At 43.2% G+C, this 106,893-nt stretch overlaps 1 protein-coding gene across 2 annotated transcripts; it reads left to right on the forward strand.

Moving 5' to 3' along the window:
- The first annotated feature begins 34,230 nt into the window (after positions 1-34,230).
- Positions 34,231-77,292, forward strand: LOC309551303 (cytochrome P450 2K1-like). Of its 2 annotated transcripts, XM_082251834.1 has the most exons (9): positions 34,232-34,505; positions 44,869-45,031; positions 53,659-53,808; positions 53,894-54,054; positions 57,224-57,397; positions 58,211-58,352; positions 61,474-61,658; positions 61,889-62,030; positions 76,963-77,292. In XM_082251834.1, exons 1-9 carry the CDS (start codon positions 34,320-34,322, stop codon positions 77,142-77,144), a joined length of 1,485 nt encoding a protein of 494 aa, XP_082107960.1. In that variant the 5' UTR covers positions 34,232-34,319; the 3' UTR covers positions 77,145-77,292. The 2 variants fall into 2 exon arrangements, with proteins under 2 accessions (XP_082107961.1, XP_082107960.1); XM_082251835.1 differs by lacking the exon at positions 57,224-57,397 and having other exon boundaries at positions 34,231-34,505.
- The last annotated feature ends 29,601 nt before the right edge of the window (positions 77,293-106,893 follow it).

Here is a 106,893-nt window from a genome sequence, read left to right on the forward strand (position 1 = left end):
AGAGGCCAAATTTTTGCAGGACTAAAATACACTCTTAGAAAAGTATACTGTTAAATAACACCCCACTTCAATATGTGATATTGGGGGGCCACGGTTTTATCACACCAGTTCTATAAATAATTGGCCAGTAACTGTTGTCACTGTGTGTAGCACAGTTAACACAGCAAAAGAGGCCATATTTTTGCAGGACTAAAATACACTCTTAGAAAAGTATACTGTTAAATACCACCCCACTTCACTATGTGGTATTGGGGGGCCACTGTTCTATCACACTAGTTGTTCAAAAAATTTGCCAGTGAGTTTGGCACTGTGTGTATCAGAGTTAACACAGCAAAAGAGGCAATATTGTTGCAGGACACAAATACACTTGTAAAAGTATACTCAGATAACACCCCACTTCAATATGTGGTATTGGGGGGCCACTGGTCTATCACACCAGTTGTTCAAAAAATTGGCCAGGGAGTTTGGCACTGTGTGTATCCGAGTTAACGGAGCAAAAGAGGCAATATTTTTGCAGGACACAAATACACTTATGAAAGTATACTCAGATAATACCCCACTTCAATCTGTGGTATTGGGGGGCCACAGGTTTATTACACCAGTTCTACAAATAATTAGCCAGTAACTGTTGTCACTGTGTGTAGCAGAGTTAACAAAGCAAAAGAGGCCAAATTTTTGCAGGACTAAAATACACTCTTAGGAAAGTATACTGTTAAATAACACCCCACTTCAATATGTGGTATTGGGGGGGCCACTGGTCTATCACACCAGTTGTTCAAAAAATTGGCCAGTGAGTTTGGCACTGTATGTAGCAGAGTTAACACAGCAAAAGAGGCAATATTGTTGCAGGACACAAATACGCTTGTAAAAGTATACTCAGATAACACCCCACTTCAATTTGTGGTATTGGGAGGGGCACTGGTCTATCACACCAGTTATAATAAATTAAAAGTGTTTTTGTCACTGTTTGTAGTATTGCTGCAGCAACGCTCAGTCACCATACATGTCACAATGCTGCACAGTGCACAATACTAATCCACTATAACATGCTTTCTACAAAGTATATTATACCGTGGATTACCCCCCTCATATAGTGCACTGTAGACCAATACCAAAAGAATTGCAGCCCTTTAAGTTACTTTTGTGGACATGTCACTGCTGCTGATCTCTAACTGCCCCTAAAGCACAAACTGGATACCTGTCCTTAAACTGAAAAGAGACTGTAGTAGACCTATACCGAAATACCAGCCCTGAAAAGGACTTTTGTGGACATTAACAGAGCGATTTGTGTCACTGCTGCCAATCTCTAACTGCCCCTAAAGCACAGACTGGATACCTGTCCCTAAAAACTCAAAAGAGACTGTAGTAGACCTATACTGAAATACCAGCCCTGAAAAGGACTTTTGTGGATCTTAACAGAGCTATTTGTGTCTGGAAATCTCTCCCTCATGAACACAGCAGACCTTTCCCTATGCTGACAAAAAGCAGAATGTGAAATGGCCGACAGCTCAGATATATTTATAAGGTAGGGGGTATGTCCATGTGCTGAAATGTTTCAATTGGCTGTCCCGTTCCACCTGACGGCTGTGTCATGGGTCAAAGTTCTCCCCAATGTAAACTAATATGGCCGCCGTGAACAACGCCATGTGTTCACAAAATTGGCGGGTAGCGAACAAGCAAAATTCGCCGTGAACCGCAAGGCCATCTTTAGAGGCCACCATGTGCTTGTGTCTGAATTGGCTTTTTATTTATTTTTTTTTGGGGGGGGGGGGGGTGTTTGCTAGCATGCCTAAGGACCCATACCCCAGTAAGGCTGTTTTTGGATGAATACTTTTGCATTTTGCCTCTCCAAAGGTTTTTTTTGTTTTCCAAAGTGTGTGTTTTTCTCAAATCTGAACATGTGTTTGTTATTTTGAGGCCTCTGTGGAGCCATATCTTCTAGTGATCTGATGGGAAGGCAGATTTCTGCAAACACTAACCATAAATGTATGTGTGTTTTTTTTACATTGCTCCTTTGATTTATTATTCATTATTTTTCTTGTTGTTTATATGTTAACGCTATGGTGTGTACAATTTCTTGGGCCTGACCCTTGTAGATTGTAATCTCTATATCCATGTATCCATGTACCCAATATCCATGTACCAAACGTTTATCTTTGCTCTGTAATTTGAATAAAGAATCCTTGATGGGGGGTAATTTCAAATGACTGCTAGAGAGCTGGATTCATGATGTCTATACATGTTCAATAAAGCTTATTTGTTTCTACACAGTTCACATTTTTTACATAACTACATAGTTAAGTTGAAAAAAGACACAAGTCCATCTGGCTCAACCAATAAAAAAATAAAAAAACAATAATGTAAACCCAACCATACAATCCCATATACACAATCCTATACCCACAGTTGATCCAGAGGAAGGTGAAAAAACCCCAGCAAAGCATGATCCAATTTGCTACAGCAGGGGGAAAAAATTCCTTCCTGATCCCCCGAGAGGTGAACAGATATTCCCTGGATCAACTGTACCTATAAATATTAGTACCCACTTATATTAAGTACACTCAGGAAAGAATCCAGGCCTTTTTTAAAGAAATCTAGTGAGCTGGCCAGAACCACCTCTGGAGAGAGTCTATTCCACATTTTAACAGCTCTTACGGTGAAGAAACCTTTCAGTATTTGGAGACAAAATCTGTTTTCCTCTAGACATAGAGTGCCCCCTTGTCCTCTGTGTTGACCTTAAAGTGAACAACTCAACACCAAGTTCATTATATGGACCCCTTAATGTATTTATACATGTTGATCATATCCCCCCTCTCTTCTCAAGAGAGAATAAATTCAGTTCCTCTAATCTTTTCTCATAGCTGAGCTCCTCCATGCCTCTTATCAGTTTGGTTGCCCTTCTCTGCACTTTCTCCAGTTCCCCCGATATCCTTTTTAAGAACTGGTGCCCAAAACTGAACTGCATATTCCAGATGAGGTCTTACTAATGATTTGTACAGGGGCAAAATTATATCTCTCTTTCTGGAGTCCATGCCTCTGTTAATGCAAGAAAGGTCTCTGCTTGCTTTGGAAACCGCAGCTTGGCATTGCATGTTATTATTAAGCTTATGATCTACCAGAACACCCAGATCCTTCTCCGCTAAGGATTCCACCAGTTCTACTCCACCTAGTATGCATGATGCATGCATATTCTTCCCCCCAGGTGCATAACTTTACATTTTTCAACATTAAACCTCATTTGCCACATAGTTGCCCAATGAAATAGTGCATTGAGGTCAGCTTGTTGAGGTCAAGCTCTTTTCTTTTTATTTATAGATTTTTTTTAACTTTGGCCGTGAGCCACATAAGTTTTATTTTTAGCCTTTTAAACGTATTACCCATGGGAATATACTTTGCAGTGAGTTTGCATAAAGTCTTTTTAAAAAAATTCCCATTTCTGTTCTGTGCTCATTGATGTCAATATTCCCTTCCAGTCTAAATCCTGGAGAGCAGTCCTCATCCTTGGAAAATTTGCTCTCTTAAATATAAGTGTTTTGTATTTACTGTATGCGTTTTTTGCTTACAGCTAACATTAACCTCCCTGGCGGTAACCCCGAGCGTGACTCGGGGTTGACTTTTCATAACGGGATCTGTAACCCAGAGTCACGCTCGGGGTGGATGTGCAGAGAGCGCAGTGGTGTTCTCTTACCTTCTCCTGGCGATCCAGCAATGATCTCTCATTGCTGTGACCGCCAGCCGAGATCCCCGCCGCTCTCCGACGGTCTCCGTCGGTGTGATCACTTCCTAGTTCCGTTCCCTGCAGCAGCAATGCTGCATGGGAGCGGAACTAGGGAGGGAAATTAAAAAAAAAAAAAAAAAAAAAAAGTTGCACAAAACACAAACACATTACACATTTTATATCATATATATTATATGCATATATATATATATATATATATATATATATATATATATATATATATATATATATATATATATATATGCATATATATATATATATATATATATATATATATGTGTATATATATGTATATATATATATATGCACACACACACATATATATATATATATATATAAAATTATATTATTGATTCGATCATAATTCATGCATTGTGTATATATATATATATATATATATATATATATACACACACACACACATATATATAATATATAACGCATGAATTATAATCTAATCAATAATATAATTTTATTATATATATTATATATTAAATAATAAAATTATATTATTGATTCGATTATAATTCATGCGTTTGTGTTTCAAATTTATCACATCTGGGATGTCTACTAGAGTCTTGTTTTGGTCAGGTTTAAGTCAGTAATTACTAAGAATTGTAGGCCTATAATACATAACGCCAAATTTCCATGAAAAGAATTGTACCGCTTTTGATTTGTAATTCCTGACAGAATCATACCGCCAGGGAGGCTAAATGAAATCATGTTATGGTCACTGCTACCCAGATGTTCTTTTATATGAACATTATTAATAAGCTTTTTATTTGGCTTCTTGTAATCATGTATTTTGGATGCGCATTGTGTATTTTGAAATTTAGCCATTTCTCAAAGTACTCGCGAATGGGCGATCACCACAGCACAGGCAACCAGAAACGTCCCTATTCTTGTGTGCACATGTTCCCAGAAATCGTACTACTGCACGCACAATATGGACAACAATGGCTCCCTCCCTGTTCTCTGCAGAAGAGTTGGTGGTAATTTGCATTGTTAGTCAGGGAGGGGTCTGGTTGTCCCTTAGGCATGGGGGGATATGTCAGTTAGCTGGTGGGGGGAGGTGGAATGTTTTTTAGTGCACCTCACCACACATACACTTCCTGCTTGGCACACACGTCAGTTCCCAATGCACTTCCTAGTTAGCAGACATGTCAGTTCCTAATTCTAGCCACATTACACTTCCTGCATGTGAACATGTTCCAGGATATATATTGTGGCAGAGCGTTGCCCTGCCAAGGTCTAGAAGGAGGCTGTGACCCAGAATTATCATCCGGACAGGTTGAGGGGCTCCAGGGTGTTTGCTTAATGAGGAAACTGGCTTTTAAGTTTCCTCATTGTTTTCTAAAATCCAGTTAGGGACCTGGAGCCCCTGATATTTCATAGCGATCTGGGTGGGATGAAATTTCCAATCCTGGGACCAGGTCTTGGGAACAGCCAGTACACTGATTGTGCAGGTGGGTCTGGGCCTTTTAGTAGAGACAGGACCAGGGTTCTGGGCTCCACCCTCCCGAGGAGTTCTGGCGTGCAAGGGAGAAATGTGCATGTGCGCACAGTGCAGTCTGACAGAGCAGACGGACGGCCCAAGTACGTGGGCTGGAATAGCAAGGAAGCTGTGAAAGAGAGTGTCAGTAGGGGTACAGAGTGTGTACCAAATGGGAACACTGATACATGGTCAAGAGGACCGAGGTCAAAGCCTGAGCAGCAGTGCTGACCAGAGAGCCAGGTGGCTTGGTATTACTCCTTTATTTCTTTACTGCTGTGTAAAGTTGAAACCCCAGAGTGGGAATCCTGGATGGACTATGTTTTTCCTTTTTCTTTAATAAAAGTGGGCCAACAAGCCCTTGAATGGCACAACTGGCATGGACTTAGCTCACTGGTAGGCTCTACATTTAAGCTAAATAACTCCCAAATATCACAAGTGGTGCTCAGGTGTGGGCATACCCGAAGATACTTGCATATACCAGTGAGATATTGCCAGAAACTGCCTGTGCTTTGCAGTATGTGCAGCAGGTGTTGTACCTGGAAGGAAGAGGCCCCTTAAAGAGACAGTGCTTCTGTTGTTGCTCTGTGCAGTGGAGTGACTGCGAGTATGGAGAGTCCACCAATGTTTGAGTCTGCGGTGGACTGGTGCAAGCGGCACCTGGCAGCACTGACCTAAGCCAAAGAAGAAAGCAAGCCAACCTTCAGTACAAGGAGTACACAGAGCCCCCCCTACATCAGAGACCCCCCACACAGAGCCCCCCTTAATTTACAACCCCCTACATAAGAGAGCCCCCACACACAGAGCCCCCCCTCACATCAGAGCCCCCCTCACATCAGAGACCCCCCACACAAAGCCCCCCTCACATCAGAGACCCCACACACAGAGCCCCCTTACATCAGAGACCCCCCACACAAAGCCCCCCTTACATCAGAGACCCCCCACACATCAGAGACCCCGCACACAAAGCCCCCCTAATGTCAGAGACCCCCTCACATCAGAGACCCCCACACAAAGCCCCCCTAAGATCAGAGACCCCCTACACACACACACAAAGCCCCCTCACATCAGAGACCCCCCACACAAAGCCCCCCTCACATCAGAGACCCCACACACAGAGCCACCTTACATCAGAGACCCCCCACACAAAGCCCCCCTTACATCAGAGACCCCCCCACACATCAGAGACCCCCCACACAAAGCCCCCCTAATGTCAGAGACCCCCCTCACATCAGAGACCCCCACACAAAGCCCCCCTAAGATCAGAGACCCCCTACACACACAAAGCCCCCCTCACATCAGAGACCCCCCACACAAAGCCCCTTAACATCAGAGACCCCCCACACAAAGCCACCCTCACATCAGAGACCCCACACACACAAAGCCCCCCACACAGAGACCCCCTCACATCAGAGACCCCCCACACAAAGCCCCCCTAACATCAGAGACCCCCACACAAAGCCCCCCTCACATCAGAGACCCCACACACAAAGCCCCCCCACACAGAGACCCCCTCACATCAGAGACCCCCACACAAAGCCCCCCTAAGATCAGCGACCCCCACACACACACACAAAGCCCCCCTCACATCAGAGACCCCCGACACAAAGCCCCCCTCACATCAGAGACCCCACACACAGAGACCCCCCACACAAAGCTCCCTTACATCAGAGACCCCCCACACATCAGAGACCCCCCCACACAGAGCCCCCTCACATCAGAGACCCCCCACACAAAGCCCCCCTAAACACACACAAAGCCCCCCTCACATCAGAGACCCCACACACAGAGCCCCCCTTACATCAGAGACCCCCCACACAAAGCCCCCCTTACATCAGAGACCCCCCCACACAGAGCCCCCCTCACATCAGAGACCCCCCACACAAAGCCCCCCTTACATCAGAGACCCCCCACACAGAGCCCCCCTCACATCAGAGACCCCCCACACAAAGCCCCCCTTACATTAGAGACCCCCCACACAGAGCCCCCCTCACATCAGAGACCCCCACACAAAGCCCCCCTACACACACAAAGCCCCCCTCACATCAGAGACCCCCCACACAAAGCCCCCCTTACATCACAGACCCCCCCACACAAAGCCCCCTTACATCAGAGCCCCCCACATCAGAGAGCCCCCCTTACATCACAGACCCCCCACACAAGGCCCCCCTTACATCAGACCCCCCCCCCACGGAGCCCCCCTCACATCAGAGAGCCCCCCCTTACATCACAGACCCCCCACACAAAGCCCCCCTCACACAGAGCCCCCCCCACACATAGCCCCCCACATCAGAGAGCCCCCCTTACATCACAGACCCCCCACACAAAGCCCCCCTCACACAGAGCCCCCCACACAAAACCCCCCACACAGAGCCCCCCCTTACATTTTTTGAAGGAGAGGGACCTCACTTACCTTACGTTGTCTGCAGCTTTTTTTTTTCTTTAAACTTCCCGCCCACACATCCCCGGGAGTGTGGGCGGGCAGGTGGAGGAGGAGGAGGAGAAGGGGCGGGGCGAGGAGGAGCTGACGATCTCTCCTCTGGCGTCAGTGCAGGGAGGGAGGAGAGTTCTGTCAGCGTGGAAGTGGAAGGATCAGAGGCTGAGCTGTGTGAGAGATGCACAGTTCGCCTCACTGCATCAGTAGGTGACCGAGGCACAGCCGCACAGCGGGAGGTAAGCAGCGGCCACGGCCTGTGTTAACCCTGTCCAGGCCGCGGTCGCCGCTCACCCCCCGCTGTGCGGCCTGAATCGCCTGATCCTCTGCGAGCTGTGATGGTCGCACGGCGCCCTTGTTGCCCATGGCGCCCTGTGCGGCAGCACAGCTCGCACATCCCAAAGGCCGGCCCTGGTTGCACCTGGCAACACTGCTGCAGTTAAACCAGTAGCTGTTGTGGAAAATGTGAATGTTTCACAGTTTGAAACTATGTCCAGCAGAGGGAAGCCTGTAATGTGTGCAGGAGAGAGGCTCACCAGAGGCCAGGGCTGGGAATGGTTGCCCGTAGCAACACTGAGGAGGCCATTCGGGCTGTCTGTGGACCATGGGGAGTGCCTGCCAAGGGTCGTGGCATATGGCTTCAGGAGGAGCCGCCGATACAGCATATTGGAAAGAACCAGCAAAATCCTGCTGTGAGAGTGCGGTCTTCCATAGCGACAGGAGTAAAAGCCTCACCTGGAAGGAGGAGCTACAGTGGAGATTTGGCTCAGCGTCTCCACAAAAAGGCCTGTGAGTTCCTGCCACCTGGGAATCAACAGGAGGGAAGCGCCCTCGGGAAAACTAGTCCAGTACCATGCCTGCAATGTGGTCATCTGGGGCACGGCATTTTTTTTGCCCTGGGTTGTGGCATACGGCTGGAGATCATATTGATGAGCAAAGTATTTTTCTGCATGCCCAGATTCCTGTGAAAATATGTTTGCAGTCACCCATGGCAACAAGGAGGAGATTCCTGTTGTGTCTTCACGGGGTGGTAAAAAGTTGCAGATTCCTGCTGTGAATTCACCCTGTGGCCACCAGACGGAGTTGGCCAGTGAAAGTGCAGCAGAGGACTGGTTCATGAGACAACGTACTCAAATGAAGATGGTGACCCCCTACTACTGCAGCAGGTAAGACTGATCCCAGTGAAATGGGAGTGTGTCCAGCAGGGAGATCCGCACTACATGTGAAAATGGACTTGCTGCAGTGTGCTACTCAGAGCAGTTAGGAGACACAGGTTGAAGCTCAACCTGCAGCAAGGTCAAGGACTAAAAAGAACAAATGGACTCTGTATACACCTAAGGTAATCCAGAAGAGTGCTGGGAGAGATGTACTAGGGGTTTTGGAGCAAAATTTGGTGCCTCAGGTCAAAGGAGATGGGACTTTAAGGGCTCAGTAAAATAGTGTGTTTTTGATAGTTTATTAAAAAATATATTATTGTATACTGATAGCAAATAATAATACAAACAACGTAACACAATTAGTGCCAATGGGTTATAGACACATGTGAGGAAGTGAAAATAGAACGAAAGGTGACAATGTGAAATGGTGACTTTGAGAACTCTGTCTGTTTGGGCTCATGCATATGAGCTTGTTGAGAAAGAGTATCTTTTCAAACTTCCGACGCGTTTCGGCATTATTATTGGTATATTGCCTTTATCAAGGAAGCGGGGAGAGTTCACCATATCTGGAAAATATATAGTGAATATATATTAAGGAATATAGTATAGCACTATTTACAAAAATAGTGAATAATGAGGTATGCACGTACATGTGATTAGTCAGGTCCCAGGCTTTGGTATTCCCATTGCTTTCCCAAAACTATTCACACAGGATTTGTAGAGGAATTGCTGTCTGTAGAAATATATGATTGAGGCAGTGATGATAGTGCCAACTTGGTGTGAATAAGAAAGAAATATGTATTAAGCAGACTTACATAGCGTAAAGATTACTTGATATGTATGAGGAGGGAGGAGATCCTTCTCATTGGCCTAAAAATATGACATATTGGGTCAAGTAATTGATTTGACATTGTTTGAGAGCACTATAGTAAATAGTGCTAGTCACTTACAGTTGGTTGTAACCAGTGATTGAAGTCTTGGTTATAATAATCCAATTATTAATTAGGAGGCCTGTGGAGGGTATGTTCTTGCTTTACTTTAGCCTGCATTGTAGAACAGATTGTGGTTTGTGTTGGCACAAATATAATTACTTTAATTTGTACTGATGTATAAACATTTGGAGACTTATATTGAAGGGAGTTCCGGATTCAAAACAGCAGGGGAAGCCCTGGTCATGGATTCCGGTAATTCCCTGGTGAAAGAATTTTGTGCTGGTAAGCCTTGGAAAGAAGGCATTTAGGCACTTGCAGAAGAAGTACATCCAACAATGCAAAATAAAGCATTGTTGGATGATGAACTTACGGTTAGTAGGGCTGGGTTTGGTAAAATATAAGTCCAAAGAAGGGTATCCTAGGGCGTCCGTACCGTCCCTCAGCTGGAGGGAAGTGGCGCCCTGTTAGAAATCCCCGGCTATATATACCCCTCGGCGCATGCGCACTAGCGCATCCGTGCGTCATGACGCCGATCAGGGGCCCGGGTCAGCGTGAGAGAGCGATGTGCGCGCCGATGGAATTGCGCGCGCACATCTCAAAGCTGATCCGGCCTCGGGCCGGCGTGAGGTCATGATGTGCTCGCCGATGGGTGGCTGAAGAGCACTGGGGGGGCTGGAAGGGGGGCTGAAGAGCACTGGGGGGGCTGGAGGGGGGATTTAAGAGCACTAAGGGGCTGGGGGGCTGAAGAGCACTGGGGGGCTGGAGGGGGGGGGGGCTGAAGAGCACTGGGGGGCTGGAGGGGGGCTGAAGAGCACTGGGGGGCTGTAGGGGGGGCTTAAGAGCATTAGGTGGGCTGGAGGGGGGGGCCGAAGAGCACTAGGAGGGCTGAAGAGCACTAAGGGGCTGGAGAGGGGGGGATGCTGTACAGCACTGGGGGGGCCAGCAAAAGAAAAAAAGAAGTTGGATAGGAGGAGCGGTGGGGCGGCTGCATATAGACAAATTGATTTTTCCATATTCCTCCTGCAGAGAGGAGAATCAGGCATCCAACAGCTGCAGCAGTAATATAGAAAGATCAATTCCTCTATATGCAGCCGCCCCACTGCTCCTCCTATCCAGTCACACAGGGAGACTGCTAAATCCTTGGACACTCACCTGCTTCCAGCCCCTGCGAGCAGCTCAGCACAGACCGAGGGAGCAGCACAACATGAGATGATCGGCGCCAGTACCGGCTTGATCCCCTCCATTGGTATGCCGCTGCTGTCCGGATAATGTCAGAGCGGCGGATCATCCCACTGTAACAGCTTCAATTGTAATTGCCGGGCGCTCGGTGACACACACAGTCCCGCCTCCTAGCCCGGCTTCTTTGATAGACGTCACACGTCCTGGTTAGCCAGTTGTTCTGTCCATCAAAGAAGCTGGGCTAGGAGGCGGGACTGTGTGTGTCACCGAGCGCCCGGCAATTACAATTGAAGCTGTTACAGTGGGATGATCCGCCGCTCTGACATTATCCAATCCTTCGGCTGGCCGGCTTTCCTCTCCTCTCTTCCCCTGATCGGAGCTCACCCTACATAATTTTCCACTCGCAAAATGCGAGCAGGCAAGTAGAAAATTTGAGGGCTGATATATATATATATATAATATGCATATACGTATATATATACATACACATACATACTTTAACTTATTTATAGTTATTTATTACATTATAATTTATGATTTTGTGTTTCAAACTTCATCATAACCGAGATGTTATAAAGAAGAACGCACAGTAAAAAAAAATGATATGTAAATAGTTGGTTTGGGCTGCTCATCATTAAGAATTACATGCAAAATAATTGTACCGCTTTTATCACCTAAAATCCGAAACAATCATACCGCCAGGGAGGATAATACTGTATGTAGATCTACCCCCGCAGGAGCCGCTGGTATTTTTGCCCTGGTCTTCCCACTGTTTAATCCGCAGCCAGTCACAGGGGATATCCCACACAGCCAAGTGCACACACTCTTCCGCTCATTGTCTCCAATAATCAGTCTTGGGGATTTATATTTTTTTTGTTTTATTCTGATAACTTGGATAGGTGAAAGGAATGTAGTAGGATACTTCAAATTTAACCACTTACCCACTGGGCACTTAAACCCCCTTCCTAACCAGACTAATTTCCAGCTTTCAGTGCTCTCGCATTTTGAATGACAATTACTCAGTCATGAAACACTGTACACATATGAAATTTTCATCCTTTTTTCACATAAACAGAGCTTTCTTTTGGTGGTATTTAATCATAATTGAGTTTATTTTTTGCGCTATAAATGAAAAAAGACAGAAAATTTTGTAAAAAAATTGCATTTTTCGTTTCGGTTGTAAAATTTTGCAAATGTAGTCATTTTTCTTCATACATTTTGGCCAATATTTATACTGCTACATATCTTTAGTAAAAATAAGGGCTCTTGCACACGGAGCGGACCCCATTGCGATCCGCTCAGGCACTTTTTTTTTTTCCACGGAGCGGATGACACTTGTGTCATCCGCTCCATATGTCCGCATATTATCCCATCCATTTGCGGATGATATACGGACATAATGTATGTCTATGGGCATTGCGGATATCAGCGGATGACACCGCTGACATCCGATTTTGCATCCGTTCCATTTTTTAAACGGAAGAAAAATAGGGTTCTGTTCCTTTCCAAAAAACGGAACAGAACTGAAAGGATGAAAATCGAATGTCAGCGGATGGTCATCCGCTGACATCCGCAATGCCATTGACATGCATTATGTCCGTATATCATCCGCAAAAAAATAGGATGATATACGGACATGCGGAACGCCCATGTGAAAGGGTGGTCTTTGTGAAGGTTATAGAGTCTACACGCTATGGTGCCAATCATTGAAAATTTATCACACCTAAAGTACTGACGGCCTATCTCACTTCTTGAAATCCTTTTTTGGAAAGTAGACATTCCAAGGTATTTATTAAGAGGCATGGTGAGTTTTTCGAAGTTGTACTTTTTTTTTACAAATTTCTTTGCAAAATGAAGATTTTTTTTTTTCACATAATGGTCATATTACCAAGTTATTTCTCACACACTTTATTGGCATACTTGCAACTACACCCCAAAATACATTCTGCTATGCCTCCTGAGTATGGCGATACCACATGTGTGGGACTTTTCCACAGCCTGACCACATACGGAGGCCCAACATCCAAGTAGCCCGTCAGGCGTTCTAGGAGCAAAAATTACACATATAATTTCCTACACACCTATCACACTTTCGAAGGTCCTGGCGCACCAGGACAATGGAAACTCCCACAAAATGACCCCATTTTGGAAAGCAAACACCCCAACACATAATCTAGGAGGTATAATGAGTCTTTTGAACATGTCATTTTTTTCCAAAAGTTTTTGGAATATGTGGAATAGAAAATGAAAACACATTTTTTTTTTTTACACAAAGTTGTCCATTTATAAGATATTTCTAACACATAGCATATACATAGCAAAAATGACACCCCAAAATACATTCTGCTATTCCTTCCGAGTATAGCAATACCACACGTGTGACACTTTTACACAGCCTAGCCACATACAGAGGCCCAACATGCAGGGAGCACCGTCATTTCCTGACTTCCCATTACAATTTTGTGAGGCACTGATAAGCACTGTAGTGGCACTGATGTGGCATGGATGAACACTGATGTGGCATGGATGTGGCACAGATGAGCACTGATGTGGCACAGATGAGCACTGACGTGGCATGGATGTGGCACGGATGAGCACTGATGTGGCATGGATGTAACACAGATGAGCACTGATGTGGCACAGATGAGCACTGACGTGGCATGGATGTGGCATGGATGAACACTGATGTGGCATGGATGTGGCATGGTTGAGAACTGACGTGGCATGGATGTGACACGGATGAGCACTAACGTGGCATGGATGTGGCATGGAGGAGCACTGACATGGCATCGATGTGGCATGGATGAGCACTGACATGGCATGAATGTGGCACGGATGAGCACTGACCTGGTATGGATGTGACACGGATGAGCACTGATATGGCATGGATGTGGCACGGCTGAGCACTGATGTGGCATGGATGTGGCACGAGTGAGCACTGATATGACATGGCATTGATGTGGCATGGATGAGCACTGACGTAGCATGGATGTGGCATGAATGTGCACTGATGTGGCATGAATGTGGCATGACTTACCACTGACTTGGCATGGATGAGCACTGACGTGGGATTGATGAGCACTGATGTGGCATGGATGTGGCATGGATGAGCACTGATGTGGCATGGATGTGGCATGGATAAGCACTGATGTGGCATGGATGTGGCACAGATGATCACTGATGTGGCATGGATGTGGTACAGATGAGCAGTGACGTGTCACGGATGAGCACTGATGTGGCATAGTTGTGGCATTGATGTGGGACGGATGAGCACTGACATGGCATGAATGTGGCATGGATGAGCACTGGAGTGGCATTGATGAGCACTAACGTGGCATGGATGAGCAATATGGCATGGATAAGCACTGGCGTAGCATGCATGAGCACTGATGTGGCATGGGTGAGCACTGAGGTGGCATGGGTGGGCATAGAAGTGGCATGAATGAGGCATGGATATGGCATGGATGTGGCATGGATGTGGCACGGATGAGGCTTGGATGAGGCATGAATGAGACATGGATGTGGCACAGATGAGGCATGGATGAGGCACAGATGAGGCATGGATGAGGCATGGATGTGGCACAGATGAGGAACAGTTAAGGGATGGAGGAAGCAGAGGAGGCGTGCAACTACAGTTTCTCTCCTCTCCTCTCACACTGTACCGATCTTTGCGTACAGTGTGCGAGGAGAGGAGAGAAATGAACTGGACATGCACCAGTTTGTTGACAAGTGATCGCTCCGTCATTGGACGGAGCAATCACGTGGTAAAGGGCCGCTGTCATTGGCCCTTTACCACTATCCGTGATGCGTGGGGTCCCCGGGACCCGACGAGCACGGACAGCTCCATGTGCGTGCACCAGGGGGCGCGCGGGAGCACGATTCTGGGAGGACGTCATTGTACACCCTCCCAGAATAAGCCGACCGCGTTGTAGCCATAATTTAGCTATGGCCCGGTCGGCAAGTGGTTAAAGCGTAACTCCACCTTTGCTGAGAAAAAAACATTCCCCTCCAGGTGATCTCTGTACATTACAAGGATTTTAATAAACTTTGTTGCAGTTTCCTACCTTTTGTTATTCTGAAGAAATCATCATTAGTTCCTCTGTGCTGAGTGAGTCTAATAGGAGTGGTATCTATCAGCTGTGGCAGCTGCAGGGCTCTGATGAGGAAAGTTGCTGGGCCTGCATCGCTTTAGACGTCTTCCTATTGGGAGTATCTCACCAAAAATGACATTTTTGTTGCAGGGGATGCCAGAAATCTGACTTGTATCTTAGGCAGACTTCTGGGAAAAGTGGTGAGCCAATCACACAAGCAGGAAATTATGTTTCTGGGGTGTGGTCAGTATACATTCTGTGTACAGAACGGCTCCAGGTAGCCATATTGCATTGCATTTTACGAAAATAACAGCTGCAGATTGAAAAGGAAAGGTAATTTTTAATAACATTCAACTACAATATCATTTGTGTCACAATGGTATACGCTATATTGTTTTTTTCTTTATTTGCTGATTTTTTTCCCCACGAAAGTTGAGTTACCCTTTAATTATCCACACTTGAGGATGGCTGTTTCAGAAGAACTGTCACCCACCTGAGGTGGGGTGGCAGGCCCCCTCCCTACCTGATCACAGGTGCAGAGCTATACAGGCTCCTGCAGTAAAAATAAATAAAAATTTTACTTTTTTTTCCTGAAAAAATACTGTATGTGCATTTATTATTTTTTCCCAAAGGGGCAACTTAGCATTTAAAGGATATGTTCACCTTTAGCAACAAGTTACATATTGCACCCATATACATAAACCACATTAGTATACAGCACCTGCCCTCACCCCCCAGTCACGCTCCCCAAAACAGAATGCAGGGGATCCTCTTACATCTACGTCGCAATTTAAAAACAGCATAACTGTGCAGGGCTCTGCCCACACAGCCGAATTAATAATTCACAGATTTCTGTGAATGATTGAGCTAAAAGTCCCATCTTCCACCGTGGCTGATGGCTTGTGATTCTCAATGAACTACTGGGCACTGATCAGCACCCTTGTAATTCTCTGAGAGTTCCTGCAGCTGGGTGACTATCAGCCTATACCAGGATACAGGCAGGGCAGAGAGTTTTTAGCAATGTCTGCAGGAGCCTGAGATTGCATCCGCTATCCACTGATCGCAGGTGCAATACTCTTCAGGCTCAATTGTAAAAAAACATAATAAATAAATGCATATTTTACTACCTGCAAAAACATGTACATTTATTATTTTTTTAAAGGTGAATTTATCCTTTTATTTAACCACTTTTGGACCGGAAGGTTTTACCCCCTTAATGACCAGGCCATTTTTTGCGTTTCGGCACTGCATTATTTTAATGGACAATTGCACGATCGTACGATGCTGTACCCAAATAAAATTTATGTTTTTTTTTTTCCCCATATAGAGCTTTCTTTTGGTGGTATTTGATCACCTGTGTGATCTTTATTTTTTGCACTATAAACAAAAAAATAGCAACAATTCTGAAATAATAAATAATATATATTTTCACATTCTGCTATATAACATTCCCAATACAAAAATGTAAAAATCTAATTTTTTCATCATTTTAGGCCAATTTGTATTCTTCTACATATTTTTGGTAAAAAAAAAAATACCAATAAGTGTATTTTGATTGTTTTTTGCAAATGTTATCACGTCTACAAACTAGGGGAAAGATTTATGTCATTTTTATTTATTTATTTATTTTACTAGTAATGGCGGCGATCTGAGATTTGTAGCGGGACTGCGACATTGCGGCGGACAGATTGGACCCCTAAAAATATGCACTGTTACTTTAATAATTACACTGGCAGGGATGGGGTTAACTCAGGGACGATCAAAGTGTTAGGTGTATGCCTAGGGGATGTTTTCTAACTGCGAGGGGGATGGGCTTGTGGAATCCTAAATAGGAAGATCACATGCACTCTGTGCTGATTCCTGAGAGAACAACGGTCTGCTGTGTTTACAATAGCAGACCGATGTTCTTTCTCCACGGGGAGTGATCGAGGGTGCCCGCCGGCAATCTCGGCCGCTGGCCCCCGTGAATCAGCTTCACGGCTGGTTTAATGGGGGCACAAGACTATTTTCCAGACCATTGACAGAGTAATTTTGGATTTCCTTTGGGGCGGGGGGAAACCTCGTCTTAGATTACAAGTGTTGCAGCAGGCCTGGAAGGAAGGGGGGTTAGCAGTAGAAATAGACCGATTATCGGCAACACCGATATATTGGGGGCCGATATGCACTTTCCCCGATACATCGGAATCGGCCTGTTGATTTGCCGATATTGCCAATATTTTCGTGACGTCATCACGTATGTTGCTTCACGTGCCTCCGCGCACTGGACAGCTCTTAGGCCGCCTCCCTCTGCCTCCTTAGAGTCCTTACAGTGTATTTTACCCACCGCTGCCACACTGGAGACTGAATGCGGCACAGGCGGGAGAGTCGGGACAGAGTTCTTCTACATCTAGTGGTGCAGTGACCAACAGTCTGACACATGTTCTGTATTCTGTTCTGTGATAATTTATAACAGTGACCAACAAAAAACACTCTCTCTGACACATGTTCTGTATCTGTTCTGTTCTGTAACACAGCCGCCGCGGCCACCCCCACACCCACAACCCACAGCTGCCCGGTGCCAGCCAGCAACCCAGTCCCACACAGTCCGCAGTGTAGTGTACCAGCCAGCCACAGGCCCTGCCTGAGTCCTCCTCCTGACTGTACCAGCTCTCCAGCCACAGGCCCTGGGCCTGTATGTGCCAGGCCAGCCACCACAAAGGGTGCCAGCCAGCCAGCCAGCCAGCCAAAAAAGGGTGCCTGCCAGCCAGCCACCCAGCCACAAAAGGGTGCAAGAAAGCCACCAAAGCTTGATAACAGCCAGCCACCCACCCGGTGCCATCCAGCTATGAAAGGGTGCCAGCCAGCCACCCACCCACCACAGGGTGCAAGCCAGCCAGCCAGCCACCCACCACAGGGTGCAAGCCAGCCACCCACCCACCACACAGGGTGCCAGCCAGCCACCCACCACAGGGTGCCAGCCAGACAGCCCCTACAGGGTGCCAGCCAGACAGCCACCCACCACAGGGTGCAAGCCAGCCACCCACCCACCCACCACACAGGGTGCAAGCCAGCCATCCATCCACCACAGGGTGCCAGCCAGACAGCCACTGCAGGGTGCCAGCCAGATAGCCACCCTCCACAGGGTGCTAGACAGCCATTCACCCATTAAACGGTGCCTGCCAGCCAGTCAGCCAACCACAACAGGGTGCCAGCCACCACAGGGTGCCAGGCAGCCAGCCACCACAGGGTGCAAGCCAGCCACCCACAACAGGGTGCAAGCCAGCCATTTTGTGTAAGCCTAATTATTGTCTGACTCTTTCTTGTTTCAATGGAGATAAAAAAATTAAAAGTGTGGTCTGGGACTATTTCTCTTCTCCATCGCCAAGAAAATCAGTAGCACTGTGCAACACATGCAAAAACAATGTGAGCATGGGATCAATAACTGCAAAAACAAAAAACACGTCTAATCTTTGGGCCCATCTAAGAGTTCATCATCTTGAATTGTTTAATGCAGCACAGAAAAAACAAAATGAATCACAAGGCAAATCATCCCTATCCCAGACAACAATAACAGATATGTTTCAGAAAAAAAAAAAACAGATGGTAAAAATCAGATGGAGGATCCCAACTGCTGGACAGAGTAATTACAGAGATTATGGTCACTGATAACCAGCCAGTTACAATAGTGTCTGACTCTGGATTTAAGCGGTTGATGTCCATAGTTGAGCCAAGGTACACACTGAGGAGTGACAAGATTTATCAAACTGAAATGCTGCAAAAGATTCACCAAAAGGTCATTGACAAAGTTAAGACTATGCTGCAACCAGAGAATGCTGGCAACTCACTCTCATTCACGAAAGACTGCTGGTCAGGAAAAACAGAATCACTAATGAATCTTACATGCCACTTCATTGACAGTGGATGGACAAGAAGGCATTTGGTGTTGAATACAAAAGTGATGCAAGGATTCCACATTGGGGAGTACATTAAAGAAAAGTTTCTTGGCATGCTAGAAGAATGGGGAATCAGCAAAGACCAAGTGATGCTTGTGCTGTGAGACAGTGGAGCAAACATGGTTAAAGGTATGAGACTAGCTGAAGTGTCAGACCTCAGTTGCATGGCACACACCCTCCAACTGGTGGTAAATGATGGTCTGTCACACCAGAAAGCTTTGCTGGACATTATTACCATGCTGAAAAAGTGCGCAGGCCATTTCCACCATTCTGTTCTTGCCAAGCAGCGACTGAGGTGCATTCAGGAAGACCTTGGCCTATCCAAAAACAACCTGATACAGGCTGTTCCAACATGATGGAACTCCACGCTACACATGTTACAGAGGATGCTGGAGCAGAAGCGAGCTCTCCCCATATATTCTGGTGAATATGGACTTGGAGGACATTCTTGCCCTACTGCAGATCAGTGGGACATAGTAGCCAACATCATAGAGACGCTCCTACCCATTGAGGAAGTGACACTGGAGATGAGTCATTACGACTCATCTGTTTCCTCTGTGATCCCATGTGTGAGAGTGCTGAAGATGCTTCTTCAACAGAATGAAGGACCCAACACATGTGGCATAAAAGCATGTAGGCAGGCCATGAGGGACAGCCTCGCCAAAAGGTTTGAGAAGCATGAAGAGAATTAACCTGTTGTGCTTGCATGTCTTTTGGATCCTCGATACAAGAACCATCCTTTCTCTTCTGATGATGTATTGGCCAAAGCAAAGCAGTGGCTGACAGAAGATATTCAACAGCAGGTGCAGGAGGTTCCTCCTGATGAAAAGAAAAGTCAAGGACAAGAAGAGAAGGTTTCTGATGTGGAAGAGCAGGATGCAGGAGAAAAATGTCCCAAAAGACAACGGACAGAAGAGAAAATTAATCGTGGTCAAATAGATGCCATGTTCAGCATTTTATTGGGGCCTCATGCAGAGGATTTATCAGAATCGGCAATAATGAGCCTGGATGATGAACTTCATCTCTATTTGAAGGAACCAGTAATTGACAGAAGAAGTGATACTCTACAGTGGTGGAAAGAAAATGAAGCATGCTACAAAAGACTTGCTTCTCATGCTAGAAGATACCTTTCTGCTCCTCCTTCCTCAGTACCAAGTGAGCGTGTTTTTAGTGAAGTGGCAGCAATTTATGAAAAGAAAAGAAGCCGTTTAACTGGTGAACATGCTAAAATGTTATGCTTTCTGCACTATAATATTGTTCTACTTAACTGGGAGTATTGATTTGAAAGTGCAGCTAGTCTATAGTATTGTCTGTCCACCAGTCCACTGTGTCTGTCCAATCCACTGTCTTGCGTGTGTCTATCTATTTTTTTTCTAACAGTTTTGCACTGACTGTGCTGTGCTGCAGTCAGTGCAAAAGTGATAGAAAAAAAAAAATAGACAGTGGATTGGAGTCAGTGCCAGTGGACTACTGCTGCAGTAGAATGCCACTCACTGCTGCAATAATTTTAAATCACTACTGCAGTAGTGCAGTAGTGATTTAAAATGATTCCAGTGAGTGAGTGCCCTACTGCAGCGGTAGTACACAGTCCAATCCACTGTGCATCTGTTGCCTTGCTTTTCTTCTAGCAGTATTGCACTGACTGCATAAGTTGCAGTGAGTGCTATACTGCAAACGGTTAGTCCTCCACTGACTCCAGTCCAATCCGCTGTGACATGTGTAGCTGTTGCCTACTTGCCTTGCTTTTCTTCTAGCAGTATTGCACTGACTGCAGTAGTTGCAGTGAGTGCCATACTGCAAACGGTTAGTCCTCCACTGACTCCAGTCCAATCCGCTGTGACATGTGTAGCTGTTGCCTACTTGCCTTGCTTTTCTTCTAGCAGTATTGCACTGACTGCAGTGCAGTAGTTGCAGTGAGTGTCATACTGCACACAGAGGTAGTCCTCCACTGATTAAGAGTCCAGTCCAGTCTAATCCACTGTGACATGTGTAGCTGTTGCCTTGCTCTTTTTATAGCAGTTGCGCAGTGTGTATGTGTATTTTATTGTGTAGCCGTTGTTGTTGCCTAGTTTTTTTCCTAGCAGTTTTGCACTGACTGCACTGCAGTAGTGAATTAAATCTTTTATATTGCAGTGAGTGAGTGCACTACTGCAGCACTTTATTATACATTAATTCACAATCAGATGATGTGAAATGCTAATGTCTAACTCCTTGCAATTGAAGTTTTCCTATCAGTTTTTATGCAGTTAAGGTGTGAAGAACGAGCACTTAATGTTAAAAATGTTAATAAATAAAGATTAACATGTTTGTTAAGAGATTTGTGTCAAAATTTGTGTTTTTTTGGAAAAATTTTACATGTGTGAAAATATCGGCCAATATCGGCTGATACCGATATGCGATCGGCAAAATATCCGTATCGGTAACGAAAAAAAGGTATCAGTCTATCACTAGTTAGCAGTACCCAATTTTGCAAGATATTTTTTAGCAGGGCAATTAGTCTGTACACAGGTAGTTGACACAGCCTGATGATGATGCAGCAGTAACACTGGAGGCTGCAGTTGGAGGATCCTATGAGACGTTATCCCATTTAATGTCCTGTGGGAGGATGGCCTCTTATTCCCTCATGGGGTCAATGCAATCTGTCATTAAAGCGTGGGATTTAGTTTGCTGAGCTCCAAGACAGTGTGATGTCTCTGTATACCCCATTGTGGTGTAATCCCCAGCTGTCTCAGTTTTTCTCCTATACTGACCCAATCACTTGGACAAGATATGAGATAAAGACAGTGGGTTCAGTGGTCAGAAATGGGTTACTGTTGAGGTTTGAGGAGCTTAAATGCAAATACCAGTTCCCTAACTTGCACCTATTTGGCTTCCTCCAGTTTAGGCATGCCTTTTCTGCCCAATTTGGGTCTTAAAATCTAGAAGTGTGGGTTAGTGATCTGGAATCCTTGCTCAGAGACAAAGACCTCCCAAAAGCCCTGTCTGTTATTTACAAGCAATTATTCATAGATACTACCAAGGTTCTAGCCTCCTGTCATGCTGCATGGTTGTCGGACTTCCAGCAGCTTGATAGTGATGATTGGGAAGATGTATGGAACTCTACCTTTACTAGGCTGGTGTCCGCATGGGATCACTTGATACAATTCAAATTTCTCTATAGAATATTTTACACTCCAGCTAAACTTGCAATGATTTTTTCAGTGCATCCCTCGAACTGTTGGAGGTGTGCTGCCCCTGGAACAGATTTTCTGCACATTTTTTGGCATTGCGCACCCATCCAGCAGTTTTAGGCGGAGGTTATGGATTGTGTTAAGTCAGTCACAACAATTATCATAAGACCTTCCATAGCAGTCTGTCTGTTGTGCCTGGTAGACCCATTAGCACCCAAAAAGGTGATCCGTATGCTACTTACACTGCTCCTGTACTATGCACGTAAAATAATAATTGTGTCGTGGAAGAAGTCAGTGGCCTCCAACATTATGGTCTGGAAGGCATTGATAAATAATACTTTACCGCTATATGAAGTTACGTATCTTAATAGAGGGGTACCTGGTAAATTTAAAAGGTGTGGGGCAGTTGGATAGATGATAATTCTACAATGTCAGATTAATTGTTCTATGGTTATAGGGTTCATAGTGTGGGCAAGATGCTGAATATATGTAGGCCTTGATGGGCACCTGACCTGACTTTCTTTTCATGTACCTTTTTACAAGAAAATTGTCACTATTATTGGTCTGGGAGCTGCATTGTTCACTGGTACTGATGCGTTGTAGTGCTGAATGTTGAATCTGTCTCTATGTTTGTAACGTTATGTGAAAATTTAAATAAAAATAATTTTCAAAAAAATTAACATGAATTTGTGCTTTACCCATGCAGGCACCTGATATAAGAAGCCTATGAAAGAATCTTCTTCCCAAATGGCAAATGGTATTGAAGATTGTCAATCCAGTGCTGTAGCCTGTGTCCGCTACTAACTGATCCCCACTTTGCGCTTCAGCCTTCTTGATCCCGAGAGAACCCCACCTCTTGATAACCATTGGAAGTGTCCTCATTGCCCAGGCAGCAACATGGGCACCTGAAAAAGGAACCTACTACTCTGGGAGTGGAAGCGAGGAAGAGAGATGACTCAGGACACAGCATGTCATGTGACCATGGACCAAAGTTTTAGGCTACATTCACACCTGAGCGTAGCGTTTTTTACCGCGATTTTACCGCGATTTTTACCGCGATTTTACCGCGATTTACAGGCGTTTTTTGTGCAGGCGTTTTTTGATTGAATAGATACCAATGGAAAACGCCTGTAATCTGCCCAAAAAGAAGCTCATGTACTTTTTTGAGCGTTGGGCGTTTTGTAAACAGCGTCAAAACGCTCAGATGTGAACAGGGGCCATTGAAATTAATAGGATTTGTCTTGTTGGGCATTTTGAGAGCTGATCCTAGAGCAGAAAAACTCCCCAAAAACGCCTAGATGTGAACGGAGCCTTAGGGTTTTTAGATTTTTTTTATTTTTTATTGTGTAGCCATTAGTAAGAGGAGGTGGGGGTATTTTTTGTGGGATGGATCCCTGGTTGGAGCAGAGCTTTAAAATAAACATAAAAATAATTCAAACCATTGAATACCTTGAAATATACTACGCTAAATAAAAAGACACAATATGTGCCCAACTGATAGAGTTACATTTACCTAAGTGACTTTTCAGATTTCTTGTATCAGGTTTATATTTTGTAATAAGATTAGACAATGCCTAGGGGGGAACTTTATATTTAATAGACTTAAAACTAAAAGTATAAAGTCCATGCAAATAAAAGTTGAAAAATCTAACCAAATATAACCTAACTAGTTATTTATTTATAGATGTACTTTTAGCTGTTGTTGATGTTGAAAGAACATTCTGTTCTTGTTTTTCTTAGTTGTTGCTGATTTTTAAAAATTATATAAATATTAATTATATTGTGACAGTAAGGCTGCATTCACATGTCAGCTTATAATCGCGGGCAGAACCGCCGCGGTTCCGCCCGCGATTCGGAGATTTATTGCAAATCGCGGGATGCCTAGCGTTGCCCGTTGATTTGCAATAGCCCCCCAAACGCCGAGCGATGTTGCCGCGATTTACGCCCACCGAATCGCGGCAACATCACGCAAACAAAATCGCGGGACGCAATACGCTCCAAAAAAGCACAAGAGCTTCTTTGGAGCGTATTGCGTCCCACGATTTTGTTTGCGCGATGTTGCCGCGATTTGGCGGGCGTAAATCGCGGCAACATCGCTCGGCATTTGGGGGGCTATTGCAAATCAACGGGCAACGCTAGGCGTCCCGCGATTTGCAATAAATCTCCGAATCGCGGGCGGAACCGCGGCGGTTCTGCCCGCGATTATAAGCTGACATGTGAATGCAGCCTAAGGCCCCGTTCACACTGGGGCGACGCTACTTCCCGGGGCGGCCGGCACGGACTTCATAACATTGAAGTCAATGCAGGTCGCTCCAGGTCGCCCCAAAGAAGCTCCGGACCCTTTTTCTAAGTCGGAGCGACTTGTGTCGCTCCTATTAGAATGGGTCCACAGCTTCTCATGCCAGGCGAGCTACGGCGACCTGTCAGGCGACCAGGTCGCCTGACAGGTCGCCCCAGTGTGAACGGGGGCTGACAGGCAATGCCATGGTGGATAATAAACACAGTGCTCGCACTAATGCTTAGTACAGGTCTATGATATAGACTTGTGTAGCAACCTCCTAGATAGGTGCTAGAGAGTGAGTATAGTTTTGGCTCTGTCTGCTTATCAGAGAAGCAGCAGGTAAAATCTATATTGCACTCTGTTTAACAGAGAGCAGGATCTGTAAGTTAGGTCTGCTCAGTGTGCCCAGTGTGATTCATCTGATCTTAGGAATCGTCCCCACTGTGTCCAATGAGGAGGCACATTGGACAGTGGAGGAAACCTGGTCAATAGCACACAGGCTTTGTTACAGACCCAGGGATTGGCACAGACTGTTTGTTTTGATGCATTGTGTGGGCAGGGTATAAAAAGCCAGGGGCACATGAGGTAGAGGTCTTTGGCAGGAAGCACAGTCCCAGAAGGAGGGTAGCAGCTGCCTCCTCTTCTGCAACAGTTGGTGACGGTCGCTCCACAGTGTGGAGCTTAACCCAGAGGTCCAGGAGAACTGACTGAGGAGTTGGGGCACTGCGAGAATCTGGAAAACAGTATAGTGAGTACAGAGGATCTTGCCCAGGGGTCTGCACAGGAAGGGGACCACTCTGAGAAGTGCAGTCAGCGGACAGGTGTCAGCTGGTATAGAGAAAGGGGGTACTGGGGGAGTACCCTGAAGAGAAATACAAACAGGAACAGTTACCTCAGCTTCATTCAAGTGGCAGGTTAAAGTAACAGCTTTGCCGCATCCTCAAGTTAGAAGTCCTCAGAATTTGTGAATAGTTCAAGGTTGGAGTATCTCACTCATCCCTTCTCCCATCCCAATATAAATTAATTGACTGAATTAACAACAGGTGCACACAGGTGGTGAACAAGCACGACGTGGGGGGTTCTTTACTGTTAGGGCTACAAGATTGTGGAATTCTCTACCACAAGAGGTGGTTTCTGCGTTTAGTATGGTGGCTTTCAAAAGACTCTTAGACTTACATCTCAAGGATCAGAACATTCAGGGGTATGTGAGATGATTACAGCCACACACACCTACACAGGTTGAACTGGATGGACTAATGTCTTTATTCAACCTCACCTACTATGTAACTATGTAACTATGTATGACTTTGTGAAACGCGTCTACCTTTTTGTATCCTGTATTGACTGTCCGTTGGTTTAATAAAGAAGCATCATTATATCTGTTGGAGTGCGGCCATTTTCGTTGGTATTTTCGATCATTGAGTGAGCCAAGAACATAAAGTGCTTAGAATTCTGCATGCAGTTGCTACGGGTAACCAGGGGAGTCCAAAAAGTGTCAATCACCAGCAGTCCTCTAGGGGGCAGTGCTACACTTGGCGTGCAAGGTATATAGTATTCAGTAAGAAGACTTTTCCTGCCCCTTTCCTCCAAATTTTTATTCCTCTTATCACTGATTGACATCAACCTAGGAAACAAGGCAATCAACGCAATACTCTCTAGAGCAGTGGTCTCCAAACTGTGGCCCTGGGGCCGGATGTGGCTCTTTGCTTGCCTTTATCCGGCCGTTGAGGCATTATTCCTACCACTGACACCAACGATGGGGCATAATGCCTTCCACTGACACAAAAATTAAACACTATTCCTCCCACGGACACCAACTATATCTCCCCCAATACCAAAGATTGGGCATTGTTTACTCCCAATGGCCACAGTCCGGCTCCCCCTAAAGTCCAAAGGACAGAAAAACTGGTCCTTTCCCTACTCTAGAGTGTGGGCTCAGAAAAGGCGTTCTTAACCACTTTACCCCCGTCCACAGTGCATATACTTCGGCACTCAACCGCTGCTGGGCAAAGCGATGTATCCCTACGTTGCTCACTCGGCCGCTGTGGGGGGCGCTCCCGCCCCCCGCTCGTTCCCTGGGAAGCTAGCGCGTGTGACCGGCAGCTCCGGTGGGCGCCGGTCACTCACGATCTCCCGCAGCAGAGGGAGAAAGACAGACGGCTGATGTAAACACAGCCATCTGTCATTCTCCCTTAGATCATCACAGAGGCTATGCGATCCTGCTATATAGGATCGCATGTCTCTATGATGATCTCACAAGCCCAACCCCCTGACAGTTAGAATCCCGCCCCTAGGGTCACACTTAACCCCTTGATCACCAATAAAGTTAACCCCTTCCCTGCCAGTGTCATTTTGACAGTAACAGTGCATATTTATAGCACTGATTACTGTAGTAATGTCACTGGTACCCCCAAAAGTGTAAAAAATGTCAGTTAGGGGTCCGATCTGTCCGCCGCAATGTCGCAGTCCCGCAAAAAAAAAAAAACACAGATCGCCGCCATTACTAGTTAAAAAAAAAAAAACAATAAAAATGACATAAATCTTTCCTGTAGTTAGTAAACATAATAACTTTTGCGCAAACCAATCAAAATACGTTTATTGCAATTTTTTAACAAAAATTTGTAGCAGAAAACAAATTGGCCTAAAATGTTAAAAAATGTTGATTTTTACATTTTTTTTGAGAATTTCATATAAAAAACTGTGAAAAATATTGTTATTTTTTCAAAATTGTCGCTCTTTTTTTGTTTATAGCGCATAAAATAAAAATCGCACAGGTGATCAAATACCACCAAAGAAAGCTCTGTTTGTGGGGAAAAACAGGACGTCAATTTCGTTTTGGTAGAGTGTCGCTCGACTGCGCAATTGTCCGTTAAAGTTACGCAGTGCCGAATCGCAAAATAGGGCCTGGTCTTTGAGCAGCCAAATCTTCCAGGGCTAAAGTGGTTAAGGGGGTTTTGACAAATTTTTCATTGCAAGGCTACATGAAATGATAGCAATTTTTACATCAGTGTTTTTCTTTACACACACACACACACACATGAAAAAGGTTTGTTTGGCAGCAACAAAATGGTTAAACTTTGCACCCGCACATATTTTTCCCCTGGCAGTACTAGATGGAATCATGCTTACTTCATACTGGTCACCATTTAATAAAATTGTGTCATTTCTGTTATTGCTATACTATAGTATTGTAGCACTACCCCCCTTAGGAGCTGTAAGTATTTTAGGCAGCTTGGTCACTACTGAGCCCTGAGCAGAATATTTCCCTACTGGCATCACCGAAATACCTTGACCAGGGGACTTCCTGGCTGTCACACAAGAGATAAACACGTACACACTTATGAGATAACGCAATACAGTACCACTTTAGGGCACTCCCACCCATCCTGCAGGACTGAAGATTTAAACATGAGCTCCCCAAGTGAGCAAAGGAGAAAGAAAAAAAAATTAGGACTAGTTTACTTGTGGGCTCCCACTGGGAAGAGTCAGGCTTTAATTCTCAGGAATTTAGGCAAGTAACTTTTAACAGATACCCCAAGAAGAACTCTTCTGCTGACTAGATGGGGCCTGTTCAAAGCTGCACAACAGGGAAGCAGTCTTTTCTGAAGAAACTTGAGTTGTCCAAAGGATAGTAAATTGGCAAATGGAGTTCTAAGCACTGGTAAGTAGGGATGATCGAACGGTTCAGGTCGACCATCGGTTCGACCCGAACATTGACTGTTCGAGGTTCGGCCGAATTTAGAACTTTTTGCTGAAAAAGTTCGGAATTCGGCAACCAGAACCGACCAAAATGCAATGGGACAGGAAATGGGCTTTAAAAGCCCAAGATTGGACAAAAAACATTAGTAAAAGCCAGTTGAGGGGGCAGGAGAATGCTAGGAATGTGATTGGAGTGACTAGGGGGTCCAGAGGCCAATCATTAGTGAATACGCCCCCAGTATATAAGATAGCCCCGCCAAATTCCTAGCATTTTAATACAGGGACGTGGAAGAGAGTGGAAGCAGTTCTGTTACTTCTGCTTCAAAAGTGTCATTTAGCAATTATTAGTGTGAGAAAAGGGATATCTAGTGTAGTTAAGGTGCTATTTTCCACTATAGTTAGCTTCAAAAATCTAGTTTCTGTAGGGAAAGTGTTAAGTGCCAGGGTGACCGTAGTGTAGTGTAGGGTGAACTGACACTGACTGCTATGGCAGGGTGACCAAACCCTTCCATTTCAGGGTGACCGCTATAGAGAAAAGATCGTTTCTCTTAAGTTACTTACAGAACAGCGATATGGCTTCTTGCCGGTCAGCCTGCTTTTTGCTGCAGGCGTTTATTGGGCTTTTTTGAGGACATGTTTGGAGTCAGGCATGACATCTGAACTTGTGTATAGGGGTATATATACACACACATGTATGTATATATACACCTACACATATATAGGTGTGAAAAGAGCAGAACACTATGCTTGCGCTAATGAAATAATTAACAGGCATATGGCTCCGCTCCTATCACACCTATATGTGTGTATGTGTATAATACATATAAGTGTGTGTGTATATATACCCCTATACAGAAGTTCAGATGTTTTGCCTGCCTCTAAAGACCCCCAAAAAAATGCCCAAAAAAACGCCTGCGCCAAAAAAAAACGCCCCTGTGTGTTATTGCAGGCTTTTTTTTGCACATTTTTTGGGGTTTTTGGAGGCAGGCAAAACATCGTAACTTCTGTATAGGGGTATATATACACACACACTTATATGTATTTATACACATACACATATATAGGTGTGATAGGAGCGGAGCCATATGCCTGTTAATTATTTCATTGGCGCAAGCATAGTGTTCTGCTATTTTCACACCTATATATGTGTAGGTGTATATATACATACATGTGTGTGTATATATACCCCTATACAGAAGTTCAGATGTTTTGCCTGCCTCCAAAGACCCCAAAAAAATGCCCAAAAAAATGCCTGCGCCAAAAAAACACACCCAGGTGTGTTATTGCAGGCGTTTTTTTGGGCAATTTGCCTGCCTCCAAAGACCCCAAAAAATGCCCAAAAAAACGCCTGCAATAACACACCTGGGTGTGTTTTTTTGGCGCAGGCAATTTTTTGGGCATTTTTTTGGGGTCTTTGGAGGCAGGCAAAACATCTGAACTTCTGTATAGGGGTATATATACACACACATGTATGTATATATACACCTACACATATATAGGTGTGAAAATAGCAGAACACTATGCTTGCGCTAATGAAATAATTAACAGGCATATGGCTCCGCTCCTGTCACACCTATATATGTGTATGTGTATAAATACATATAAGTGTGTGTGTGTATATATATACCCCTATACAGAAGTTCAGATGTTTTGCCTGCCAAAAAATGCCCAAAAAAACGCCTGCTCCAACAAAAAAACGCCCAGGTGTGTTATTGCAAGCGTTTTTTTTGGGCATTTTTTGTGGGTCTTTGGAGGCAGGCAAAACATCTGAACTTCTGTATAGGGGTATATACACACACACTTATATGTATTTATACACATACACATATATAGGTGTGATAGGAGCGGAGCCATATGCCTGTTAATTATTTCATTAGCGCAAGCATAGTGTTCTGTTATTTTCCCACCTATATATGTGTAGGTGTATATATACATATAAGTGTGTGTGTATATATACCCCTACACAGAAGTTCTGATGTTATGCCTGCCTCCAATAACCCCCAAAAAATGCCCAAAAAAACGCTTGCTACAAAACCGGCAAGGTGTGAAGATAGCAGAGCCATATCCCTGTTCTATAAGTGACCTAATAGAAACTATCTTTTTTTTTCCTGGTTCTGGACATGCTACAGAGCTGAAACTTCAGAGGTAAACTTTTTAGACCCCCCAGACACTAAATCCAAAGAAATCTCATTTTTTTTTCAATAATTTTTTCAGTAATTGGCTCTCTATCAAAAATGATAATTTTTAAGAACTTTTTTTGTGTGATTAATAGTCTCTGGGGCATAACCCAGAACCCTAGACACATTTTAGGGGCATTTATTGGGTTTTAGGGCTTCAAAATTGGGTTTTTTGATTACCGAAGTTCGGGTCCCATTGATTTCAATGGGGTTCTTAAATCCGGGCCAAACTTTCTGGAAGTTCTGGTGTTCTGGTCGAACCGAACTTTTGAAAAGTTCGATCATCCCTACTGGTAAGGTGAAGAGGCATTTTAAGGATGTCAGATTAAGGTGAAGTCACACTTTAACCACTTGCCGACCGCCCGACGCAGATATACTGCGGCAGGCTGGCTCGGCTGAGCGAACCATATGGAAGCGCTCCTGGGGGTACACGCGCCCTCATTAGGCAGCGGGAAAGCCGATCCACGGGGCCAGTGGCCGTGATTGCCGCCGGGCACCCGCGATCACTCCCCGTGGAGAGAGAACGACAGTCTGCTGTTGTAAATATATAATATAAATATAATATATATTTATATATAATAAATATATATATATATATATATATATATATATATATATATATATATATATATATATATATATATATGATATGCAGATATATACAGTGTATATATATAAATAAAAATAAAAATACTTTACTTTACATTATGCAAATTTCTTTCTTATGTATACCTTCAAAATAATTAAAAGGCTAAAGGTCCTGTTTAATTTGCCACTCTTTCTACCAGCTCTGCACACACAATTAGAGGGGGGAGGTTTAAGGTATGATAATGATAATAAAAAGAACACCTATATCATTTTCCAGCTTGCTCATCTCTATGGATTTCTGATTTATGTGACTTCTGGTATACCGTAAATGTAGTTGAAACAGTAGGTTTCTACATTCAATGGTGTGTAATTTAAAGCTGTTTGTGAAAAAAAAAATGCACAATTAATCAATTTGTTTAAAGCACAGTACTTATGTACTGTATGTATTGAAAACAAAAGCAAAAGCTCCAGGGTGGCAGGTGCAAGCAAGTTGCTGTGCATTGAATGACAAAGAGCAAATTGCAATAACAAGGGACAACCTTGACATACAGTAAATCATCTGTTTACTATTCAAGCTAATTGGTTGATAAGGTGAATGTAGACAAGTTACTAGTTGGGGAACTGAGTTAAAGTGTGAACTAAGCTTTTAAAACAAAAAATTGTTAGTGTGTAGGGTCATTTGGTAGTACAGACTTTATAAGTCTGTGCACTAACTGTAGCTCACACTCAGTACAATGTACAGTCCTGACCCATTCCTAATACCAGTGTGCATGGGTAGTAGCTATATTGCCCATAGCAATCCAATAGGTGAAGCAAGAATATGTCAAAGCTGTGATAGACTCGCCTGGGGCAAAGGCTTTTGAAGCAGACTGCAGACTAGCCTCTTGCCTACTGAGTATGGGCCCTGGCTTTTAAGGGAACACTACTCTTTGTGAGGTGTATGCTGGGGGACATTTGGAGTAATGTTACTTTGGATTTAAGTCCATGTGTCCCCAAGACACACAGACTCTGGGACTCTAGGCCCGGGGTCCCTGTTTAGGACTTAGCTGCCCATTACCAATAAGGACTGCTCCACACAGTCAGACTCATAGCAGATGTTAATATCATCAGCTCAACCACCTGTCTTCTACACATTGTTAATTGTGCTAATAAACACACCTATTGTCTGCTAGCAACTTATAGTGGGGATGTGTTTACACTTGGGCTAATGTGTATTGTACTTTGTGAGCTCGATGTCGGACAGTCTGTTGCTGGTGGGCTCCTGCTATTGTCTATTTATTAAGGTTTTATATGTTTTCTGCTAAGCTTGTCTGTCCCATGGTTAATTGTTAACTGTGCCACCTATTGTTTGCCTGCTAGCATTCTGTGCACTCCACCCAGGCTGGTTTAAGTGCATGTTAAATATATTTCTGTATACAGTTGCATTTGCATATGATAATTTGATCAACCTTATCTTGTTGTGTGTTATAAATTCTCTGTGAGTTTTCAAATAAACAGTTCTGTAACGGATCAACCTGCACCCCGACCAGGCACCTCCATTGACGGATGCTCCTAGTGCTTCCCGAGGGCTCCAAGCACTCCACCAGACACCGTAACCACTTCAGATCCTACAAACCGCCACAGCTTGGTTAGGGTCTCGCCATCTCCTACCCACCCTGGACCTATGACAAGGCTCCAGGTGACCCTCTCTTTCCCCAGAGAGTAAACAGGTGCAAGCTCTACACAAGCTCTTACAAGAGCTTAGTGATTATCCAAGGGAGTATGGAAGACCATAGCAATCCCTTGTAGCATTTTCCCCCAATAAGAGACAGAACTCTAGATTGAGGGTGAACTAACTCAACTTTATTGAACAAGAAACAGACTTATATACAGTTTTCCCCCACAAGGTTACCGCCCAGGTGGACCTTGTTGAGGACTGGACGTGACATTCACAATCCAATAGAAACAGGGTTTTAAACGCAGTCATTCCCATACAGTGTACACAATAATATACAATGTGGGACAATCCCCCTCCCCCCTAGCATCCAATCCACATACATATATACATCCCATAATAAGTTTCTCTTAAGGCAGACAGACAGAACAATGTGAGGTCATTAACATTTAACAACGAGACAGGGGCAATCCACATTCCCTCCCAATACACAACCAATAGGGAAAACCTGGCTGACATTCAAGGATATGTAATACACACATTATTTAGGAATTACAGATTTCATGGCAATGGGAATAAATCTTCATATTTCTATATGAAGATATTGCTGACAAATATGACTGTCCCATCTGAAGCAATTCAAACCATTAATTATCAGTTTTTTCACTCATAGTGATGGTTAGTACCGTCACAAGTTCCGGTTTTGCAGCTAAACTAGTCCTATCTAGTTCTTGGTTGTAATATGTGGCTAGAATATCGGATATCTATGTCCAGACTGGAGGAAGCGGTATACTGAGGTAAGTACTCAAGTGGAGTCTGGGACGGTTCCGTCACAAAAGCTGGCAAAAGAGGAGAAGGAAACGGCAGTGGCAGTGACACAGTTGAGGAGGGGTGTGCAGTTTACTCAGTAAGAATGGAGGGGTGCGTTACAGAAAATTTTGTAAAAGGTTTAGCTGCACCTGATATATTTCCCCCATTGATAAATCAAGTAAAATTGTTCTTTTTAAAGCTAAGTTTGTTCTTTTTTTTTTTAACCACTACCCTACCGGCGCATTGTAAAATGATGCTGGCAGGAATTCTTTGTCCCTCCCATCTCCTGCCTCCCATCCCTGATCAGTGTAAAGAGCCAGTAAAAATGGCTCTTTACCATCTGACTGGCTGTGTCCAATCACAGCCAGCCACATGCACTGTCCTTGTGCACGCTTCTCATGCAGAGCGGCAATCGGGGATGGAGAGTGTCACACTGACACAGCCCATCCCCAATCAGGGAAAAGAGCTAATGAAATTGACTTTTTACCATGTGACCAGCTGTGTCCAATCACAGCGGGTCACAGAATGTAAACAAGCTGCTGTAACTAGCTGTTACCATGCTCTTCTCTTCACACACCAATCCGTTGTTTTTTTTTTCAAAATTTTCGCATTTTTCATTTATATCGCAAACAATAAAAAATCTAGTGGTGACTCAATACCATCAAAAGAAAGCTCTATTTGTGTGAAAAACATGATAAATAAATTGATTGGGTAAAGTGTTGAAGGACTGAGTAATTATCATTCAAAGTGTGAGAGAACTGAAAGCTGAAAATTGGTCTGGGGAGGAAGGGGGTGAAAGTGCTCTGTATTGAAGTGGTTAAACCCTAAATTTACATTTCTTAATATTGTTTGTTATTAACTTGCACAGGACTGCCTGTACTACTGGATTAAAGGTGAAAGACCTCTTTCTCTTATGAAAGACAGAAAATAAATAACTGTTCATTAACTTTCAAGTTCAGACTTTTCCAATAGCTAATAGCAACAATGGATTTAGGAATATCTGTAGCTACATACATTGTGTTGGTCCTATCTATATTATATATCTTTAAAATTCTGTATCAGTGGAACAAAGGCAATTTGAAAAATGTTCCTCCAGGACCATGGGCTTTGCCACTCATTGGAAATTTACATATTATGGATTTAAAGAAACCACACTTTACTTATCTAGAGGTAAGGCAACCTGTGTACCCAAAATGGTATAATGGTTGACATACATTGTTTTTGTTTACTTGGCAAAGGTATTTGGTTTGAATGAAAGCTTAACACAAATTGAAGGAATGTTAAGGCAACTCAAACATTAACATATTTAATCAATGTTTTACATTTCTTGGGCAATTATTATCATTTCTTTCATACCATAGTTGATAAAAATGAAAGGGAGGATTCCTCCTTGCTGGAGCAAATTGGATCATGCTTTATTGGGTTTTGCTTTCCTGTGGATCAGCTGTGTATAGGTTTTCATATACGGAGGTTTTCTATTTGTTTTTTCTTTTGGTGGAACTAGATTGACTTGTGTCTTTTTTTTTCATCCTAATTAACAACGTAACTGTGGAAGCATGTTCTAATGCAAAGCACTGTTGCCTTTTAAAGCTTATTTCTGTAAAATGTATAATATTAAAGCATTTAACAACTCTGTGATCCTTCATCTGTAATTCTGTAACCCCAAAATACATAAGAGTAATATATTTATATAATAATATATATATATATATATATATATATATATATATAAAGCACACAGTTTTTAAACTGAACCATGACATTCAGAACAGAACCAGATATTCTGGCCAGCAAGTTTGCAGGGTACAACTAAACTCACTAATGAGGAGTGAAAAGGTAATGAGCACCGACCTGCACAAATATCCATACTGGCAAAATGTATGTAAGTGTTGTGGCAAATATGTGGTATTAATCAAAATTGACATAGTTAGCCACTTAAGCCCTGGAGGATTTGGCTGCTCAAAGACCAGACCCTATTTTGCGATTCGGCACTGTGTGACTTTAACGGAAAATTGCGCGGTCGTTCGACAATGTACCCAAATGAAATTGACGTCCTTTTTTTCCCCACAAACAGAGCTTTCTTTTGGTGGTATTTGATCACCTGTGCGAATTTTACTTTTTGTGCTATAAACAAAAAAAGAGCATCAATTTTGAAAAAATAACAATATTTTTCAAATTTTTTTATATGAAATTCCCAAAAATCAAAATGTTTTAACATTTTAGGCCAATTTGTTTTCTGCTACATATTTTTGGTAAAATAAAATCACAATGGGCGTATTTTGATTGGTTTGCGCAAAAGTTATTGTGTTTTCTAACTAAGGGAAAGATTTATGTCATTTCTATTGTTTTTTCTTAACTAGTAATGGCGGCGATCTGCGATTTTTCTTTTGCGGGATTGCGACATTGCGGCGGACAGATCGAACCCTTGACTGACATTTTTGACACTTTTGGGAGTACCAGTGACATTACTACAGTAATCGGTGCTATACATATGCACTGTTACTGTAAAAAAATTACACTGGCAGGGTAAATGTTAAGTGTGTCCATAGGGGCGTGCTTCTAACCATAGAGGGGCGTGGCTTTTAATGTAACCACAGAGACATACGATCCTACATAGCAGGATCATATGATCTCTGCTGTTACATCAGGGAGAATGACAGGCGGCTTTGTTTACATCAGCCGCCTGCCTTTCTCCCTCTCCAGCCGGGAGATCGCGAGTGGCCGGCGGACATCAGAGCCACCGATCAATCGCACGGGGACCTCAGTGAACGAGCGGGGGCGGGAGTGCGCCTCCGGCGGCGCGCGCTTGCCCCCTACAGGCTCCTGGGCGAGCGACGTAGTACTACGTCACTTTGCCCAGGAGGGGCTGACCGCCGCAGTAAATGTACTTGCGTCGGTCGGCAAGTGGTTAATCTTGTTGGAAAAAGACACATGTACATCCAGCTCAACCACCATGGAAAAAAAAAATTTGGTTTAGGTAAAATAGTTTTTGGATAGAGTAGAAAATGTCTAAACTTTTTAACTCCAGTTAAATGGGAGTGGAAGGGAAATATCCGCACCTAGGCACTTGTTTCTAAGACAACTATTAATGGTGAATCCTTCTTACCTACTGTTGTGTTATTAAGATAAGACGTGAGGGAAAAGAAGGAAACCAATAAAAACTTTTCTAACCCTTTCTCACGTCATCCAAAAGTAAAAAAAAAATAAAAAAACACACTTTTGTCTATACTTAAAAAAAACAAAAAAATAACAAGCAACCAAGTTGCTTTTTTTAGCAGGAGGTCAGCAAAGTTATCAGCTTTGTTTCTATCAGGTCCAGTTCACACTCATGTGATGCGGGAAGGCTGCGAATCCGCAGCCTGTTCCCGCATCGCACACGCACCCCCGGCAGTTCACACTGCCATATGCGATACGCTGGGGGTGTCAATGTAATCTTAACGACAACCCCAGTTTGATCGCGTATCGCAGTGCGATCGTGCAGTTCACACAGGATCGGATCGCACAAGTGTGAACCGCTGTGCGATCCGATCCTGATGCGGCTTCCAAAAAGGGTCCTGTGCGAGTTTGCTGCGGGTGCGGGTGCAAATTTAGCCATACAAAGTGTATGGCTAAACTCGCACTGCACAGCCGATCCCATGTAATGAAGGAGCAGTGCGCTCCGACATTACATGCGAACCCCGCACTCGCAGAAGTGTGAACCGGGGCTTAATGCAGGTTTTGATTATAATAAAACTGAAACTCCAACCTCTTTGGGGGGGTATATTTTTCCAAATATTTATTGTGAGTGAGCAGCGTACACATGTTGACACCAGCAAAGCTGCTATATAACTAATACTTGTACAATAAAATAGCGTGCACCAAAGCACCACATATTTATAGCTGCCAAAAAATGTGGACCATCCCCTCTATGAAAAATATTAGACAGGTCCAAATTGGAAGGTTCTGCATTTAGAGGTTATAGGACGAGAGCAAGTTCTGCAGAACAAAGAGGTGGTCAGGCCAGTCCATCAGCAGGAAGGGCACGTCTAACTTTTCTCACAGAATGGCAATGCTGTATAACCAAAAGTATGCTTGTAGTTGAGTAGCTGACATGGCTTTTCTTCCTCCTCCCAGATGCAGAGCAGCAAGTTCTCTGCAAGCGCGCCCTCCTCTTCATTTTCTGCTAATCCCTGCAATAGCCCCGCAGACTGGCTGTGATGAATCTGTGGAGCTATTTGGCAGAGGTGGGGGACTCGAGTCACATGACTTGACTTAAGTCAGACTTAAGTCACCAGTTTGAGAACTTGAGACTTGCTGGACTAAAATTAATAGTCCTTCCGGGCAGCGGAGCATCACTATGTCATTTCCTGAAACCACCGTGGAACGCACGCCGGCAGCGTATGGGGAAGTGGAGTGACTCATAGTGTTTGCTAAACCAACGCTGATTACCATACTATGTTTGTGAGTACCATTCTTATCACTTGATTTTAATAAATACACCATGTCTGGCTTCTTCTCCTTCTTTTGACACACATGCTGGTGAGAGAGAGGGGAGGAGATAATAAGGGAGCCATTCTAAAGAGGCTGTATTGGATTTCAAAGAGGCTGTATTGGATCTATCCACCTGTCCAGGGGATATTATATCTGCTCAAGGCTTATATATATCCTTAATCTGGTGAGTGCATCCCCATAGGGGGTCTTTCTTCCTGAAGAGCACTTGGGCACCTTATGGACTATTTTGAGCACCTTTCCAGCACTTTAGTTCTTTGAAGGAACCTTTTAGACTGCACTTTAATTCATATATTTTGTATTTTGCACATGGTTGCACAATGGACATACAATTGTAATATTATTTTGCACTTTAATATTTATTAATTTTGTACTTGGTGATCACGATATGCACTTTACTTTTTACCCATTTTAATATTTTGATCACAGTTATAAAGATATCTATTTATACATACCTGTTAGCGCTGCTTTTTTGATTGATTTTATAAAATTAATAAAAGACTCGACTTGACTTTGACTTGGTATTCATGACTTGAGACATGACTTTGACTTGAGACATATGACTCGAAATGACTTTACTTTTTTAAGTTATTAAATATTTGCATTTTCTCAAGATGTGTTAAAGCAAAATGAATGCGCCCGTTATGTTTCTGACACCACAGTCACTTAAAACACCTCAGTGTGTTCTGATTTTAAGGACACTGACTGTTTAACAATGGAAATACTTAACATGTTTTTAGTGACTGTGGTGTTGAAACATGACGGGATGAAGGATTTTGAGCTGTTTGGGCATTCAAAATGTTTTTTTTATATATACCAGGAAAAAAGCACTAAGCAGTTTTGTTAATGTTGAAAATAAAACAAAACCTTTCCTGACCACTGACTTTTAACTGATTTCAAGGTGAAAATTGGGATAGATCAGTATTTTGACTTGATTTGTGACTTGACCAAAATAAATGACTTGACTTGACTTGCTTGACTTCTAGCAGGGACTCGACTTGACTTGCTTGGTTTTCGCCACAGTAACTTGGGACTTGCTTGAGACTTGAAGGTTAAGACTTGAGACTTGCTTGTGACTTGCACATGTGTGACTTACTCCCATGTCTGCTATTTGGTCACATCATTGCTGGCTTGCTGCATTAGCATGATCTACATTATGCATAACCATTCTTCCTTTCAGATATTGAGGATGAGGAAGATAGCATTATGACCACAGATGGAGAGGAGGGTTCAGCAATACAGCAGTCAAGGAACATCAGGAAGGGTGCAGTAGGAGTCAATAATATTCTTGCAGCTAGAGTGTACTGCAAAGTAGGCTCCAACAATGAAAAGGGGGTGGATGATGAGCTGGTAGAGCACCCAGTGGCAAGGGCAGGGGAAGCTTGCTGAGGACTGGAAGGAGCGGTCATCCACTTCTGCTCATCCTTAAAGCGGAGTTCCACCCTAAAATGCAAGTTCCGTCCATCTTCATGCCCGGGGTCACCTGAAAAACAAATGGATAATCGCAATTTTTTTTTTTTTACTTACCTTGTTTAGAAGATAATATACTTACCTTACTTCCTCTTCCTCCCCTCGGCAGCCACGGCGAGTCGTCACTTTCCGGCTTGCAATGATTCCTGGGAGCTGAACGTCATCGCTCCCAGGAATCAATGCGCCTGCACCGGCCCTGACGTCAGTTCCGGTGCAGGCGCCGTCATACCTTGCTAAACAGCTTCTGGGCATGCCCAGAAGCTGTGCAGGGATGACGCTGCAGCCCGGAAGTGACGGCGGGGCTGACGGAAGAGGACGCAGAAGAGGATCGCGCTGCCCACACCTGAGATGGCAGCGCTGGACAATACATTTTCAAGGTAAGTATTTCTTCTTGCAGGTAAGTGCAACCCGGGACAGTTCAGAGGCTATCCATTGTGGAATGCACTAGCCCTGACTGTCCCGGGGGTATTTTTATGCATTTGTTTTTTTGGTGGAACTCCGCTTTAATGTGTATTGTAGTACGAAGCTGCTGTAAGAATACCCAAATGGATGCAAAAATATGAAAGTTAAATTACAGAGTTAAAAATATAATGTGTATATACACTGTTCCCAATGTGTGTATACATATTGTGGATGATGGAGAGAATTCTGTGACTTATCAGACTCTCCCCCATTCAAAGATTGTGTTGCATATGAAAGTAATCAAAAATAAAATTCTCAATCGGGGAGGGAGGATGAGGTGGGTCTTCCTCGGAGGGTTTTACACAATAGCTTAGCCCAGAGCCTGAATCAATTTATCGAGTGCGTGCCCCCTGCTTAGCTGCAGGAAGTGGATGGGACACCCCTGCTGCAGTGAAGATTTTTTTCAGGATCCTACATAGGATGTTATAGGTAAGCTTTGTCACAAAATCTCTTGATCAAAAAAAAAGCTTCAGATTTAACCACTTGACAATCACCCCATAGCTGTTAACTGCTACATACGTATATATACATGATCCTGAACTTCTGGGTATCAGACGTTGGCAACTGCTCGCTCCCGCTATGATTCTACTGTCGGCACCCACTTATCATTCTGTACACAGGCAAAATGGCGATCTGCCTATGTAAACAAAGCAGATTGCCATTCTGTCAGTAAGGAGGGCATTGCTCCTGTGTTCCTGCAAAGCAAGGACACAGATCTATGCCTTCCTCTAGTAAAAGCACCTCCCACACAGTAGTATATCACTAGCTAGGCACACAGTTAACCCTTTGATCACCCCTGATGTTAATTTTTGCAAAATTGTGTTTTTTTTGTTTATATTGCAAAAACCACAGAGGTGATAAAAATACCACCAAAAGAAAGCTCTATTTGTGGGGAAAAAAGTACATCAATTTTATGTGCATTTATTATTTTTTTCTAAGGCGTCTGCAGAGCATTGCACCCTCGATCAGCATATCATGGGTGCAATCTCTTGCAGACTCTCAGCATAGTTGTCTGCTTGATGAGCTGGTAGACCACCCAGTGACAAGGGCGAGGGGCAGCTTCCAGAGGACTGGAGGGAGCGGTCATCCAAATCCAACTGGCAGCACTGCCCAACAGGTACAGGCCACTGCTATCCCCTTTCTGACTCTCTGCCCACACTGTATCAGTCATGGTAAAAGTACCAAACATTAGGATACTACATGCATATGGAAACACATGACTCGGAAGCAAGCTTGGAGAGAGCAGCAGCTCAATGTGATAAGCCAGTGGCAACCCTCCTAAATTTTCACTTCCCTCCTAGATTTTCACTTCCTGCATGCCCCTCTACAAAATTATCCTTCTGCATTCTCTGCAACATCTGCAGGCCACCAAGTGATGGGGGAACGTCTCACAAGGGGTTTCAGAGGCATAGGGTGTGCCAAATCAATCGCTGAACAGGGCCATGGGGCACGCTGAGGAGTGCATAGTGAAGGCTTGAATCTCTGCAGAACTCTCCTACCTTCACCCTGCCATCTCCAATGACATCCTTCCCAAAGAAAGTTCCTCTTTTGTAGCTGCTAATACAGTAGAAAAACACGTCCCTCAATCATTGCCATGTTAAGCGTCAACTTATTTCAAGTTTGTCAAAACTGCTGGATTTCTAACCTCTTCCATTTCAGCTCCTAGAAGCAGCTCCCTTCTACAAGAATATGGAGTGTGCTACACCAAAGTGGCAGTTACCCAGCCATTATTATTTTGCCCAGAAGGCCAACTTTTACCATCTTTTAACGTTTACCAGCATGTGGAAGATAAGACGCTTATGTCAATGTACTACACTGTCAGCAGCAGGGCACACATGACCATGGGCACTTGTATCTTAGATTGTATTCTGGAGGGCAGTAGCCACGCTGGGCCAGAGGCAGCTGTGCAGGACCAAGCTGAAAGACGACTGACAACACACCATCTTGTCCAGTCCAGTCCAGTTCTGGTCGCCAGTCCTCAGAAGGGATGTGTTGGAGCTGGAGAGAGAGTCTAGAGAAGGGCAACTAAACTAATTAGGGGATTGGAGGACCTTAATTATGAAGAGTGCTTACAAGTGCTTGATTTATTCTCCCTGGAAAGGAGATGCGTGAGAGGGGACATGATAGCGATTTACAAATACCTCAATGGTGATCTCAACATAGAAAAAAAAATATTCAGTTGCAAGGAATGCATGAGGACACAAGGCCATACAATGCGATTAGAGGAGAAGCATTTTAACCTCATGCTACGTAGGGGGTTCTTTACAGTAAGGGCTACAAGACTGTGGAATTCTGTATCACAAGTGGTAGTAAACTCCATGAAGGAGTTTAAGCATGCATGGGATAGGCATAAGGCTATCCTTCATATAAGATAGGGCCAGGGACTATTCATAGGATTCAGATATATTGGGCAGACTAGATGGGCCAAATGGTTCTTATCTGCCGACACATTCTATGGTAGTAACTGCGGGGAGTATGGCTACTTTTAAAAGACTCTTGGACGTACATCTCAAGGATCAAAACATTCAGGGGTATGTGAAATTATTACGGCCACACACACCTACACAGGTTGAACTGGATGGATGATATTGGCTTTATTCAACCTCAACTACTATGTAACTATCTTCAGCCAAGAAAGGTTGTATGTGACAACAGCACATATCTACAGGCTGCTCTTTGCCAGGGAGAATTCACAAACATTCCTTGCCTGGCACATTTATATTTCCTTCCTTATATTTAGATTTCTTTATATATTTTTCCATCCACCTTTTCTGGCCTATTCTGATGACTCCAGCAAATGTGCCACACAATGAGGTTTATTTACTAAAATTAAAGAGAGCAAAATCAGGCTCCCTTCTGCATAGAAACCAATCAGCTTCTAACCTCAGCTTGTACAATTAAGCGTTGGCAATAAAACCTGGAAGCACGGTTGTTTTTTATGCAGAAGTGAGCCTATTTCTGCACTCTCCAGCATAGTTGTCTGCTTGTACCTTGTATGAGCAGGCAGTTACCTGTGAGCAGGAAGAATCAAGGAACTATTGGAGCACCCACCAGCGTCCTCATAGTTCATTGAGAACTAAAAGCTGTCAGCAGCAATGGCTGATGTTACTTGAAAGCATTCATTCACAGGAAACTGTAAATGAATGACGCGGCTGTGTGGGCGGAGCCTGCATGGCTGCGCTGTTTTCAAATTGTGACAGCGAGTGTGGAGAGAAGATCCCCTACCAGCTGTCACAGGAACAGTGGATTGGGGGGGGGGGGAGAGGAGAGGCTGCAGATGCTGGAATATGTAGGGGTGGAACATATTACACGTTCCAAATGTGAACTTATCATTTAAAGGATTGGTGTTTTTCATGTAAAACACAAAGCCACTTAAAAAGGACTCTGTTCTTTCTGTATGGTACCTAAAACAATTTTTTTTTTAGCTTTATTTAATGTCTTCTTTAGCAGTGACCAGCTCCCCATTCACTTTTCAAAAATAGTTTCCCTATTAGCTCAAAAATTAGCAGCTTTTAACAGCAAAATTTGACCAGCTAAGTTTTGATTAGCGTGTGGCTGCCCCTGATCAACAGAAGTCAAATGCTTGATCAAATTCTGTCAAAAAAGAATATTGGAAAATGTGTCAAGATCAGAGTCTGCAGCAAATCGTCTGCAGCTTCTGATCAATGTATTCTGACAGCAGCAGGTGCAGCTGTCAAAATACAATTGTAATGGAACCGCCGACCCACACTGTACTTGTGGACTTCCGTCAGTATATGGCTTCCTTGCAGTCATGAACATAGATATCAAATCCTAGCTAACTTCTCGCCACCCGCACTATAGCCGAAAGACAGCCACAGCACGGGCCTAAATTGCTGGGAGGGCATATTTGTATGTGCTCCAGAGCATGTGATGCCTGCACGCTCCCTCATGCTAACAACGTGTGGAGAAACAAAAAAATGTTGATTACCGCCTGGAGTAAACAGGACATCGGTCCCGCACACTCCAGACCCACTGCTCCTAAGTAGTGCCCGCTGGTGTCACCTGCAATTGCCCACCAGTGCCACCTATCAATACCCTCCAGTGTCACCTATCAGTGCCCATCAGTGCTGCCAATCAGTGCCCATCAGTGCCTCATTATCAGTGCCACCTATCAGTGCTGCCTATCAGTGTCACCTACCAGTGCCTATTAGTGCCACCTATCAGTGCCCCTCAGTGCCCATCAGTGCCACATATCAGTGCCTTTCAATGCTGCCTATCAATGCCCTTCAGTTCTGCCTATCAGTGCCCATAAATGCCACCTATCAGTGCAGCCTCATCAGTGCCCATCAGTGCCACCTTATCAGTGCCCATCAGTGCCACCTTATCAGCGCCTATCAATGCTGCCTATTAGTGCCCACCAGTGCAGCCTATCAGTGCTCATCAGTGCAGCCTGATCAATGAATGAGAAAAATTGCCTGTTTGCAAAATATTATAACAAACTATGAAGCATTATTTTTTGTAAGTTTCATTTTTTTGTTGTTTGTTTAGCAAAACATAAAACCCCCTGATTAAATACCACCAAAATAAATCTCTGTTTGTGTGAAAAAAAAAGATAAAAATTTTATATGGATACAGTGTTGCATGACCGCACAATTGTCATTCAAAGAGTGACAGCGCTGAAAGCTGAAAATTGGCCTGGGCAGGAAGGGGGTTTAAGTGCCCAGTAAGCAAATGGTTAAAGCAGCGAAGTGCTGAATAGCAAAAAATGGCCTAGCCATGAAGGGGGTAAGACCTGCCGAAGCTGAAAGCACATTTGTAGTTTTAATGAAAAATTTGAAAATAAAATAAAGTCAAGGTTCATCAAAAAAGGTAACTTCCCCAGCATAAAAAATTGTACCCTGCAGTAGTCTACAGCTGAATAATTGTGAGTATGACTTGTTTCTTGCATAGGTACTACAACTGCAGACTTGCAGCAAGCAGTATTCACTAATTTGGCGGGGCAGAGGGCAGACTATTCTGGAGAGCGTGGCAATAGCAGGCACCTTGTAGGTCACCCTTTGTAGGTTGCATTATTAGTTTTATTATCCTTGAGTGGAGGAAAAAAATCACAATGTAATATTTGTTATATGTTTTTGTTTCTGTTTTATCCAAGCTTGCAAAGAAATATGGCCCAGTGTTTAGCGTTCAAATGGGAACAAAAAAAATTGTGGTATTGGCCGGATATGAAACCGTGAAAGATGCTCTCATTAATTATGCTGAAGAGTTTGGAGGAAGAGGGAAAACTAGAATATTCCAAAACATGGACAAGGAATTTGGTGAGTGAGTTTTTTGACAGATGTGCTTTAAAGCTGAACTACAGGAAAGGCATAACATATTACAGCTTTGTAATTAATAATACTGTACACCCTTAAATGTATATTTTTTAATGCAGAGTAAGTGATTGAACATGATTTATCAGCCTGTAGCAATCACATGTACAGTAGAGCTTAGTATGGAAGTAGCATAAGAACTCATTTAGGTGTTCTGCAGTGCTCATGTGCTAACAAGGAACATGCCGATAAGCGGAAAGACTGAGAGAGATTAGTTCATTGGTCAGCTTCTTTTACTTTCACACTCCATTCACAAGCACTAAATGTTTTACCTAAAGTGTTACTAAACTCAGGAACCTGCATTCACTATATCTGGTCTCCCACAGTACACAGAACATGGAAAGGCAATCATTTTATTAAATAAAAACGGCTAAATTCCTTTTCTCATCAGCAGTGTTTAGCAGTCTTGTAACTTCTATTAGTGCCTGGTTAAAGCTTGTAGGAGGAGTTTTCATACTGCACTGGCTGTCCTATCAGGATGCAGAACCCGTGACCCTCTGTCTGGACAGTGCTCTTTGGCCCTGTGCTAATCACATGCACTCTCCCAAGAAAAAAAAAAAACTCTCTAGCAATTAATGGTGAGCCGAACACCCTCCCCCCCCCCCAGTTCAGTTTTTACCAGAAAACAGCGAATAGAGGAAAAGTTAATTCAAACAAACAAACCCCATTGAAGTCTATGGGACTCGGATATCAAAAATCAAACGCCCTAATTTTGAAGGCTTAAGTGCAAGTTATTGCCCCGAAAATGTGTATGGGGGTCCGGGTCCTGACCTGGGGAACATGTAGCAATGGAAAAAAAGTTTTTAAAAAGGATCATTTTTAAAGAAGCAGTGATTTACTGATTTTTATGAGGCTTAAAGTGAAACTATACAAATGAAAAATTCCTTCAAATATCGTGCCTGGGGGGTCCCCTGAATGTTCCTGTAAAGTAGTGCATCTATACGATGTATGTAGCCTTCTGCAGCTATACTGACATTTCTAAAGCAAAAAATGTCATATACAATTATACATACAAATTTCAAATGACAAGTACTTGTCATACGGGTGCAGAAAAATTGGGCCTTGGTTGTTGATGGTGCCTGAACACCGTAACCACTCACAGTTACTCTTGCTGGGTTCAGGAACGGGCCCTGCTGCTAAAAAATCTATACAAATTTGAAATCGCATGTACTTGTCATACAGCTGCCAAAAATTGGGCCTTTGGTGTTGCTGGTGCCTGAACACCTTAACCAACCCCTCACAGTTACTCTTGCTGGGTGCAGGCAAGGGACAAGCTGGTAAGAATTCCATGCAAATTTCAAATCACATGTGCTATACAAGTGCCAAAAATTGGACCTTTGCGGAAAGTGGTGCCTGAACACCGTAACCAAGGCCTCACAGTTACTCTTGCTGGGTGCAGGAACGGGACCTGCTGGTAAGAATTCCATGGAAATTTGAAATCGCATGTGCTATACAAGTGCCAAAAATTGGGCCTTTGCGGTAGGTTGTGCCTGAACACTGTAACCAAAGCCTCACAGTTACTCTTGCTGGATGCAGGAACCGGACCTGCTGGTAAGAATTCCATGTAAATTCGAAATTGCATGTGCTATACAAGTGCCAAAAATTGGGCCTTTGCGGTAGGTGGTGCCTGAACACCGTAACCCCTCAGAGTTATCAGGACACAGGGACAGGGCCTGCTGTTAAAAATGGCATACAACATTTCAATTTTATGCACCTGTCATACAAGTGCATAAAAATTAGGCCTTGGGGGCTGGTAGTGACCTAAACCAAAAACATTGTTGGAAGCCAGCAAAATCAAGGTAGAGGAAAAGGATAGGCAGCATATGCAGTCTTCGAGGAATGGCAGACCCCCAGCAATTTCAATCAGTTACATCCGCATCAGGGGCCTGATAGCTCTTCTTGATCCAGGACTGGTTTATTTTGATAAAAGTCAGCTGGTCAACAGAATCTGTGGAGAGACGCACTCTTTTGTCCATCACAAAACCTCCAGCAGCACTGAACGTCTGTTCGGGAAGCACGTGGAAGAAGGGCAGGCCAGTAGCTCCATTACATATTGAGAAAGTTCTAGCCAGTGATCCATCCTCAAGACCCAGTAAGCCAGTGGGAAAGGTCTCCAAGTCTGCTCTTGCACCTACATAATCATGGACCATATGATGGCAACGCTGGCGATGGTTGCTTAAACCTAACAGCCCTGGGTGCTGCTGAGGACAAAAGAACTGTTTAAAGGCATTGGTCAGCCGACCGCCTTCTCCACCACTCCTCCTTTGGCTGAATGATGCCTCAGAAACACATGCAGAGAATGCTGACCTCCCAGTGTCTGGAAAGGAGGTACACAATTTTTTTTTCAAGGCCTCCTCAAGATGTTTCATCCACTGCTCCCTCTGCAAAGGCAGGATGAGCTCTGTAACTTTACCCTTGTAAGGTGGATCAAGAAGGGTTGCCAACCAGAAATTATCCCTCTCCTTGATAGCATGAATCTATGGGTCCTTTAGCAGGCTTTGCAGAATCAGGGAGCCCATGCAACGTAAGTCCTCTGGGTCACTAAGGATGACATTGTCAGCAGGAGCAACCTCTCCCCAACCATGTACAACTACTGTGGTTTCTGGGGAATCAAAACCATCCCTTGAAGACTGCTGTATGCTATCCTCTTTCTCTACATCCATGCTGCTGAAATTCTCCTCCTACTCCTCCTCTTCCTTCTGTGTGTTTTGTGGCCCTGCAGGAATAATATCTGCATAAAGGGGGCCATGTGAGTAAAGGAAGTCCTCCTCTTCCTGCCGCTGTTCTGCCTCAAGTGCCCTGTCCATGATTCCATGCAGCTTGTGCTCCAGCAGGTAGACTAGCGGGATAGTGTCACTGATGCATGCATCGTCCCAGCTCACCATCCTTGTGGCCTCCTCAAATGGTGACATGACGATGCATGCATCCTTAATCAAAAGCCACTGGCATGGCGAAAAAAAGCCAAGCTCCCCTGACCCTGTCCTTGTTCCATACTCACACAGGTACTGATTGATGGCCCTCTGCTGCATGTGCAGCCGCTGAAGCATTGCCAACGTTGAGTTCAACCTGGTGGGCATGTCACAAATGAGGCGGTTGGTGGGCAGGTTGAATTCCCCTTCAATGTCAGATAAGCGAGCACTGGCATTTAACGAACGGCAGAAATGGCCACAGACTTTCCTGGCCTGCCTCAGGAGATCTTGAAAGCTGGGTATCTGCTCAAGAAACACTGCACCACCAGATTCACAAGATGTGCCAAGCATGGAACATGTGTCAACAAGTGTCCCTGTCAGAGGGCGGAGAGAAGGTTGGTGCCATTATCGCATACAACCATTCCTGGCTCAAGCTGTCGTGGTGTCAACCTGATCTCTGAGCCTGGCCTTGCAGAGCTGATAGAATCTCTGCACCGGTGTGACTCCTATCCCCTAGACAGACCAACTGAAGCACAGCATGGCATCTTTTAGCCTGACTGCTTGCGTAGCCCCTTGAACGCTTAGGGAGCACTGCTGCTGCAGAGGAGAATTGCACAGAAGAGGACATGGAGGAGGAGGTGGTGGAGTAGCCAGATGTACCCTGTCCTGCATCCTTCCCAGCTGCCAGCAGAGTTACCCAGTGTGCCGTGAAAGAAATGTAACATCCCTGTCCATGCCTGCTGGACCAAGAGTCAGCAGTAATGTGCACCTTCCTGCTGACTGCTTCGTCCAACGAGGCCAAAACACTACCTTCCACATGACGGTAGAGAGCCAAAATGGCCTTACACGAAAAGTAATGTCTTTTTGGGACTTGCCACTGTGGTGCAGCACATTCCACAAATTCACGAAAGGGAGCCAAGTCTCCCAGCTGAAAAGGCAGAAACTGTAATGCTAGCAATTTGGCCAACCTAGCATTAAGACGCTGAGCATGTGGATGGCTGAGACAGTATTTCTTTCTACGGTTCAGCAACTAGGGTAGTGAAATTTGCCTGCTGCTCAAATCAAGCGGTGGCGTAGTGCTAGCAGATTGGGTGCAAGTCTCTGTGCCACTCATTGCTATACCATCATCCCTCTTAATGCTGGTATTTGAGAAGGCATGAGGTATAGTAGGGTTAGAGATCGCAGATGAGGAGCAAGGTGATGTATGCTTGTTTTGATCTGGTGCCTCTTTCAGGTGCTGTTGCCAATGGACTGCGTGGCAGGTCGTCATATGCCTTGTCAAGCATGTGGTGCCCAAGCGGCCTGTTTTCTGGCCGCGCTTGATCTGCTTTAGACAGATGCTGCAAACAGCAACGCTGCAGTCTACTGCGCAGGTGCTGAAAAAAGCCCACACTAATTAACTTTTTGGAGTCCGCTGGGATTTTGCAGCATCCTGCACCTGTGGAGCTCTGTGCTGTGACGCAATAGGTTGGCTACTGCTATGGCGGCCCATGGAGCACATCCTGCCTCGTTGGAGTTGTGCGTCCTCCTCCTCCTCCTCCTCCTCTATCCTGTCAGGCACCCAAGTAAAGTCAGTGACCTCATCATCCCCTCCCTTCTCGTCACTGGAGCAAACTTGGCAATATACTTCAACTGTGGCAACACGACTGCTGGTCTTTTGTCCGTCATTGTCACTCCCTCTCTCTAGGCTCACGTTATTCCCTTCATCAACCTGGAAAACAACATCACAGCTTTCAAATTTCTGTGCATCCTCCAAGAGCATGTCACTGTCACTGACACTATGATCGAATAGTTCCGGTGACTCCTCCGTGCATGATGGTGGGGCAACTGAAGGAGTAGCTGTGGAGAAGGAGCCTGTGGAATGGGCCGCTTTGGCAGCTGCGGTGGAAGGCAAACTACTAAGAGCGTGGGTGTCAGAGGAAGAGGAGGATTAGGATGGCTTATTGATCCACTCCACCAACTCTTCCACATGTTGTGGCTGAATAGCATGGGCAGCACCGGAAATAAAAGACGGGCGTGCCCCACCTGCAGAGGATGCACTATGTCGACTGTGACCACCACTTTTCAAAATGGACACAGAGGCTGCTTGCCCTCTTTTCATGGCCTGTGAGCATTAGCCTCTCCTTGTCGGCCTTTCGGACATGATGATGATTCAGATCAATAAAGGGTATATGCAATTGACCAATAGATACTCAATGACCTGATATGATGTAATTGATAGCCCTATAGATGAGCTAAGGTGGTTATAGATGTACGCAAGTGACCGATTAATAATACTCTCACTGATATCTGATGTAATCTATAATCCTATAGATGGATGGTCTGTGAATATTATAGAATGTTCCACAACTGATCAATGAATACTCTGACTGATATCTAAAGTGATCCATAAACAAATAGGTCTGTGAATATTATAGAATGTTCTACAACTGACCACTCTGACTGATATCTGAAGTGATCTATAAACAAATAGGTCTGTGAATATTATAGAATGTTCCACAACTGACCACTCTGACTGATATCTGAAGTGATCTATAAACAATTAGGTCTGTGAATATTATAGAATGTTCCACAACTGTCCACTCGGACTGATATCTGAAGTGATCTATAAACAAATAGGTCTGTGAATATTATAGAATATTCCACAACTCACCACTCTGACTGATATCTGAAGTGATCTATGAACAATTTGGTCTGTGAATATTATAGAATATTCCATAAATGACCACTCTGACTGATATCTGAAGTGATCTATAAACAATAAGGGTCTGTGAATATTATAGAATGTTCCACAACTGTCCACTCTGACTGATATCTGAAGTGATCTATAAACAAATAGGTCTGTGAATATTATAGAATGTTCCACAACTGACCACTCTGACTGATATCTGAAGTGATCTATAAACAAATAGGTCTGTGAATATTATAGAATGTTCCACAACTGACCACTCTGACTAATATCTGAAGTGATCTATAATCAAATAGGTCTGTGAATATTATAGAATGTTCTACAACTGATCAATGAATACACTGACCGGTATCTGAAGTGATCTAGAACCCTATTGGTCTGTGAATACAATGTTCCACAACTTATCAATGAACAATACTCTGACTGGTATCTGATGTAAAGAAATAAATCTGTCCCTACCTGATACAGGAACCTACCCCTCCCTACACTACTAGCAATGTCTCTCCACTGTCTGATATGATGTAAAGAAATCAATCTGTCCCTACCTCACACAGGAACCTACCCCTCCCTACACTGCTAGCAATGTCTACCCACTGTCTGATATGAGGTACAGAAATTAATCTCTCCCTACCTCACACAGGAACCTAATCCCCCTCCCTACACTGCTAGCAATGTCTACCCACTGTCTGATATGATGTACAGAAATGAATCTCTCCATACCTCACACAGGAACCTAGCCCTCCGTACACTGCTAGCAATGTCTCTTCACTGTCTTACAAACTCAAAAAAAAAACTACTCTCTCCCTGCCTGAATCGTGTGCCTGTCCCTGTCTCATCGCCCGCACAATAACACTACACGTTGCGGCTGCGCAAAAAGCATTTATGTAGTGTGGGGCGTGTACTTGGCCCCTAAGCCATGATTGGCTAAAGGCAGCCTGCCTTGAGTCCAATCATGGCAGAGATCATTTGATTGGCCAAAGCATGAGGTCAGGGTACATGCTTTGGCCAATCTTATAACGCGCTGCACGCGTGGCGCGTGTGCAGTGCATTATGGGAAACTCAAATTTCCGTGAAGAAGCACATTTGTTCGTCATTCAACAAACGATCGAATGAGCGATGTTCGAGTCGAACTTAGCCTCGACTCGAACTCGAAGCTCATCCCTACTAGCAAAACACACCAAACTGAGCATGTGCAGCCTGACTCTGTCTTATCCGGACATGTTATGGAGACAATGCAAGAAGAGGAGGATCTGTGCATACAGGATCAAACTGCATTTTTACACAATGCAGAGGATTAACCCCTTAGGTCTCACAGTAAGTATAACAAGCACGTTTTACTGCAACAAAAGTTCCAGCGCTAACACTGCGGCACCTATACTGTGAGAAATTCTAAACCAAATTGGTGCTGCTGCCAAGATAAGTACTGATGACCAGCCAACAAACAACCAAAAATAAGAGAACAGCGCTGCCCCGATATTGGTATTATCAGAATGCTGATAAACAAGTTGAATGATACAAAAAAAAAAAAACATTTATTCAAGATTGTCAAAGTTAAAATACAATAAGAGACAATGGAAACTGTTGCTGTACCAGACCGGTGTATTCCGATGATGATCGGTAATGACTGCTGGGTTCACTGGGTAAACTGTGGCTGAACCCCTGTAGATGGAATGTGGATGGAATGCAATTCTGAAGAGCCGCGTTCAAGCCGTATGCAAGCGGGAGCCGGGCCGGGCGCGCTGGCGGTCATCGCGGAACGTGACTGTGACTCAGAGGCAAAGGTGGAAGTCTCAAACCTGGAATTGTGAACCAGACTGGAACGAATGGAGGAGACTTTGCCACAATTACATGTTTCACACGCATGTGCCCACACATGTAAACGGTGTTCAAACCACACATGTGAGGTATCACCGCGATCGTTAGAGCGAGAGCAATAATTTGAGCCCTAGACCTCCTTTTGTAACTCTAAGCTGGTAACCTGTAGACATTTTTAAAATGTCGCCTGTGTTTGTATGCCTAAGTACCAATGTTTGTCGCCATTCCACGAGCGTGCGCAATTTTGAAGCATGACATGTTGGGTATCTATTTACTCTGCGTAACACTATCTTTCACATTGTAGAAAAAATTGGGCTTACTTTACTGTTTTCTTATTTTTTTATTCAAAAAAGTGATTTTTTCCCAAAAAAATTGCATTTGGAAGACCGCTGCGCAAATACAGTGTGATAAAAAATATTGCAACAATCTCTATTTTATTCTCTAAGGTTTCTGCTAAAAATATATATATATATATATAATGTTTGGGAGTTCTAAGTCATTTTCTAGCAAAAAAATTATTTTAACTTGTAAACAACAAGTGTCAGAAATAGGCCCAGTCCAGAACTCTGGACAAACATTAAAATAAAAATTCAACCCACCCACCAATTTGCTAATGTGTCCTTCTAAGCCCATACCTGCATCCTGCCTGATGATCCACTGGCTTGTTTTTTCTGCTAATTGGGACCAGTAACCCAGAACTGCAGTCTAGACCCGCCAGCAAACAATCTTGTTTCTAATCCTTACCATGACGTCATCATGCTGCTGATGCACAGCCAATGGAGAATACCCACATTTCCAGGCAGAGACGTGGGCACCCAAAAAAGCACTATTCCACTGTGCAGCGAGAGAGATGGAAAACCCGTGACCATGCATTTAGGTAAATATTTCTGACATTATTTTATTTATTTATTTTTGACTACTGTTGGAGAGTTTTGGGGTTTTGGAGGGTTTTGCTAAAGGTGGGCGGGGAAATGTTTAGTGGGGGGTGGGTACTGGCCAGCTTTACCAAACATATTGTCTAGCAAGTATTTGCAATACTTTTCTACAAACAAGTTTAGGGAAAAATCTTCCAAAATATCAAATAGAAATACATACCTCCATGCCAATAGACTGCCTGCTGACAACTTAAAGATATACGCTTACAATGTTGAATTTCTCAGGACTTGTTCACTCACGTGGTGAAAACTGGAAGGTGATGAGAAGATTTACACTGACAACCTTGCGTGATTATGGGATGGGAAAAAGTCTTATTGAAGAAAAAATTATTGAAGAATGTTCTTACCTAACTAAAGGTTTTGAATCTTTAAAAGGTAAAATTTGTTGGTAACAAAATAGACAACTCAATATTCCCCAGCATTATATGTTTTTGACTTTTGCTCTAAATTCTTATTACAGGAAAGCCATTTGATAATACAATGATGATAAATGCTGCAGTGGCTAATATCATTGTGTCAGTTTTACTTGGACACCGACTGGACTATGAAGATCCACAATTTAAGAGACTTATGAGTTTGAATTCAGAAAATGTTAGACTTTTAGGAAGTTTTACAGTTGGGGTAATATATTTTTCCTAAATTTTTACCTGGCATAACTTTTTCACATACAGACATGTTTCCCAAAGTGTGGAATATGTACCCCTCTAACGATCAACCTTAAACCATGACATCTACTGGTCATTGCTCAGAACTGCTTTGGTCTCTGAAGTGCACATCTGTTGTATTCAGGAAAGCTAAAATAGGCTGCTGGACATTCAGCCTTTGCTTGATCAACAGATTAGTCTATTTGCTTATGCCCTGAGTTATGTTTGCTCATGTTTCATTCCTGCTAATTCACTGAGCTCTGTCTCTATAGCATATTTTCTGCCTTGTAGTTGGTCTTGCCCTAGGTGATACAGTGGGTCAGTTGAATTTTGTATGAATATTATTTTGTGCATAAAAAGACATAGCTACTAATAATAAATTAATAAATATGACCCAGAGAATAATTGTTATCATCAGGATAGATTTGTATTTGGACATGTACAAGTGTTATTACACTTTGTGGTAAAGTAGTGAGCATTCATGGAAGGGTTTCATTTATGAATTCAAAGTTAAAAAAAATATTTTTATCTAAACGCTTTGCTAATTTTTTTTTATTTTTTGCACACATATTGAAGTCAGTGTTTTTTTTTAGAAATGACTTTAACCACATGACGACCGCCCACCGCAGATTTACTGCGGTGGGCAGCCACTCCTGGGCAAACCGACGTAGTACTACGTCACTCGCTCAGTAGACTCTAGGGGGCGAGCGCGGGCCGGAGGCGACACGCTCCAGCCCCCGCTCGTCAGCCAGGGAGCCAGTGCGTGTGACAGGCGGCTCCTGTGACTCGCTATCTCCCCCCGCTGACAGAGAAGGACAGACGGCTTATGTAAGCACAGCCATCTGTCATTCTCCCTGAAGTGATTAGAGAGGCTATGTGATCCTGCTATATAGGATCGCATGTCTCTGTGATGATTCACAAGCCATGCCCCCCCACAGTTAGAATCACATTTAACCTCTTGATCACCCATACTGTTAACCCCTTCCTTGCCAGTGTCATTTTTACAGTAACAGTGCATATTTTTATCACCTATTACTGTAGTAATGTCACTGGTACCCCCAAAAGTGTCAAAAATGTCAGTTAGGGGATCCGATCTGTCCGCCGCAATGTCGCAGTCCCGCAAAAAAACTAAGATCGCCGCCATTACTAGTAAAAAAAAAATGACAAATCTTTCCCGTAGTTAGTAAACACAATAACTTTTGCGCAAACCAATCAAAATACGCTTATTGTGATTTTTTTTTACCAAAAATATGTAGCAGAAAACAAATTGGCCTAAAATGTTTTTTGAGAATTTCATATAAAAGGATGTGAAAAATATTGTTATTTTTTCAAAATTGACGCTCTTTTTTTGTTTATAGCGCAAAAAATAAAAATTGCACAGGTGATCAAATACCACCAAAAGAAAGCTCTATTTGTGGGGGAAAAAAGGACGTTAATTTCGTTTGGGTACAGCGTTGCACAACCACGCAATTTTCTGTTAAAGTCACGCAGTGCCGAATCGCAAAATAGGGCTTGGTCATTAAGCAGCAAAATCCTCCAGGGCTAAAGTGGTTAACCACTTTACCACCGGAGGATTTTCCTGCTAAAAGACCAGGGTTTTTTTTGCGATTTTTTACTACGTGACTTTAATGGACAATTGCGCGGTCGTGCGACGCTGTACCTAAACGAATTTCACGTCCTTTTTTTCCCACAAACAGAGCTTTCTTTTGGTGGTATTTGATCACCTGTGCGATTTTTTGATCACGCGCTATAAACAAAAAAAGAGCGTAATTTTTGCAAAAATAACAATATTTTTCACATTTTTTTTATATGAAATTCCCCCCCCCCAAAAAAATTTAAAAATCAAAATTTTTTAACATTTTCAGCCAATTTGTTTTACGCTACCTATGTTTGGTAAAAAAAATCGCAAAAAGCGTATTTTGATTGGTTTGCGCAAAAGTTATCGCGTTTACTAACAAAGGGAAAGATTTTTGTAATTTTTGGTGTTTTTTTTTTAATGAGTAATGGCGGCGATCTGCGATTTTTTTTGTGGTGCTGCGACATTGCGGCGGACAGATCGGACCCTTGACTGACATTTTTGACACTTTTGGGGGTACCAGTGACATTACTGCAGTAATCAGTGCTATATATATGCACTGTTACTGCAAAAATGACACTGGCAGGGAAGGGGTTAACTGTATTGGACAGGGAGGGGTTAAGTGTGTCCTAGGGGCGTGCTTCTAACTGTAGTGGGACATTGCTATTGGTGTAAAAACAAAGATCAACGGTTCTACATAGTAGAACCGTCTGATCTTCATTTTTACACAGGGAGAACTGACAGGCGGCTTGTTTACATAAGCCGCTCTGTCTTTCTCCCGCTGTACCGGCGATCGTAGTGTGACCGGCGGACATCGGGTCCGCCAGTAACACTCCTGCACTCCTCCGTGAACGAGCCGAGGCGGGCGCGCGCCTCGCCCGCTATTGGCTCTAGAAGGAGTGACAGGCGAGCGACGTAGACCTACGTCACTCTGCCTGGCCGGGGCCGACTGCAGCAGTAAATATACTGTGAACAGCCGGTAAGTGGTTAAACTCAAAAATGCTATATTTCCTGAAAGCAACAGCCTTGTAGAATAAAATAGTAGTTGCAACTTTCTATATTGCACCATATTTGCACAACTGTTTATGAAACGCATAGTTTTGGGAAAAAAACTAACAAAATAAAATAGCCACTTCTTTGCTAAATATAAAAGATGGTTTTGCAATGAGTAAATAGATGTCAAGCATGTCAAGCATCAGTTTTAAGATTCATGCAATTTAAAGACAGGTCATTTTAAGGTTTGAATGTATTAAGAGAAATATGGAGGTCATGCCCCTTCTCACTTGCTTTGAAAATGCTAGCTTCCTGGCTGTCTCTGACACCAGTGCTTTCCAGGTCATTGACTGGAACATGAATGCATCTAGTGAGAAAAGCAAAAACCCTGCTTGTCCCAGGCCAGGAGCTCTGATTTGGATCAAGACTCTCAAGAGCCATGTACCTAGCATTTTTAAAAGAGTTCAGGAAAGGCAGCATACCTAATACATAACATAATTTTTAAGCATGACCACAATAAAAAAAATGCAAATCCATCACCACTGCAGCCTAACAAATTATCTTTTTTTTAAACCAGATATATAATATTTTCCCATTTTTGGGCTTTCTTCCTGGTAACCACAAAACAATCGTAAAAAATGTGGATGAAATGTGTGAATTTGTTACAAAAACTTTTATAAAACATCTAAAGAACTTAGATGAGAATGACCAAAGAAGCTTCATGGATGCATTTCTTGTGAGGCAAAAAGAGGTAAATTTATGTTTTATAAATTATATCAGTTATATAATGTAATGAGTAAAAGATCTCTTCAGCCAGAAGTCTATTCCAGGGGGAATCAAAAGATGAGATTTTGTGGATCTCTGGCTGTATATATCTATTTGCACCTATTTGAAAGCAAAAATGGGTAGAGGTCATTGAATGGACAGTTATGTCTGTTTCCCCCACACATCCCTTTAGTCTAAGCAGATAATCTATACATAATTCAGGTGAACTGATAGCTAGAGATGGATGGATGGATGGATGGATGGATGGATGGATGGATGGAACGATAGATAGATAGATAGATAGATAGATAGATAGATAGATAGATAGATAGATAGATAGATAGATAGATAGATAGATAGATAGATAGATAGATAGATAGATAGATAGATAGATAGGACATTACAGGGAAACATTTTTCTGACCCCCTACATATGGCACATCGTGTATTTATCCAGTGTATCTATTTCCATGGCTCATTAGCAATTTATAGACCCTTTCTTATACTGAACATGGCTCAGTAGACTGAAGCACAATATCCCAGTGTTGCAAGATATTGTGGCACAGAGGACACAGGAATTGATTCCGTGTCAATTTGTTTTCTGTGTTACTTGTGCTGAGAGCCTAGTATTAAAATGATATGGCACTGAGGTTCTGGTACTGGAACATAATGAACTAGACTGAAGAATGACTATTTAGGCACCAGTGTATTGGTTGGAACATGCTACAGTAAGGTATTCCACCACCAGGTGGCTGGTTATAGGGAAATGTTCACCATACTCTCTGTGTTATCATTTGCAGGAGGCTGGGAATCCTCATTCATACTTTCATAATGAAAATCTAACAAGACTGGTAAGGAATCTTTTCTCCGCGGGAATGGAGACGACATCAAGCACTATGCGCTGGGGTCTGCTGCTCATGATGAAATACCCAGAGATGCAAGGTATTGTATCTCTTCTATGCTGTACCCATTTATCTACAGTCCTCTCTTCTTTGCATCCATTCAAAACACTGATTTTCTTTAAAGCTTGTCTGAGCTTCTAGAAAGCAGGGGGTGGAGAGCTGAGGTTACACTCTGCAGAGTTCAGTAAGTGGAGCCATGAGAGCTGATTGGGGAAAAGGGACCCCCCCCCCTTCACACAGCACAACAGAACATTGCTAAGGCTGTCAATCACAGGCTGTGTGCTGGAGCTCCCTCCTCGGTTACCTTTTTATCTCTTAGTGTCAGGAAAACTTTTTAGAAGTGACTTACGCTGACAGAAGACAGAAATTACCCGTATTGCCCTGGATAGAGACAAGTACACACTTTAGAGGGATAGGCTTTGTTCATATTTCATGTCTGAGGTTTACAACCACTGTAAGGCAAAAATGTAAAGTACTTTAAAAAAAATAGGCAAATAGGCAAAAAAAATGTATTTATCTGAGATCTCATAGATAGGCTTTACTCACCTTCCCTGTGCTTCTCCTGCTGCTCTGCCAAAGGTTCCCTGAGACATGAAAGCATGAGCGTTGTCATATGGAGGTGGGGTTCTCAAAGTCTTTGATGGTAGGCAAATACATTGACAATCATAAAGAGCATTGTAGATACGCTTTAAAATTCTGTGGCACCGCTACATCACAAATGTTGGTGCTTGTAATTGATTCATATATCTGTAGGAAACTGGTAAATGAATTTGTCACAGCAGATGGCTGGCATTGAGACTGGAGTATCCATAAACAGTGTAGGTCGGAAATGCTGAGCCTGACAAAACCATTAGCTCAGCTTTACTAACTTCCCTCGCCAGCCACTGTGCACTAAATCTGAACCCTATTTAAACCAATGGGAGCAGAATATTAGCGCTTAGGTGTGGAGTAGTGATTTTCACCTCTTGCTGACCAGCCTTTTCTGGAACTTTTTGTTTACAAGTTTAAATTAGTATTTTTTTTTTTTTGCTAGAAAATTACTTAGAACCCCCAAACATTGCATTTTTTTTGTAGCAGAGACCCTAGAGAATAAAATTGTTGCAATATTTGTCACACTGTATTTTTGGAAAAAATACACTTTAACATCCCTGGCGGTATTCCCGAGTGTGGCTCGGGGTGGAATTTCAGTGCCATTAGCGGTAACCCTGAGCCACACTTGGGGTACCGCCAGGGAGCATCGCTGGATCCTGGTAGAGGGTACTTACCTTGTTCCCGGGATCCAGCGATGTGTCCCTGCAGCATACGTCTGCCGTATCTTCCGCCTGATGCTGTGAGCCCCGGCATCCGTCTCCTGAGACGTGACGCTCGCAGGGGTTGGAACTGGTGGCAAATTTGAAAAGTAAAACACACAAACACACTGATATATTGTAATCCTATTGGATTACGTTACAAAATAAAATAAATTGACATTAGTTTGCCCCCCAGTGCCCTTTCCTGCAGTTTTACTGTACTTTATATATATATATATATATATATATATATATATATGATGAAAAGTCAAAAAAAGGTGCGCAAATCAATAAGTAGAAGCAGCACTAGAAAAATATGTAAATGAAGTGAAAGTGGATAGTAATGCGCTTCAATAGTAAACCAACAATATTAATGTGTAAAACAATCAAATCTTGTAGGTGCAAAAATTGTGCACAAAATTGGAGGACTTCAGAATCATGTGTAAACAAAATACAGTTTATCAATTAAAGTCAGTAATCAAACATGTGCAAATAATATGTTCAGTGGTGAGTCCACATTTAGATGATGACTGTGTTCAAATTCCAACGTAGTGAATGGCCTCTTACCATGTGTTACACAAAACAGAGCCTCCAAATAAACTTGACAATGTGATAATAAAATAACGCCCAGTGATAAAGATGGACTCTTACCAGAGATTATGAAGGTAAAAACTTCAAGCAAAGTACTGTATTTTCTGGCGTATAAGACTACTTTTGAACCTCAAAAAAATCCCCCAAAAATGGTGGGTCATCTTATACGCAAAGTATAATATCTCCAAGGTAACCTAAGTATAAGTATTACCGGTAGATGAAAATTAGGGGGGTCGTCTTATACGCCGGAAAATACGGTAGGTAGATGATCCCGTGTTAGCAGGACTGAAGAGGTGGAGCACTGTCCTTGAGGATCCTCCAGATCACATCCACCCACAGCATCCAGAAAAAAACTTGGTGCAGCTCAAGATGAAATGGCCCAAAGATGCATTCCCAAAAGAAAGAAAGGGACTAATAGTGCATTAACCCCCTAACTTACATTTTTTTACACTTTTGGTGGTAACCAGTGACATTACGACAGTAATCAGTGCTAAAAATATGCACTGTTACTGTAATAATGACACTGGCAAGGAAGGGGTTAACCCTATGGGTGATCAAGGGGTTAAATGTGAGCCTAACTGTGGGGGGCGTGGCTTGTGAAAGGACCATAGAGACATGTTATCCCATATAGAAGAATCACATGAGCTCTGTGATCATTCCAGAGAGAAGAACGGACAGCTGTGTTTACAACAGCCGACCGTCCTTCTCTCTCAGCGGGGAGCGATCGCGGGTGTCAGGCGGCGGCTTCCCCGCTGCCGAGTGGGGGCAGGAGCGCATTTAACATTCTCCCAATACTGCAGCCCTTGTTCTTAATGAACTACTATAATGCTGTGGAGCACCGTGGTAGTTGATTGATTCTTTCTGTCAGTGTATCTGCTTGTCCGTACGGCACACAGATATACTAACAGATCTGCAGGGGACCTGCTTGGCACCTGCGATCTGCTGATCACTGGTGCCATACTTTACAGGCTACAAAAAAAAAATGCATATTTTTTTACCTGCAAAAAAATGTGGATTTATTTTGTTAAAGTGAACTTATCCTTTAACACAGGGTTGTCCAACCTGTGGCCCTCCAGATGCTAAAGGACTACATCTCCCATACTCCCTTGCCAGCCTCTTAGCTGACAGAGTAGTATGGGAGATGTAGTCCTTCAACATCTGGAGGGTCTCAGGTTGGACACCTCTGCTTTAACACATAGCTTGTTTTCCCTCATAATATTTGATTACCAATTAAGATAAGAAAAATCTTAATATCCTTTTACTTTTCCTTATTACCTCCAGAAAAAGTGCAACAAGAGATCTCCAAAGTTGTTGGGTTAGCTCAGCCTACGTACAGCCATCGTGGACAGATGCCTTATACAAATGCCGTCATACATGAGATCCAGAGGTTTGCAGATCTTGTACCCCTTAGTGTTCCTCACGAGACAACTAAAGACGTCACTTTTAGGGGATATTTTATCCCAAAGGTAGCTATTTGAGATTCTGTAAAATTTAATTGTTGGCTACTAATACAGCATAGAATTGAAAGGAAATTGTGAGTTTGCTGAGGGCATCATTTGAGTTGACCAGAACAGTTTTCTTATAAACTGCACACACTTTTTTATATAGACCAGAGTTGTTCTTAAAAGCATAAGAGTAATCATCTCACATAATATCATTTTTATTTTTTATTACATTTATTTTCTATTCATTTTAGGAAACCTATATAATCCCTCTATTATCCTCTGTATTGCGGGACAAGACACAGTTTGAAAAGCCTGATGAGTTCTACCCAAATCATTTCCTAGATTCCCATGGAAATTTTGTAAAGAAAGATGCCTTCATGCCATTCTCTGCAGGTTTGTATATCTCTGCTGCATTTCATAATATGAAAATGGCTGCAACTAATCAATACTATCAGATCTATGTACACAGGATTGTTCTCTAATACAGCATATTAAAAAAAAATCTGTCCCTTTGTTCATTATAAGTTAACTTTTGGCTGGTAAAGTCACATTTAAATAAGCTTTCCTGATGCATTCACATAGTTAATAGGAGAGAGTCTTCATCTCTGAGTAATAGATCTCTCACACTCATTAATATGATTATACAAACCTTCATTCAAATCAAACTGATCAAATTGAAAAAGAAAATCTCAAACCAAAGACCCTCCATTTATTCAATTTATTGACTTCTCAAATAATTTTGACCCCCACCAAGTCAATCAGCCTACTTTTACGTACCTGGTGACGACTGGAATGTTGTGGAGGCCTATCTTGCACCTCCCGCCCATCACTCCTGAAGATGGAGACAGAGAGTGTAAGGGGGCAGAGTGGCACGAGTGCCAGAGTAGCTGACTGGTGAAGTCCGCTCTTAGGTGGATAAAGCTGGGGGGTCACAGTCCTAGGAACAGGATACTAAAGCAGCTTGGGACCATAACTGGAGAAGGTAACAGAGCCAGTATGCAGGCAGCGACCAGCAGCAGCCAGGCAACAAGGGACTGAATCAGCAGGCAGAGCAAGTCGAGGAAGCAGGCCAAGGTCGGTAACAGCCGAATAGCGCAGTACAGAATCAGCAGGCAAAGACGAGTCCAGTAAACAGGCCGAGGTCAGTGAGATCAGATGAGCAAGGTTAATGCAGGAACAAGGAGGAATCGCAGAGGAGAAGCTGCAAAGCATGCAGGGAATCCAGGAAGTTTTGGAAAGAGACAGCTAGCAGACAGGCAGATCTAAAAAACAGGAAAATTGTTTTTTTTTTTTCAAGTAAGCTTATATTGTAAGGGAATGGCGCTGAAAATGCTCCAAAAGCACACCAGGGGAGCAAATAGCAGTATAAGACCAGTTCTTGTAACAATATTAGTAGACAGTTCATGTAGTCCAGGGGCTAATAAAGCAACACTTATGGCAGCTCCCTTTAGAGTAAAGCAATTCTCTGGAAGACAAGTGTAAGAGCAAAAAAGGTGCCAGAATCTAAGTGTAGCAGAAAAACCACAAAGGGCTTTATTAAAAACACCTAAATGGCTACTCACATAACAGACAAGATCAACAGGCATGTAAGGAGATGTCCAGAGTCACTGTCGGGGCCCCACAATGTGCCGAAGCGGGTTCCATATTCTCACAGCCAGATGGATGTCAGCCAGAAAGCTGGGACTCTGCCTGACGTTACCAGCTTGGAACACACTCAGAGCCCAGACTGGACATGAGGTCAGGAGATGTCAGGTGTGGCGTTTCAAAGCTTCCAATATTTCCTCAGACCTCTGACTCCAGACATCTACATACCTATTGATCTTGTCTGTTATGTGAGTAGCCATTTGGCTGTTTTTAATAAAGCCTTTTATGGTTTACCCACTACACTTAGATTGGATTGTCAAATATAAAATTAAAGGAACAATTTTTAATCAGCGTATAGCATCAAGTCAATTAAATTCCGGGGATATTGATCTGGCCAATTAGATAGAAGAGGGGGTTGTTAATCAGTTTCAGCTGCCTTGGTGTTAATGAACAGGGAGACTAGATGGGCAACAATGAGACAACCTTCAAAACAGAAGGGTTTTACAGATGGAGGCCACTAAAAAAGTTTCCCTACTCATCTTTTCTGATTGTTTTTCACTAGTTTTGCATTTGGCTAGGGTCAGCGTCACTACTGGTAGCGTGAGGCAATACCTTGACCCTATAGAGGTTGCACAGGCATTCCAACTCCTCCAGGATGGCACATCAATATGTGCCATTGCCAGAAGGTTTTCTGTGTCTCCCACCACAGTCTCAAGAGCATGGAGGAGATTCTCTAGGAGGGCTGGACAGGTCAAAATAAGGTCCTTAACCCATCAACAGGACCGGTATCTGCTTCTTTGTGGAAGGAGGAACAGGATGAGCACTGCCAGAGCCCTACAAAATTACCTCCAGCAGGCCACTGGTGTGGATGTCTCTGACCAAAAAATCAGAAACAGACTTCATGAGGGTGGCCTGAGGGCCTGACATCCTCTAGTGGGCCCTATGCTCACTGCCCGGGAACGTGGAGCTTATTGGCATTTGCCATTGAACACCAGAATTGGCAGGTCTGACATTGGTGCCCTGTGCTTTTCACAGATGAGATCAGGTTCACCCTGAGCACATGTGACAGACCTGAAAGGGTCTGGAGAAGCTGTGGAGAATAATATGCTGCCTGTAACATTGTTCAGCATGACCAGTTTGGTGGTGGGTCAGTGATGGTCTGGGGAAGCATATCCATGGAGGGACACATAGACCTATACAGGCTAGACAATGGCACCCTCACTGACATTAGGTATTGGGATGAAACCTTTGGAACGATTGTCAGACTGGTCCAGTGGGTCCTGGGTTCCTCCTTGGGCATGACAATGCCCGGCCTCATGTGGCGAGAGTATGCATCCAGTTCCTGGAGAATGAAGGAATTGATACCATTGAATGGCCCCCATGCTCACCTTACCTAAATCCATTAGAACACGTCTGGGACATTATGTTTTGGTCCATATGACGCCATCAGGTTGCACCTCAGTCTGTTCAGATGCTCAGTGATGACCAGGTCCAGATCTGTGAGGAAATACCCCAGGACACCATCCGTCGTCTCATTAGGAGCATGCCCCAAGGTTGTCAGGCATGCATAGAAGCACGTGGGGGCCATACAAACTACTGAGTACCATTTTAAGTTGCTGCAATGAAATTTCAGCAAAATGTACTAGCTGCATCATTTTTTTTTTTTTTTTTTTTCAAAATATTTTATTGGTTCATAAAAGATAAAGTACAAATGTACAACCAGTTCAAGTTGGCAAAAGAAACATGACAGAAATGTACAAAATTTTCAAAATGGTACAAGCATGTAAACAGCCAAAGATGGCAAATGTAACAGTATAAAATAGCCTACAATAAACAACATTGATAACCGTGGAGATCCGGGACAACTCTACCCTGTGAGGCGTGTGAAGACAATCAGGGGTCGGAAGTGGAAAGAGAGGGGGGGCAAGAGTAGAAGCCAAAGAATTAGACACTATAGAGGAGGTAAGGCAGCAGGAGGACAAGCGGTCAGGTCGAGCTGGTTCATGTCGAGGCCCATATCCTGGGTGATCCAAACCCAGGGACGGGAGACAGGGGAGTCGTCGGGGAGAAGCGGCTGCGGAGCAACTAAGTCATGCAATGAAGGGGGGGAGCCAGTTGTCCGGGCCCGCCCAGAGACAACGAAGCAGCCCGTGGAGGGCGGGGAGGGGAAGGAAGACAGGGGGGTGAGGCAAAGGGAAAAGTAACAGGGAAGGAGGGGGGGGGGAGAGAGGGAGAGAGAGAAAAAAAAAAAAGCTGCATCATTTTTTCACTTTGATTTTCGGAGTGTCTTTGAATTCAGCCCTCTGTAGGGGGTTCATTTTCATTTCCATCAAACAATGTGGCATCCTTTTGTTCCTAACACAATACCTAGCCCATTTCAATATAGATATCCAGCAAGAGATTTTTCCCCATTGAGATCTGATATGTTTTCAAAGCGTTCCTTTAATTTTTTTGAGCAGTGTATATTTTGAAAGAAAATGCACTTTAGAATAAAATGTTGACAGTTGCAATTTGTTTTTCACACACAATTTGTGCAAATCTATATTTTCTGTATACCCAATACCCAATTTTTTAGCAAAATATAAAATTTTGGGTTACATCAAGTAAATAGATACCAAACTTGTCAAGCATTAAAATTGAATGCCTCCCTTTAAAATTGCAAATATAAAAAAAAAAAAATACAGTACCCCAAACTGAACATTAGCAAGGCTTTAAAAACCTTGGCCAGAAATATTGCTTTCACTCCAATATTCACAGAGATACCTACTATTTGTTTTGCAATTGCTTTTTTCCACCATCTGTGGGCCCTACGTATGCATTTGTATTCATATTTGTGCACAGGGCAGTGTGGTTGCTTTTAACATTTTCCTTATTTCTAATAACCACTTCCCACCTGCCTACTGTAAAATAAGCCCGGGTGGGACAAGTCCTCCAGCTTGCATGCCTCATAAGCACCCTTGGGGGAACTCGGGGCACGTAGCAGCACAATCTGTAATTGCTGTGTCCCCTGGACAGCAGATTACAGAGCTGGGTATGAGACCAATGTGACTGGCCCTGCACTGTGACTAATTACAGCGATCCCAGTAACGTCTTTCATTAATGATGCCATTGTTTACTACTGTGATCTCTGTTATTTGTCTCAGAGGTCACATGGTATAGGGACAATAATATTGGTCCAGTACCATGTTATCGTTGTGGCCAAACACAGCGATCACAGTAGTACTCAATGGTTGCTTAAGTGTAGCCTGACAGTGTTTGAAATTATTGCTTATACATTCCTCATGACAGTGGGAAAAAACACCAATTTTTCACCCCCCAGGTATAGTAAAGTGACTGTACAGTACAGCAGTATAGTGACTGTACAATGGCACCATAGTGACACTGCACTTACTCTTGTGACAGTATCTACAAAAAAAAAAATATATACAAAACAAATTGTAAAAAAGCATTTTCTCGAAACCCTGACACAGCAGCACGATGCCACCAGACCAGTGTTGTCAGTCAGTGTCCCTAATCACTGCCGCACCAGTCACAGTGTCCCTGATCAATCGTTGGAAAAGTATCACATTTGTGGTATCCCCACACTCAGGAAGAGTAGCAGAATGTGTTATGTGTTCTAATTGTAAGTATGCCCATGCTGTGTTTTTGAAAAATATTTTTTTTTACTAAATTTTTTATTTATTTATAATTTTCCACATACATTTCTTATACATTCATGGTTTCATGTATTATTCACATTATAACGGAGGTTGAGGTTTATAGCCTCAGTAACTTTCCCATTATGGGGAGGGTACAAAAGAAAGGGTAAACCAAACAGTGTCAATGAAAAGTAGTCACATCTTACATATTCCCCCATTTTACTGGCCTGTTTGTGTACCTTTAACCATCTGACCTCTCTTTTAATATTTTAAGAGACCATGAGGAACCAACAGGACTAAACACTAAACACTAAATGAAAACAAAACAAGACACAACTAAACTAAAAAAAAAAAAAAAAAAAAAAGGGGGGGGGGTGTGGGGGGGAAGAAAAAAGGAGGGTGGGGAAGGGAGACCCAGGGGAGGAAGGGAAGAAGCTAGGGGCCAAGACAAAGAGGGAGTTCTCCCTAAATATGGGGTTCCCCCTGTCTCCTAAGCCTTCATACTGGGTTCTGCCTTCTCGAGATTATATACTCATTCCACCCGTTCCATATTACTTTATATTTTTCTGTTTTATGATTGGCGTTCAGTACTAGGTTTTCTAATTTGTTAATCTCTTCCACCTTATTTATCCACATATTTATGTCTGGTGGTTCCTCTTTTTTCCACTTTAAGGGAATACACATTTTCGCTGCGTTCAGTAAGTAGGGTATTATTGAATTTTTATATTGTTTAGATGGAATGTTAGTTTTGTGAAGGAGGAAGAGGGCTGGGTCCATTGTCAGCTGATATTCTGTCAGGGTTTGTGTAATTTCAAAAATCTGTTTCCAGAATTTTTCCATTTTGGGACAGAGCCAAAATATATGTAATAATGTTCCCCTTCCCTCTCCACATCTCCAACATCCATCTGTATTTGTTGGTGCTATTTTATGCATTTTAACTGGGGTTTGATACCATCTCGACAGTATTTTGTAGTTCATCTCTTGTATTTTTGTGCTCATGGATGTTGAGTGGGCCAACTGGAATATCCGCTTTTTCTCTACATCTGAGAAGGTATTATTTAATTCCTTCTCCCAATCGTTCATATATAGTAGTTGGCGGCTATTTCCATTGTCCCCCAGCATCGAGTACAATTTAGATATGGAATGTGTTAGTATCCCTTTTGTACACAAATCTCTTCAAATTTAGTGTATTGTAATGTCACCTCGTTGGGCTTTGGTAAAGTTCTCAAGAAATGTCTGAGCTGGATCGCTCTCCATCTGTCCAGCTGATAGTCTCCTAAGGGGTCCACCAGCTCCCTCTCTGTTATCCATCCATCTGGTGTCATGAAATGATCTACCTGATAAAAACCTTTTTCCATCAGATCTCTACATTTTTTGTCTTGGTAACCAGGTGTAAATTTGGGATTCCCCAGGACCGGGAACAGGGCGGAATATTTTCTTGTCAGTTTATATTGTTGAAAAATTTTTGCACAAGTTTTGATTGTATGGCCTATAATCGGGTGTATTCTCATAGGAGCTGGTTGAATGCTACTGCAAAACGGGGCTCTTTCCAATGGAATTTCCACTTGAGCTTGTTCCATGGATGGCCATAGTTTTGTTTTCTTATGACGGCACCAGTCTACAAATCTACCCAACTGTATGGTCTGATAATACCTCCTCATATCTGGGACTGATAGTCCTCCTTCCTCTTTTCGTAATGTCATCACCTTCTTACTCAGTCTAGGATGTTTAGCTGCCCATATAAATTCCTTCAATGTACTGTCTATTTGTTTAAAGTATTTCTGTGGAATGAATATGGGTAGGGTTTGAAAAAAGTATAAAAATTTTGGTAGGATAGACATTTTTACAATATTGCATCTTGCCATCCATGAGAACACTCCCTTGCCCCATTTTTGCAACAATATATATACGGATTTCAGCAATGCAGGGTAATTTTCTGCATACAACTGGGAGAATTTCGGTGTTATCTGTAGTCCCAAGTATTTCAACGATCTTCTAGTCCACTTTAATCTAAAATTTGAGTTTAACTGTTGTAACAATTCCTGTCCTAGCCCCACTCCCATTGCTTCTGATTTGTTTATGTTTATTTTAAGATTGGACATTTCTCCATACTCATCAAACTCTCTCAAAAGATTCGGGAGGGAGATAATCGGATTGGTGAGAGTGAACAGCATGTCGTCTGCGAAGGCTGATATCTTATATTGAGTTTGGCCAATTTTAATACCTGTAATATCTGGGTTTAATCTTATTTTACATAAGAAGGGCTCCAAAGTCAGGATAAACAATAAGGGGGAAAGGGGGCAACCTTGTCTGGTTCCATTCTGGATCGAGAAGTCTTCCGACAATATGCCATTCACTCTCACCTTTGCCGATGGGTCTGAATAGATCTGCGAAATCCAGTTCAGCATGGTTTCATCCATGCCCACATGTCTTAATACTGCCATCATGAACCTCCAACTTACTCTATCAAAAGCTTTTTCAGCATCTGTACTTACAAATATACTTTTTATCTGTTTATGCTGAGCTACATATAATAGGTTCAATACTTTTATTGTGTTATCCCGAGCTTCTCTTGTCGGCGTAAACCCTACTTGGTCTAGATTTACCAATTTCGCTAGATGGTTTTGAATTCTAGTAGCTATAATTTTTGTGAATATTTTCAGATCTGTATTTAATAACGAAATTGGTCTATAACTTGAACAGGATGCTGGATCTTTGTCTTCTTTAAGTATTACTGTTATATGTGCTTATAGGGTTTCTTTTAATATTTTCTTGCCTTTGCCCCATGCATTAAACATTTCCAACATAAATTTCTTTAACTGAGGTATATATGTTTTATAATAGTGAATTGTATATCCATCAGGACCTGGTGCTTTCCCTTCTTTTAAGTTGGAGATAGCTGCATTTAATTCATCTTCTGTGACCTCGGAACCCAAGTCCTCTCTCTCGCTCTCTGATAAGCGTGGCATCTGAGATGTCTCTAAATAATTCTCTATTTGAGATGGAGTCAGGTTCCGGGGTCGCAGATTATATAGTGATGAATAATATGCTATGAATTCATGGGCAATCTGTCTTGAAAGTACTACCTTCTGGCCTTTCCTCGTTGTTATTTGTGGGACGTATGTTTTTAACGTCTGTTCACGAAGCGCCCTTGCCAGAGATTTCCCACACTTATCTCCCAATTCATATGCCTCTTTACGACTAATCTGTAATGCTGATCTTGCTTTATAAAAGAGTATATCATTAATTTCCTTCCTTACTGCCATCAGGCTATCTTTCGTAGTTAAAGAATATTCATGTTTATATGATGCCTCTAATTTTTGTAATTTTAAGAGAAGGTTCTCTAATTGTGCTGTTCGTTTTTTTTTTATTCTAGAGCCATGTTTGATCAGGATGCCTCTAATTACAGCTTTATGTGCCTCCCAGAAGACACTTGAGTCTGTATCTATTGTTTTATTGATTAGAAAAAAATCCTCTAGTTCTCTTTTTATGTCCATTCTAACTGTTTCATCCTGTAGTAGGCTTTCATTCAACCTCCATATTCGATGTCCCCCCTCCTGATCGCCTCCCAGTTCATAATCCATCCTAATTGGGGCATGATCTGACCATGTAATTAGACCTATCTGGATATTCTTAATAGCATGTAGTTGGTTATGCGGTATAAAGAAATAGTCAATCCTCGAGTATTGATGATGTACCGAGGAAAAGAACGTGTAGTCGCGTTCGCCTGGGTGTATTAAACGCCACGCGTCTATCAGCTGGGCGTCGTTCAGGGTATTTGATATGTGTTTCCTGGTCCTTACTGAAATTGAGGAATTTCCTACTGATGTATCCTCAGAGGGAATTAGAGGGATATTGAAGTCCCCTCCCACTATTAAATGGCCTTCTTTGTACTCTGATAATTCCCTAATCTTCTTCCCTATAAATGCATCTTGTTGACTGTTAGGTGCGTATAGTGTGGCTAGTGTAACCTTGACGTTTCCTATGGTTCCCTTTAGGAAAAGTGATCTCCCGTTGGGATCCTTGATCATCTGTTCATATTTCCATGGCACGTTATGTGCTATGATAATCGAAACTCCCTTAGATTTAGTCTCTACATTTGTTGCATGATATGCTGTTGGGTAGAATCTATTTTTTAAAATTGGTAGTCTATCGTCCGAAAGTGCGTCTCCTGTATGAAGGCTATATCTATCTTCGAGCTTTTAAGATCATTTAACAAAATTCGTCTTTTTTCCGGTATGTTAAGACCTTTTGCATTTATTGTTAGGATACGTACTGCTTCCATATTCCTCCCCTGGGTCAGTGCAGGGAGACGGAGAAGAGGAAAGAAAGAAAGAGATAAAAAAAAAAAAAAAGGGGGAATTTAAGTTCCCAAAAACACAAACACCAACTCTCGGGGTTCTAACCCCTCGAGACCCCCCTAAAAAGAGGTTGGATTCCTCTTTATTTAACCTTTGTTATGAAGCTCCCTTCTTCTACTTCCTCCTGTTATCTAGAGCTTGTTTCCTAATTGGGGTTTAGGGCCAGATATGACCAGGGCAGCTCGCCCCTACCTCACCCCTCCTCACCCACCCGGACTCGTTCCCATATTTTTATAGCTTCCACTACTTTACTTTCTATACTATGGCACCCTTTCACATTATAATCAATGGACATTGGCTTTACTCTGCTATCCATGATTCAATGGAAAAAAAAACGGGGGAGTGTCAGTGTGATCATGTGAGCACACGGAGGCGGACTCGCTCTCTCCACACCCAGCTGGACACGCCGAACACACGTGGAGACTACACACTTCCGCAGACCAGGTCCTAGGCACCCAAAAGCCCTGCGAGCTATGCGCCCGGCCCTGCAAAACCCCATCCACCTCAGCCGGTGAGCGTACAGTACTCGGTCCCGAAGCTCGGGGATACGGAGGTGGGAGAGACAGCACCAACGAATATCACGGACGGAAGACCGGAGCTCCCTCCCCTCCGAACGCCGGTGACAAGCTGGTAGAGCAGAACAGAGTAGCGGCATAACAGTGAGTTTCAAATCAACCGCTCGGGACCTAGAGGTACGATAGCAGGATAAATCTGATAAATGAAGTATATAAAATGCAAAACAAGCAGGCGCCATAACTAAACTACCTTGTGAAGGGGCCCCTTACGGGGACAGGGAGATACGCATAGCAAAGCAGGTGAAGAAGGGAGGAGAAGGGAGCCCCTAGGTTTGAGGCTCACCAGTCACCAGTCGTTATAGTGTTGAACAGAAGCCCTAAAGGGAATTAATAATCTCATCGGTTGAACCTAGCCTAAAACTGAGATATGCGACCGGGATGCAAGATACAACTAAAAAACCCAAAACACGCTCAGCTGTAAAGGGGCTGACAAACGCTAAGCAAGTGGGACCCATACATTCTTATTTTCCCCCTACACACGTGACCGTCCCTGATAGAAATACAGGTCCTCCAATTGATATAAGTAAGGAAAATATTCAGTCTCCTCTTATAATGACATCAACCTCCAAAAATCAAATACCTATTCATTTAGATGGAGAGGAAAGTCTACCAAGAAAGGGGGATGAAACTAAATCGGATACGATCTCTAACACGGATATAAGAGACATTATACGGGCCCTACCAACTAAACTGGAAATAGAATCTCTGATCATTAGACTGGAGGAGAAATATCAGAAGGATATTCAAGAAGTGAAGGAGGAGCTAAAAGAAACCTCCAATAGAATACAAAATGGGGAGAAAAATACATTAGAAATAGCCAAGAGAGTATTGAAGCTGGAGGAACTCAGTGAAATAAATATGGAACGGTCTACTCTATTACAGATACAAATGGAAGAGATGGAAGATAGGAGTCGTAGAAATAACATCAGGATAAGAGGACTGCCGGAGTGTAAAGCAGGGGAAGGGGAAAATTTAAGAGAAAAAGTAAAGGCTATAATAGTGAAGTTATTGACGGAGGAAGACCCCGTAAATATCGAAATAGACCGGATACATAGGGTCAACGGACCCAGACAATGGGAAGGGGGTAAAATTCGAGATGTATTATGTCGACTGTTAAGATACCAACAAAGAGAAGAGGTCTTAAGGAAAACATGGGAATTGGGTACAATTGACTATGAAACAGCACAAATTAAGATACTCCCAGACATATCAAAACCCATTCTACAATGTAGAGCCCTACTACGTCCCCTACTGGACAAAGTGAAAGCCAAAGGCTATACCTACAGATGGGGATACCCGTTTTCGGTATCCATACGGAAAGGCCCTAGGTCTTTTACATTGAGGACCCCAAATGACCTAGATGGGTTTTTTAAATTTATGGAGATGAGCCCCGAACAAGTACCTAATTGGCTTATGGATCTTCCCCAGGGATCTTTTTCTTCTAAATTTGGACACCACAGGCAAGGGGAAAAGACACCTGAGTGTTAATAGAACAAGCGATAGAAAATTCCAAGGAAAACTGCCTTAATTTATTAAATCTTATAGTTGGACATACGGTGACCCCTCTCCCCCTTTTTTTTTTTTTTTTCCTTTCTTTTCTTTGAGGCACCTGGAAGCGCCTCACTCACCAAATGAGGGGGAAAGGGGAACTATAGACTGCACGATTTTTTGGGGTGAAACGAGCAAGGAGAGGAAAGTTGGACGACGGAGAGAAAGTTGATGGACCCCCCCATGAAAAAACTCTCTGGTCCCACCTTCCCCTTATCCCCCCTTTCCCCTTTTTTTTTTTTTTACCCCACCCCTCAAAACGGGGGAAAGGAGAGTTATAAATTATAAGGCTAGAGGATGTTGTATGTGTAAAATTAAGATAAGTTGTGTGGAGAGTCGTCCGGGGATGGAGATGGGAGGGGAAAGTGTTGGAGACTCTATATAGACTGCATTTGTATAATGTAATTTAACTATACTGTTTATATGATATATACGAGTTTAATTTTTTTTTTTTTTTAGCCCCCCTGTTTCTCTCTCACCTCCCCTGACGATTCTCCCAGTTGAGAGAAAGAGGGAAGGGAAATGCTATGACTATACTTTGAAATGAACGCCCTTTGGCGAAATTGCACAGTTTTTTTTTTCCAATAACCTGACTTGGTCCCATCCACCAATGGGAAGAAAAGGGGCTTTGCCCAAGCCTAACACAATTAAAATTACTCTGGGTTTTGCTTCCCCCTCCCCATTTTCTCTCCCCTTTTTTGTTTTGATGTTTGATGTGAACACGAGATTTTTTTTTTTTTTTTTTTTTTTTGGTTTGAGCATACACAGAGGTTTATTTTTGCCTGGATCCCTTCTTTAAAAAGCTTTACTGCACATGAGAGTGCCTTTTCACTAAAAATATGCACATAAAACAAAAGGTCACAACTACACTTTTTTCTCTTTTCTAGATATAGTATCTCCACACCCCACTAATTTTATTCTTTTTGAAATCCCACATATTGGGGTTAAGATGGGTACAACCCCCCCTCCCCAGGAAACAGAGAGGGGACCCTTCTTTTCCCCCTTGTTTTCTCTCTTTTTTTTTTTTTTTCTCCTCTCACAGAGGTTCCTTCAAACACTGAGGTTTTATTACATTAAATATTATTTTCACTAGCACAATTATACACTCCCCTACCTTCCTTTCACCCCCCCTTTTTTTCCCTCCCCCCCCTTTTTTTTCTTTTTTTTTTTCCCCTCTTCTATCCCTGGTGGATGGGAAAAGACTGTGTGAATGTACTGATATATAATGTCAGGAAAATATCTGGTCTGTAATATAATCTTATCGTATACATATAAAATTTTTGTTTTTTTTTTGAAAAATATTTTTAAATTGACAACTTTGTTTAACAAAGAATTCATTTTCATTTTCTTTCTGCATTTTCCAAAAACTTGTGACAAAAAAGGAAATCTTCAAAAGACTCATCATGCCTCTTAAAAACACCTTAGGGTGTTTATTTTCCCAAATGTGGTTATTTTCTGGGTATTTCTCCTGTCCTGGTGCCCCAGGGACCCAAAAAATGTGATAGGTGGTAAGGAAATTGGATGTGTCATTTTTGCTCCTAGATAGCCTGAAGGTGCTGGGATTTTGGGCCATGGTTAGGTTGTAAAAAAGTCTCACACATTTGATATCACCACACTCAGAAGGAGTAGCAGAAAGTGTTTTGTATTGTAATTCTAAGTTTGCCTATGCTGTGTGCCAGAAATAACTTGGTAAAATGACAACTTGAAAAAAGCATATTTTATTTAATTTCGTCATTTTCCACAAAATTGTGACAAAAAAAATACAACTTCCAGAAACTCACCATGCCTCTTACTAATTACACAGGACTGTCTGCCTTCCAAAAAGAGGTCATTTGGGGGGTATTTGTACTGTCCATGAATTTTAGGGCCTTAAGAAATGAGGCAGTCAATACATCAGGATTGATCGATTTTTAAAAATACTGTATATAACACAGTTTGTAGACTACAGTATAACTTTCTCAGAGTAAATAATATACACTGATTACAGTTATTTTCATAAAAGAAATGTAACAGATACATTTTGGCCTACATTTATGGAGAAAGATTATGTATTTGACATTTTTTTAACAAAAACAGTGCATTTTTTTTTTTTTTTCAAAATGTTCTGTTTTTTTTTTCACTTTATATAGCCCAAAATAAAAAGCCCAGTGGTGGGTAAATTGCAACCAAAAGAAAGTTCTATTTGTCTCAATTTCTTTTTTTTATAAAATTCACCTGGGTAGTGTTGCATACGTAATTGTCATTCAAAGTGTGACTGTGCTGAAAGCTGAAAAATGGCCTGGGCAGGGACGGGGTGAAACAGTCCAGGTTTGAAATTATTCATTTTTTAATATTTTAATTTTTTTAACACTTTTGCATTTTTTTCATATAACTTTATTGTTCTAAAAAAAGGGGAGGCTTAAAAGCCCCCTATGTAATAGCATTAGCAGGTGAAGGGTTCTCTTTTTTTGGAGATATGTCTCCATAAAAAGATATGTCTCCTCTCCTCACCACTCCAGCCGATCAAGCACAGGATGTGGGACTTCATAACCCCTTAAAAGTGTTTGGGCGACTCTGTATTACTTTTACTTTATATCTAGGAGCCTGTTGAATAACAGTACCAAGCTAACAGTTACTGCAGCCAATGAGCTTGTTTTAGCCCCTTGGATATCAGGTTGTTGATATAGACATAGTTAGTAGATAAGAGGTTAAACCTGCCAGTAAAAAGATACCATTTAAATAGTCAGCCACAGAATGACATTTCCCAGCTGCTTTGTACTGTTTGAAATTGAAAACAAAAAAGGCAGGATTCCCTTGCGTATCCATACCAGATCATTATACTAGAGAAGGGTAAAGCTATAAAGAAAAACAAGAAAAAAAAAAGGTTTTGGGTTCTCCCCAAGCTTCACACCAGACCCTCATCCAAGCATGCAGTCTGGCTCGCCAGGACAGTGATAGACGATACTTATGCGTCTCTCCTTTGTTTAGTTTAAGCAACAAGGCTTTAATTTATGGTGAGGAATCCACTGGGAGTGAACATTTTGGTGGTTGGTATGAAATTTGAGGGAACCCTACACCATTTTCTGGAGGAGTTGGGTGGGGGTCTCCCTTAAAATCTATACCAGAGCTCTAACTAGTATAAGGGTCTGGAATGAATTTTTGGGAGGAACCCTGCACCATTTGTTTTTTTTTTTGTTTTGTTTTTTTTTAACACCGTCACAACCTATCAACCAAGGATCATGCAGCTGCCTGCTTCCTAGCAACAGTGATGTTATTAGTTGCTAGAATGCCAGCAGCTGGCTTGCACAGCTTCCTGAGTTGCTAGTAGGCAGCCAGCTAGCAGCCAAAGATGCTTTCAGCCTTCACAGCAGGTAGTTTTCTTTTAGTGAATGACTTCAAGTTCTGACTGCAGGTTCAGGGTGAACACCCTATTTAGTTCACCCATTTCCTGAACTAGGAACACTCCTTGTTTGCACAAATCCTGGCCAGCAACAAATGTGAACCCAATCCATACTCTTGAACAACATGGTTTTGGACACTAACAGTAATGACCTACATTGGCATGGCTTTCTGCTGTTAAAGACTGAGTTTTCATATTTTATACATCATCAGTGTGACACTTCTCTCTCTCTTCTTTCAGGACGTAGAGCTTGCGCTGGAGAAAATTTGGCTAGAATGGAGCTTTTCATTTTTTTTGCCAGCTTGCTGCAAAAATTCACCTTCCGTTTTCCTCCTGAAATCAGAGATTCAGATCTAATGCCTGATGTTGGATTTACAAATATGCCAAAACAGCACAGGATCTGTGCTATCCCCCGGTTTTAAAATAAATTTGCAAAGCTTTAAAATATAGACATAAGAGTTAGAAATAATTGCCTTTTATTTGTTTGCAAGCAAATCAAGCAAGCTTGCAAATTTTGCCTTTTATCGATTTTCCTCTCTACTGCTGTTTACTGAGCATTCTAATGGAAACGTTATACAAGCCCAGCGCATAATAAGTGATAGCAGCCTCCGCCTAAAGCCCCATACACATGGGTCGAATGCTGGGCAACATTGGCGGGGTCAATAAAAAAATGTCCGACATTCAGCCTGTGTGTATGGAAGCCGGTCCAACGGAAGCCTGCCGTTTGGCTGACTTCTGTCCGATGAGCATGCCAGAAAACCACCAGCTGACCTGATCCCTATTGGAGTGTTCTGGCATGGGGGGCCATCCCCATGTCAGAGCACAACAGCTCAGCGGGGGAGATTACTGTACTAATATTGGATTGTTAGTAAAGCGTTTCCGACCGGAGATGATAGTTTTTTCATTCAACTGTTGAACCGAGTTGAACTGAAAAAAAACTTATAGAGTGTACGTACAAGACTTTACTCTATCCAGGCCACGCCTGGCGGTGGCTGAGATTTTTCTCTATTTGTTCTGTGGATTACATGAAGTCAGGGTGGACTCTTAGCCTGACCTGCACCCTCAGTCGAACACACCACATGGGGGATATAGATGCCAGAGAAGAGACCCTAAAGTTGGTTTAGGTTCCCAGTGGCTACTTTATTGTTTAGACTACCAACCTATATATCAAACTGTGACTTTCCATTATACTCAGAACGTTAACTTCTTGCATTTAAAAAAAATCTTTATTTAACAATGTCAATAAAAGCCAATCTTTTATAAAAAGCATTGTGTCTATTGTGTAACATCAATATTTTCATGTCAACTGTGCCATCCATTCACAGCCCCACTATATTACAAATATTCACAAAATATACATTCAAAATACAGTAAATCCTATATCTTCAAGAAACCATTGTAAAATGTGGTAGGCTTGACACTTCTCTCCACTTTACGGAACACACATCCACTTCTTCGGTAGATCTATGGTGGCACTATAATAACACACCAATGTTACCATACATAGCCAAAAAGTATTATAATTTAACTTCATTGTACTCATAATACAAAATGTACACATCACATAGACATTATATGCATATATAATGTTTACACATTATATTTTTACACCTGGTCCTACCTTTGAAAAGGTCATCCAAATTCAGAGATAGGGTGCCACAAGTAACACATCTATAAAATGGGAACTATGTATCACTCACACTAATATAAATCAAATAAAGCAGTCCAAGTAGGTATGCCTTGGCTTATAATAAGATCCAATACTCCAACCACTCATTGTAACAAGTAGGTAAATAATATCTATCAATAGTCCAACACCCACCTCTATCATGTATGCAGTGTGATATTCTGCCTCTCACTCATATGAAAATCACCTTTTCTACAAATGTGATTATATCATAATGTTCCACTATAGCCTTACGATCTGTCCCAGCTATCTATGTAAAAAACATAAATCATTGTCTAATATCTATCAAATCCAAGTTAGCATGTCACTTTAAAGGCAATGCAAAGTGGTACTCACAAAGGGGAGGTTCCACTGTGTAAATGCCAGATTTGTGGAATTTGGAGGGCAAGTTGCCGTGGCAGGGGCAACCCCTGGAATCCATCTTCCCCATGTTGAGGGCATGTAATTCAGTACGGCTCAAAAGTGGAAATCCATGCTCTCTGCCCCTTCCCTTCCTGCATGCCTTGACAACAATCTGGTATATACAGTTCATTTTGGGGGGACCCCACCGTTTTATATTTTGCAAAGATTCCCTCCTCAAAGTCCATACTATTATCAAAAATAGGGGTCTGGTATGAGTATAGAGGGGGATCCCCGGCAGAATAAAAAACAAACAAGACATGTCCAACCCCTTTCCTTTCAAATCCATATACAGTACCACCTAAACACTCATGCACACAGGTTTTTAATGGCATCAAAAACACATTACATAATAATTTTATAACATTTATATTTCATTTATATGAAACATAAAACCATTAATAGGACTAACACTTATTTGACAATCTATCAAGTCACACGCCCAAGTTGGTCCATACGTCTCCTATTGACAAAAGCATTGGCGGGGTCTTTTGGGGGGAGTGGTTCAGTGCTGATGTAAGTAGCCCACATAGCTCACCTCTGCTCCTTCATCCTGATGAGCTGACTGGTGTGTCCCGAGTAGGAGTGGGCGATAGGAGAGATACGGGCGGCAGGAGGACAAGTAGAGAAGCAGTGCTTTGGACGCTGGCGAGGTGGCGGTAGGAGTTGAGTTCCGTGCATGCCCATGTTGCCTGAAGAAGAGGAGGGGGAGACCGCTCAGCTGTGGATGAGAGGAAGCAGCGCCGCATCGTGGGGGATGAGTGTGGGTCTTATTGGTTTCTCTTCAGTTCCTGTCAAACCCCTGTTGGCTTCCTCCTGTACATTTTGGCTCCCCCTGGCTTTCCTCAGCCCCCCCCCCCCGGCTTATAACTGTTTTGGCCATCCCTCTCCTGACTTGGAGGGATCCCCTGAGGTTTCCTGGAGATTTTCTTTTTTTTTTAAGAAAGCATCAAACTCCCTGTAAATTCTCTCAGCTGCCATTACCCCCTATTAGCACTCTATTGGATTGCAGAATACTTTTGCCTGATTGACTGACTCCCAGACTCTTGCATCTGCACAGATAAGTGAATTATTTTTATTATTATTATTTTATGTATTTAAAGAAGAGAGGGGAAAAAGGAAAGTAACAGCTGGCGCCTGGTCAACACGCTTAGTAACAAGGCCCTTACTTAGTATATATCTAGGATACAAGGTGAAAAGCAATGAAAAGGAAAAAATTAGGTATATCAGTGCCACAGGAGACCTCTAGATCGCAGCCCCAATAAACAGCAAAAGAAAAAGGTAAGGAAGCAGCAGTCAAATTGGAACAGTTTGCACATAATCCAACTCAAATTTCTGTGAAAGGGCCGCAAACCTAAGATATCTTTGTCACCTTCTACAACCCTTAAGGGGTCAAGTTTGAGTAGCAAGCCCCCCAAAATGGCTTCAGCACCCTCTACCCGAATTGCAGGGGGATTACTTGACCTTTCTGTTTCAAAGGTTTCTTTGACTGAGGAGCCATCCTTAAGAGAGGTGTTAATGGCAGTAAATGGATGCAAATCTGCCCTGTCAGAAATGACAGATCAGCTGAAATGTATAAAAGAAGAAATGTTATTTTTTTTTAGGAATGACCTACATAAGGTACAGGAAGGAACTATGGAGATGGAAGACAGAGTTAGTGGAGTTGAGGATGAAATAATAGCTATGAAACAAGAAATTAAACTACTAAAGTGAACAGTCGAGAAACATTGATAACATTAATATCAACATTGATAAACTGTGATAAATTAGAAGATTTGGAAAACAGACTGAGGAGGAACAATATTTGCATAATTGGTTTACCAGAGAAAAGTGAAGGGAACAACACAAGTGACTTTTTGGAAAAATGTCTTCTGGAGGTGTTTGGGAAGGAAGAACTTTCCCCCGTTTTTGCTATAGAAAGGGCTCATACAGTCCCGATGAGAACCCCTGCCTCGGGAGGGATCTCATGACGAGTGATTGTGAATCTCCTTTTTTTTTTAAAGACAGAGAAATAATATTGCAAAAAGCAAGAGAAATTAAGGTTTAATGGGGTAAAAATCTCATTCTTTCCAGACTTCTCTGCAGAAGTACAGAGAAGAAGATTTATAGATATCAAGAGGCGGCTGCGGCAGTTAAATGTGCAATATGCTATGTTATATCCGGCGTGACTGAGAGTCACAGCACAAGGTGTGGTTAATTGTTTTTATACGCCTTCCACAGCCGCAACTTGGTTAGAAAGAAATGAGCAGTCTATATAAGTCTTGAGACGGAAGGTACAAATCGTAAGATATTGACACTGGGGTCTTTACCTTAGTTTGGTAATACCTTTTGTATATAGGAGCATTAAAATGAGGTTATGATGGGGGGCGGAGCCGGAAGCCAGAGTGGATGGTGGTGTGAGACAGAAGCTCTGACACGTCGGGTGCTCTCAAGCTTTCCACAGCGACCTGACACAGCCTGATTGCCACCAAACAGAAAGGGGAGACGGAGGAGAGCCAGTCATCATGGGCAAGCGAAAGGAGAGAAAGGGACCATGAAAACTGACAGAACTCTTCACTGCAATGCCGAGCAGACAGATCCAAGATGGCGCCGGGAGACACACTTCTCTATCTGCAGCAGACAGATCCCTCAGCAATCCCTGCACTGGAACTGGTGAGTCGCTTGATACAGGCAATCTACATCCATCCTCAGCCTCCAGCAGCCCTATTAAACAAAAAAGAAGATTTACTGTAACTCTCCAGATGACAACTCTAATGACACTGCCTTAGAGGGGAATGAAATGGAGGAGGCCCCTGCATAAAGCCAGCAACTAGATGCCTTCCCCACCTCAGGGCAACCTATGACAGACATCACCATGAAGGCCATTCTACTCACACTCAGAGGAGCTATACAGCAGGATATAGCTAGCTTTATGCACGCCACAAAAAAGGAAATAGCAGACCTAGGTAACAGAGTGGAAAACAAGATGGGCGGGAATTTACATTAGCGCATAATGAGCTTGTGCATGCCCACTTTGATGTGAAAGATGAGCTTAAATCACTAAGGCTTAAAGCGGAGTTCCGGCCAAATTATATATTTTTTTAAGCAAAAAATACCCCTAGAATAGTCAGGGCTCATGCATTTAAATAAAGATATCCTGTAAGCTGTCCCCTGTTTTGTGTACATGCAGCATTAATTACTTACTTTGCGCAGTTCCTGTTTGGCTGCCATCTGCGGTGTGGGCATCTGAAGCCACAGTGTCCCTCTTCTGGGATTTTGCGCATGCGCAGTGCGTTGTAACTGAGTCCCACAGCTTGTAGGCCGGGTTTTCATAGCCCATTGACTCCTGGGATTGATGATACTCCTCTCCCAAGAGCCAATGCAAAGCCGGAAATGACGTAGTTCGCCGCGGCCGCATAAGGAGAAAGTGAAAAGATTTTGCTCCATAAATAAGGTAAATAAAATGGACATTGTAAAATGTGGATGGAACTCCGCTTCAAAGTGGCAGACCTGGAGGATAGGCCGCGCAGAAACAACATTCAATTTAGAGGGATCCCAGAAAATGTTAAACCAGCTGATCTGTGCCCCTTCCTCCAACAGCTCATGCTTAAAGTTATCTCTTCCTTCCTTCCTCCCTAACCCAGGGGCCAGCATGCACCAGAGAGCAGCACCAGTGACCAGGCCAGTACCAGCACCAGTGACCAGTACTAGCACCAGTGACCAATACCAGCACCAGTGACCAGTACCAGCAGCAGTGACCAGGCCAGTACCAGCAGCAGTGACAAGGCCAGTACCCGCACCAGTGACCGTACCAGCACCAGTGACCAGCACCAGTGACCAGGCCAGCACCAGTGACCAGTACCAGCAACAGTGACCAGGCCAGCACCAGTGACCAGTACCAGCACCAGTGACCAGGCCAGCATCAGTGACCAGTACCAGCACCAGTGACCAGTACCAGCATCAGTGACCAGGCCAGCACCAGTACCAGCACCAGTGACCAGCACCAGTGTCCAGGCCAGCACCAGTGTCAAGCACCAGTGTCCAGGCCAGCACCATTGTCCAGGCCAGCATCAGTGACCAGGCCAGCACCAGTACCAGCACAAGTGACCAGTACCAGCACCAGTGACCAGTACCAGCACCAGTGACCAGGCCAGCACCACAGTGACCAGGTATACTGATTACATTTAATTTCATTACTCTATGGTTGTGTTAAATTGGGAGGGGGCGCGAGACGGCATGCGTGGGGGGAGGGGCGCGGCGGTGCGGAGTGCCACCTCCCAGAAGTGACGTTGCCACCTCCCTGAAATGAGTTTTTGCAGGTTGGGATTTCTGAGCACAATATATTTCACATCCACATAAACGCATTGCTGAACTGGAAAATAAACATAAATTAGCAAAGGCTACTGATGATACACTCCTACTACACCTTAACGTTTGCTGTAAGGAATTGCGTCAGACACTAAGGAACGACTATGATATATACTTCAAGCGCCGCTTTAACCTTTCCTGGTACTCTCAGAACAACAGAGTAGGGAAATTACTGGCTTCACAACTTAAAATGCGACACACTCCATCTAATCTAGCGATGATTAAACACCATCAAACTGATTGTACTTTTCAAAACCCCAGAGACATAGCTAACGTCTTTAAAAACTTTTACGAATCTCTTTACAATCCTAATCAGGACCCAGCTAAGCACCAACCAAAAGATACTGAGATTAACACATTTCTTCAAAAGATTAACCTTCCCTCCTTAGAAGTAAAAGCACTTCAACAACTGAGTTGCCCAATCACCACTCTGGAAGCCCACATCGTGGATCTAGAGAACACAGTGGCAAGACTGCGTCGCATCAACAACCTGGAAAGGAGCTTGGACATGACCCATCAGGCGCTGGCAGGGGCCAGCATAGAGGAGGGAGGAATAGAGGAGACGCAAGCAGCAGAGGTACGCAGCTGGGTGACTGTTAGGAATGTTAGTGGGAGGAGTGTCAGGGAGGCCAGTCCTGAGTTGGTACACCCTAACATATTTGCCGAGTTGCAGGTTGAGAGGGATATCAACTCAGGGGTGGCAGAGCTGGAGCATGCACACTCCCCCAGCTGTCAGGGGAAGGGCGGCTCCAGTAAGAAGGGGGGCCGTGACTCAGGTAAGGTTAGAAAGGTTGTGGTAGTTGGGGACTCAATTATCAAGAGGACAGAGAGGGCAATCTGTAAAAAAGATCTCGTGAACTGAACAGTATGTTGTTTACCGGGCGCCCGCGTTCGGCACATCACAGATCTGGCAGACAGATTATTGGGCGGGGCTGGGGATGACCCAGCGGTCATGGTGCATGTGGGCACTAATGACAAAGTTAAAGGTAGGTGGAGGAGCCTAAAGAACGATTTCAGGGACTTAGGTAATAAATTGAGGAAAAGGACCTCCAATGTGGTTTTCTCTGAAATACTGCCTGTACCTCGAGCCACACAGGAGAGGCAGAAGGAGATTAGGGAACTTAACAAGTGGCTGAGGAACTGGTGTAGGAAGGAGGGGTTTGGGTTCCTGGAGAACTGGGCCAACTTCTCAGTCGGCTACCGGCTCTTTAGTAAGGATGGGCTGCACCTTAATGGGGAAGGTACAGCTCTTTTGGGGAGAAAGATGGCCACCAAGTTGGAGGGGCTTTTAAACTAGGAGACGGGGGGAGGGCTCAGAAGTAGAGTCAGTTAGGAGGGAGCAAAGGACTGAAGGCAGTTGTAGGGTCATCAGCGACAGTAGGTCCACAACGTCAATCGGTAGGTCTGTGCGGGAGAACCTAAGACCAAACAGGAATAAACATAACCACCAATCACGTTCGACGGAGACTTGGTTCGACCCCTCACATGACTGGCTGGCAAATATCCAAGGGTATTCGGTTTACCGGAAGGACAGGGTAGGAAAAAGAGGGGGAGGGATATGTCTCTACGTCAAGAACAACGTAAAGGTGATTGAGAGGAGTGACATTATGGAAGGGATGAGTATGGAGTTAGAATCCATATGGGTAGAACTCCATAGGGAAGGAGAAAAGGGAAAAGTAATTGTGGGGGTTTGCTATAGGCCACCTAAACAAGGGGAGGAGGTAGAGCTGGAATTTTTAGCACTTTTGGGTAAAGTGGCAAAGCTAGGATCAGTCATCATATTGGGGCACTTCAATTATCCCGACATTGACTGGGGAGAGGGGACTACACACTCACATAAGGCCCGTCTATTCACGGAAACCTTACAGGATAATTACATGTCACAGCTGGTGGATTCTCCTACTAGAGAAAACGCAATCCTGGATCTATTGATCACTAATGACCCAGACCGAATCTCGGAGGTAGGAGTCCAGGACAACCTGGGCTCTAGCGATCACAGGATGATCACATTTAGTGTAAATAACAATAGAACAAGGCAAGTGGGGAACATAAGAACCCTTAACTTCAGAAGGGCAGACTTTCCAAAATTGTACTCATTGATGGAAAGGGTAAACTGGGACCGAACCCTGGGATCCCTGACCACAGAGGAAAAATGGGAATGCTTTAGGAACATATTAAGCAAAGGCATCTTGCAGTGCATTCCTATGGGAAATAAATTTAGAAGAGACAAAGCCAAACCTGGCTGGCTAAACGGTAGCATTAAAAAACGTATTAGGGGAAAAAAATTGGCCTTCAGGAAATATAAATCAGAAGGCACAGTATTGGCTTTCGACCAATACAAGGAGGCAAATAAGAAATGTAAACACGAAATCAAGATGGCTAAAATAGACTTTGAGAGACAAATAGCGGAGGATAGTAAAAAAAAACAAAGAAATTCTTTAAGTATATCAACAGCAAAAAAAACTAGGGCAGAGCATATTGCACACATAATTAATGATGATGGGAGGATGGTTACAGAGGACACTGAAAAAGCAACCGTGCTGAATGCTTTTTTCTCGTCAGTATTTACACAGGAAACGGAGGGGTACACTGACCATGACTGTTTGGTTAGTAGTAATACACAGGACTTGCCACTATGGTTAACAGAGGGTGAAATCAGGGAAAGGCTGGATAAACTTAACACAAACAAATCACCAGGCCCGGATGGCGTACATCCGAGAGTACTCAAAGAATTCAGTAAGGTTATATCCAGACCACTGTTCCTGATCTTTGCGGACAGTATTAGGACAGGAGATTTACCAGGGGAGTGGAGGAAAGAAAACGTGATTCCGATATTCAAAAAGGGTCAGAGGCATATACCGGGAAATTATAGGCCTGTCAGTCTGACATTAGTAGTATATAAACTTCTGGAGGGGATGATAAGGGACTATATCGTACAGTTTGCTAAAGACAACAGCATCATCAGTAATAACCAGCACGGGTTTACAAATGGGCGTTCTTGTCAAACCAATCTCTTAACATTCTACGAGGAGGTGAGCTGTGAGCTAGATAGGGGCAGACCAGTGGATGTGGTGTACCTAGATTTCGCTAAGGCGTTTGATACAGTTCCCCATAAGCGCTTAATTTATAAAATAAGGTCTGCAGGTATCGACAGCAGGGTTTGCTTTTGGATACGGAACTGGCTAAAAGGGCGTGTCCAAAGGGTGGTAATAAACAGCGCATACTCAGACTGGTCTGAGGTAGTAAGCGGGGCCCCCAAGGTTCAGTCCTGGGACCAACCTTGTTCAATTTATTCATAAACAGCATTGAGGTTGGGGTCAGTAGTTCGATATCAGTTTTTGCAGATGACACAAAATTGGGCAGGGCAATAACTGCACAGCATGAAGCAGATATCCTACAGAATGACCTGGACAAAATAACGGAGTGGGCAACGACTTGGCAAATGAGGTTTAACGTAGAGAAGTGTAAGGTTTTGCACTTGGGGACTAGAAACATAAAAGCACAATACACGTTAGGAGGGGAACCCTTGGGGGAATCAAAAATGGAGAAGGATCTGGGAGTCTTGGTTGATGATAGACTAGGCAACAGCATGCAATGTCAAGCGGCAGCTGCCAAGGCTAGCAGAATATTAGCATGCATAAAGAAAGGGATGTATTCCAGAGATAAGACTATAATCCTTCCACTTTATACAACTCTGGTCCGACCGCATCTGGAGTATTCTGTCCAGTTCTGGTCGCCAGTCCTCAGAAGGGATGTGTTGGAGCTGGAGAGAGTCCAGAGAAGGGCAACTAAACTAATTAGGGGATTGGAGGACCTTGATTATGAAGAGCGTCTGCAATCGCTTGATTTATTCTCCCTGGAGAAGAGACACCTGAGGGGGGACATGATAGCAATTTTTAAATATCTCAATGGGGATCTCAGCTTAGAAAAAAAGCTGTTCAGTCGAAGGGATTGCATGAGGACTCGGGGGCATACAATGCGATTAGAGGAGAAGCGTTTTAACCTCAGGCAACGTGGGGGGTTCTTTACTGTTAGAGCTACAAGATTGTGGAGTTCTCTACCACAAGAGGTGGTTTCTGCGGGTAGTATGGTGGCTTTCAAAAGACTATTAGACATACATCTCAAGGATCAGAACATTCAGGGGCATGTGAGATGATTACAGCCACACACACCTACACAGGTTGAACTGGATGGACTATTGTCTATATTCAACCTCACCTACTATGTAACTATGTAACTTCTTAAGAATGGTGACCCTCAGTTGTTCGGGAATAAAAATGTGTTCCTTGTGGAAGTAAAGTCCATCCCTCTGCTGGAGATGCAAGTTCAGAGGAGGTGGGGAGTTTGCAACTGTCCCCTTGATCTGTGACATCAAGTCTGTTTGCAAGAGTAGGAAATTCTTAGCTGGCAAGATGGTGTCAGGTTCAGGAGGTGGAGCTGGTTCAGGAAACATGCAAGAAAGGGCATCAGGTTTGCAATTCTTAGAGCCTGGACGAAAAGTTATATGGAACACAAATCGAGAGAAGAAAAGTGCCTATCTTGCCTGTCGAGGTCTTAATCGTTTCGCGGTTCTTAAATATTCTAAGTTCTTATGGTCCGTAAAAATAAGGATAGGGTAGCCTTTATGGCTAACAGTTCACGATCTCCTACGTCATAGTTCCTCTCAGAGGAGCTTAATTTTCTGGAGAAAAAGGCAATAGGGTAGAGCCTTGTCGTTGGGATAGTATAGCTCCGACTGCATTTTCAGAGGCATCCACTTCAAGTACATAGGCTAAAGCGGGATCTGGGTGTTTTAAAATGGGAGCGGAAGTAAACAGAGTCTTTAATAGTTCAAAGGCGGCTTGAGCCTCTGGAGTCCATTTGAATAGGGTAAACTGTTTGGTCAGCTGTGTGATGGGGGCTATGATGCCAGAAAAGTTCTTTATAAACTTCCTGTAAAAATTAGCGAAGCCCACAAAACGCTGTACTGCTTTCTTTTCCTCGGGGGCAGGCCATTCCAGGACAGCAGATACCTTTTGCGGGTCCATAGCAATGCCATCCGCAGACATAATGAGTCCCAGAAATTGGATAATCTGTTTTTCGAACTCACATTTCTCCGCCTTTGCGTAAAGACGGTGTTGGCGAAGTCTGTCCAGTACCTTCTTTACATGGTTTCTGTGCAGGTCGAGAGAACTGGAAAATACAAGGATATCATCCAAGTATAAGATGATAAACAAATCAAGATAGTCCCGAAATATATCATTAACAAGATGTTGGAATGTGGCTGGAGCATTACAAAGACCGAATGGCATGACCAGATATTCGAAATGCCCAAAGCGCGTTCGAAACGCGGTTTTCCATTCGTCTCCTTCACAAATTCTGACTAGGTTGTAGGCATCCCTCAAATCAAGTTTGGAGAACACCTGTGCCCCTCGTAACCTCTGGAAAAGTTCGGGAATTAGGGGAAGAGGATAACGATTCTTGACAGTTATCTTATTGAGATCACGATAATCCACACAGGGCCTAAGGGTATGGTCCTTTTTCTCAACAAAGAATATGCCCGCTCCTGCGGGTGAAGTGGAGGGTCGGATGAATACTTTTTCCAGGCTTTCATTAATGTAGTTACGGAGAGTCTCTAATTCGAGCTCAGAGAGAGGGTAGAACCGGCCAAAAGGTATTTCAGCCCCTGGCAACAGTTCAATGGTGCAATCGTATGTACGATGGGGAGGAAGAGAATCAGCGCTCTTTTTATTGAAAACATCCAGGTATTCGTGGTAAACTGTGGGTACCAGTTTCAAGACTTCGGGGTCCGGATGGATACCAAGGAGAGAGGTAACAGTAAGAGACTCCTCAGGAACACAGTGTGCCCGGCAGTAGGGAGAAGAGAAGGAAATCTCACCCGTGAGCCAATTGATGCTAGGGTTATGGGCCTTCAGCCAGGGTATACCAAGAATGACAGGAAACATGGGTAATGTTATAACGTCCAGGCAAAGGAATTCTTGATGACCAGAGGAGGAAGAGCAGAAAATTGGAGCAGTCTCTTGTGTCACTGGACCAGACTTGATACCAGAGCCATCAGCCAGGTGAACAACAAACCCTTGTTTCTTGGTACAGAGAGGTAAATTGTGTTGGGCTGCAAATGTCACATCCACAAAACAGCTACAGGCCACGCCCCAGACATCTCACAGGGATTCCCTGACACTAAGACTATGGGGATTAACCACTTGCTGACCAGGGCATAGCCCAATGACGGCTACAGCGTGGTCGGCTTATTCTGGGAGGGCGTACAGGGACGTCCTCCCAGAATCGCGCTTCCCGAGGATTGTGGTAAAAGGCCAATGACAGCAGATCTTTACCATGTGATCGCTCCATCCAATGACGGAGCGATTGTTTGTCAACAAACCACTACATGTCCGGTTCAGCTCTCTCCTCGCACACTGTACACACCGATCGGCACCACCCCTGCCTCACTCATGCCCTCCTGTGCCTCACTCATGCCCATCCATGCCTCATCAGTGCTCATATGTGCCTCATCTGTGCCACATCAGTGTATCCCTCATAATCCAGCTTGCGTCCCCCGCCGTCACGCAGCCTGTGTCTCTCTCCCCCCCCCCATCATGCAGGCACATCACGAGAGAGCTGTCACTTCTCTCAGTCAGTTATATCAATGGAGGGCTGTTCTCCTGATCAAATATAAATATATATATATTTTTTTAATTCTTCCATTTATATTACTATATATACTGTACAAATAATTCTCCTGATCATATACATATAACCTGAATTGTTGGTATACGGATCACCTCCTCTCAGCGCTCCGCCTTGCCTCCTCTCAGTCAGCTCTCCGATCTGTAGTAAAACTTTCCTCTGCTCCGCCCGCCCTACCTCGCCTCCTCTCAGCACTCCGCCCCGCCTCCTCTCAGTCAGCTCTACAATCTGCAGTAAAATTTTCCTCTGCTCCGCCCCGCCTCCTCTCAGCGCTCCACCCCGCCTCCTCTCAGTCAGCTCTACGATCTGCAGTAAAATTTTCCTCTGCCCTGCCCCGCCTCCTCTCAGCACTCCGCCCCACCTCCTCTGTCAGCTCTACGATCTGCAGTAAAATTTTCCTCTGCTCCGGCCCGCCTCCTCTTAGCGCTACGCCCCGCTTTCTCTCAGTCAGCTCTCCGATCTGTAGTAAAACTTTCCTCTGCTCCGCCCCGCCCTACCTCGCCTCCTCTCAGCGCTCTGCCCCGTCTCCTCTCAGTCAGCTCTACGATCTGCAGTAAAATTTTCCACTGCTCCGCCCCGCCTCCTCTCAGCGCTCCACCCCGCCTCCTCTCAGTCAGCTCTATGATCTGCAGTAAAATTTTCCTCTTCCCTGCCCCGCCTCCTCTCAGCACTCCGCCCCGCCTCCTCTGTCAGCTCTACGATCTGCAGTAAAATTTTCCTCTGCTCCACCCCGCCTCCTCTCAGCGCTCCACCCCGCCTCCTTTCAGTCAGCTCTACGATCTGCAGTAAAATTTTCCTCTGCCCTGCCCCGCCTCCTCTCAGCACTCCGCCCCGCCTCCTCTCAGTCAGCTCTACGATCTGCAGTAAAATTTTCCTCTGCTCCGCCCGCCTCGCCTCCTCTTAGTGCTACGCCCCACCTCCTCTCAGTCAGCTCTCCAGTCTGCATTAAAATTTTCCTCTGCTCCGCCCCGCCTCCTGTCAGCACTCCGCCTTCTTTCAATCAGCTCGCCAAATACACCAGGATTTACTTTCATTCCTGGGACGGTTGGGGGGGGGGGGTATGAACACATGCCATCCTGAGTACAGCCAATCAGCAGAGCCACCTGCTAGCTAAAGCTGAATGTGGAGAGGGGACCGCACTGCGTCCTGCCACAATCAGGACTAAAGCCCGAATGACTGCTGTGGGCAGCCGCTGCCTCCTGATGAGTCTAAGGGCTCCTCCTCCCGTCCTTCCACAGCCAATCAGAGGGCAGTGTAACATCTGCCCCCGCCCACTGCCCTACTGACTCCGCCCAATGACCTACTGACACCATTGTTTGCCCTACTGACACTGGCCACTGCCCTACCGGCTCCTCCCACAGCCCTACCCGCTCCTCCCACTGCCCTACTGACCCCGTCCTCTGCCCTATTGACAAAGTCCACTGCTTTTTTGACTGACACCATCCACTGTTTTATATTGGCACCAGCCACTGCTCTACTGACACCTCCCATGTTTTTTAATACATTTCATAATATTTGTTATCATTTATTTATAAGTGTTTGTTTGTGTGTACGGTATAATAACATGCATGTGTTTTTGAGCTCCAGGGTGCACACTTTAACCACTTGCCGACTGCGCACAGTATATTTACTGCGGCAGTCAGCCCCTCACAGGCAGAGCGACGTAGGTCTACGTCGCTAGCCTGTGAGGCTCTGGGGAGCGAGCACACGCCTGCCGGAGGCGCGCTCCCGCGCGGTCACGGACCCCCCCCCCCCGCGCGAGTGACTGGCAGACCCTATGTCCGCCGGTCACTCAGCGATCGTCGGGGGAAGAGGGAGAAAGGCAGGCGGCTAGTGTAAACAAGCCGCCTGTCATTCTCCCCTGTGTAGAAACAATGATCATACGGTTCTACTATGTAGGACCGTTGATCATTGTTCCTACACCTCAAGCCACAGCCAATCACAGTTACAATCACGCCCCTAGGGACACACACAGCCCCTCCCTCTCAAATAAAGTTAACCCCTTCACTGCCAGTGTAATTTTACAGTAACAGTGCATATGTATAGCACTGATTACTGTAGAAATGTCACTGGTAACCCCAAAAGTGTCAAAAATGTCAGTCAAGGGTCCGATCTGTCCGCCGCAATGTCGCAGTACCGAAAAAAAATCGCAGATCGCCGCCATTATGCGTTAAAAAAAAAACAACAAAAATGACAAAAATCTTTCCCTTTGTTAGTAAACGCGGTAACTTTTGCGCAAACCAATCAAAATAAGCTTTTTGCAATTTTTTTTTTACCAAACATGTTTTATACCAAGCATAAAACAAACTGGCCGAAAATGTTAAAAAATTTTGATTTTTACATTTTTTTGGGGGGGAATTTCATATAAAAAAATGTGAAAAATATTGTTATTTTTGCAAAATTGACGCTATTTTTTTGTTTATAGCGCATGATCAAAAAATCGCACAGGTGATCAAATACCACCAAAAGAAAGCTCTGTTTGTGGGAAAAAAAGGACGTCAAATTAGTTTAGGTACAGCGCCGCATGACCGCGCAATTGCCCGTTAAAGTCACGCAGTGCCGAATCGCAAAATACCCCCTGGTCAGGAAGGGGGTAAAATCTTCCGGGGCTTAAGTGGTTAATGCAATAGGCTATGCACACCTATGGCGAGCATATTATATTTATATTATGTGGTGAAGAGCACTTAGGCTCCATTCAGGCATTTTTTTGGGCTTTTTTCAGGCATTTTTTGCAGGTGTTTGGAGGCAGGCCATGACATCTAACAAAAACGCTTATAATCTGCCAAAAAACAACAACTCATGTATAATTTTGAGCTTCAGGCGACAAAACGCTCATATGTGAACAGGGTCTATTAAAATGAATAGGATTTTGCTTGTTGGGCGTTTTGAAACTTTAGAAATGAGCGTTTTACAAACTGAAAAACACTCAGGTGTAAACAGGGCCTTATAGTTTCTTTTATGGCACCCTGAAAACTTACCTTTTGTTTTGATACAGCAGTGCACTTCCTGGTATGTGAGTGAGCCTAGGGCCTAGGCAGTCCTGTTCCTACTCACATTCACATGCTTACATCTTTTACATATAAATAATGTCCGCATTAGCAGCGCTTTCAAGGAAATAGTGCAGTTCCTATGTCTTTAACAATCTTTTTTAGTCCTTTAGGGTGCCGCTTATGGTGCATGCTCTAACATGAAGTCCAAATGACAGACAGCTGGCCCGTCGCCACACCAAGTGAGACCGCTACCTTAGGTAATAAATACTCACCAGAATTCTTCATAAAGTAAGCCTTTTAGTAACCATCCACAGGTTTTTGTCTCTACCAGCCTGTCTCTCCTTAGCAGATTGGCCCCAAACCAGGGTCTGGAGACTCTTGTCGGGAACATTCGCCGAATAATGCAAGCTCTTTCACTCAACACTCTGTTCCTCTCAGAAGTGGATCCCCATAAAAATAAATAGGCTCATAGCATAATCCAGTAAATTTATTGATATAAATATAAAACCCAAAGCATTCCGCAATTCAAATGCGCTTACACAAACTAAAAAATTACAAGGCATATAGTGGCTGACAGTGTGCATCGATCTCACCGCTAGACAGCTCGCGTTCCTCACAACACGCTGCTCGTGGAGATCCTGGGAGATACACTCAATCAGCCGTCAAGGTAGTAGCGTGATCATGCTCTGACGCGTTTCTTCATTACGACTTCGTCTGAGGGCTTGGTCACATGGCACGGCCCCTGCTATTTAACACGTGGGAGCCATACAAACCACTGAGTACCATTATGAGTTGCTGCAATGCAATTTCAGCAAAATGGAGTAGCCTGCTGCATAATTTTTTTACTTTGATTTTCGGGGTGTCTTTGAATTCAGCCCTCTGTTGGCTGATAATTTTAATTTCCATCAAAGGATATGGCATCCTTTCCTTCCTAACACATTACCCAGTCCATATCAGTATAAATATCCAGCATGATATTTTTCTCTCTTGCGATCTGATTGTAAGATTCTGGTACCTTCGGTACCCTTATAGCCCATTTTCTTCTACAAATTGCGTCCCACCTTTTCAGCTAGGTGGAACGCATATACCTTTAAGCCGCATGACGTCATCACTAAGCGCCGCTCTGAGCGGCTATTTCAATCGCCGGCTTTCTCTCACAAGTCGTTCGTTCAAGCCACCTGTATGCAGCTATGCCTGACGCTACTTGGTCTTGTATCTCGCTACCTGATCCTGTACTTCACTTTCTGATCTTGTATCTCGCTACCTGATCTTCACCACATGTCATACAGCCTTGTCTTACGCTGCCGGAGCCTCCAGCTATTTCCCATACCTGGATAGACCGAAACCTCGCTATTGATCCCGTATCTCGCTACCTGATCATTCTCTCATTACCGGACCATTCAGCTTACTAATCCAACTAGTGATAAGTACCCCACAGGGGATCCCTTCCTATCAAACTTACACTATCTACTTCTGCATACTAAAGACTGTTACTATCTATGCATTACTAATTCTATCATTTGCACTGTTACATAGATTGCTAGCTCTTGAGTCTACTACCATCTATATCCTTGCACTGGGTTGGCCACTCCTGTACACTTCATCTGCTGTCCCCTACCACCTGTTACTTGTACATAATTGCTAGCCTATCTGCATACTATCTATCACCATCTACTACTCTCCTGAACATTACGATTAAGTGCTTATCATTGCTATCTACTCACGCCTGTCCTTTCAGCACATCACCTCTATACTATCGTATACAACCTATCACTCCAGGAACATCTTATTGAGTGTCTGTATATTTGCATGCTGAAGCAGGCTGGGCCACAATGATGAGTCTGGAGAGTTGGATATGGTAATTCAACACATCTCTACACGACTACTGAGTGGAGATTCTGCAGCTGCAAATCCAACTCACTGAACAAACGCCGGAGCGTTACAGATTGAACGAACCTAAAAAATGGATTCAGCAGAATTAGTCACTCAAGTGATACAATTAACACAAAAGGTAGATGCATTAATCCTTGCTCTTACTGAAGTAAAAAATGAAAATCAGACTTTGAGACAGCAGATAGCCCGTGTTTCACAGCTCACTGCTGCTCAACCTCGTGAACCTAAAATAAACCCTTCTCTAGTGTTTACAGGTGATCGGAAAAAATTTCGTGAATTTAAAAACGCATGTCAATTGCTTTTTAAATTAAAACCTCGTACTTACATTACAGACCAAATTAAAGTCTGCACCACTATTTCATATTTGTCGGGTGATCCACGGGCTTGGGCAGACTCTCTCTTTGAGAAAGATGACCCTCTTCTCAACTCCTATCCTTTATTCCTAGCGGAACTCGCTAGCTTATATGAAGACCCCAATAGGCAGAGTACTGCTGACAGCCAATTGAGGGCTTTAAAACAAGGAAGGAGACCTGTTGAAGACTTCGTAGCAGAGTTCAAAAGATGGACCCTTGATTCAGGGTGGAATGATGCATCTCTGCGAACTCAGTTCAGACTCGGGTTATCAGAAGCCGTTAAAGACGAGCTCGCCCGAGCGGATTTACCTGGCACTTTGGATGCCTTAATACAACTCAGCATCAATATTGACAGGCGACTGCGAGAAAGAAAGGCTGAGAAGATGGGAATGCCATTGTCCAGTCCCTCTCGGATTTCGCCCGTTGACTCTACTCCTATGGAGGTAGGAACGATACGCCCACCTTTATCGTCTACTGAACGAGCCAGGAGAAGATCCGAAAATCTCTGGATGTACTGCGCCTCCCCGGATCATTTGATAAGCGTCTGTCCCCTTGTCCGCAAAAAAGAGGGTGAGTGTTCACATGTCTTGCTGGGGGGATTAACGACTTCTTTTTCTAATCCCTATCTCTTTATTCATTTGACATTACAGTGGGACCAAATTAGGATCACCACCAAGGCTATGATCGACACAGGATCTTGTGGGAACTACATTGATACTTGTTTTGTTACCTTAAATAAAATACCTATTATTTCAAAATCTAAACCTGTCTCTGTTAGTTTCATTAATGGTATTCCGTTATCTTCTGGTCCAATCACCAATCAGACACAAGCACTCCTTGTTACTGCTAATGAGTCTCATGCGGAGACCACCACTTTTGATGTATTACCTTCACCACATTTTCCCATTATTTTGGGACTTCCCTGGTTACACATACATCAACCAACCATTGATTGGAAAACACGGACTCTAACCTTTCCTTCTCACTATTGCGAGACCACGTGTAACCTCCAATCATATAAAAAGATCCTGTCCATGGTGTCAGATGAAATTTCACCACCACCATGCTACCAGGATCTGTCAGAAGTCTTCCTTGAGAAAAATGCTCAAGTATTGCCTCCCCATAGGGACTATGATTGTTCTATCGATCTACTCCCTAATAGCAAATTACCTTTCGGTCATGTTTATCCTCTCTCTCAGGATGAACTTTCTCATCTCAAGGAATACTTGGATGAGAATTTAGCGAAAAGGTTCATCAGACCCTCTACTTCTTCCACAGCTGCAGGACTCTTCTTTGTCCGCAATAAGGATTAAAGTCTTAGGCCTATTATTGACTATAGGCAATTAAATACCATTACGATAAAGGATCGCTATCCTTTACCTCTCATTCCCGAACTCATTGAACAAGTGCGCGGAGCTACCTACTTTTCTAAATTGGACCTAAAAGGGGCATACAACCTAATCCGAATCCGTGACGGGGATGAGTAGAAGACAGCATTCAGAACCAGATACGGATTATTCGAATATCTTGTGATGCCTTTCGGGTTGCGTAATGCTCCCGCAGCTTTTCAGCGATTCATAAATGACATCTTCAGAGACTTACTTGATGTTTGTGTTGTAGTATATCTGGATGATATACTCATTTATTCTCAATCCTTGTCTGAACATGTAAGACATGTAAGACTTGTGTTGTCCAGATTACTCGCACACAATTTATACGTAAAATTGAAAAAATGCCTATTTCATAAGGAAGAAGTACTATTCCTAGGATACATCATATCTAAGAACGGAATCAAGATGGATATGAGCAAGATATCGTGTATCCTGGATTGGCCTATACCAACAACTCGCAAAGCATTACAACGATTCCTCGGATTTTCAAACTTCTATAGGAAGTTCATCAAGAACTTCTCTTCTATTGTGAGACCTCTCACACAACTTACAAGTGTAAAGAAACCATTCAAATGGTCTGAAGAAGCAAATGGAGCTTTCCGCTTGTTAAAATCAAGCTTCACTTCTGCTCCCATACTACGCCATCCAGACCCATCCCTCCAATATATCCTGGAGGTAGATGCGTCAAATATGGCTGTAGGAGCAGTTCTCTCCCAACGACCAACAAATACTTCACCACTTCACCCAGTTGCTTTCTTCTCTAAATCACTAAGCAGCCCAGAGGTGAATTACCCAGTGGGTGAAAAAGAGTTGCTTGCCATAAAACTGGCACTAGAGAATTGGCGACATCTACTTGAAGGTACTCGATTGCCAATACTCATATATACAGATCATAAAAATCTCCAATACCTTCAGACTAACAAGACCCTGGCAGGTACGTTGGTCATTATTCTTCCTAAGATTCAACTTCCTAGTGACCTACACGCCTGCAGACAAAAACAAAAAAGCGGATGCGCTATCACGATTAACCGAAGATAACTGCGCCCAAATCTCTTCACTTCCTATTATACCCTATGATCGTATTATTGGTGTTGTCCGTTCCCTGAAGGAAGAGATTCTGCACAGTATAGGACTGGATTCACCTCCACCACAACTAAGTGCTGATGCAGAAGGCTTCCTCTACTTTAACGACAAACTCTACATACCTCCTAGTATGCGTACCAAAATCTTGGAATTATCACATGATGTACCTATGGCAGGACATATGGGTATGACTAAGACATTTAATTTGCTCACCAGGCAGTTTTGGTGGCCTGATATGAAGACGTCTGTACAAAAATTTGTTTCCTCATGTGACATCTGTGCAAGGTCCAAAATTGACACTACAAAACCATCTGGTCTACTTTGCAGTCTACCAATACCCCAGGTTCCATGGGAAGTTGTGTCCTTAGACTTTATAGTAGAATTACCACCTTCCAAAGGATTTAATACCATTCTAGTGTCAGTGGACCATCTGACAAAGATGGCACATTTCATTTCTATTCGCAGACTACCTTCATCTAAGCAAACAGCAGAATTATTAGTGAAACATGTGTTCAAGCTACATGGAATTCCAAAGACTCTTTTGTCTGACCGAGGTTCACAGTTCATCTCCAAGTTTTGGCAAGCTCTATGTCACATACTACGTATTGAGCGAAAACTCACTTCTCCTTACCACCCTCAGACCAACGGACAAACTGAAAGAGTCAACCAGTGCATTGAACAATATCTACGTTGCTACACCTCATACCTACAGGATGATTGGGTGGACCTCCTCCCTCTGGCGGAATTTGCTTATAACAATGCAACCCACAGTACTACTAAGCAAAGTCCGTTCTACTTAAACTATGGGTTTCATCCCACACTTCTTCCACCACGCATCCTACCATCAAGTAACCCAGTAGCCTCTGATTATCTTACCCAAATAAAAGACTCTCTGGGTTTACTTAACACCACCATCTCACATGCTCATAGCCAACAAAAAAAGTACTACGACCTTCGTAGGAAACCTTCTCCTCAATATGCTATTGGGGATCTCGTTTGGCTATCTACGAAAAATTTGAGGTTAAAGATCCCCAGTAAAAAGCTTGGACCTTTATTTCTGGGACCTTTCCCAATTAAGAAGCTCATTGGAAGAGCTGCAGTACAACTCACTTTACCGGCAGATCTTAGAATACATCCCATCTTTCACGTGTCGTTACTGAAACCACATGTTCCCAACCAAGGAATAAGGCCTACCATCTTGCCTCCACCTCCAGTACAAGTTGAAGGAGGAGAGGAATTTGAGATTAGGGAGATTTTGGATTCTCGTATCCACAGAGGAAAACTCCAATATCTCATAAGATGGAAGAACTATGGACCCCAAGACGACACCTGGTTGGATACTTCTGACGTTCACGCTCCCAGGCTTATACGAAGGTTCCACTCCAAATACCCGGAGAGACCAGTGCTATAGGCCTTCCGGAGCCGGCCTTAAGGGGGGGGTACTGTAAGATTCTGGTACCTTCGGTACCCTTATAGCCCATTTTCTTCTACAAATTGCGTCCCACCTTTTCAGCTAGGTGGAACGCATATACCTTTAAGCCGCATGACGTCATCACTAAGCGCCGCTCTGAGCGGCTATTTCAATCGCCGGCTTTCTCTCACAAGTCGTTCGTTCAAGCCACCTGTATGCAGCTATGCCTGACGCTACTTGGTCTTGTATCTCGCTACCTGATCCTGTACTTCACTTTCTGATCTTGTATCTCGCTACCTGATCTTCACCGCATGTCATACAGCCTTGTCTTACGCTGCCGGAGCCTCCAGCTATTTCCCATACCTGGATAGACCGGAACCTCGCTATTGATCCCGTATCTCGCTACCTGATCATTCTCTCATTACCGGACCATTCAGCTTACTAATCCAACTAGTGATAAGTACCCCACAGGGGATCTCTTCCTATCAAACTTACACTATCTACTTCTGCATACTAAAGACTGTTACTATCTATGCATTAATAATTCTATCATTTGCACTGTTACATAGATCGCTAGCACTTGAGTCTATTACCATCTATATCCTTGCACTGGGTTGGCCACTCCTGTACACTTCATCTGCTGTCCCCTACCACCTGTTACTTGTACATGATTGCTAGCCTATCTGCATACTATCTATCACCATCTACTACTCTCCTGAACATTACTATTGAGTGCTTATCATTGCTATCTACTCACGCCTGTCCTTTCAGCACATCACCTCTATACTATCGTATACAACCTATCACTCCAGGAACATCTTATTGAGTGTCTGTATATTTGCATGCTGAAGCAGGCTGGGCCACAATGATGAGTCTGGAGAGTTGGATATGGTAATTCAACACATCTCTACAAGACTACTGAGTGGAGATTCTGCAGCTGCAAATCCAACTCACTGAACAAACGCCGGAGCGTTACACTGATGTATTTTCAAAGTGTTCTGTTAATTTCTTTGAGCAGTGTATTTATACATGGTGATCATATCCCCCTCCTAATCTCCTCTTCTCATGAGAGAATAAATTCAGTTCCTCTAATCTTTCCTCAAAGCTGAGCTCCTCCATGCCTCTTGTCAGTTTGGTTGCCCTTCTCTGAACTTTCTCCAGTTCCCTGATATCTTTTTTGAGAACTGGTGCTGCATATTCCAGATGAAATCTTACTAATGATTTGTACAGCAACCTACCCTGGGTCATGGGGCGTAAGAGATGCCACCCGACTAGGATTACCGCACACACTTCTCGCGCTCCTGTAGCGACCTATCCTGGGCCATGGGGCTTAAGAGATGCCACCCGGCTAGGATTACCTCACACACTCCTCGCGCTCCGGCAGAGACCCACCCTGGGCATGGGGGGTAAGAGATGCCACCCAACTAGAATTACCACACGCGCTCCTGCAGGACCTACCCTGGGCCATGGGGCTTAAGAGATGCCACCCAGCTAGGATTACCTCACACACACTCCTCATGCTCTGGCAGCAACCCACCCTGGGCATGGGGCGTAAGAGATGGCACCCAACTAGAATTACCACACACACTCCTCGCGCTCCTGCAGGACCTACCCTGGGCCATGGGGCGTAAGAGATGCCACCCGGCTAGGATTTTGGCAAGCAATAGCGATCCTGCAGTGACCTGCCATGGGATGTAAGAGATGCCACCCAGCTAGGATTAGCGCATGCACTCTTCGCATTCCCTGAGAGTCTTTCAATGTCCCTGGCAGAGCCTTTCAATGTCCCTGACAGAGAATCTTATTGTCCCTAACAGAGAATTCCAATGTCCCTAACTGTCATTCTCTGTTAGGGACATTGAAATTCTCTGTTAGGGACATTGGAGTTCTCAGTGTCCCTGACAGAGAATTTCTTTTTTTTTTCACAATAGATCTTGATTAAAAGTAAGTAAAAACATGACATTGTATATGGTAATATATAACTTGTACAACAAAAGTGTATACAAACACAAATACTAACAACGTATATAAGCACAAGATATTTCTGATAGTAATGGTTAGAGTGCATGAGTTTTGATTGTGGATAGAAAAGAAAAAAAAAAAAAAACAAGAAAAAAACATATTGTATGAAAAAACATGGGATAAAATACATAAATAAAATCCAAATGAAATCAAATATCATAAATGGCCTCATTAATATGAGTTATAAATGACACATAGGTAAAGGACAATGTAATGTTGATAATATGATAATATCAATATATAAGGGAAATATGCTACTGTTGTCGGAGGTATATGTTCTCTATATACAAGTTCTTAACCGCTTCCCGACCACCCGCCGCCTCTTTACTGCAGCAGGTGGCTCTCCTACGCGAACCGACGTAGACCTACGTCGGTCGTGGGCCTGCAGCTAGAGGGTGAGCGTGCGCCGCTGGTGGTGTGCTACGGCCCCCACTTGGCAGCGGGGAAGCCGATGCACGGGTCAGGCAGCTCCGATTGCCCCCTGACACCCGCGATCGTTCCCCCCGCTGAGAGAGAAGAAAGGTCAGCTGTTGTAAACTCTTTTGACCATTCTTCTCCCTGGAATGATCACAGAGCCCCTGTGATCTTTCTATTTAGGATCACAGGTCTCTATGATCATTTCACAAGCCACGCCCCCCCAGAATCACTCCCCTAGGCTCACATTTAACCCCTTGATCACCCACAATGTTAATCCCTTCCCTGCCAGTGTCATTATTACAGTAACAGTACATATTTTTAGCACTGATTACTGTAGTAATGTCACTGGTCCCCCCCAAAAGTGTCAAAAATGTCAGTTAGGGGTCAGATCTGTCCGCCGCAATGTCACAGTCCCGCTAAAAATTGCAGATCGCCGCCATTACTAGTAAAAAAATAAAAATGGCATAAATCTTTCCCGTAGTTAGTAGACACGATAACTTTTACGCAAACCAATCAAAATATGCTTATTGCGTTTTTTTTTTTTTTTTTACCAAAAATATGTAGCAGAAAACAAATTGGCCTAAAATATTCAAAAAAAAAAAAAAAATATATATATATATATATATAGCAGAATGTGAAAAATATTGTTTTTTTTTCAGAAAGGTCGCTCTTTTATTGTTTATAACGCAAAAAATAAAAATCGCACAGGTGATCAAATACCACCAAAAGAAAGCTCTGTTTGTGGGAAAAAAAAGGACATACATTGTATCCCACAACCACTTCTGGACCGGAAAGGTTTTCCCCCCCTAATGACTAGGGATGATCGAACGGTTCAGGTCCACCATCGGTTCGGCCCGAACATTGGGTGTTCGAGGTTCGGCCGAATTTAGAACTTTTTGCCCAAAAAGTTTGGAATTCGGCAACCAGAACCGCCCAAAATGCAATGCTTCAGGAAATGGGCTTTAAAAGCCAGTGATTGGACCAGAACCATTAGCAAAAGCCAATTGAGGGGGCAGGAGAATGCTAGGAATGTGATTGGAGTGACTAGGGGGTCCCTAGACCAATCATTAGTGAATACGCCCCCCAGTATATAAGATCGCCCTCGCCATATTCCTAGCATTCTTATACTGGACATGGAAGAGAGTGGAAGCAGTTCTGTTAATTTTACTTTAAAAGTGTCATTTAGCTATTATTAGTGTGAGGAAAGGGATATCTAGTGTAGTTAGAGTGCTCCTTTACACTTAAGTTAGCTTCAAAAATTTAGTTTCTGTAGGGAAAGTGTTAAGTGTCAGGGGACCGTAGTGTAGTGTAGGGTTAACTGGCAGTGACTGCTATGGCAGGGTGACAAAACCCCTCCATAGCAGGGTGACCGCTATAGAGAAATGATCATTTCTCTGAATAGCTTCGGAACTGGAATATGGCTTCTCACCAGCCAAGCATTTTTTATGCTGCAGGGGCTGCCACTGCCAGTGCTTTTTTGAGGACATGTTTGATGTCAGACATGACATCTGAACATGTGTATAGGGGGTATATATAGACATATATGTCTGAATATATACCCCTAGACATATATAGGTGTGATAGTAGCAGAAATAAATGCTTGCGCTAATTAAATCATTTACAGTAATATATTTCTGCTACTATCACACCTATATATGTCTAGGGGTATATATTCAGACATATATGTGTATATATACCCCCTATACACATGTTCAGATGTTTTGCCTGCCTCAAAAGAACCCCAAAAAATGCCAAAAAAAACGCTAGCGTCAAGAAAAAAATGCCCAGGTGTGTTTTTGCTGGCATTTTTTGGGGGGTTTTGGAGGCAGGCAAAACATCTGAACTTGTGCACAGTACCACTATACACAAGTTCAGATGTTTTTCCTGACTGCAAAGATCCCAAAAAAATGCCTTCTATTAAACCGGCAAGGTGTGAAAACCGAGAAGCCATATTGGTGAAAAATCAGATCTGAAAGTTTTCTAATACAAACAATCTTTTTTTTTTTCATGGTTCTGGACATGCTACAGAGCTGAAACTTCACATGCACACCTTTTAGACCCCCCAGATACTAAATCCAAAAATCTCTTTTTTTTTTTTTTTTTCAATTTTTCAATAACTGGCTTTTTTTTTATCAAAAATGACAATTTTTAAGAATTTTTTTTGTGTGATTTTGTGTCTGGGGGGTCTAAAAGGTGTACCTGTGAAGTTTCAGCTCTGTAGCATGTCCAGAACCAGAAAAAAAGATCATATAGGTGTTAAAGTTAAAGGAGTAGACCCACATCCCTGTTCTACTGAAAAATTGTCTTTTTTTTCATGGTTCTGGACATGCTACAGAGCTGAAACTTCACATGCACACATTTTAGACCCCCCCCCCCCAGATACTAAATCCAAAGTCAAAATCAAAAAATCTCTCTTTTTTTTTTTTTTTTAATTTTTTCAATAATTGGCTTTTTTATCAAAAATGGCAATTTTCAAGAACTTTTTTTTATGTGATTAATAGTTAATGGGGCATGACCCAGAACCCTAGGCACTTTTTAGGGGCATTTATTGGGTTTTGGGGCTTCAAAATTGTGTTTTTTGTTTACCGAAGTTCGGGTCCCATTGATTTCAATGGGGTTCTGAAATCCGGGCCGAACTTTCGGGAAGTTCGGATGTTCTGGCCGAACCGAACTTTTCAAAAGTTCGATCATCCTTACTAATGACCAGGCAAAATTTTGCGATTCGGCACTGCATTAATTTGCCGGACAATTGCGCAGTTTACAATTGTGATGCTGTACCCAAATAAATTTGATGTCCTTTTTTCCCCATAAATAAAGCTTTCTTTTGGTGGTATTTGATCACCTATGCAAGTTTTATTTTTTTGCGCTATAAACAAAAAAAGAGTGACAAAATTCTGAAAAAAAAAACAATATTTTTCACATTCTGCTATATAACATTCCCCAAAAAAAAAATTTAAAATCCAATTTTTTTTTAAACATTTTAGGCCAATTTGTTTTCTGCTACATATTTTTGGTAAAAAAAAAATTGCAATAAGCGTATTTTGATTGATTTGTGCAAAAGTTATTGCGGCTACTAACTACGGGAAAGATTTATGTAATTTTTTGGGGGGGGTTTTTGCGGGACTGCGACATTGTGGCGGACAGATTGGACCCCCGACTGACATTTTTGACACTTTTCGAGGGACCGGTGACATTACTACAGTAATCAGTGCTAAAAATATGCACTGTTACTGTACTAATGATATTGGCAGGGAAGGGGTTAAATATGTACCTAGGGGCGTGTTTCTAACTGTATGGGGACGGGGCTTGTGAAATGATCACAAAGACCTGTGATCCTACATAGAAGGCTCACAGGAGCTCTGTCATCATCAATCCAGAGAGAAGAACGGTCAGATGTGTTTACAACAGCTGACAGTTCTTCTCTCTCAGCGGGGAGCGATCGCAGGCGGCAGGCGTCAATCGGAGCCGCCTGAACCGTGCATCGGAGTTCCCGCTGACGAGTGGGGGCGTGAGACCCCTAGCTGCAGGAGCGCGACAGACGGATTGCTTACCCACTTACCACTGCTATTTGTAAGCATAAAAGCTGGCAGATGTAATACTCCACTACTTACTTCCTCTGCCATGCTCTGCATCCATTGAGACTACAGAGGAATTGAGTAGTGGAAGACTTCCAAAGATGTATAGTAACGAAGTAGAACTACTTAAGTACTGTACTTAAGTACAGAAAGGCGGTATCTGTACTTTCCTAGAGTAGAATTTTTTTCTCCTACTTCTACTTTTACTTCACTACATTTTTTCGATGATTTCGATACTTCTACTCAAGTATTTTTTTTTTGTGCTGCATAGTTACTCGTTACTTTTAAAAAAATTACCACTGCCAGAACAGTAGATGGCAGGTTGCATAAAGCTCAAAAAAATGTGTATAATGTCATTTGTACATCAGCGCATACGAAAATAAAGGCTGTGTATAATAAAAGCTGCTATACCAAATCTTTCCAATAAAAAGAAAATATGAAACAAACAAATAAATGGTGCTACAGCGCTTAAAGTGCATCAAGAAACTACTAACAAACACAGGTTAATCATTTGAATAAATCATTTGAAATAATAAAAACAATATGATGTTCAAACTTTTGACTTATTTCTTTAATAACTACATAACACAGTACTTGTACTTCTACTTTCAGTACTTGAGTAGAAATTTTTTTTCAAAACTACTGGTACTTTTTACTTTTAGTACTTAAGTAGCAAATTTTTTGAAAAAACTACTTGCAATACTTAAGTAAAAAAAATGTTGAATACTTTAGTACTTCTACTTAAGTAACTTTTTCTGCGAGCACTTCCACTTCTACTCAAGTAATTTTTTGATCGAGCACTTGTACTTTTACTCAAGTAGAAATTTCGAGTACTTTATACAAGTCTGAAGACTTCCTTACCCGGTTTGTGTTTACACAGAAGCAGCAGCAGCACTTACATATGTGCCTGTCCATAGTAGCCTGATACCAAAAAAAGCTATACTACAACAGGTTTCAAAATTTGTTTAGACTTCGCTTTCTATGGTAAGTCCATTAGACTAGAAAATAGTATTTAATTGTAGTTTATTTACAGGTAAGTTAAGATAGAAAATGTTTCTCTTCTTTTTTCAATAATCTTTTTTTTTTTAATTGAAATTTTCATAGATAGAAATGGCCTGGCTGGACAAATTCGGCCCATCAGCCTTGTGTTTGACACCTGTGGTCTAATGGGTCAGCAATTATTGTTTTGGGGTGGGTTATTTACTCAGATTTTGTAGATGTAGCCAGGGTTTCCAGGCTGTTGTGAATGTTATGGTATTATTTTTTAGAGCGGAACTGTATTAAAAATCTTTAACTAAAGTAAGTTGGTATTTGACATCTGAAATGTTTGGGGTTTGTGAGCTTTTCCATTTGTGCATGATGAGTAGTCTAGCTGCAAATAGTATGTGCATTACCAGTGTTCTACATTTTGGAGGGTATGTGTCTATTCCTTTACTTAAAATTGCCAGGGAGGGGGGATTAGATAAGATACCTGTGATTTCTGATATAAAAGAGAATACTTTTCTCCAGAAGGGGATGATATGAGGGCAGTCCCAGAGGATATGGATTAGGGAGCCTTTAAAGAAGCACCCCCTCCAGCACTGAGTTGGGTTGGAGTATAAGGCTAAAATGGAAGAAATGATATTGAAAGCCAAACTTTGTGAGGGTTTGTCTCAGGTAACACCGATGATCCTATCAAATGCTTTCTAAGCATTTAACGTTTTAAATAGTGACGGGGTATTTTTAGTTTTAGCATAATGTAGGAGGTTTGTTATCTTTCATGTGGCAACTGGGACTTGTCTTTCTGTTATAAAGCCGACCTGATCTGGATGTATGAGGTGGGGCATAATTGGAGCTAGCCTTTTCACTACAAGTTTTGCCTATAATTTAAGGTCAGTGTTCAATAAAGAGATTGGACGAAAGTTGGAAGGGGTGGCCAG

This window comes from Pelophylax lessonae (assembly GCF_965119305.1).
Source record: "Pelophylax lessonae genome assembly, chromosome: 3".
In the NCBI taxonomy this organism is placed as follows: domain Eukaryota; kingdom Metazoa; phylum Chordata; class Amphibia; order Anura; family Ranidae; genus Pelophylax; species Pelophylax lessonae.

Excerpts from the sequence above, each read along its gene's own strand:
- LOC309551303 (XM_082251834.1), top strand. The coding sequence starts at position 34,320 with ATGGATTTAGGAATATCTGTAGCTACATACATTGTGTTGGTCCTATCT. Across the intron at positions 45,032-53,658 it reads AAACATGGACAAGGAATTTG|GACTTGTTCACTCACGTGGT; the intron begins GTGAGTGAGTTT and ends TGAATTTCTCAG. Across the intron at positions 57,398-58,210 it reads TTCTTGTGAGGCAAAAAGAG|GAGGCTGGGAATCCTCATTC; the intron begins GTAAATTTATGT and ends TATCATTTGCAG.